Source organism: Amia ocellicauda, chromosome 5 (genome assembly GCF_036373705.1).
Source record: "Amia ocellicauda isolate fAmiCal2 chromosome 5, fAmiCal2.hap1, whole genome shotgun sequence".
In the NCBI taxonomy this organism is placed as follows: Eukaryota; Metazoa; Chordata; class Actinopteri; order Amiiformes; family Amiidae; genus Amia; species Amia ocellicauda.
The window spans coordinates 19,599,986-19,705,926 of NC_089854.1; the positions used below are offsets into that span (position 1 = coordinate 19,599,986).

Genomic DNA, 105,941 nt, shown 5'->3' on the forward strand with positions numbered 1-105,941 from the left:
CGTTTTGTTCTTGTCCTTGTTGACTGCTCTGTGCTCGCCCTCCACACAGGCCCGCCCGGCTCTGGTTTTGTCATCTTGTTTTCTCCTCGGTGGTTTCAGATAAAACCGCACAAAGGCTCGGCTGGAGCGTGCTGCTCTGAAAGCCATCCCAGTGTCTGAGACGGAGCTTATCTATAGCTTAGGAGAGCGTGTGTTTACACTGGCTTTAAAGTGAAAATCCATACAGTCAGCCAATGGACCTAATGAGAGATTGATGACTGGAGCGGATGGGAGAGGCAGACGGGGAGCTGAGGCACTGCTGTCTTGGCAGAGAGCTCTGTGCTGTGGAGCTCTGTGCTGTGAAGCTGTGGAGCTCTGTGCTGTGGACCTCTCCTCCATATTCTGGCCATGGATACCCGTGAACAGCATGAAGACGGAGATGCTCCACGAACACGTCTGAAGTGTCATCAAGCTTTATCTCACCCACCTGCCCAGCGTGTTCATCCCACAGAGTCACCCGGGGGCTGTGTTCACCTGGGCTGAGTGCAGGGCCACACTGGGGACTGATGAGATCTGAAGGCCCCAGTGACACACCGATGCGTCTGCAGCTACCGTCCCCTCCCCCTCACCCATCATCACTGGGTGCCAAGCAGAGAGAGAGATGGGCAGGCCAGGTCCTGTTCCCTGACAGGGTGCATTCCTCACACTTTCGCTTTGTTTGTTTTCTCTTTCTTTCGCAGACACAGTGGTCAAGGTCAGAAGCAGGCGTGTGAAGGAATGGGTTTATAATGATCATAATAAGACCTGTATTATGAATAATAATAATAGTAATAAATCCTGAGAATGAGAGGAATAACCTGCTGTTTGAAAGGACACTGAGGTGCCAGCGAGGTCTGGAGTCGCAGCTCAAGGTGACTGGCGGCACATGTTTCTGCAGAGGAGCTCTGACCACTCAGTCATTCTCAGAAGTCAATTGAAAAACTTTAAGATTAATCCACTAGAGTACATTGAACCTGTGAGCTCTGCGTAGCGGCTCTGACCTCCCCCCGCCGATGCCAGTGAAAGCACCGTGGATATGACATGACCGGGCCAGGCTCAAATTGAATTGTCCAGCTTAGTCTCAGTGGCAAACACAATCAGGATGTGAGATTGAAGAGGCTGCTCTCTTCACAACCAAACCGTTTCACAATCAACACAATGAGCATCTTCAGGTCTCTTGTTTTTTCCGTTTGTTTGTTGTTGTTCTTCGAGATCGCAATCAGGGAATCATTCCCTGTGGGTTTTGCAGATTGATTTCATCAGAAAAAAATAAAAGGAAAAAAAGGAAAAGCAGTCTAAAGCTGACGGCTGTTGTGAGCAGCACAGAGAGGGTCCTGGGAGAGGGGGCCCCTCCAGTGCGCTGTGCCAACGGCCAGGCCCCCCCAGGGGACATGGCGTGGCTGAGGTTTGTGTGCCTCAGTGTCACCGGGTGTAAACGCATATCTGGGGAATCTCCTGCTCCTCACCGCCTGGGGCTCCTGTCACTCACTGGCAGGGTGGCCCCTTGAACCCCGCAGGGATATAGATTGGATGACCGTTCCGATCCGGGTCGCACCCAGGATGGCAGTAAACATGATCACGTTGACATAAAAACAAAGTCACCTTATTGTATAGTGGAGCAGGTCTTTTTTTAAAATGACAGAAAAGAAAACACACGCTGCCGTCTGCTGAGTGAACTTTGCCTTCAGTTGCAGTTCATTGGCCTCAGCCAGGGTGGTTCAGGGGATTTTTTTTAAAGATCATTCTGCTGAGTGTCCACCGTTTTCTCATTGCTGCTTTAAACCAACCTACCCAGATGCCTGTGCCTTGCTGGCCTCTTCGCCCTGGCGACCCTGAGACGATCCATTGTGGTGCTGCTTGGTTCGGCTGCTCTGTGGCACCATTTTCAGCTGTTTTGATATTTACAGAATCGTTTGCGCGCGCAGGGGAATGTTATCAGCTCAGTTATGGCAGCTCACGCAGAGGACACACACCCTGGACAGAGTCCGCGGGGTTTAGGGGGCACGGTGGGACAGGCCTGAAAAGGGACAGTGCGGTACTGAACAGGAGCAATTCTGCCTCCTTAACAATCAGCTCATGACAACACAGCAATTGTAAATATATCACAAATATATGATGAATAAATACCCAGAGGGGACGGTACCGCAGTGTTGGTGCAGTTGTATCTCTGGGATGTCCAGGACAGTGAGTGCCAATGCCCTCCAAGTTTTGACTTAAGTAGGAGGACTATAAATATGTCATGTCCAGCAGCTGGACTGAATGGCCGCTGCTCTCAGACACAACACAGCGATACTTTACAGCTCATTTTTCACAATGAAGAAGTGTTTTCCCAAAATAAACCTGACAGAACGTTGTGGCTCATTTAAAAAGTCTCCTTTCTGATGTGGTTATTTTGGGCACATAATCCCACTTATGGATTTCAGCTCCCATTCCCGGGTCTGTCAGAGTGCGATACTGAGCTAAGTAATAGGGCTCGTTAGTTATCATCTGAAAAAATCTGCTGCTGGAAAAACACAGGCATGCCTCTCATAAATTAGCATGTTTTTCCACTGGAAACGGCCTGGCAATGTGAATATATTATATTAGCATCAAATATATACATTTAGTACTGTTTTTTTTTTTTTTTTAGACAATATAACAATCGACACACTACAACAATATATACTTGAACAGACTCCTGTCAACGGCCATTTATTGCCTTTAGCAGAGGCGTCGGGCCCAGCGCAAGCAGGCACTTCAGTTCTTGCATTCATTAATTCATTCATTCATTCATTCATTCATTCATTCATGTCTTTTTCCCTGTTTCCTCCGCTGAGGGGAAGTTGTTGACAGGAGCTATTTGTGCCGGAGCGGATGGAAGTGGCCGTCAGTCTTGCTGCCGTTTGCAGGTACACAGTGACGGACAGAAGATGCAGCAGCGCGGTTTAAATAGCGCAAAGCCAGTGTGGGAAGTGTACATGTCAAGTGTCTTCCTGGCCGCAGTTTGCCTAGGACTGCGCATCTCTACCTGCCCGTTTACTCCAACGTTGCATGTAGTAAAGAACATAAGGCCGTTATGCACAACTATGCACTGTGAAATAGTGAACGTTCACATAGAAAGTGGCGGAAGGTTGTCCACGCTGTGTGTGTGTGTATTAAACTCCTGTGCAAGTTATTTTAACGAGCTCTGGTGCTGTTTCCCGAGTGCAAGATTGCGGTGAGGTGCACTGAGCCCAGGTGGGACAGCTGCCCATGCAGGGGCTTCATCTCCGGCCGGGCCCACCTGTGTCCCTGTGAGTCTCCCTGCGCCGCTTGACCCGGGAGGCGGTGACGTCAGGAGCGCAGAGCCGGAGTGGAGTCTCCACCAGCGCTGCGCTCAGTCCGCTCACTCTGCGCTCCGGCACCGGCGCACTCGGGCTCAGAGGCTGCTGCGTCCGCACACGCAAACACCGCCATCCACGACGGACAACCGCCGGCTCGTCTAACACTGTTAGTTATTGATCACCACGCATTTCGCCTCCCCCGCCTCTCCCGTGCTGGATTATGCGCGCTGCTTTAGCCAGGCTGGGATTTTCACCTGGTTCAGTCCCGCTCCCCGAAAGATGTCCTGTCCTGGGCTGGTGACTACAGACTGCGCGGGACCCTCGACTTGTGCAAGGTAGAGATTGTCTTCATCAGTGCTGTCGCTTGAGTGTTACTGCTGTGCACGATGACATGCAGCCCGTTCTGCACTAGCCGTCTCTGATCTGACAGCGCAAACCTGGACGCGGGTCCGGATAACGACAGGTTTGCATTGCAGCGGCTGTACACTGTTCTTCGTTGCTGTGGTCGAGTCGGAAAAGTTTACACGCCGCGCTTGTAGAAAGGTCAACACCGCCCACCAGTCTTCATATAGACTTTTTAAAAGCCTCCTGCTTGTTTAATAATGTGTTTCTTTATAGATGTGCTTATCTGTTGTGGATGCACATTCTTAAAAAGGCAGTTTCTGCTGTAAATCATCCTCGGGTTTAAGGGCAGGACTTACATTTCAAAAGGGAAACGGGACTGGGGGGGTCGGGCTCAGTGTTAATGGGCTACAAACGCACAATCCCAAACCAGCGCTGCGCAAGTAGTCCTGGCAGGATTGTTGGTTTAGGTGCCGCTGTCATTTAGGAAGTCCACTTTCCTGATGTGCTGGGAGCCCGAGGCCATGGTGACGTTGGATCTGGGGTGTGTGTGGGTCGGTACCGCGTCTCTGTCCGCAGCCCGGGCTCTGTGTCGCCGGTACCGCCGCTCTCAGCCTCTGCGCCCGGGCGGCTCTGAGCGCAGCTGGTCGAAACTGGAAACGCCAGAAAGCAAACTGCTGTTGTTTTCATGGTTCAGAACAAGTTATGCGTTATTACAGGAATGGAGAGTGTTTTTATACATACCTTTCAGACACTTCTGTATACAGTGCTCTGTGTATTTGAGTAGTTTCCAATACCGCAGAAAGCTTAATAATAATAATAATAATAATAATAATAATAATAATAATAATAATAATAATAATGCATTGATTTTTTATATCTCTGTTCCTCCCTTTATTCTAGCGCGACTCGTACAGATTAAACCAAACTCTTAAAAAAACAGACGAACAAGCCCACAATCCAGCCGGCAGAGAGACGGGCTCTGTGCGCCGGGTGAGCCCGCAGGTGGCAATAGGCAGAGACCGGGAATCCAAGCGACATCCAGGCGCAATCCCGTGTCATTGGCCCGGTACCGGTCCAGATTCGGCGTCCCGAGAAAGTAACAGATGCATACCTGAAGGATCCATAATGACTGTATGCTGTATGTCTATGAACCTCAGTGTGCCTGTTTGTATGAGATGTTTCAGCTGAAGATGTTTAGGTACTGGATGACGGAGCTGGGCTGTAAGTGCGATGCCGAGAGACACGCCTGTCCTGCACAACAGTGTTCAGTTTCTCACTAACATTAAGCATCGGGCTGCGTTTTACTATATATTATACATATACAGGCAACGAGCCAGTATGATTGGTCAGTATAATTAATCATCAACAACACATCAATCGCTTCTTGAAGCTCTTAATAACACGTTTATTATTATTATTATTATTATTATTATTAGTATTAGTAGTAGTAGTAGTAGTAGTAGTAGTAGTATAAATAATAATATTATTAATGGCGTGTGTGTCGCTGGGTGTATTGATATAAATATAAATCCGTTTCTGTGTTGGTTGTGAATTTAGCCGAAGTCGCTCCGGCACCGTTGCCTGGTTGCCCCCCACACCTTGCCATCCACACGGGTACCGCATAGAAACCCCTCCTTTCTGAACAAACATGGCATTCAAGCAGCCGAAACGCGACGCGTGATGAATATAATACAGTGTGAAGCTGGAGCGTGGTATTGTTAATATCAACATATCATTTCACAATGTGTTTTGGTAACACTTTCAGAAAGATGCGTTACAAAACAAACAAGAATGTTTATGTATGTATGTATGCATGTATGTATCATGTATTTTAATTTCCTGCTCACGTTCATTGACACACGTTGATGCTTCAAAGGGGGGTCTCTATACAAGCAGGTCTGCCCGCTGCGTCCAGGGCGGCTCTGGCACTCAGACTGCACCAGCAGATGTGTACAGATGTGTACAGATGTGTGCAGATGTGTACAGATGTGTACAGATGTGTGCAGATGTTTGCAGATGTGTGTGAGCGCAACATGGTTTTGACTCTCAGTTCACAATACTGATTCCGTGATTCCGACTGACGTCGAGCCTCCACACTCTTACAGCCCATGTGTTAAATGTAACATAGTTTGTGTTTGTAACGGACAGCACAATTTTGTCTTAAAAGTCTGTGTGGGAAAAAACACATTATTGTGTTACAAAGTCGTGTTGCTGTTTGGTCAATTGTAACACACATTAGTTGTAAGAGTACAGCAGGGTCATTCTCCCCCTGTTGGATGAGCCCAATTGAGTCTTGACGTGCTGTCCTTATCAATGAAGTTGATTTTGCTGAAGTCGCGTTTTGTTCGTTGATTTTGGAATCGATCACTTCATTTCTCAATGTTGCTGGTCAATAGGTTCAGACTGTCAGTCAGATTAGTAGTGTCCTATTTGCATTGATTTATATAATGTAGTGCTGCCTTCGTGTTACTCTCGTTTGGATCTTGTTTTAATTGTTGTTCGTTGTATATGTTTTATCTGTGTTGTCTGTCGACCCCAGTGAGAGCAACAGCTAATGTGGAACCTAATCAACAGTAGCGATAACGATATGCATCCAATTACCATATATGTATCCAACAAAGTAACCTCCAGTTACTGTTTTATTTATCGTGCACAGTTTTACATCCTAATTATGTCAGTTTACTGTTGTGTAATTGTAATTGTCATTATTGTGTGGAGGTGTCAGGTTGCATAAACACATACCAAGGCCATCAGCCGGCCATCTCTGAGATGAGACTCGCCCCTGTGTGTATTGTGTAATTGAGCCCCTCCGCCCTGCATGGCGCTATAAACAGAGTGGACGTGTTGAGAAACCGCAGCCCTGCAGCTGCTCTCTGTGATGTATCTTGCATCTTCAACAAGCGCCGTGCGATCAGTTAACCCTCCTTAACACAGCGCTGTAGTAGAGGTGAATTGAGTAATCCTGCTCGGAGTCACAGATCTGCGGTTACTGCAGTTATTGCTTCCTGTCCCTCGTTAGGCAAACACACAGTGCAGCAGCGAGGCGCTATCTGATGGCGCAGGATGTCGCACAACTGCGATCCACCACACAGGCACAAACGCTACGTGTCTCACCCCCGCAGCTCACGTCTCGGCCTGGGGGACACGCAGGCCTCTCCCGCAGGAAGCCGCCCCCATCCCGGCTGTGCTGGAGATCCCCGCAGCCTGAGACGTGGTGCGCCTGCCCGGGAGAGACCTGTGTACATCATCATCATCATCATCATCATCATCATCATCATATTAAGGATAAAATAATGCAAGTGCGAGCACAATTCTTGTGCAATTAATCTGCTCATTTTTCTGCCTTTGCTTTTGTTTTCAGTTACAGTGTTTAAAAGCAATAAATACTTAAATTAATACATAGTTACCTGATAGACCCATTTTTATTACTGTGTGTATTCTTATAAATATGTTTTTAAACTTGACTCTCATGCCATGATGTCACAATACTGTGTGACACAAAATGTCCCCATAATGTGTGGTAAACATTTGGACTAATTACTTTCATTGATTCCCAAGGAACCTGGCAGTTGTCATAAAACGGATGAAACGTTTACAGGTGAAATAAACTGCCTATAAATAACTGACAACTTCTAATAAACGCAACAGCACGCATTGAACAATGGTTGTGTTAGCCTTTCCAGTTGAACAATAATCCCGGTTTAGTTACGATTTAACCCGATTGAGGGCAGCCTAGATTAAACATTGACCATTTCCTAAACGGACTGGAGATTGAGGAAGGAGGTGCGGTCCACCCGTGACCCCTGACCCAAAACCTTGACCTGCCCGGTCTGGTCTGGGCTTTCTGTGTTGCTTCTGAGCACAGAACCAGGACGGGTCTCAGTCCTTCAGTCACATAATAACATAATAATTTGTTTGCATGTCACAGTACTTTTTGTGTGAGATAATATTGGATATGGATTATTTTTATTGCATTATTATTGTATTTTTATTGCAGTAGGCAGGTTAATATCGGTGATAGCGTTTTATCGAAGTAGTAATATAATTTAGGTTCATGCTGCTGTGTGCGCCAGCTCTGTGTCAGTCTATATGGCTCATCAGCGCACTTACTGCAGTGTGCAGTTCAGTAACAGTACTGCACGTAGTTTATAATCTCTTAGTGTATCAGGCATAGAGGGAATGATGAGTTATAGGGGACAGGGGTGCATTGAGGACACGTGTGTCGTAGGGGACAGGGGCGTGTTGTCCTGCTTATTGTGTTACCACTACACCACTGGTGTGTGGGTGTGTTAGTGAGTTTGTGTGTGTGCTGCTGTATATATGACTGTTATTCGTTACGTTTTAAAACACAGGTATTTGCGATTATCTACAGTGCATCGGTGCAGTTTCGGTGTCAACACAGATTGTGGCTGCTGAGGTAGGAAGTGCACCACACAACACTATTTATACCCCGGTGCAACACACAATCGTTACTGTTTATACCCCGGTGAAGCACACCACACAGCGCACACGACCGTGTTATTGCCAAAACACAACGCCCTTCACTTTACTCATAACACAGTGTTGCTGCACAGACACCTGTGTGCCTGGTGTGACTCCAGTACAACACCTGTTGTCTGTCCTGTAACACATTCAGTCTATGTGGCTTCAGTCTTTAGGGCTCCTATTTGCATATTAAAGGCATTAAGTTGTAAAAACATTAGTTAGGTTTGGGGGCCATTTCCACCATGTGATCAGTTATAATAACAATAACAATCAATCCTGCTGACAATAGTTGTTTTTATGATCATGATGATGATTATTATTAGACCTATTATTATTGCTGCAATTGCTTGGCAATTGGTTGATTATTAATCAATAATTATTTATCATATCCATTAAAAAAGTACAAGGAAAGTACATAGTATCAAGTTGAATGACTGTATGGAGTTTGCAGTGTCACGCAAGATCTGAGGGAGGAGTTACTGATTGTCAGAACACAAGAAATAAAAGTGAAGATCTTGCAAGAGAACAAGACTGTGCATGTCCTCCCCACGCAGACCAGTGATCGCAGCCTCCTCTCATCGCATCTTCAGTACAGAAAGTCATTCATTCCAGCAGCTACTGCGTCTCTGTAGCTTCATTGCACACAGCCACCCCTTCCTGCCACAAGCACAAGCCTGTAAACCGAGGTGTGTATTTGGAAAATTAGTTTTGTGTTGTTTTTTGTTAATTGTAAGCAACACGTCGCATTATCCCTGCTTTTAAATGCCTTGCTGTGGAGTAGGCTTGTAGTACACTGATAGCACCTGTGGAGTAGGCATATAATATAGGGGTAGTTTGTGTGTGTGAGCATTCTGTGAACAAATGTTAAAAACAACTCGACTCCTCTTGTGTTTGTTCTTGTCGACAAATTACTTTGTCAGAATATTTAGGCTGGGCACAGTGCAGTACAAAGTCCCTCAGTATAGCACATGGTAGACCCTCAGTGCAGCGCAAAGACTGCTTAAATCTGCACCTTGTGTTGAAGATACTGTGTGTGTGAGAAAGAGAGAGGGTGTTGGTTTTGTATGGGAGACGATGCCATAGGCTGCTCAATAGTTCACATCCTAGCGTGTAAATATGTGAGTAACGGAGAATTAATTCCCCACAGAATTAAACTCACAGTTTGTGTGTTAAAAGGCACAGATGGGTGATTGCAGGAGGACATCCCTGATGCAATTTCTGTGATACTGAACCCTGCGTGATTTACATGCAACACTGTGAGGAACAACATACTTGTTTTAGGTGAATTTGTTTTAATTCTGTGTTGTGTATCAAACACGTCCATGGCTTTATTGTGTGGTTGGTTATGGGAGGAATAGAAACCTTGTCATCAGTGACATCAGAGTGCTGTATTATTCTGAACGCAAAGCACAATGTGTAACAGGTACACAATTCACTACGTGAAGCCGGCAAATAAGTGTCTATGTGCGATGCGTGTACATCTATTTCCCCTCTGCTGTCACCACTAAAGCCGTATCAGTATTTTCTAACAGAAACACTTGCCATTATGACTCAGTCACACAATGTTACAGTGCAATGTTTGTCCTGCACAACATGTCTGATGCATTGCTTTGAAAGCAACACCACAGCAGTGCGGGAAAGGCAGTGTAGCGGCGCCGGGCTGGTCCATCCACACCACCCCAGCGCAGTGCTGTAATTGAGCGAGGCAGTCACTGCGACACCAGAGGATTGTGCATTTTGCCACTTTCTTTAAACATAACCTCATAAAACAGCACTAACTCGCCATATGCATATAATATACATAATTTGAATGTATAGATCAAACTTCATTGTTCAGGTAGAATACCACACATCCGTACTATAATTTTACAGTTCTACAATATTTTTACCATGGTACACTGCACTATATATACGTATGAAAAAATCCACTTAATGATGGTTTGATAAAGGCTGCTATTTATGTGAATATATATATATGAGAGAGCATGTGTCTGCATTCTCTCTCATATCTGAGAAATGCAGAATATCTGCATTTTTCCATTTATTTAACTGTGCAGTACTTTGTTTATTGGATGCTGCCGATGCCATCTGAAGTGAACAGCTGTTCCGGGCTGGGCATGTTCCCCGTCTCTCTCAGCACCTGGTCCGTCAGCGGCTGCGAGCGGAGAGCAGAGCCCACAGACCTGTAGACACGCAGAGCAGACCACCATGTGCTCTGAGTCACTGAAGGCTTCGCCAGGCCGCCGTGCCACTGTGTGTGAGTGTGTGAATGTGTGTGTGTGAGAGTGCGTGTGTGTGTGTGTGTGTTCTTTAAGCCGAGCAAGTTACACACACAGCTGTGCACTCTGGGTATTGCCACACTGCGGGGAGATGCTTGCTGCAGATTTGTGTGTGTGTTGTTCGTGTTCAGAGAACAGTTCCAGGCGTTAAGTCTGTGGATGGCTTATTCAGATTTTAAACCAGTTTTGCATCTCTAGGGAACATTGATTCTGCCGCTTTCACAAGGTGTTGTGCAGTGCTTTGTTGTAACGCAGTCTGACTGCGTCATGAGATGCGGTGAAATTGCAAATGCTGTTGTTTGTTTGCTTTTCTGTAGGTAGATATCCTGTCAGCTCGTGCCCCGTTTCCTCACGAGGGGTTCGCAGCAGTGAAAGTGCACTGCTGTGGCCCAGCTCTGACATTAATCTGACCCTGGGGCAGACTGTGGCCGTGCTTTTAAAGACATGTAGATGGAGGGAGGGAGAGAGAGGCGGAGGGAGAGAGTACTAGAGAGACTGCTGAGTGTCCTGCAGGTGCCGTTGCCTGCCAGTGAGCTGAGTATCGATCACAGGGAGGGGGTTGTGATGTTTGACCGTATGTAGTGGAGGCCGCTCCTGTGTCGTGCTGTGTCCGAGGGGCAAATCCATCGGCTCGGTGTTGCTCAGTGGTCTCAGAAGTAAAGACTGAAGGATCGACTGGCCTATTGATCGACTGGTGTGCGCAGTTTACCTGGTCCTCTGAGAGGCCTGCTGTCGAGCGATGCGCACTGCCGGCGGCTCTGTGCTCAGTCAGTCAGTCTGCGGGGAGAGGAGTCTGAGCCCGGTAGCAGAGCAAAGAGCTGCAGCAGCACACCGCGGCTCTGTAGGGCAGGGTGCTCTTTCTTTCTTTCTCTCTCCTTCACTCTCCCTCTCTCTCTCTGTCAGCTCGGCGTTACACTCAGCCAGGCGTCTGCGGTGCTGCATGACCCTCTGATGTGAGAGAGGCTGGGATTCCACACGCGTCTGAGGGGTGACGGATAGCAAGGCCAGGGAGTGGGAGAGAGAGGTCCAGGAAGAGAAAGAGGGAGAGGCAGGGATAAAGAGAGAGGGAAAGGAAGGGAGGGAGAGAGAATTAACTGAGAGCCTTTTCTGACATTTTTGCTTTTTGCTCTTTCCCACAGACTTTAGCTCTCTATCTCCCCCCTCCCCTTTCTCTCACAGCGCTCACAACGGGCCCAGAGATCTGAGAAGCAGAGGAGAAAAGCAGGGGAACTCCACACAGTGTTTATTTCACTGTATCAGAGGGAACGAGTGGATGTGCACGCACTTCCATTTTCTCTCACTGTCAGAGGAGGCCAGTGAATCAGATCTCTGTTTGTTTGTTTTTTCGGGACGGAATAATTTATTTAATTAACCTAATTAATCTGCTGTGCTTTGCAGAGCGGTATCAGTTACTGTGAATGTGTGGCCGTGTGAGCATCAGAGAAGGCAGATCTGCATCACTCCAGGTGTCACCACAGCTGAAGATGATTATTATCTGCATTCAAAATGCAGATCTTGTTATTACTCGGTTTCTTTATTATTTTTCTGCTTATTATTATTATTATTATTATTATTATTATTATTATTATTATTATTATTATTCTCGTTTCTGACCAATTTTTAAACGCATCTCCTCCTACAGTTTTCAACTATTCCTTACCAAACTATGATCATTGCTTTGCACAACGTCCCAAATGATATGCTATTACTTTTGGTGTAGGTCTGTGTTCTACCTTCAGACCTAAATGCCACTTCTTGTGAAAGTGAAAGTAGTTTATAACTCTCTGACGGTTGAAAATACAGTCATGGTATGTATTGAACATGTATAGGAAACCTATGGAGTTTTATCTGACCATGCCCTTTTTATTGACCTTTGACCTTTCTGGAGCCAGATCCTAAACAATTAATCTGATCCGTGGTGCTCTCAGATATTGAACATCTCATTACTACTGGAAGGAAGGCGTTCCGAGAAATGTTACTATGGAGCATAGATAGGAAAGTGTGTATGAGGTTTCCAAAGCAGTTTTCCGATCGGAGCTATGGATCATGGGATATCGCCAAAAAAAATCTTCATTTTTGAAGGCATATAACTCCTTACGGGTTGCAGATACGATGATGGTCACTATAGAACATGTATAGGAAACCACATGGGCTGTATCCATGCATGACCTTGAACTTGACCTCTGACCTCTCCTTCAAGGTCAAATTATATTTTCTTGCAGTTCAGGGTTTACAACATGCAAAATCCACCAAAGTCACCATGAATCATGTCATAGGGGACCAAATGTGTTCTTTCGAAAAAATAAAGTTTGAACTTTTACATTTCCTTCAGGGGTCAAAGGTCAATTAAATGTTATTTTGTCTAATAACTGCTTTCAGACTGAAGATAGTCAGATTTACTATTGGACACGTATAGGCAGCCATGAGTGGTCTAATTGAAAATGTCAAAAATCATGACTTTTGACCTCTCGATTCAGGTCAAATGCAATAACTTTTTACTATTTGCTCTATAACTCCTCACAGAGAGGAAATAGGCCTATGGTATATATTGAACACATATAGGAAACCATAGATGGGTTTTCAAAATATGCCCCTGAGTTTGACCTTTGACCTGTCCTTCAAGGTCAAATTCACTATGAGGATTAAATAAATCTTATTTTCTCCTAGACACAAGGCTGAAAACTGATTTCTGACTTCAAATTTGTAATGAACATCGTATGTTTACTTCTAAAATAGTCCAAGCACCTTCATTTTGACCTTTGACCTCCCCTTAGTGGTCAATCAATGCCTTTAAAATGCTTATATTGCCCTATAGACTGTAGATAGGCTAATGATTGATATAGAACTCAGATAGGAACTCATATGTGGTCTACTTGATAATGTCCTCCATTGTGACCTTTGACCTCTCCTTAAGGTCAAGCTGAGAACGGGCTCATAACTGCTTACAGATTACTGTTATGCTCATACTTATTACAGAACACATATAGGAAACCATGTATGATGTATCTGAAAATGGCCTATACGATGACCTTTTGACCTTATTGTTAGGTAAAATGAAATGCCCTATTATAAATCCTTCAACTGAAGAGCAATAAAGCTGGTCTCAAGTTATAATTCTTACAAACATATTTAACATGCTGAACTGCATAAATTCATCAGATACTCCTCTAAATGGTCTTAAAACGGCAGTTTTTCAACGCAGATGAAGTTTCCAGAAACTTCTAAATCTAGTTCATATTATTGTTATTGCTGTCACTCCTGTCACTTATCTTATCGTGCTTCAGTGGTGCGGTTGAAGCCTGTGCATCCGTACAGCTCAGCACTGTGCCTCACCTGAACACCCAGCAAGCGAGAGCACAGGTGTGGCGGGCAGGGCAGTGAACGGGGCTCCGTGGTTGCAGAGAGTGAGAGAGAGAGACTCTGTTGGCCTCTTCGCTGCTCTCCAGCGCTCGTTCTGGGAGGTTTCCATGCTGGGTGTCACTGGCGATCTGGGTTTAGCCGTGTGCTCTGTCTGCTGTTTCTTTTCTTACATTACGGCCCATGAAATATTTACACAGACTAAGCCAGCGAAGAAGTAAATTACATTTTTATGGTCTGTGAGCAGGGCTCTGTGATTGCAATCCGCAGCAGTTCAGAGCACTTAACCCTTGGGCTCCTGGGCTCAGTGCATGATGGCTGCAGCTGGACCTGTATGTGGGCTGTTGGGTTTTCATTGGCAGCGTTGTGAATTTTGTCACACTGCAGCTGCCGTGGGATTTGGGGGGTTCTGCTGGTGAGGTTGGGTGGTCAAGGAGCAGTAGGGACCTGGACAACTTGTGAAACCTGTAGATGTATACTCGCTCACTGCAGTGACAGCAGTGCATTCTGGGTATCTCGCTCACTGTAGTGGCAGCAGTGCATTCTTGTATCTTGCTCACTCCAGTGGCAGGCAGCAGTGCATTTTGGGTATCTCACTCACTGCAGTGGAGCTCTTGCCCGTCCTGCTCAGCTAATAATCCCATCTCCTTGTCACTCCTGCTCGGGCTCACTGCTCCCTGATCCCATTTACAGGCTGAGAGCGCCTCCGTGTCCCCGGGGATTAGCAACATGTATCGCTCTTTTATTTCTCAGCAGGATGAAGGCAGCGCTAATCCGGGGAGTTTAGCTGAGCAGGTCGACACCGGGGGCAATTGGCTCGGGGAGATGTGCGTGCGTGTGGATGCGTGTGCATGTGCGACTCGCAGAGACGGGCTGTGCCGTGACGGCTCTGTAAACACCATGAATACCTGACAGCACACAAACACAAACACACACACACCTGCACAATGATCGTCAGGCCACACTCTGGCACGCGCATCAGACTACAGGCGAATTTGAATTTTCAGAACTGTTGACCCAGTCCCCTCCGCTCCCCTCCTGCTCTCCGCTGTTCAAAGAGACTATAAATAGCCCTGCGAGAAACTGCCCTGTCATCAGGCCCTCCTCGCACTCGGTGATGCGACTGGCAGGACTGGCACCCCCCCGTGTCCTCGACCCCGGCTGCTGCTTCTCTCTGGGGTAAAAAAGTCATGACCTCGGCTCTTGGTTCACGAAAACTGACCAAGGGAACATTGCATCTAGTAGGAAGTTTGTCCCCCACTCTTTCTCTCCCTCCCTGCCTCTCTCTCTCTCTCTGTCTCTGTGCCAAACAATACTAGAGGGAGCTTTGTGTGTTTTATACACAGTGTTTTGCAATAGTTTCAAAGGCGCTTTCTGCAGCAGTAAAATGCCCTCCGGCGGAGTTCCTGTCAGTCTTCTTTAGGATGGCGAGACGCCCGTCTTTCAGTGTGAGCTTCCACACAGATCCTCCTCACAGCGGTGTGTTGACGTGTTCAAGCCCGGTTACATCGGAGAGCAATCCCGAGTCCCTTTATTTCAATTATATGAAATGCAGTTAAATCGGCCCCACGAACCAGGAGGCTAAACTGGATCTGGCAAGGGGGGGTTAAAATAAATACATTTAGTTAGTTATATCTGAAAACGCCACCCTGAAGGGCTGAGTGGAATCCTGTGTCTCTCGAATGGGCCAGGCTGTGCCAGGATGGTTTATGCTGGGCCGGGCTGTACTGGGCTGTTTAATGCTGGGCTGTGCTGGCAGGGTGACTGGGTTGTCTCTGTTTGTCCACAGTGCTGCGGCACAGATAACCTCAGCCAGTCTCGTCTCCTCGTTATCTGGAGAGCCGCGCTGTGGAAAGAGTGAGGCAGGGTTGTGAAAGAGTCAGTGGAACTATCTGTACTTTATTTATGTATATATTTATTTATGTTGTAAGATAGTTATTTGCAGATTAATTAATTAATTAATTAATGTGTGCTGTGGTGTTGGTGTGATGATTAGTCTGTGTCTCTGCTGGTGTTTGTGTGTGCATGCGTGTGTGTGTGTTGCTACTGAGCACACGTGAGACACAGTGAGGCCGCGGTGGGGCTGGGCTGTGCGTCAGTCAGTCAGCTCTGGAAACACAAGGTCAGGGGGGCAGCTTTACGGAGAGCCAGTGCAGAAAAACAGGTCCACCGCTGCCAGACACCCTGGCACAGAAGAAAACTGCAACTCTAAATGGCCCGAGAGGCGGGCGGTGATGCAGACCTGCACACAGAGCCCCAGGCAATGCCTCTGGTCTCTGTTCCTTGTATTTCTGGGCTCCTCTTCATTTAGGGGTGCTGCTCCACTCTTTGAGGTGTTCAGACACTTGCCTCCCGTCACTCTCCGTTCCTGAAGGGCCCCGGTGGTGTAATTGAGCGTGGGGATTGACCCTGGGGCCATGCGTTCCCCTTCTGCATCACTGCCAGCCCTGCCAATGAGGCTGTGCGGTGCGATTCATGTTGCGCGGGGCAAAATGACCCCAGGGACGTGGCCGAGGGCTGTAGTGAACGCGTCAGGGCCCTGGATGGACCCTGAGGGCGGACAGTCTGTTGGGGAAACGCTGTCATGCACTCAACTAACCAATAGCGGTCTTTACTTGTGTCTTCAATGTATCAGCAGGGGGCGGAGCGGCCTAAGCACGGGGGTGGGGGGGCAGGTTTATTGGAGGCTGTGCAGCCAAGAGGTTGGGGTGGGGGGGTGGAATCCCTCAGTGCCATTCTGACAGCTCCTTTATTCCTTCATTTATTCATATTTCTGTGTGTTTTAATACAACAGCAAGCCCCCCGAGGTGTTCACAGTCGCACAGTCTGTTAGAGTGAAGGACATTCCCTAGACGAGATGAGACAACAGAGAGAAATTCCAGGTAGATCTGAAGATATCTCCCGAGGTGCCAGAGCAAGAATCAAACGAGGAAATGGTTTGACACTGAGGACCGGATGTTATCTTCTTAAAGGAAGCGTGGTGGGGATTAGCAGGCAGTGAAGCCATTTGGTGTGTTAGGACGGATTAGGCTGCAGTGGCCGCTGATCCATCAGCTAATTGTGGCCGTTCCTTCCAATTGCCGAATGAATCTCTCACGGGGGCCTGCTGTGCAGCTCGGGATGTATTCCTAAATATATAACACTTATAAACATTTCAACCGCTAAAGTTATGTAAAACGCATTAAAATATCTTCCGACCCGTGACCCTGTTCCATGTTTTTAAGCCATAATCCTTAACTAGTTGTGCAGCACGCAGTCAGTCTATATTTAATCTCAGATTTCTCTGATTGTTGTGTGAGACCAGGTTGATCTGTCAGCGCCTACCTACAAATAGAAGGATGAAAAATTCCCCACTGTCTGTCACTCGTGTCTGGGAGTGCGGGCAACCAAGACCCCTGCACAGAGACAGTACAGATGGCTTCGGAGCGGCGGGGTGTCGTTGCCCACCCACACGCACAGCCGGGGGGTGCTGACTGACCGCGCTGAGGGGGTGTCAGTGTTCAATGTTTATTATGAGCCGTGCACACAAAACACAGAGAGGGTCAGCGTTCGGCCACAGGGGGTTCAGAGAGAGTTCCTGTTTGTCTGTCATGTGGAAAGACAAAACAACAACAACAAAAGGCTACAAAAGCCTGGCATTAGGTATAATTAATCAGAAGAGTCCTTGTGATAATTGGAGATGGGGGAGGGGTGGGGGGTTAGCTTTGTCTCACCATATCGCCCCCCTGCTCCGACCCCTTTTTCTTGAATTAGGGTACATTGCTGACGCTGTGCCCGGGCCGGGTGCCAGGGCCCTGTGGCTAGTGCAATGCCGGGATGGTGTCTTTACTCCATATGCTTGTGGCCCATGGCAGTTATGTGGTCAATGTGCAGTCACTGTGGCTTAGAGAGGGTCCGTGTCCGGTGGCCCAGGTCCAGGACGCTGCGGACTGCGAGTTTCTGTTTGTCTCTTGTGAAGCTGCAGGAAGGCTCTGTTGCTCCGGACCCCTCACTTCCCCTCTCCGGGGAAGCTCTGCTCACCGGCACTCTTCCTTCCTGTCAGGCGTTCGTTTTCCCTGTGTCCTGCACAGCATCGAGCCCCTCGCTGAGCCCGGGGCCTGTCTGCAGCGCAGAGCATGCCGGAGCATGATCAGTGAGACTGCCGCCCCAGGGAGAGCTGGGCATCCAGGGTACGGAGTCACACTGTCTGGTGGTCTGATGCGCTGCACTAATTACATCACCAGTCCTGATTGTCCTGCAGTTGTGTGAGGGAGTGCATGACTGCTCAGTGTGTCTCAGACATGATCGTTGTTGTTTCTTTCGTTAGAACAGCCTTAGCTTTTTAATGTCTCTTCTAAACTCAGTTTATTTACGATGAGTTTGTGACGTATTACTGGCCAGACTTGACTGACGTTCAGCTGCATCACATATGACACCTTGTCAGTTGTCCCCCATTCTGGCTCGTGTTCATGCAGTCGAGGATCCTGAGCTGAAGACGGCCTCGTCACTCTCGGCTGTGTCTGCTGTGTGATAAGTCCTGGTGTAGAAGGCATTCTCTCATCCGTGCACAGAGATGGTGATGGACAGTCGTCACAGTGACAGTTAGGGTTGCCACCGTGTGTCAGTTTAGTTTTGTGCAAAGGGGAGGAACACCCTTGTGTGGGTCCCAGGACGCGCTGCACACATGGACAGTGCAACAGGGCCCCCTCGCAGGGCAACAGATGTCACCACTGAAGCACGATGTTTGAGCTTCCACTGACAGATAACGCACAGCACTCTCTGGACAAACACTGTGGGGGGGGCAATGACCTTTCTCTGCAGAGCCAGGGCTGTTTTTCTTCAGCTGTTTGTTTCAATTTTCAAGGGGAACCTCAGCAGATGAATCGGACTGAGCGCCTGTGTGTGTGCAGTCCCCTCCTCCCTGACCCTGAACGCTGGCGGGTGTCTGGGGGCTGTTGGGAACGTATGCCCAGTGTGGGGAATTTCCTCTGGGATCTCTTACAGTCTATAGGGATTGAGAGACTCTGGCTCTCAGGATCGTGTGTCCCGGCGCAGAATCAACAGGCGTCTGACAGTCATGTGCTGCGAGGCAGGAATTTAATCCCGTATTACCAAATAACTTTCGAGGGACAAATCCTGCGCAATCTGGAGATTAGGCAGCTGTTGGAAACCAGTCCAACCCCCTCCTCTGTAGATACATTTATAAACAAGACGATTATAGCTCTAATGGCTTTCAGCAATGCATAATAATAATAATAATAATAATAATAATAATAATAATAATAATAATAATAATAATAATGTGGAGGAGAGCAGCCATATTCCCCTTTGCTGTTGTGAATGGGTCAAACGGGTCTCAGCGGAGAAACATGGCCGCTCAGTCCCACGCAGCTCAGCTCAGACAGAGATGGCCTTGTGTGTGCAGTATGTTGAGCCTGCGTGTCTCTGGGCTTTTGCAGTGCTTTGGCAGGGTGCGCCCCCCCCAGCCCCACACTGCACACTCACAGCAGCTCTTGGGGCGTCTTCAGGGTTTTTGTTGTCTTTTGTTTGGGAACACAGCTTCACCCTGTTTTTTATTAATCTCCTTATTCATATTTTATTTTTCTTCTTCATCTCCTTGGTTGGAGTTAAACTAAGTCTGTCCCGGAGCCGGGCCCAATCGCCCGGACCATGTGATCGATGTTCAGAGCCTCTTACCGGGCCCCCGGGATCTGGAGCAATCGGGTTTAGTGATTAGTGTGAACAAGGGGCCCTTTCAGACTGGCCCCCATGCCATGTGCCCCGTCCCACCACAAGGTCCCTCCCAGTCACCCGGCTCCCTGTCTAATCCCAGTCCGCGTATCAGACTGCGGCCATTGGTGCATCCCTTCAGGGCAGGGCTGACTGCCGGAGCCGCGAGGGGTCTGGGGGGAAGAGATGGCTGGTTACCACGGGTTACCACTGAGGATGTCAACATTAAAACGGTGAAATCGAAGGATTTGGGTGTGAATTTCAATTTTTAGCTGTTTTTTGTTGGTTTAATTTAGTTTAATTTGTTTGTATATCTAAGGCCTGCAGAGTTGTGATGTGTTTTATGAACACCATAGGCTGAAATGAAATACTGTTTATTTGGTATTAGTATTTTACATTTCAAAATATAAAACATACAAAATTGTAATACTTATGATTAAAAAAAAAAAATCAATTCTAAAATCACCTAAAACTTTTAAAATCTTAACGTGATTTAAAATAAACCAAAATATACATGTGCAATAAATCATTCAAAACAAACTGTGTTTAAAGGGCAAACTGCCAAACCAACAAAATGGTCAAATGCATTTGGAATTAACAGAAAATGCACCAGATAAATAAAAAAACAATTAAAACAATAAAAATAAAAACCAAACCAAAACAATCTGATGCATTTTAAATTAAAATATAAACGGAAAATACATTTGACAAAGAAACAAAACAAAACAACCAAACAACCAAAACAAAACAAGTGAATTTAAAATCAATACATTTAATTAAAACCAATTAAAAGTCATTTTTAAGACACAATCATAAATCAGCAAAAGCAATAAAAGATCTTGGACTCGGGCTCCAGCAGGGGGAGATGGCCGTCCCCGGAGGTGGGTCCCATCACGGGATCCTAAGCTCCCCCAGATCTTGAAGATGACAGTTCTTGAAGGCTTCTTCCTTGCCCCTCTGATAGATCTCCAGATTGACATAGTCCCGGACTAAGACCATGCCCCTCCGCGCAATGACAACTTGGTCCAGCACCTGCTTGTTGAAAAGACAAATGTTCCGTCTCTCCCACAGGGCCTGTTTCACTGCGCAGACGACACGCCACCAGCACCTCAGGGTTGAAGATGTCAGTCCCCTAGCTGGTCCATAGAGGATCTGCTGGGCGGTCGCCCGCACAGGAACGGCAAACCTGCGGAGGAACAGGAAAAACAGGAGCCAGACCCTGCAAGCGGAGGGGCAGTCCCTAAAGGTGTGAGCCTCTGTCTCCCTTCCCAGGCAGCCCTTGTAGGGGCAGGTGTCAAACGGGGCCAGGCCCCTTCTGTACATGAACACTCGGGTGGGGAGACACCGACTCACGGCCAACCAGGAGACATCTTTCTATGTGTTTGTGAGGCAAACGTGCGTAGCGTTAGCCCAGATAAACCGGCAGGTTTCGGGAGGAAAATCTTCTATTCTGCTGGTCTCCTGGGTAGATCTCATCTGGTTACAGATGGTCTTGTAGTCCCAGCGCGGCTTTGTGGAGGCCTACTTCGAGTGCAAAGGCTCAGAGGGCCCTGTAGAACAGCAGGGGATCCCACGAGTGCGGCCTGGTGTTATCCATGGCGCAGAGGCTGAGTGGTCTCAGGCTGCTGGCAAAATAAAAGCGGTTCATGAAACTCACTTTCTTGCCAGCAGCCTGGATGTTCTTTACCACATACGCCAGCCCCTGCACCTTAATGAGCCGCACAACGTCCGGGACTCCCCTACCTCCATCCAGGGCGCCCTTCACCATCTACACTTTTTTCAGCCTCTCAATTTACTCCCCCAGACAAACCGAAATATAATTCTGTTCACCAATTTCGTGGTATGCCTGTCTGGGGGAAATATCATGGCGATGTAGAGAAGTATCGGGAAGAGGATGGCCTTTATGACCAACACCTTACCAGCCATCGTCAAGGTCCTTGTGCTCCAGCCATGGATCTTCCTTTGGAACTTGGATAAGGCTTCCTCCCAGCTCCGGATGCCCATGTTGGTCCAGTCGATCGTGATCCTCAGAACCTTGATGAACGGCTTCACAGGGAACATGGTCGGCAGGCCCCGGCCAACAGGCCATGCCTGAGAGAGGTAGACCTCGCTCTTGGCCTTATTGACAGCAGCCCCCGTCGCCCTGCCAAAGCCGTCCAGCAGTTCCTCAACACTGGCCACGGACGGCGCGTCCGTGCAGACCACAGCCACGTCGTCCATTGAGGCCAGGGCTTTCAGTTGCTCTCCGCCGGAACTCGGGAGATGGAAACCTGTGACCCGTGCGTCCCAGCGGATCGCCTGCATGAACGGCTCCAAACAGAGGATGTACAGCAGGGCCGACAGGGGACAACCCTGTCGAACCCCCGACCTGACCGGAAATAGGCTGAAATGAAAGGTGCCAAGAGGCGAGAAGCATTGTGACTGGTCTGCCGGTGTGTGAGTGAATTGCCTGCAGTGCCAGGGGTCTGGGTACGATCCAGAACAATTCAGTAATACAGGGACAGGATGCGCTGGGGTTATAGTGCCATACCAGTGCAAGGTTCCCAGACTGCACCACTCACAGTGACACAGCTACAAAGGCATAGAGCTACATTAGGAATCATACAGGAAAAGGAGGAATGAAGGAAACCAACCAACCCAGTGAGTCTGAGTGAGCTGCACGCCCTACCCGTGCGGAGCATCTTATACTTATTGCGCTGGTGACGGCTCTGGGGTTTTACTGCGGCCAAGCCCTCGTCCCTCCAGAAGGATATCCCTTCCGTATCAATTGGCCGGTGGAGCTGAGGGCGTTCCATCCTGCTCCCTTCTCCTCGGATCAGGGTTGCCATCTGCCCGTGCTGTGTCCTGTTCCGGCACTGCGGAGTTATATGGACTAGGACTCTCCACCACACGGAGCAGGGGTGTTACTAGGCGAGGTAGCCGGTGAAGGACTTGTCCCGTTGGATTGCGAGTCTCCCGCAGGCCGTGTTGAATCTATTGTTATCATCAGTGACACACAGGGAGACACGGAGCCACTGGGGAGTGCGGCGGGGGGCGTTAGACGGGTGTGGCACACTTTCCCTGTCCCCGAACGAGCCGACACCACAATGCAAACCTCAGTCATGAGCCCGGGATGCTCTCCAGACTTCCAACACACACTTTCATTTGCTTGTCTTTGTTTATTTATATTTTTATTCAGTCCCGACCGTTGGGCGGTTCTGTTAATTCTCCAATGAATACCGTGGAGTGACAGCCCCCCCATGACCTGTGATGAACGGCCCATCGGAACGGTAACCCGGTACAGTCTCCACAGTATAATACACTCATAAATACCTCATCAGTAATAAACAGGCTCCTCGCCGTTCCAAACAACCTATGGCACACTTTTCTGAGTTACTGAGGTTTTGAAAGGGAAAAGAAAAAGAAGAAACAAGAAATCATTAAGTGTGAAGACTGCTTGTTGTGAGGGGGGCTCTGTGAGGCTGTACTCTAAGTTCTGTGGCACAAACACCATGTTTTGTTCTGCTGATAGAGAGAGAAAGATGGAGAGAGAGAGACGGAGTGAGCCCTTCAGGGTGGTGTCCAGGCCGCAGGGTGCCCAATGATCCCGGCACTCACGGAGACACACGGATTAGGTTCTCTAGGAGAGGTGGCATGGAATCGATATTAATCCCCCTGGACTCGGATAATCGCATTAATGCACTTAGAACTAAACCGGATATTTCTAAATGACGGGCTGTGGGGGGAGTGTCTGGCTGGTGCACTCTAGTGGAGGTCAGTCCTTTTATTGACCGCCCAGCCGGCAGCCGAACTTGATCCACTACCGCTTTCCTGTAGGTCAGCTCTCCGGGAAGTAGAGGGGGCTCTGCTCTCATGTTCCAGGTGGTCTCGGCGGGGGTGTTGCACTGGACTGGACAGACTGTTCTCCACTCTTGGACTCCCTCTTCCCCCGTCCACCCGTCCGCACTGATGGATGTGCGGCTCCTCGGCCCCTCGCCCCCCCAGGACCGTTTACTTTCCTGTGCAAATATTTGTGTAGGTTGGCGGCTCTGCTCTCACTCTGCTTTGCTTTGGGGGCCCTTGTTCTCACTGTGTATCTCAGCTGTTTACCGCATCGACAGGGAGGGGGGCGTAGCGTAAACTCTGTGCCCCCACAGTAATCCAGAAACAATCAGCTGCCAACACAGTTTACAAGCTTTTTTCACTTCAGAGATACATGTGTAGACTGCGCTTTGAAAAGCCGTCCAGTCTTGCGGTTCCTGATGTTGACAAGATCTTCGGGGTGATGTCGATCACGTTGAGCCATTGGGAAGAACAGGAAAGACGGCCAAACTGTGGTCAAGCATGGAGCAGAAACCCAGCCACGAGACAAGCCCAGGAAACAGCACAAGGCGAACAGGGAAAACCCATCATGGAAGACTTAGAAACGACTGTGGAAGGTGTGGGAGGAATGGAGTGACTTCTCTTCCTCCCTCTCTCCCTCTCTCTCTCTCTCTTCCTCTCCCCAGCCCTGGGCTACAGGCCCGGATACAGACAGGCCTGTATGCTCACTGGACCCCAGTCCCTGGTCTGACTGCTCTGCCCAGTAAGACCTGCCGGGCTCGGTGCTCAGTGTTCCTGAGGTGCTGTCACTGTCACTACAATTCAGTTGTATTAAAACCAGCTTTATTGGCATGACTGAGTTACATCAGGGCTGCCAGAGCATTGACAGAAGAACAGGGTAATGGGAACAATAGATACAGTCAGTACACACTCACAAATGTTATACAGATGTTAGATATATATTGTCGATGATACCTTGGACGTGTCCCTTCCATCCCCCCTAAACATATGTTTATGGCTGTAGGGGCCAATGATTGTCAACTTCTGACCTTGGCGCTGCTCAGCCTGCAGAGCGGTCACTGAGGCACAGTGTGTGTGTTGTGTGTTTGTGTGTTTGTATGTGCTTGGCCCCTCAGCTCTGGGGTGAGGTGTCGGGCCCCTGTGCTTTGAGAGTTTGAGCAAGTGTGAGTGTGTCCTACAGTGTGAGTGTAGGAGAGTGTGTTCTCCAGTGTTAGTGTGAGTGTGGAAGTGTGTGTGTGGTGTGAGCAGGGAGTGTGGTTTGCGTGTGTGAGAGAGTGTGTGTGTGTGTCTGGTTGGGATCTGACAGCCTGCACCCAGACCTCTCTGCAGTGTTTATACTCAACACAGAATTTATCGCTCGCTGTGTTTATTAAACTCTCAGTCCAGCGAAAGTGCCCCTCCACACGGCAAGCGCCTCCGCCAGGATCTCAGACAGGCAGCGTTGTTCCTGCCGCCCACTGCGCCTCGCCGTGCTGTGAGGGTCTCCACACAGACCCCCTAAAACGTCTGTGTGCGTCTGTGTGTGTCTGTGGACGACTGTGCGTTGGACCCTTGAGCGATAATAGTCCTGGAAAGCCCGTCCCCGGGGGCTGGCAGTGTCTGACGTGACGAGGATTGATGTGACTGATGACCAGGGAGGTCAGGGAGGGGCAGCTCCTGTCTCAGCCGGAGCAGCAATGCCGTGTGTCACACATGTGTCACACAGCGCGGTCTCTGTCTTGAACTCTGCCCCTGACTTTCCAGACTTTCTCCCTTCTTTCCCCTTCCCCTGTTCCACAGCCTGTCTCTCTTCCTGTCTGCCTGCCCTCCGCCCCGCCTCGCCAAACTCCCTCCGCCCCACAGACGTTCAGTCACAGCTGGCAGGGCAGGCCGGGCTCCTGTCTCTCCCCGTATCATTCTGCACTTTTAATATTCAATTCCCTTGCGTATCTTTCAAGAGTGCTCAGACACAGGCTTAATAGAGTGCAACCAGCCGTGTCTCTCGGTGTGTGTGAACCGTAATGGACTGGCAGATTAATCTCAAAAGCACTCAGTCCTGCCCCTCTAAGCCCACCCGTAATGAAGAGGGACTCAACAATTGATAATACATATGAGTCATTGGGTGGTTTTGTGTAATACTGTGTCTATTATGAATAGCTAATTAGTCTTATTTCTCCCTCTCCCCCCCCACCCTCCCTCTCTCTCTCTCTCTCTGCCTCTTCGGGGGTCGCTGGTGTGTTTTTGAGCAGGAGGATGAAGTGAGGGAGTGAGGGCAGGAGGGAGGGAGGGATGGTGGGAGTTGGCGTGGGGGGGCGGTGCTTTGACCTGCCTGCTGGAGTGAACACTGTGCTGTCCACATGCTATAGACCTGGCCGGGCTCTCTGTAGTGTGTGGACAGCACAGTGTTCACTCCAGCAGGCACGTCAAAGCACCGCCCCCTCACCATCCACATGGCACCTGCCCCCCAGGTGAGCCGCTGCCACGCATTATTGATTACAGACAGAGCCGTGACTCTTGTGTTTATTCTCCTCATGGCCGCCGGGCTTTTAAAGCCTAATTGGTTGCCGTTAAGACGGAGCTGCTTCCTAATTAAGGAGGAAGTTGTTTGGAGAAGAAAGAAAACCTTGGGAAGCCACACCCGGGACCGGAGAACCACAGCCCTGTGTGTATGTGTGTGTGGGCTGTGAGGGCCCGGCCCCCCGGTACCGCCTCTGGGTCACACGGCAGAGGTTTTAATTCAAGCCTTTGATTGTGAGCCAATATCACAGAGTAATTACTTCACATTAAGACCTCCCCTAATTAGGAAACCCAGTAGCTGCTTTTTCAGCACTGCAGAAGTGAAATACGAGCCCTTTTAGACACCCGTGTTCACTCCTGCTCCCCCAACCCCCCGCTCAGAGCTGTGTGTGTGTGTGTGTGTGTGTGTGTGTGTGCGCTTGGTTGTTGTGTTTTGTATTGCCTGACACAAGTCCATCACAAATCTTATGAGCATTTCCTGCAGTGTGTGAGTGTCATGGTAGAACAACTGCCTTCACAGCTGGGACAGACCCAGCCCAGTCCAGCCACTGTACAGCACAGCACAGCCCAACCATGGTACAACACAGTACAGCACAGCACACTACAGCACAGCCCAGCCACGGCACAGCACAGCACAGCACAGCACAGCACAGCACAGCACAGCCACACACACAGAAAAGTACAGCACAGCACAGCAAAGCCACAGCACAGGAAAGCAGTGCAGTAAATCTGCACAGTAATCTGGCAAACTTTCAGAAGGGAAATCTGAGTATAGCAGCTGCAAGGCAGAGCACAGTCTGGGGTGCTAGGGTTGTCAGTGGTGCTGTTTGTGTAGTTGTTAGTGGTGGTGTTTGAGTAGTTTAGTAGTTGTCTGTGGTGGTGGTGTTTGTGTAGTTGTCTGTGGTGGTGGTGTTTGAGTAACTGTAAGTGTTATTGCTGTAGTCAGTGGTAGTGTTTGAGTAGCTGAGTAGTTGTCAGTGGTGGTGTTTGAGTAATTGTAAGTGTTGTAGCTGTAGTGTTTGTGTAGTCATCGCTCTTTCGTGTCGCTGAGCTCGCTCTCGGCCATCGCCACTCTCTATGAGGTGACAATTAGCGTCCCTCAGAAGAGCCGCAATATTGTACAATTACCACACATTTGTGCATTAAAGTTCATTATCGCCAGTGTCATCCACCCAACTGACCTTTAAATCCCTGGCTGATGCGGCCCTCTCAGGCACCTCGGGGCGCAGAGGTGTGTTTCTGCTCCGGAACAGCGTCACCGCGGCTATTTCTGGATACCTAATGAGCATAGTTGTGATGGTGTGTATGTGTGTGTGTGTGTGTGCGTGTGTGTGTGTGTGTGTGTGTGTGCTTGTGTGTTTGACAGGAGATCACCCAGTGTAATTGATGTCAAATGGAGGTAGAAATGAATAAATGTCAGGGATGGTGCAGGCTGGCCTTTCTCACAGGCCTGTGTGTGTATTGTATCATCCGGCTGGTTCTGTAGCTCAGGTAATTAGTGAAACAAGGCTTTAGTCGTGACACTGCTGATTACACACAGGTGTTAACTCTGTGGTGGCGGTCGGGGGGGTGCTGTAGCCTTCCTGTAATTCACAACTCACTGTCCATAGAAACACAGAAAGCTCAATGACGGTTAATACAGAAACACACATTCCTGGACCGCTCTGGTCTGTGTGAACTCCTGTGTGGGTTCCTTTTTCTAATTTTTTTGGCCTTTCTCCCTGAATGTGGAGGCACAGGGGCAGGCAGGCCAGCATGCCAAGATGCTCTCTACTTCTCCAGCTTCAGCGAAACCCCGGAGCATAGCCAGCGTGTAAATCACTCAGAGCGGGTCGCTTGGCTCCGCGCGGTGTGTTTAGGTTTTGTTGGTTTTTGCAGAAACGTGTTTTAGACATAGCTGGGTATTCAATCACGAGGTCACGTTGACCGGCGAGCGATTCGGGTCTCATTTGAGGTTACATGTGTGGTTACACACCGGTGGCCATGTTGTCTATCTCGTGGGCTCCCTGGTCTGATGCCCGCTGCTTGCCCTGCACAGGGCCTCTGTTATCAGCTGCTGTGCATGAAGACAAACCTAGAGCCTGTTTCTGCCGGCACTCGTTGCACTGTCGGGCTGCGGTTCACTGGGAGGAGCTCAGCACCGCTCTGGCCTCCGGCAGACTCCTAATGTTAGCGCTATAAAGCTCTGATTGTGTGGAAGCCAGGAATGTTTCTATCTATATATTAATTTATAATTAGCTGTCATTGGAAGTAAACACTGCCTCTCTGTCCCATCATTATTATTTTTTATTTTATGTATGTTGTCTTAGTAATTGTAGTGGAGGGCAGGAGAGAGAGAGAGAGAGAGAGAGAGAAACTGCACGGAGGAAAGAGACAGAGAGAGTGTGACAGATTGGGGGAGAAGAGAGAGAGACAGAAAGGGTGAGTTTATGACAGGTGGCGAGAGAGAAAGGGGTGGGGGGGGGCTGCAGTAATCACGTACACATCCTTGATGTCAAGGGCCGTGGAGAACAGAATCTCTGGCTCAGCGTGGTGGTGGAATACGGTCCTGTGTGTGAGACCCTGGGACTTGGGACTCGACACCACTCCCACTCATGTGCTCAGGCTGAGGACGGTTGTGAGGGACAGGGAGGCTGGAGTGTTTCTCATGCTGGCAGCAGCTCGACGCAGGCCTGCGCTTTTGCTCAAACCACACGGCTGTGCAGCTGGGCTTGTGGTGTCGTGCGCTGACTGTACCGTGTGAATCATCCAGCCTCCATGTGAACGGCATGTAAGTGCCTCTGTCAGCCAAGCCGAGTCTCTCTACCCCACTCACTGCTCTGTTCAGTTCTCACCTCCTCAGAATAATTTGATTTGACTTTGGACTGATGTGTTTTTAAATAAATATTTGGTTGGGAAGCAAAGAAAGACTTCTTCTATGAAATCTCTGTAAAAATAAAGAACTGAAGAAATAACAGAAACAGATGCTGTAGGTGAGAAGTCAAACAATTCAATTGAAATAAACACACAATTCGTGTGAAGGTTCTCAGCAGTTCAATCGCATTGAGCGTGACTCAGAATAATGATTACAACTCAAAAGACAGCACTGTGAATGACTCTGTGAAAATGTCTGAATAGGGGCGTGGCGGGGGCTGTCTCCTTATTATCGGTGTCTCTGGCTCTGCTCTCTCTCCCCACCTCGGTCTCCTGCTCAGCCCGGGGATTCGGCACAACTGTGACCGGTGGTTTATTCACAGAACCGCTTCACTGGAGGGAGGTGAGGAGGGTGATGCGACAGGACAAGAAGAGAAGGGCTCTGGTGCTGCCGTTCAACAGAGGCTCTGACGCCCCCCCCATCTCCGTGGCTCAGGCCCAGGCCTCTCCACAGGAAGTCACCCTGCTGAACCACAGCGCGGCTACAGGCTTGGGTCCACCCTCAGCAGCAAGGCTTCTGGGATACGGCCTCTCTCTGCTTACGAACACGGCGGCGGCCACAAACACTTCCAAAACCTGCTCTGCTCTGCAGATCTCACAGCCACAGTGCCTGCCTGGGGGATTCGGCATCTGAGAAGAGCTGATCTAAGCTTCTTCAGACCCAGTTGTGTAGGAGATTTCCTCCCGTTCTAGAGATAACGTCTAGAGTGTGCAGGGGTTGTTATCACTGTCCGCAAAAAGAATGAACGTGTGTGTGAGAGAGAACTGAACTGCTGTAGCTCGGTCGGGGTGTTAATCAAGATGAGAGATGCAGAGATTGTTGTCCCAGCACTGCTGGTCGTCTGTGTTGTGTGCGTGGGCGCCGCTGTGGGTTCGAGGCACCAGCTTGCATAGACATGTCTTTTGGGAAACAGCCGCTTGTGGTCAGATCACATCTGAGATCAGGAGGGCTGCTGTATCCCCGGCGCAGCCAGGGACGCTCTCTGCCCCGCCGCTGTGTCAGGACGCCGATCAGCTGCTCATTTCCACAGGTCCCATGGAGCTTGGGGCCCGTTTGTGCAACACGGACAAAGCTGGGTCAGCAGAGTGGATGGCCACCATCGCTCCCACACACATACACAAATACATAACCCACCCCTACAGCAGATTCCTAATCTTTTTGGGGAGTCTCAGCCCTGAGATACCCAGCCGGGATGACCCTGGCCCTGGGGTGACAGAATCCAAACAGGCTTTCACTACAGGAGGTCCAGGGGGTCAAAGCTATAGTGGGCTTCGAGTCAGAGCTGGGGGGCCAGGCTGTGACATGTGGCCCTGGTGTATCTGAGCGGAGGGCCAGGCTGTGAGCAAGTTATGAACGTACAATGACAGAGACACAGCAAGAGAGCGGTTTAAAATACAGCATTTGGTCCACTTGAACAATGAGCAAGTTGAGCCGTTATTGACACTTTGCTGTGGAGTGGAGAGACGCCAGTGCCACCTACTTTCCGTCCGTCTCTCATCCTGTCCATCGGTTTGTCTTGTGCGCATGTCCCATGCAATGCCTATTAGTGCATTTGAATATTATCAGCTGTAATTATCATGCTTGTTGATGTAGCCCAGCTCCTCCGGTCAATGCGCTCATTATTCTCACTGATAAGCGCAGCTCTGCTGGGATATGGAAAACCAGATATGGACATTATTTTTATATGTGTTTTCTGGGTCTTTATATGAGCTGCACACACACACCAACACACGCACACAGACTCATACACACTGGGGCACAGATACCTACAAAATACACTCTGGACCCAGGCACAAATGGACACACACACACACTCACTCACTCCTCACAGAGCTGCCTGTCTGTCCCTCAGAACCCTGTTGCCACTAAAAGGTTTCTATGGTAAATTAGCTCTGCCATTATTAATGGACGCTGCCTCGTCCCGGTGCTCGGATGTGCGCTGTGCTCTGCTGCCAGAAAACCACAGGAGGCGGGGGGTGAAAGGTGGTCTTCATGGCCATGTTGTTGCTGCTGTTTCACTCCTGTGTGATTTACATTGAGATTAACAAACATACCCGGTGCTTTGAGTCCTTACTCCAGAATTTCCTTATTTAAATGTTTGGTTCATGGTTATAGATTAATAGGAGAATGGCAAATGAAGGTATTTGCATGGTTTTATAAGTGTGTGTGCTGTTGCAAATCAGCCCCGCGTTGGCGTGGCATTCGTCGTGGTCAGTGCTCGAGGGCTGCTGTCCGGCTGGTCAGGTGCACCTTGCAGCCCCTCAGCTGAAGTGTGGTGTTCTCGGGGGGGAGAGGAGCCGCTCCTGGTTCGGGCAGGACGGTTTCCACCGACACGTGCTGTTGGGCGCCGATCCCGAGCCGCTGGGCTGTGGTTGGAGGACTGCGATCTGTATCTGGAGGTCTGTAAAACAGAGATTATTACATCCTGTGTTCATTAATGACTGAGCCGGTCTTTTTCCTGAAGCTGTTTTCTCTGTGATATTATCTTCCCCCGCGATACAGACCGCGGGCCAAGTGTCATAAATCCCGGGAACTGGAGCGGCTGCCGCAGAGAATCGCTCTTTCTCCTGTCAGGAGTAGCTCACTTTGTCTGGCCACCGAGGGGCCATTTCACAGAACATAAAAATTAAGTGTGTTTCGGATTTATTTAATTCTCTCCAGTTTCGCCGCACAAAAGCCAAGAGGCCGCGCAAATGTGTTCCACGTGCTCGCCCGCGAAAAGCCCCGGATCTTGGTTTTTGTTTTGTTGTGTTTTTTCTTCTTGTTTTCTCTCTTTTCTCCAACTTAACTTGGAACGCCGGCAGTACTCCATGCCAAGAGACTGGAACAGAATGGAATTTGAAACGTTTTCGCCAAAAATGTTTCCATGGTAAAGGTGTTTTTTGCAGAAACGTTTCAGATTTCGTTTCGTTCTCCGACTTCAGCTGAAACGCACCTGGACCTGGGCCGGACTGCCGCTGCAGGTACGTGAGAGGCGCCGCACCAAGCGACACACCTGGGGGCTCAGCTCAGGCGTCCTTGTCTTCACAGCAGGACAGGGCACTGACCGGGGCTGCCCACTCCCAGGCTGGGCACCTCCCATTGAGGCCTTTCGGGACAGCTGTGCCAGGCTCTCTGTGCGGACCAGCTGTAAATCAGCGCGGTATCTGAACGCCAGTACTCAGGTCGGTTTGTGGGAAACCGCCGGGTCTCAGAGGAGACGCTCTTGTTTCCAGATAAACACGGGCTTCTTTTCCAGTGTCTCTGTAGACAGTTCTTGGCCTCTGGATTGTTTTTCCATGCGATTACCCAGTCATATGGAAAATCCTTCTGCTTTCTTGTAAACTGAGCTGGGGGAAGCCTCTGAACACAAGCCTGAGCACAAGCAGCAGGGTCACCACTGTAACACACAATGCTTCCCAATGTGGCCAACAGGACACCGCTCACAACAAGAGCAGGATCAGTGTGTCCTTGCTCCTAAATTATGACCCAACAAAACGCAACAATATTGTTGAAACAGCCTTGATAGAGTCTGTGGATACAACGTGATCTGTACGTCTGTGTCGTGGTCAGCGTCTGGGGATCAGTAGAGAGCCGGCAGAGTCTCGGGCCTGGCTGTCATGGCGTGAATACTGTAATGGCGTTCCTACGAATTAAGGGCGAGACACGGCTCTGCTCGCAGGGAGTGCAGGGTCTGGAGTGTCCTTTGTTTCCAGAGTGAAAGTGCTTGTGATGGAGTGATACAGGGCGGAGGGGTGGGGGGAAGGGGACGCAGTTTTAAATAAACAAGCTGTGCCTCCAGATATCTATTAATACTCCAGGCGCTCGATTTCGGACGCGCATTTCCTTGGGAAAGCTGTTTACCATTCAGGCATGTTTATAGCTAAACAATCGGTGTCCACGGACAGGCCCCACAGACCAGCACCCCCACCCCCTCATCCCACATCTCTGTCTCTCTCTCTCTCTCTCTGTTTCTTTCTCCCCTCTCTCCTTCTGTTTCTCAGTTTTCAATGCAAGCTTTAATTGCATGACATTTGTATACAAGTATTGCCACAGCATGTGATACAATTGATACACAAAAACAAGAAAATATATTATAGAAAAAAAGTAAAAATAAAAATAAAATACATAGATTAAACATTAAATGAATTAATAATAAAAAGAAAATCATTGATAATAGTATGATTATGTACATTTCAATGCATAAAACTAATTTATATCATAGTAAATAGTACTAATAATATTTATTAATAATATAATACACTGTCCACCCACTGTCCACCCACTGTCCCTCTGGCTGTGGCAGGCAGACAAATGTTTGGCTGCTATACTAGCAGTGTTCTCTTTCTCTCCCAGAAGGATGGGATTTTCTGGAAAGAGTGTGGATTATCTGATATGGTTCAGAAATTATTTTCTTCTGTGTCGCACCTTTTCAATCATCAGGCTGTGGTCACTTAGTCTGTACCTTGTCAATGTTTGTCTTTCTGTTGGGTTTTTGATTTTTAGGTATTCTGCAAATGTAATATTCCTATTTAGTTTATCTATTAATTTTATTTAGTTTTGTGGAGCTCTGGCCCTGGGGCTCTCCCATGTCCGTGCAGCTCAGGGTCGTGAGCCTCAGAGCCAGCTTGCCCAGAGGGTCCTGCTCCGGGGAGAGCTGGTTGCTCAGTAGTGCTTTGTGGTGGTAGGAGGGGGGGAACTTCACTGCCCTCTTCTGGATGGGGATCAGCAGGGGAAACAGACCCAGCTCTGCTGTGCTCTGTGTTGGGGGCATTCCCGTGGACCTGCAGGATGTGCTTGCAGAACTCAAGAACTGTATTGTATAGGTGGGGTTTGTGAGGGAGCCTATACCTCACTCCTGTAAAGGAGGAGTGACTGGATAATTTATTGGAAAATGTTCATCCAGATTTGTATGTATGGGTATTTTTGTTTGGGCTAATTGTTTTTATGGCGTAGAAAGACAGACATGCTTTTTCTGTTAGTGTGTTGGTGTCCTGTTTGAAACTCCCTGAGGCACTGGGGGTCAGGCCCAGGAGCTGTAGCTGGTCCTGTGCTCCAGCACTGTGCTGCCCAGCATGAGGCAGTACCTGTGTCCCTGGGATCTGGCTTTTTTTTCTAGAAAACCATAACTCTGGTCTTTTCCAGATTGACTGTCAGGGCCCAGGTCTGACACTGTTCTGTGAGCAACAGCAGCACCAGGTAATTTGCGTAGAGCAGGAACTTGATCTCTTTATCGTGGAGAGTGAGGCCAGGAGCTGCAGACCGCTCCAACACTTTGGCCAACTCATTGATGTAGATGTTGTGTTGGGCTCAGACTGCAGCCCTGCCTCACCCCGCGCCCCTGTGTGAAGAACTCTGTTCTTGAGTTGCCAATTTTTACTACGCATTTGTTCTCAGAATACGTTGATTTAATGATGTCATAAACTTTACCCCCTACGCCACTCTGTAGAAGTTTATAAAATAATCCTTTGTGCCAGATTGAATCAAATCAAAGTCAATAAAGCAAGCAAATATTTTACCTCTTATTTTTTTGTGGACGTGTTTGTCTAAGAGGGTGTGTAGGGTGTAAGTATGATTGAGCGTGTGGTGTTTTGGGAGGAAGCCAATCTGACTCTTACTCAAGACACTGTGCTCAGTAAGGAAGGCCGGTATCCGGGTGTTGATGATACTGCAGAACACCTTCCCCAGGTTGCTGCTCACACAGATGCCCCGGTAGTTGTTGGGGTCCAATTTGTCTCCACTCTTATGAATCGCGGCGATCGGTCCTTGACTCCAGATCTCAGAGAAACACCCAACCCTCAGCACCAGGTTAAAGAGTTTGAGCAGCGCCCCCTGCAGCTCAGGGCTGCTGTGCTTCAGCATCTCATGGCTGATGCAGTCGGGTCACTGGCTTTCTGGGGCTTCTGTTTGCGGATCTGCTTGATCAGCTCCTGCCAGGTAATTGGGGCATCCCTTTCCGGGAGACTCTAAAAAAACTCAAAAAATGAAAAACATTTGGCAATCCAAAACATCACAATTTGGAATAACAACTTTGAAAATGTATACCATCCAGTTGATGAAACACTGAATAATTAAAAATGATCAAAACCCACTGGATGCCCCAATTACGAATGTTGAGCTTAGTTCTTTTGGCTTATATGAAAATATAATGTATTTTTTTAACTGCCAGGTGTATTCCCATTTTATTACTCTCATATTCTGTGTAATGAAAATAGTTTAGCATGTCTTCAGTTTCTGGGCCGCTCACCTGTTTCTTGAATTCCTCTGTGCTACCCTCTGTCCACATGTATGAGTTTTTGAGTTTTTGAGTTAATTCGTTTGTTGGAGGTTGTGGTTGTTGTTTGTGTGTCAATCGTTTTAAGTGTAGGACTATTTGATTGTGGTCAGAAAGGGGCGTTTGTTGCTTGACTTCTCTCTCTGTCTCTAGGTTTCACTGCTCATTCATTAATTCCAGTTTTATTTTGTATTTGTTCTCTTTGTTTAAACGATACCTCTTGACATTTCATGTATGTTGCGGATTTGGCCTGCAGTCAAAAGCCGAGTTCAAGTAAAACAAAATAAAAAACAAACCAACGTGTTCAGGAAGCCAAGGCAAGGCGAACAGTCTTGAGCTGGGATTGGAGAGCAGATGCGGAATGAGACTCTGACGGGACCGGGGAGGGCGGCCCAGAGATAGGGAGCGATCCCGGGGGGGGTGGGGTGGGCAACTGCCACCCAGCTTTCAGACACCCTCCCAGGAATGTGTGGAGCTCCTGGGTCTTCTCGAACGGAGAAGGGAGTGATGACAGCTCTGTCAGAGAGAGAGAGAGGGAGCGAGAGAGACAGAGTGGGAGGGAGAGAGGGAGAGAGGCAGTCTGTACTTTCACCCATGAAAACCAATACACTGTAAATATACTACAGTAAGGCATCCAGACAATATAGTAAATGCACTCATTAGTTTTTGTCCATTGCAGATTTTAATACTGTAGAACATAATACTGATATTGTTCTTTAAGTAGTGAAAAAAACACCTTAGAAACTGACCTATTACTATTACTGCTTTTTTGTTTGTAGTTTATATATTAAAACTGCAGTAAAAATGTACATTAAAAAAGGAACAGAAAACGGTTGTGAATGCAAAAGGAGCTCCACTAAAATGCATTTTAAAGTGGCTCTATCCTTGACACTGTGGGATGTCTGTGATTTATGACTCTGCTGTTACTGATAACCAGGAGGGCACGATGTAGGTTGGTCCTCAATTATTATTATTATTATTTATTTCTTGGCAGACGCCCCTATCCAGGGCGACTTACAAAACATGATAGCAATACAAAGTGCCAAAAAACAGTACAGTTTACAAATTCCAATTTACACAAGTGTATAGGAAATATACAGTAAACAAGACAAGTCCTACATCCTAGATAGTAAAAGCTAGTAAGTGAGGCATCGTTAAGTGCTAAAGGAAAACAGGCAAAGGGGAAATCAAAATAAACAATATGAGTACTAGTAATGCATGTAATACGTTGAATCAGTGCAATTTTACTATGGGCTGTTCGCATCACTCACTCTGCTGTTTCACCGCCATGCGCCCCAAGCACACCCTGCCCAGATTGGCGTCTGTAATAACTGGCTTTGTATACCCCTGATCTGTGTACAGGCAGCCGTCCTCCACCACCAATGCCCTCCCCACGGCCATTACCACTGTCTCCATGTCTGTTAGCCTTTTCCCCTGCTGGGCATCACAGCTCCGACAGGGAGCAGCTGGGGTCAGACCTGCGAGGGTCTCCTGTGAGGCCGCTGGCTGATTGCCGTGTGTATGTGTGTGTCTGTGTCTGTGTGTTGTTATCAGCTGATCTGGGAGACCTTGTCTGATCTTGTCGGATCTTCTCTAATCATTTTAAACAAGAAGAGTCTGTGTCGGCAGTCCAGCCCGACCCGTGTGTTCAGCGCAGGGCACAGATCTGTCACCGTGGCTATGAAATCGTGCAGAGCGTGCAGCAGTAGAGTTGTCTGTGTTTCTGAGCGGGGTGTGCAGTAATGTTGTGTTGTAGAACCAGGTTTGCATTGTTTGTTGTGCAGATTGGACAGTTATTCTATATTGTGTCTTGTGTTTGTTGTGCAGGGTGTGCCAAGCGGACAGGGATGTTGTTGTGTGGTTTTGTGTGTTGCCTGGGGTGTGCAGTGTGATATTATGTGTGGCTCGGGGTGTGCAGTGTGATATTGTGCAGGGTGTGCCTGCGTGTTGCTGTGCCGACTGTGCCGTGTGTCTCTGTTGCTGTACCAGGTGTGCAGTGACGCTGTGCTCTGTCTTTGTTGCTGTGTCAGGTGTCCCTGTCCACTCTGTTGCCCTGCTGACTGTGCCGTGACTGTGCTCCGTCTCTGTTGCCGTGCAGGGTTTGCTGTGAGCCCCAGTGACGCCCCCCTATGAGGTGACCCCCCCACCCCACACCCAGCATCGTTGGCAGCAGGACTAAGGGATGTCACAGCTCTTCCTCCTCCTAACTCTGCTTTTACTCCAGATCAACACCCAGGTGAGTGGCACCCTGCGGCCGTCGCCCTCTCTCTATCTTCTCCTCATTACTTCCACCCTTTTTTCCTCCTCCTGGGTTCCTGTTTTTATTTCACCATTGCGTCCACATGCAGATATCCGTCCTCTATGCAGCCAGACGACAGCAGTGGTGTCGGATGTGTCTCAGTCGGTCTGCACAGTTATAATCACGGCAGAATATTCATTTTCTTTTCTTCTTTTTTGCTGTTATCTCATGAAATGATTTTCTCTACATCTTTGCTGAAGATCAAGGTGTGAATTTAGCTGCATAAAGTGTCACACTTTCCTCACAGAGTTCATACTGACTGCGCAGGATGCGGCCATGCATCTAAGCCCCCCCCCACCACCATTGATTTCTACTGTCCACTTAACATAGCAGCCTTTAAGAGCCACTTCCTATATGAAGAGATTCATCGGATTGATCCCCTGTGTGTTGTGCCGGCGGTGGGAGGTCTGGACACTCAGAGCTGCCATATTATAATGAGTGAATACCAGCAGCTCAGCACAGAGGCGGCTGTTTATACCACAGCAGATCCCAAGATGTTTAGTAGAGGGTGCTGATTCTATTCTGATTCTATAAAGCTATGTGTGGCAGCTCCCTCTGGCCCCGGGCTGTGTCTGTATGTCAGACTACACCCGCACCGGTCTTGGCATTAGGAGGTAGTTTGTGGTTCCCTTGTCATGATGCTTGTTGATGCACAGAGGTGTCCAACCCCAGACTGCATCTGGACTGTGCGGCTGGCAAGGTCCCTCCCAAGCTACGGCGTACGATGCTGGCCACTCGGTCCAGATACGGCAGGGAGGGTCTGCCCTGGCGCCGCTTTCCCAGAGTCATGTGACGCAGGGGGCTGGTTCTCTTCAGCAGGTCCTGTCAGCTCAAATTCTGAGGAACTTGATTGACGGCTGGGAAAGCTACAAGGAAGAGTGCCACCACAACAACACCATCGAGCCTCCCGCGACTGGTGAGACCACCCCCCCACCCTCCTCTTCATTCCTTTCCTGTCTCTCCTCTCCCCTCCATCTCACTTTAATGTCAGACAGAAGACCCCTCTTCTCCCCACGGGCTCAGCCCCACCTCGCCACCGGCACTCCCCTACCCACAGGGACATAGCAGTGCTGATAGCAATAGTGGCACTGCGGCACTGACCTTTAGCGTTCACACTCAGCCACGGCACGGCACTGCGCCGATCTGAGTGTGAGCAAGAACATAGCTGCAGAGAATGCCATCTCATTGGCAGTGTGTTATTAATAGTCCCTCTCTAGCTCTCTCTCCCTCTGTCTTTACTGACAGCGGAGGTGTGCTGGCTGTCAGTCCCCCCCCCAATTCGGCTCCGTAGCTTTGATCACCGTGCCGACAGCAGTGAGCAGGAGGTCTCCCTCCTCTGAGATGTCATTTTACCGATGACTTCAGCGCATCTGCACACACTGTAGTATAGACACCCAGCGAGCATCATGGGTAGAATGGCCTCCCCTTGTTTGCAAACTCCCTGATAATCTCATGCTCCTATTAGATGCTGAACTGACTCTGCTCCCTCCCACTGGCCTGTCTCCTCGTCTCCTTTGCTCACTCATCGTCCTCTTGGTCTTTTTTCTTCTTTCACTTTTTAACTTTCTGTCCTCTCCTCCACCTACGCAGGTCTAGTGTGTAATCGTACCTTGGACCGGTTCGCCTGCTGGCCAGATGGGCAGCCCAACACCGTGGTGAACGTGTCCTGCCCCTGGTATCTGCCATGGCACTCACAAGGTAACACACAGAGCCCTGGCACCACAGCCATTCCGGGGCTTCCCAAAACCCCCTCCCTGGCCAGCCTCTTCAGTAGGGCATGATCTGAGTCCTAAACAGGGCTACTGTTCTCTAGCAGGGCTCAGAGTGTGTGAGCTCATTTAGTTGACGTCATCCCTCTGAATTTCAAACCAAGAAGACTCCCCACCCCCGGTCCTTCTTTGGGGTAGTGCAGTGTAGTTTAGTGGCTTGTGGGGCTCCTGCTTCAGTGACACGTGCTGTGTGGCTCGCCTTCAGAGCCAGGAGTTTGGAGCGGATGTTGCAGAGCGTCTCAGACATCCTGCCACAGCGCGAGCAGCAGGACGAAGATGTGAAGAATGCAAAGAATGTCTGAGGAGATTTAGAAGAACCTTTTAAGAGTCAGGATGATATCAATAAATCACCCGGTGATGCGCTGGGCTGAGGAGACACAGCAGAGGAGGGACAGGAGAGGAGAGGAAGCCATTCCAAGGACAGGGGGATCAGGGGAGTGTGTGTGAGGCAGGGGGTTGGTGTGTTTGTCTGAATAGTTTGTTTGTTTGTTTGAACTCAAAGCAGCTGACAGCCAGGAAACAGTTACGATCTCTCTGTCCTTCTCTCTCCCTTTCGTGCTATTTGTGTGTGTGAGCTAACCGGTGTGTCTGTGTGTTTCAGTCAAGCATGGCCATGTGTTCCGGGAGTGTGGAGCGGACGGCCAATGGCTGCCCTCGAAGAACATGAGCGAGTGCACCCAGGGCGAGTACGACGAGGTGAGGCTGGGCATGGCAAACTGTGGGATTGGTGGGGGAAGCTGTAGACAGTCTGAACATGAAACTTGTCCTCTTGGCCAGTTAGTAGAGGGTAAAGGTGTTTAGTACAGGTTTGTGTGTGTGTGTGTGGGCAGATGTTCCTCAATTTTATTGTACGAGGTGTGTGGGTGAAGCATTTGTTAAATTAAAGAGAGAAACAGACATTGGTGGTGGGGCTGGGGGCTGGCCCTGTCCTCCCCCAGTCAGCGATGGAAGGATTGTGATAGAGGGATGATTGTGATGGAGGGATTGTGCTTCTCTCTGTCACCCCACAGATGTATGGGAAGATTCTGAACGGCTTCCGAGTGATGTACACGGTGGGCTACTCTCTGTCCCTGGCCGCTCTGGTGTTGGCTCTGGGCATCCTGTTGGCGTTCAGGTGAGGAACAGAGACACTGAGAGAGAAAGAAGGAGAGAGTGTCTGTGTGTGAGAGTGTGTGTGTGACAGAGATGGAATATAATTTTCTTTTTATTCATTCCATGAACACAAACAGAAAATGTAAATTATACATAAATTATATCCAAAGGGAACTGTAAAGTGAGCACACAGTAACCCAAACACCCCTGTTGACTTCCAGCAAAACACGGAATACAAACAAACAAAAAGTAAATAAATTAATATTTAGCATAATAAAATCTGCATTAAAATCCTCGCCAGTGGGCAGCATGTGATCAGATGTTGACACAGTTTGGTGCCAGAGATCGTCTCTCAGAGGTAAACTAAACATCACGCCATGGACAGAGTTGGCAAGAGTGTGTCTGCTCATTGGCTGCTCTTGGCTCTGTTCCTCTTCTGTTCCATCCTCTTTAGTTCTGTTGGGGTTCCACTGGAGTTCCATTGTTGTTCCATTGGTGTTCCGTTAAAGTTCCACTGGAGTTCCATTGTAGTTCCGTTGGAGATCCATTGGGGTTCCATTGCAATTCCATTGGAGTTCCACTGTTCCGTTGAAGTTCCTTTGGAGTTCCATTGGGGTTCTGTTGGAGTTCCGTTAGTGCTCCATTGGGGAGTCAATGGAGTTCCATTGTGACTCCATTGTGGCTCTGTTGTGGCTCCATTGGGGTTCCGTTGGTGTTCCATTGGTGTTCCGTTAAAGTTCCACTGGAGTTCCATTGGGGCTCCGTTGGAGTTCTTTTGGAGTTCCACTGGGGTCCCACTGTGCTTGTTCATCGGACCCCAGTGTCAGCACTGTATGTGTCCTCCCCCACAGGAAGCTGCACTGCATGAGGAACTACATCCACATCAACCTGTTTGCCTCCTTCATCCTGCGCGCGCTGTCCATACTGGTGAAGGATGAGCTGCTGTACATGCCCCCCATGAACATCAGTCAGCACGAGGATGAGCTGGAGGTCTGGATCAACAACAGCAAGGTGCGCCACCCTGCCCCACCACCAGGGGCAGCACACTCAGTCAAAACAGGGTAATGCCGACTCCTGCAGACACTAATGCAGCACAGTAACAGAGCTGCAAGTTTCTGCTGTTAGCATCATAATCAATTTCGTAGTTTTTAAACTCTACACAGTTAAGGGGAACAGTGAACACTGCAGTAACGGATTTGCCAAATGACCATCTGTACTGTGCAGTCTTCATTTATCCAAGACTCCTCTCAGGGTTTCCAAGCACAGGGACACAACACCGACACTTAATTGATGACTGCGCCGGTCTTCAGGGCTGTGTGTGTGTTTTTGTGTGTTCTCAGACTCAGTCTCAGATGGGCTGCCGGACCGCCCTGGTGATGATGCAATACAGCATCGTGGCCAATTACAACTGGCTGCTGGTGGAGGGTATCTATCTTCACAACTTGCTGCTGGTCACCGTGTTCACTGAGAGGAACTACTTCAACATCTACCTGTGCATCGGCTGGGGTGAGCCACTCTCCCTCCTTCCTCTTTCTCCTCTGCCTCCCCCTGTTCTGTTTTTGTATTATTATTATTATTATTATTATTATTATTATTATTATTATTATTATTATTATTATTATTATTATTATTTGTATTATAATGTCTGTGCCATCGTTAGCATTATTACTGATGTACACCTATATTCCCCAATGTATGTGTCTCTCGATGTGGGAGCGGCAGTCACCAGATAAATCAATACTGAAGTGAATAGATTGGGCAGGACAGCTCCTGTCATCCGCGTCTCTCTGCGGGTTTAAAGGCTTCTCCCACTGCTGCCTGTCAGGAGTGCCGAGGGAAACCGTGCCTGGTGATAACTGCGGTTGTGGGGGGGTTCCCAGGCTGCTCTGTAGTGACTGTTTGCTCTGTGCTCCACAGTCGCCCCGCTGCTGTTCGTGGTGCCCTGGGTGACGCTGAGGTACCTGTATGACAACACAGAGTAAGTCCTCTCCCTCTCTACAACCTCACCCTGACCCAGCCCATACCCATCACCTCAACCCTAACCGCAGACCCGTCCCTGAGGCCCTAGAGACCATTGACGCGGGTTTGTAGGGACAGCAGTCACCTGAACCCGAGCTCCAGGCTCTCAGTCAGAGCAGGTGGGAGCAGGTAGTTCCTGGTTGGTCCTGTTCCTGCCCGGTGCCAGAGCCGCTCTGAGCCCTGCATGACCCACAGGCCACTCCAGTGCTTTTCTCAGGCAGCAGACCCTGTGCCACTCATATGACAGGCCATTCATAACTGTCAGGAAACTGGGGCAGGCCTATCTGGGCCCGTCTGCATAGCATCAGCACTGCTGTGAAGGGAGCCGGGGGTAAAGGCAGGCGAACGCACTGCGCACAATCCCCACATTGTCTGCTCTTGCTGGTGCTTTTGTGCTGGATGTTTTCACACAACAGTCACAGTGTTCTGCAATTCAGAGAAATGGACCACAGGACGCCTCCCAGAGAGAGCAGGAGAGCTGTCTGTCAGACTGTCAGTCTGTCAGTCATTCAGTCATTCAGTCAGTCTGTCTGTTGCCTCAGTGGCAGTGCTGGAGGTGTGTTGTTATCCTGTTGCTCTAGGGACCCACATAAATAATAAAACAACAAAGAAAACATTGCCCTACATTCAGAGCAACTGACCCTCATGTTTATATAAATTAAAGCAGTGTCCACACACACAACATCCCCTTCAAACCTGGCGTTGGGTTCGTTCCTGGACTGGAGTGATGTGGCGACTGATTTCCAACTTGTGTTAAACCCTGCCCGTCTCTCTGCCAGGTGCTGGGAGCAGAACAACAACATCGGGATCTGGTGGGTCATCCGCTCCACCACTATGTTAGCCATCCTGGTGAGTTTCCTGACCTGGCCATGCCCTTGTCCTCTCGGTCACCTCCCCTCTCTCTACCTCTTTCCCTCCATCTCTCTCAGCTCACACTCTCTCGTTCTCTCCCTTTCCATGCATTGTCTCACTCGTCCTCTCCCCTGTCCCATTCTGTCTTCTTCTTACTGTCTCTCTCCTCTCTCTCTCTCTCTGTGTATCTGTGTCTCTGCCATCTTCTTTCTGTCCCTTTCTCTCTGTCTCTGTGCATGTGAGTAGGCAAGCATGTTCTTGTGCATGGCTGTGTGTGTGTGTTGCTCGCATGTGTGTGTGTTGCTCACGTGTGCGTGTGTGTTTGTGTGTGTGTTTCCCTTACCGCCGCGGTCCTTCCTGTGTGTGGGTTCCCCTCGCAGGGGCTGCCTCCCTGTTTCGCAGCCTTGTCTCGGGACATTCCTTTGTGCTGATGTCAGCTGTGTGTGTAGATGGGTGGACAGGGGCAGTCAGACACTGTCTCCAGTGCAGGTCTCTGCTACTGCCAGCTGCTTCGTTACATAATCAAACTCCATATCTATTAATCACACCATTAACAAGCTGGTTGCGCTTTAATCCTGCACTGGAGCGTTGCTGCTGGTCAGGCATCCATGAGGATTTACCCACGGCCAACAGCCAGCTTGCAAATGATGCTCTGGGAATCTGGAATGTTCCTCAGCGCTAAGTTCCAGAACGGCGTTGTCCAGCAGTCTGCAGTTAATGACCACATCTTCTGTGTGTGTGTCTCTCTCTCTCTCTCTCTCTCTCTCTCTCTCTCTCTCTCTCTCACTCTCTCTCTATCTCTCTCTCCGTTTGCCCAGATCAATTTCTTCATCTTCATCAGGATCATCCAGATCCTTGTGTCGAAGCTGCAATCGCATCAGATGAGATACACCGATTACAAGTTCAGGTGAGGGTGGGCTTGTGCACCGGGGTAACATGCGCTGTGCCGGGCTCTCTGTGGAATTGGTGCTGATCTGGAACCTTCCTGATGATCTTAAGACCCTCCTTCCTCTCGCCTTTCCCCTGCCCTCTCTCCACACCCCTCCTCCTCTCTCTGCAGGCTAGCTAAGTCCACTCTCACCCTGATCCCCCTGCTGGGGATGCACGAGGTGGTCTTCGCTTCGCTGACGGACGACTTCACCCAGGGCCCCATGCGCCTCGTCAAGCTCTTCTTTGACCTCTTCTTGAACTCCTTCCAGGTCAGCCAAGCTCTCCATATGACCCTTGACCCCCGACCTCCAACCCCCTGCCATACCTAGTATAGGATACAACAGCTCCTGGCATATGGAGCTTCCCAGGCTGACTTCTGGCCCCACCTTCTGTTGGGTTGTTTTACATAAAGACAGCGCTGTCCCCCATGCTGTCCCCCACGCTGTCTTCCACACTGTCCCCCACGCTGTCACTAGTGATGCTTACTGACTGTACCCCCGTCCCCCCACAGGGTCTGCTGGTAGCCATCCTGTACTGCTTTGTCAACGCAGAGGTGAGTTTCTTGCCTGTACCTCAGCACAGGGCCACCACACTGAAAGTTATGATGATGATTATTATTAATATAAATGTTCAATAAAAAAAATCAGTTTGTTCTTCTGTGTGTTTTGAGGTGCTATTGTGATTTTAATAAAGACATCACCTGTTCTTAATGTGTCCTCTCTCTGTCTGTCTCTTTGTCCGTCTCTGTGTGTCTCTCTCTCTGTCACAGGTACAGTCAGAGCTGCTGAAGAACTGGAAGCGCTGGAAGCTGGGGAAGGACATCGAGGAGGAGTACCGGCACACCTACAGCCAGACTCCGCATGGCAAGAACGGCAGCACCGCCAACTCTGCTGCAGACACAGCCGACTGCTCCGCCTCCGCTGCCATCACCGCCGGGGAGAAACACAAGCTGGTGAGCAGCTACCAGAACGGCACAGGCAAGACCAAGCACGTCCTGCAGCCCCCGGAGGCACCAGACAGGGGCACCAACTCGCTGGCGGAGGACATCAGGCTGGAGGACAAGGCGCGGTACTACGCGTTTCCACCAAAGACCTCCGAGAGCAACTTCTGACCGGGTTGGATGGCAGTTCAACCAATCGTGATACCTCGCTCTCGCCTCTCTCTCTGGCTGGCGCAGTGCAGTGTGGTGCAGTGCATGCTGGGGCCTGGCAGCAGTGAGTGGCGCTGTTCTGATTAGCTGAGGCAGAGGGGCGTGTCCCCAAACGCGCGTCCTCTGGGTCTCAGTGATTTTAGACCATTGCCACGGCGCCGGGGCGTGTTTACAACTCACAAGCCCCCTCTGTGGCCACCTGGAGGTGAAACACTGCCTGCTGCGTCTGCTTCACTGTGCGGAGCCCGCGAGGAGGCACTGACTGCACCGGCTTTACTTCCTTTCACTCTTATCTTTCCGTTTTTATTTCTTTAATGTAACAAGAAAAAAGTCAACAAAAACAAGAAAAGACTCACAGTAATGAGCTGCAAACTGCGGCAAAAACAAACCGACAAAAATAACTTGCTTCTAACATCAGTCATTGCAAAAATAGAGAACAGACAATGGAAAACATAGACACACACACACACTCACGCACACACACACACACAAACGAAACAGGGTCTTAGATGTTGTTGCCAATGCTTCTTTAGGTGTCAAAATGAACAGCAGACTGATCACTCCTTCAGTGCGAGTGTCCAGTTAACACACAGCCCCATGGGACCAGGACACACATTCCTGACTGTCTCCTGCCATTCAGAGTGATGTCTGCATAGTGTCGCCAGTGCCGAGTTGTCTGTCGCCATAGGATTAGAATCGTTTTGTTATTTTTATTTTTGTTTTTGTTTTTTGTGATTGTTGTTGGACTCAAACCCCGAAAGAAGGGTGTAAAGAACGAAAGAGCGAAAGCACAACAAGACTCCATCTTCAGACTCTGGGGGGGGTCCTCTTGTCCTAGGAGGAGTCGCCACAAACGAACAGCCGCTGTTGGGGTCCCAGCCGGGCCACACGCCGCCCCCCGTCTGTCTGCCTGCTGTGGGAGAGAAGCTGAGCACTCGCTCTCTTGCTCACAGACACACGCACAAGAACAATAATGGCTCGGTGGACTGCCGTGGAACTGGGGGGGGTGTCTGTGCTGATCACCTGATTAGGGTGGTGGTAGGTCCTGATTAAGTATCAAATTTCAATTCAAAACGTTTTATTTTTAAAAAGATTCTCGCAAAGAAAGTGTGTGAACCAAAGTGGGTTGATTGTATCTGTGATGTTCTGTTGCTGTTGCTGTTGCTGTTGCTGTTGGTTTTTGAAATGACGATTGATGTCATGTGCTTTTTTACGGGGAGCTGTCAGCCAGTGCCTTCATCACACGAAGGGAGATGGACGAGTGGACGCATGTGTATATATGTAAGGACAGGGCACTCATTTCTGAACATATATAAACATGTATACATACACATAGAGATATATATATATATTTACTGGAGATCTTGGATGCTAAATTAATGTAATTGTTTTATCAATTAGGCTTTTTTTTTATACAGCTGATAAATTAAATATACTGCTGACTCAGACCTGATGCTATCCAGGCACGACTCCCTTCGCTTGCTTCTCAGACATTGGCTGCATCTGTGGCTGTGAGTCCAATGATGCCTGCTGGACATCCGTCCTATGCTGACCAGTTTCATCTGACGTGGATAGATATATACACACATTTACAATATTGAAATCTGGTCATGTGACATGTGTGTAGGTACCTGATATTAATATCGCCAGACTGAATATCAGCAGATTGTTTTTCGTCGCTGTTGTGGCCATATTGCATGAGCAGCTGTTTGGAAAGCTAACTGATACTGAGTCAATTACCTTTGCCTCATTGTGCTCCCTGACACCCCCAGCTCTCTAACACAGGACCGCCACACAGTCACAGAGAGCCGGCTCTTTTACTCCATTTGATTTTATTCCATCTTATTTTACGAGCAGAATGGGATTTCTCAGAGCTGAGGCCTGGGGGGGCGTCACGGAGAGCTCTTTTTTTTCTTTTTTTTAACAAACAAAACCAGAGTCTATGAATTTGTGAGCCTTTTTGCACAATTTTAATTTATATATGGTAAATGTGTAAATAGATGTATATGCAGTATAATATAAACTATGTTTTGGGGGGTGTGTTGCCCTTGCGACGCGCGGGCCGACGCGCCTCTTCACACGGGGGTCTTGCCTTGCAGGTAAACTGCGGACTGTGGCTCTGATGCAGTGTCGGAGCAACAGGTAGCGTTTGCAGTGTCGAGTGGCTTCAGAAAACCCAGCCGCTCACCGGCCAGTCGGCACCGGCTCTGGTGCCTCACCGCAGCGTGGGGCCGCTCTGAGGAGGGACTCCATGCAGCCAAGGAACTCGGCACTGTCCCTGGGGGTATCTTCTGGGGTACTACAGGGCTCCAATGTGTATTTATATTGCATGTAGATGGATATTTGTGTTTGCTCTCTGAACGTCTCAAGAACGGTTGATAGCCTCTTCCATCGCTCCTGTCCAGCTCCTCTCAACTGAGCTCTCCATTACTTAATTGGATTCTTAATTGGATTCTTAATTGGCCACACAGTTATCACCACCCTTCAGCTGAAATGAGTCAGAAAAAGTTAACATGACTAGACAGTAAAGGACTGGTGAGGAGAATAATTTATGCAGCGCAGGTGTCACTGAGGCAGTTGACAGCTGGACTGGGAATCGAGCTGCGGTGGCGCAGGTGTCCTGGGCAGGACGCCCCAGTCCCTGTTTGTCCTCGGTGAGGAGAGAGTGCCCCGGGGGCCAGAGCAGCCTGGCAGCCATGCGTCAGTGTGGTCGGGGGTTTGGGAGTGCGGTTAGGAAGCCAGCTGTATCGTATGTATATGACATGAATACAGCAAGACCGATTATGAGATGATTATATTTTAGGTTCCTGTTGTGACCAGATGCATCAACAGCTGTTACAGAATTAACTGTTACAGAATAAATTACCTGAGCCTGTGATCCACCACCCCCCCCCCACCAGCTATCCAAAACAAGACAGCGATACAATGGTATTGCGGTGGCTGTAGGTGGAAGCTCCCAACTCGTCTCAGCCTGTGACAGCAGGGGTGGAGGGGCTACTGAGCTGAGTGGAAGCAGTCTCTCCCTTGAAATGCAGGAGGTAATAGAGGAGGAGCAGAGAGGGAGGACATAGTGATGTCAACATTGCAAAATTATGTTATCCAATTCATTTGGGCCGTTGTTTTTTCTTTCACTGAAGTAATCCAAACTGTCTCTGAATAGAACACCCTGAAACACGGGGCTCGGTCCACAAGCGTCTCTGTGACCCGGCATCCTGCGAGTCTCATGCTCAGCACCATTTAAAACTAGTAAATAAATCATAAACGCATGCATTATTCAAAATGATACATGACACCCCCCCACCCGCACCATCCGAAAGTGCCGCCGAACGTCGGTCTGTGTTTCTGAAGCCGCTTGACGTCCTAGAACCGACCCTGGCGCCGTTACAGCCCGTCTGAATGTATTCTGTGTAATTCTGATGAAGACTTTTAGTTTTCTTGTATTTTTCTGATGTGCCATTCTCTCTCTGATTGTGATTATTTTAGTTAAAATGTTTTATCATCATTAATATTGCTATTGATGTAATTCGTTTGTTTTGTCTGAAGAGCGAAGTTCAGCAACAAGGCCTTGTTCTCTCTCTCTCTCTCCCTTTCCCCCCCAGTCAGAGGGTGAGCAGGGGACTGCTGTAGAGCGGTGTCTGGGTAAATACTGAATTTCCTCTTCCTGTTTCCCTGGGGGGGACATGTAAAACGCTTCGTGTCTGTTATCATGATCACACATAGTGGGGGGATGGGGGGACAAACATATGGACAGCATCATTCCGCACTCTCTCATCAGGACCTCCTGTCTGTACAAACATGCGCTGTTTGTGTTCTGTTTGCAATGAAAGAAATTTAAATTAAAATTAAAGAAGTTTAAGAGACATCTACTGTTTTTATTCACCACAGCGTGAGCTCTGACATGAGAACTCATACAGAGTAGTGGGGAAAGAAGGAAAAGAAAGGATGAGAGCACCAAAAAGGGCTTCATTTTGAGCATCTCAAATAAAGATATTCATCAAACGCACTGGTGTCCCTGGAGATTAACCCTCACTGCATGTTGAGGAAAACAGGTTTATGTGTAAGCTGTATATATATGAACTCTTTATTAACGCCTCAACACATTTGAAAGCCAGCGTTCAGCCTCATTCTTTTCTGCTAATGAGCTGCATCATTAATTACTTCCCAGCGGTTTCTAATGACCCGCATCGCCAATCTGTCACTGCGATATCTGAACGGGCTCTTGGAAGGAGCAAGCCTGGCCTCTGGACACACAGCTATTGTCTCTGTATGAAACACTTCCATGGTGTGTAAGAGACTACAGCAGTGACACACATCCACACCCCAGCCAGAGTCCTGTGAGATGGGGCAGACAGAGGCAGGGTGCTGTGGCCCAGGGCAGCCCGGTGCAACGGTGTGTCAAATGAGCCGGTAGCACTGTTCACACAATGTGCCGAGTCAGCAGCTCTCTTCGATCTGTGGTCCCCAACCCTGGCCCTGGAGGAGCCCCTACCCTGCTGGGTTTTACTCCAACCGAGCTCCCAATTACTTAATCGAACTAATAATTTTCTAATTCAGAGCCTTTTAATGATTTTAATTTCCTGTGTTAATTATAGAATTGTATAAATAACTTATTAAAGAACCAACTTTTTATTTAAAAAATTACAAAGTCAAATCTAAGCAGATTCTAACAGTGAAATAGAAGACACGTTTGTTTCCCAGCGGGACTTTTCTTTTCATACTTTTGTGTGAAAGGTACTTTTCCGAAATCCTTAATCCTATGCTCCTTAATAACATATCAAACAATGATTAAATATGCGGTCACAGATGATGCATTTAATTAATAATAATTCATATTATTCATATTCAGTTTCCTTCCATTAAGTTTTCGAGGTCAATACACAGTTGCTGCTGGGAAATGAAGTTTGATCATATGAGTTTTTGATGTTAAAAATACACATGCTCAGCATTGCGTACGGAACCGGAAATGGGGCTGGGAACTTTTGTATGATAGGAAAGTATTCACAGCGCTTCACTTTTTCCACATTTTGTTATGTTACAGCCTTATTCCAAAATTGATTAAATTCATTATTTTCCTCAAAATTCTACAAACAATACCCCATAATGACAACGTGAAAGAAGTTTGTTTGAAATCTTTGCAAATTTATTAAAAATAAAAAACAAAGAAAGCACATGTACACAAGTATTCACAGCCTTTGCCATGACACTCAAAATTGAGCTCAGGTGCATCCTGTTTCCACTGATCATCCTTGAGATGTTTCTACAACTTGACTGGAGTCCACCTGTGGTAAATTCAGTTGATTGGACATGATTTGGAAAGGCACACACCTGTCTATATAAGGTCCCACAGTTAACAGTGCATGTCAGAGCACAAACCAAGCCATGAAGTCCAAGGAATTGTCTGTAGACCGCCGAGACAGGATTGTATCGAGGCACAGATCTGGGGGAAGGGTACAGAAAAACTTCTGCAGCATTGAAGGTCCCAATGAGCACAGTGGCCTCCATCATCCGTAAATGGAAGAAGTTTGGAACCACCAGGACTCTTCCTAGAGCTGACTGCCCAGCCTAACTGAGCGATCGGGAGACAAGGGCCTTAGTCAGGGAGGTGACCAAGAACCCGATGATCATTCTGACAGAGCTCCAGCGTGTCTCTGTGGAGAGAGGAGAACCTTCCAGAAGAACAAGCATCTCTGCAGCACTCCACCAATCAGGCCTGTATGGTAGAGTGGCCAGACGGAAGCCACTCCTCAGTAAAAGGCACATGACAGCCTGCCTGGAGTTTGCCAAAAGGCACCTGAGGTACTCTCAGACCATGAGAAACAAAATCCTGATGAAACGAAGATTTAACTCATGTCTGGACCTCCGACTGGGGCGAAGGTTCATCGTCCAACAGGACAACAACCCTAAGCACACAGCCAAGATAACAAACCAGTGGCTACAGGACAACTCTGTGAATGTCCTTGAGTGGCCCAGCCAGAGCCCAGACTTGAACCCAATTGAACATCTCCTGGAGAGATCTGAAAATGGCTGTGCACCGACGCTCCCCATCCAACCTGATGGAGCTTGAGAGGTCCTGCAAAGAAGAATGGGAGAAACTGCCCAAAAATAGGTGTGCCAAGCTTATAGCATCATACTCAAAAAGACTTGAGGCTGTAACTGGTGCCAAAGGTGCTTCAACAAAGTATTGAGCAAAGGCTGTGAATACGTATGTACATGTGCTTTTTTTTGTTTTTTATTTTTAATAAATGTGCAAAGATTTCAAACAAACTTCTTTCATGTTTTCATTATGGGGTATTGTTTGTAGAATTTTGAGGAAAATAATTAATTTAATCCATTCTGGAATAAGGCTGTAACTTAACAAAATGTGGAAAAAGTGAAGCGCTGTGAATACTTTCCGGATGCACTGTAAGATACAATAGTTCCCGCCCATACAAAACTTCCCATGATATGAATACACATTTATGTTAGGTTATTTATTTAAAGTTTTTTTTTTTTTTTTTTTATATATAATTTAAAATTAAAACTTATACGTGATGTGTATATGATGTGAACAATAGTGATATTTGTTGACATTTTGTCGATGCAAATATGAACGTACGCATACAATGTGACCTTTAATATTAATAAATTACAGAATCTACCTACACTTTCCAAATACCCGTCTGTAGCCATAATAATGAATTGTACATCTAAAAATAACGCACCCCACCCTGCCTGCCTTTTATTTAATAAAGTACAGCAATACATGCAATGACATCTTATTGTATGTAATACATGTAACTAATGGTGTGAATATATTTAATTAAAATTATCCAAATTATTTTCTCAATCTAAATGTATCACTATCGTTAATTTAATAGAATTTATAGAAATGTGGCCCAATGTAAAACAATCTTTAATCTGATGCTGTATTAGGCAACATAATCCTTGTTTTTTTTTTTTTTTTTAAAAGGGGAAAGGAAAGGGGGGTGGGAAGTTTTGTATGGCCGGGAACTATTGTATCCTACACCTGTAAGCGTCATTTTTTTTTCGAACACGGTTATGCCAAAACCATGCCCCGTTTCTGCCAGGCGCGTGTCCTAGCCTAATAGATCTACGTCATTGGTCAACAGCCTGAGAGCGCTGATTGGACAGACTCGGAGAGACTCAGCACACACTGACAGTACAGTAGTGATGGGCAGTTCGACTCTTTTTAATGACTCAATTCATTTGATTCAGTTCAGTTTGGTTAATCGATTCAATTAGTTCATTCCATTCACTGAGTCAATGACAGAAAAACAATCAATGCAGACCGAAACATGATTGTTAGATAGATTTATTTAAACTGGAAAGAAAAATGACACGGTCGGGAACTATTATATGCAACACCGGCTCTGGTCTGGCAGGGAGGGAGGGAAGGGGGCAGGAGGACGTGTGACCTGAACATCCTGTAATTCCTGTACTAAACCTGAAGAGAAGGTGGGCAGATCCCTCAGAGCACAGTGCGGAGGACAGACCCTGCGTGACGCCGGTCAGTGTCAATAAGGTTTGTGTGTTTTTTAAACTGTCTTAACCCAGAGTGTTTACATTGTGTATACATCCATCTCAATGCTCAAGTCAATCTGCTCGCACTTTTAATCACAAACAATTAATCGCAAGATTTTCATCATTAGCGATTATTAATCGCGGACTGCTACATACAATTCTAGTATCAAACTGTTTTGTTATTTAGTATAGAAAAAAACATTGATTTTTTGGTATATGGTGTAACACTAGCACTAATTGTTTTAACACAGCTTATTAAATAATTGTGGCCTTAATTGGTGACTATATAAGTAGTGATTTCTAACAGAAAACAGAAGTAAAACATTTTTTATGGTGCCTTATTGTCCATGATGAATTGCTGGTGATGAACTGTCGTAGACCCGTGCTCTGAGTATCTCAATCAATCAGTTTATATTTGAAAGAGAGCTGTGACAGAGCGCTTTGTTTTCACACATTTGAAACAAACCTGGACAGTGCCAATACATTCACCTTGACCAGAAGAGCCAATACAAACCCTCAGACACGTTTCCTTCCCTTCTCTACAACACCCACCATCCCAGGCCGGCCTCGGACCTGTCGAGTCCTTCAACCCAGCTCTACAAACCAAACTGGACTTACTGCGGTGTCCGCTTGTGACCAATGAGGTCCGGAGGCCGCGAGATGACCAGGAACCCTGTAGGTTCGGGTATGGTGCCAAAACAACAGCTTAGAGGTGTACGGAAGCCAAGCCAATGGCGTTTATTTATGAGACTGTGGCAACACCATAAATCAGAGGGTGACTGTTGGTGTCTTTTCTTACATTTAGAATGAATATGCCAGTTTATATAGTGTATATATACACTTGATTTATAGGTTTGTATATGTTGGTGTCTGCAGCTGTAAAGAGAGCATTCATTAACAGGATGTGTTTACAGTGTCCTTTAAGAGCCACTCGTTGGCTGAATCTCACAACAGCGGTGCCGACAGTAAGAGCCCTTCAGTGGAGGACTCTGCTTCCTTCATTAGCACCTCCCCACACTGGCAGTCCCCGTGTCTAAGTAGCACCGCGTTCACTTCAGGATCGGTCCTGCTGAAGGACTGGAAAACTCCAACAGAGTGCTGAGTGTGTGAGGTGTGTGTTGTGTATTGTGTGTGTAGATTCGGACCTTACTAGCAGATGTATTATTATTATTATTGCTGTTATTATTACATCAATTCAAAAGTTAGGAGCACAGACAGACAGAGAAGCAGTGGCAGGGGGCAAATGCTGTCAGAAGGCCGCTAGTAGGAGGCTCTTGACACACAATACTTTGGTCCAGATCTATGCCTGCAGCAGGAACGCTGGTGTCATTTTGGTTCCGACATCAGGGTAGCAGCTCCGGGTCTGGGGCTCCTCTGAAGGCTGATTTATACTTCTGCATCTGCGTCTCTGCATACATGTGCAGGCGTCGTACACAGACGTTCGCATTTGTGTCTGCCAACATACTTGCACATAAGGTTGACACGTCCATAGGGGGAAGTGTCGCATTAACACATTGCAGTCTACAGAAAACGAAACCCGTTTTCTATGGTGCACCTACGATTGTATGGATGGAAATTAACACATACTGTTAATGACATGTTACAGCAACTACACGCTCACACACACACACACACAAACACAAATTGCATCCTGTATGTGCAGATCTATGTCGTCTTGCTATAGTTGGCTAGAGACTTAACACTAGAACATACATACACACATCTCTGCATATGTGAATTTCTCCTGCATATCCGTTCTTATATGTTACTAAATTTTGGAATTAAATACATATATGGCGTTTCAGCTGTTAAACTCCACAAAATTAATGAGCTATAAATTCGTTCTTCTCCAGCCACCAGACCCGCAGTTTATGTGAATATAATAAATATAGTCGACAATATGGGCTTTGTAATCAAATTAGTAATTGTGAAAGATTTATAATCATGTTGATTGGTGAAACACGCTATTTTCTATACATTACATATTCATTATTATCATTATTTATTGTATTAGATTTGCACATGATATTCGCTCGTCTGATTGGCTCAGCAAGTTTCTAACTTACCTTTGGAATTCAATCTTGATCACGTTTCAAACACAGGTCTCTGGATCAATGCCTTGATCAGTTACCTGTCTGATCATGAATGCTAATTGTTCATTCCGTCCACAGAAGCAAAGTACGTTTTGCCAAGCACGAAATACGTGGGCATTTCGTCAGATAAAATGTGAATTATGTTCACGAAATATGAATTATATTAATGAAATGTGCAGTTCGAGGGACAAAATACTCATTATGTGGACAAATGAGTTTCGTGGATGAGGAGATGCATTTTAAATACTTTTGTATGTTGTTTCTCTGACCTGCTGCAGTTCCTACAGACAGGCATTGTACGCCGGTCGCTCTGAGTGATTGGCCGTGGCTCTCAGAATCTCCTGCTCAACCAATCAACACTTACCCAGAAACCCCTGCTCTGCGTGGCTACACAGAGACGCATACGCATACCTATGCAGAAGTATAAATCGGCCTTTGCACCGAGAAGACTGAGCTGTGTTGGGGGGGGAAGGGAGCTGCTGGAAGCTGCACATTTTCAAATCGCTGTTTTGCGCTGCTTCCTTTTATGGCCTCTTGTCTGGGCTTCTGTCTTACTTTCAACAAAAGGAATCTGTCTGAGTTAAACAAATTCAGAGATTTTTCAGTGAAAAAAACATAAACACTTTTCTTCCGTGCTTTCAAGTTCGTATTGAGAGCTCGGTTTTAAAGTCGTCCTCGCTCTCTTGCTTTCTCGCTCTCTCACTCTCTTACTTTCTTGCTGCTCCCCATCAGGAGAAATAACTGAATTGATTCTGTAAATATGGAGTTTCCTACAAGCTTTGAGATGCTGAGTTGATTGGCTACTGTTTATTCAGTGGACAGAACCAGTTTGTACTAAGTTTTAGATTCAATGAAATCTTCCATGTGGTTCTGTGGCTTTTTGAGTGTGATGGATTGAATTTCAGTATAATTTCAGTGGTGAGATGTTTGTAGCTGTAATCTGGGCCTGGGAGCGTGGCTGTGCTCCCTGTCAAACGCTGGGATCTTTTGTTGAGAAAAATAATAAACAGCAGAGAAATCTGGACCGACCCAACTACTCTGGTGTGAGTTTAAGACTCGGCTGGGAAGCTGTGGCCTGTATTACACACAGCCTGACACTTTGTTTAAAGCTTAACATTTTTAACATTTACTGTGTATAAAAGAAAAAAGAAAAAGCCGATCTCTTAACACACAGAAGAGAAATGAGTATGGCTTACTGATAAAAATATTCAACCCGAGGAATGTGTTATATATACAATGACAATTACCCAGCATGCACATTCTCCTGGTACTTGGTGTGGTTGTGTGTTGCCTGCAGCACTGTGTGTGTGTATGTTTGTTTGTTTGTTTGTTCATTGTTATTCAGGGATGCATGCTTGTTCGTGTTCTCTGTCTGTGCCTGCTTTCCCAATGAGCGCAGTAATGAGCCGAGTGGCCCCCGAGCAGATCCTGGGAGGGCCTGTTTCACACGCACCGAAAACACACAAACACCACCCGTCTGACCCCTGGCTTGAGGACTGATTCCTGCCACTTCTCTCGTCAGCCAAGTGAAGACTACACTGGTTACTCGTGTATTGACTCCACACTGTGTCCACAGAGAGTCAAAATTCCTGCTCAGTGTGAAGCAGGGTCTCTTCTGCTCCCTCCCTGCTTGGACAGCTCCCTCTCTCTCTCTGGCGAACAGGCACACTGTCGCTTCTTTCCGTCACTATAGAGTCGGCTGTGAGATGCTGAGGATGGAGGCCTTGACGGGACATTGATCCGGAGGAACACGAATCCTGTCCTGCTGCATCCGGTGTGTGCCGCTGAGACCAGGGCGAGAGGTCAAGGGCAGGGAGACAGCGAGAGCCTACCCCCACAACACGGCCGCGTGCCCCTCTGTGTGTGGACCCCCGCTCTCCATTTGCATTATGTCTTGAAAACTCGATGTAGCTATTCTTCTGCGCATCCCGCTTAATGAATCCTGCATTGTGAAGGATTTTCCTTTATCGCTGCAGATTAATGATTTACGACGTGGGAGAGACGCGGTGGAAATTCAAGGTCTTCGTGTTGGCGTTTGTTTCGAGTGGCTTGTTAGTGCCGCGGTGAATGGCAACGGCAGAAGACAGCCATCGATCGTTTCAAACGCCCCACAAAGATGACTCTTGCAATATGTTTATATAGGAGATGATACTGGTGTAAAATTGGAAGGTGCAGGAAGGCTCCCGAGGAAAGCTTGTCAAACAGCTTGTACTTTACATTCTCCAGATGGGCGCTGGGACGAGGCTAGAGACTGGGGCTCCTCTAAATGCGCCTGGCAGTGCGGTGACACACGTGGGCTGGAGTATTATAGCTCCTGGGGCAAATATTCCAAAGTAGCAAAATGATTTAGCCGTGAGGAGTAGATTTATTATCTTTTTCTGCATCACACTTACCTTATCTACTTGCTCAAAAAGTATTGTGCAAAAAGTCCCTATAAAGTATCTTCAATTTAAAATAAACCTCCCCGTTACCTCAGACTGTGAGTCAGTGTTGTGGATGGGCAGCTTTACTTTATTAATGCGGAAGATGTGGGTTTGTGCACATCCATTCTGGAGGTAATTGAGCCCAGTCGATAACTGTTTGCGATGGGCGTCTGGCACATTCTTAAACCTCTCGTTTAACCGGTGCAGAGCGGCTTGCCTGTCACTGGCACTAACTCATTCCCTTCCTAAATTAGTTTTACTTTTGTCTGTTCAGAGTGACTAATTTCTTGAGAAGCACATCATCTGCCTTCTGTCTGGATGTGATGTAGGGCCAGCTCTACGTGGTCCATTCGTCTCCTGTCGTAGCATCGTTAGGCGGCCGTTAGGAGGGAGGTTATCTCCTCTCCTCCAGGCTGCTGTTGATGCTCTGCCGCGCTCGGCCCTGTTTGCTCCCTCACTGCCTTGTCGCCGGGCATCTCACTGCGTTTGCCTCCTGTCGCCACGGTGTTTGCATCCTGCCTTGCCTGTGACTGCAACACGGTCTTTGATCAATAGGCGTCATTTACATCACAATCACCGTGGCCCAGTCTCGACAAGGGAGTTCTAGATGAGGACTGTGATGTTCCCCGGCACTGTGTTTGCCTGTGTTGACACCCTCCATTAACCAATTAATCCCACTGGTGGGAGGGGGGAAGAGTGAAAGGAAAGTGAGAAATGGGAGGAAAGGTACTTTTGACTGGAAAGAAAAGTCCTCACAGAGAGATCTGATGTGTCGGTCATCAAAGCCTTACGCTGACGGAGAGGTTTCGGTAAATATTTGCCCGGTTGCTCTGCCACAGGTGGTGCAACTGATAGAGGGATTTGAGAGGGTCAGGCAGGTCTGCCGGAAGGATGATCCATGCCCACACTGCGGTCCCTGTGCCAACCAGCCAGGCAGCCAGGCAGTGGCAGTGGCACAGACCAAGGATCAGTGAAACCACTGTGACTTTATTTTAGAGGGAGATCTCCGGGAATACTGGAGGAGAATGCAGGAAAACATTCCACAAACACCTCCACAGCTTCCCAGCCTCTCGGTGTGTGTGATGGCCAGGGGCAGGGCGGCATCGGCGCAGATCGGCCGATTCTGCACATGGAGTCCAACAGAAGTCTATAACCCAAACGATGCACCGCACACTGAGCATTGAAGGTTTCTGTTGCATACTTCATGAACCTCATTCGTCTTTTACACCAGCTCCCAAAGCCGAGATCAGAGCGAGGAGTTGGTTCATGACAATGCTTGGCCTTGGGGACAAAACCGTCCCCTTTCTCTGGGTGGCGGAAGGTATGGCAAAATCAGGCAAGAAAGAAGGAGGAAAAGAACGAATGAATGACACAACCCAGTGAAACCATGATCTGAGTGAACTAAGCGGTTTCTGGACCACCTGATTGGCAGTGCTGAGAGCTGCTACATGAAGGAAGGGGGACGTGGATTAGCTCTGGCATGAGGAAAAGTGACCCCCTCTGTCCTGTTCTGTTCAGCACCCCCCCCCCCCCCCCGGAACCTCTCTGTGTGCACGCTGATCGGGATGGGAAGCAGCTGGGGGTTGGGGACAATCCATTTATTTGTGATCAATGTCAGGTGCCGACAGAGCCACACCAAGCAATTACACTGCATGCAAAAGTGTGTCCACAGCCTGCTCCTCCGTCATTGGTGGGGTGGTAAGGTGACTCCCCTAGGTGTGTGTGAAGTCTGTTATAAAAGCATTCTGTTTGTCACCCTACTACAGGGCCTCCTCACAGCCTGTGAACCGGCCGTAGCACAGAGGAGTTTAAATAGCACTGCCACCTCCCTGTCGGTTTGTTTGTTGTGAGTTTTACCTCTTTAATTTGTATCCTTTTAATATTGTCAACTGATAGAAAATGAAAACAATCTTGCCTGAAACGTGTAAATGGAAAAGGGGTGAATAATCAGCTGCTCTAGACGAGGACAGACCCAGCAGGCGTGGTGATTGTCCAGGGGGTGTCTGCTACCGTCTGTTTACTCCACGGATGTCTTATTTCTCTCCATTTAGTTCTGTTTGTATTCCAGGTCTTTACACAGAAGGTCGTTCCAGGAAAATGTGGAAACCTTCAATAAGACAGACTGAGAGAATAATGAGCTCCTGCTGGAACCAAAACCAGAAGAAACCTGCAAGGGGACCCCCTGCACTAATGGCACACAGCCAGCGAGTGCAGTGACTTTTTGGGGCTGTTTGCAGATGATGAAGAGGATAATTCACAGTTTACAGCCCTGTCTATACCTCGGCTGCGGTGATCATAGAGAGACGATGAAATGGGTTTCATCAGCTTCTCCTCCTGCAACGCTTTCCTGTTCGGTATTAAATCAATCGGGCCGTGAGGAGAGTTGCGCTCAAAGCCTCAGACTTTATCGCTGCGCTGGGATGACGAATGTGACAATGTGACATTTTGGGATGACCGTTTTAAAACAAGGGAGATGACAACAGGCACTCCTTCAGTGCTCTGATTTAGAGGCAGCGGGAGGAGAGACACTTTGTAAATACTTATGAATATTCATGGAGTTTAGCTCAGTAGCTCTCCCTGTAGAGCCCCCTTAACTCCCTGACACAGTGACAGAGGTGTGGGAATGGGGTCTCTGCTGGGGCCGGGTGGAATTCCTCCCATACAGGCAGACCATACAGAGGAAGGGGTGTGATTGTCTGCAAATACACAATACTGTTGTTATGGGGGTCTGGGTAAAAACACATGCCTGTCTGTTTCTCATGAAATACCTCTGTGGTTGTTTACACAAGCATACGTACACACACACATACACACACATTACCCACCCCACGCCACATGGATTTGACCCGTCGTCCCGGGCACACCTCTGAGCACCACACAGCTGATCCAAACCTGCTGCGCTCAAACACTGGTCCCCTTGCTCACACGGTTTGAACTCTCTACCGAGTTGAGGGGGATGAGGTCATGGTAACGCGCTCGCACACCATGGCCCCTGGATGCTGGGCTGGATGCAGTTTGTGGAGGCCGGTGCTGGCTGTCAGCTCATCTTGCTGTCAAGGTTTTTTCTCTTTTTTGTTTTCTTTTCTTTCTGCTGTTTGTGCGTCATTTGTCAGAGTTACAAGAAGCTTCGTGAGATCAAACATGAACCTGGGGTACGCGGTGTCTCCACTGCCAGGCACTGCCCAGTGGTGAAGGTGACTTTAAGATTGACACCTCCAATTGGGATTGTGACAGCTAGAGAGAGCGAGACAGATGGGGAGAGAGAGGGGAGAGGAGGGGGAAAGCACGCAGCCCAGGAGACATGTCAGGGACCAGTATGTACAATGCATACTGGACAGCGCACTGTTCTGAGTCTCTTTGTTTGTTACTTTCTCTTCCTCCCACCTGGATTAGACCAGCTACACCCAGTCCCTCTCCACGGGACCCCACTGTCTTCTGGGTTTATTAAATCAGAGCAAAGGCAGCTGCTTCACACAACCGGTAATTGTCCCAACAGTTCACTTAATTGCACCTCGTTAATGGGTTTTAAGTTCATTAAGAGAGGGGCAGGATTGGGGTGTTTGTCACGCCAGGCAGTGAAACCTTGAAGTGGGTTTTCTGCCGGCAGACAGCTCTGAAATTATTATGCTGGACATTGCTGCAGATACTGGGCAGGAAGAAAGACTCCTCAGCAGCACAGTCATCTTCCATCTCTTCTCTAGACAGGCCCGTCTCCACTTGTGATCAAAAGACAAGAGACAGACTCGACGCTCATTTATGTGTGTACATATATGCAGGACAGCGGAGACGATGCGTACAAACAAAACCTGCTGCACAATTAAGAGCTCTTGGCTGGTGGCCTGTTCTCAACAGGATGTCATCTCTAATTACCCAGCATCCTTCAGGAAGACAGGTCTTTGAAAACAGGAAATCATTAACAACAACTGCTACTACAAAACACGCACGTGTTCCTAAACACCAAGACACTGATCTGTGATGCGTGAACAGCTGGTGGCATAGTCAATGACACACAGGACCCTCGTTTCCAGACTGATCCAGAGGTCAGGGAAGTCAGCTACGTGCTTGTGGCTACACACAGTGAGACCTTGGCACGGCCAGAACTTGAGCTCTGAGCCTCCTGGCCCCACTTCCTTCTCCCTCTTGGGTTCAAGCCAACACACAAGTCTGCCCCCCGTAAGAAAGTTTTTCACAGGTCTTTGACAGGATCGTTTCCTCTGGCCTGTCGACGCTGGCTCACTGTGCCAGTGATGACTGCACCGGTCACAGCTGCATTGACGGCAGCGTCCGCCAAACCCCGGAGTCAAATCCTTTGTGTTTGAGTTTTGTGTGTGTGTGTTTCATTTGTGACTGAGGTCGCAATTATCAAATTGCATTAATAATTTATTTTAGTGGTCAAATATCAAATCTTTTCTGTGTTTTTTTTTTTTTTCTTCGCTTGGACGATAATTAAAAGGGATAAACTCAATTGGGTGCTGTGGCCCCCCAGGACGGGAACATGCCACTGGGAGGGAGATATCTGGACAAGCCCTCCCGCGATCACTGCCGGAGACGGAGGCGTCTGAGCGAGTTAGATTACATTCAGCCGGAGAGAGAGGGAGCGAGAGAGAGAGAGGGAATGAGAGAGAGAACTGGCCGCGGGGAAGCCCCGCACTGACAGAGCTGCACACAGTCTTTGAGAGATTCATTGCAACAATTAAAAACACGACAAGGTGCCAGCGGGACATTAAAGGTTTTTTTCCTTCATGTTTTCAATTAAAATTATAGTTTGAAATATTTTGTCTCATCCATTTCCAGAGGCAGATCTGGAGCTTCCTACACAGACAGGACTGGAAGGTTTTTCCATAAAAAGAAAAAGAAACGTTCTTCAGATTTGTCGGCCGCACTGGAACACGATCTTGTGTAAATCCTTCAGGCCTGGACACTGCGCTCCTCCCGAAGAATGCGGTTCCGTGTTCAGTTCAAACAGAAACACATGTTACAGACGTTCACAATGCGCAGAGTGAAAAGCAGCCCCCGTTCTGGCTGCTGTAGGTGTGTCTGATGGGAGAAAGCCCACCTGTTGTACATCGTCCCTGCTTCTCAAGGGCCTTGCAGACGGAGCTGTGCCCGGCCTGCTTGCCCCCAATGGCGCTCCTGTCCTTCGGAGTCATTGGTCGAATCGGCGATCCGATCAATCAGCCCGGCCCAGCGCTCGTCCGGGCCCCCTTATGTAAAGAGAGGGTTGCCTAGCAGCAGCAGCCGCAGCTCCATCCATTGTCCTCCCGTTCTCGTGCTTTATTCCTTCATCTTCATGTCTTTGTAAATTGGTGGCTGGTATTAAACTTTAAATAGATCCCCCACCCCCCACTCCCGATCCTGTAATTCGTGACAGTGATTAATAAGGATGTAAATTGCACGGAAAATGTGATGTGGGCAGAAAGCATGACCACTTAACTTAGTGCATTAAGAAATAAGTGTTTAAAAAAAGACAGTGAGAGATGGGCCAGACAAAAGGAGATATGTCTCAGAAGAGGAGCTTTGAAAGAAAGGCCATTCAGATCCATTTGCTCATTTAACATTAACCCGAGCACAGGGCCTTTGGACGCTGCTCTTCAGAGTAGCAGCAGAGATTTGGAACGAGCGGCTCCCACATGTCTCTTACTGCTGGCCTTGCACTGCCCTACTGTCCTGCCGCTGGGCACCGACGCTGCCGAGAAGCGGTGCTGCTTTTACCTGCGTGTCTTAAAAGCCTCCCTCGGGTCGGGGTCGTCTCCGTGTTCAGTCAGAGCGCTGTCGGCTTTGATGTTTTATTTTTAAAAGCATTTCAACCCAAAAAAGTGAAAGCTTTCTCTCGCCGCCATGGGCTGCTTGTGCTCCAGGAGCCGTGATCCATGGCGTGTGTCGGCGCTCTCATCGACAGCACCGACCCCCCGGTGAGCGCCGTGGCTACACCGCTTCCGTCGATCATCAAAACAAACGGCTGTGGTTTAAATGAAAAAAGACTCTATCTTGAAATTATATTTTAAAAGGCAAATTCGCTCTTTTTTTGTGTTTTGTTGATGCTGCCCCTGAAGGGGATTCTAATTACTGATGTAAAACCACTGAGGAGACACTGGGGTTTCTGTTTACAAACTCTCCAGATGTAAGTGTCGCATAGCAGGTCCAGATGTTCAAACTGCAACGGCTTAAAGATGCTTTCGTAGTTTACTTTGTTTGTTTGTTTGTTTGTTTATTGCTCCACTTACACCTCAGATAAAGTCTACCAAGACCAATACATCTCTTTTCTCCTGCTTTGCTTGTGTGGCTGAAAAGGGTAATTATGTTTGTTGCTCTGTGGAAAATCAGCCTTTACCGCTCCCTTGGTGCAGAAAAGTAGTTAATCTTTCCTACTCTGTCACTGTAAAATGTTTTTGTAGGTGCGCCCCTACAGTGTTTGGGATGCCGGTGAGAGGGTACACATCTGTGTTTTGCCAGAGCCGGTGCAATTGGCCCTAGTCCAACTCTCCGCTGTGCTGAAGGACAGAAGAGGGCTAAGAGGACCAGGGCAGGTTTTTCATGTTTTTGTTACTGTTTTGTTTGTTTTGTAACGAAGAGGAAACATGTTGTCCTTTACAAAGGTCTGAGTCATGAGCCCCAGGTGTCCAGCTGAGTGAGACACGTCTGTGTGGTCAGGAGGGGGCTGTCAATCACAGCAGACAGCCCTGTTTGGCAGCCACTTGACCCACAGCCGGCAGGTCGCCAAGCCACGTTCAGACTTGATATTGAGGCCTGGTTTTTGATTTGGCCGGGTTTTAATTAGTGCTGTTCAGATATCCGGACACCCTTTGCCTTGAGACAACCCAACACAACACAACGCTGCTCAGAGATGTTTGTCATCTCCCCGTCACTCTGCCCTCAGCTCCGCCAAAACCCGAACCTCTGTCGAATGAGCAGTGATGCAAGAGCCGCTGCTCTCCAGGAGTGAATGGATTGGCGGGGGGTGGGCTGTTCTTTATTAAAACACTCCAGCCTCTCAGAGAGCCTGACTCACATCCCACCGAGAGAAGGATGCTCATCTCTTCATCTGTGGATGAGTCGCAGCAAAACATTAAGTTTCATTCCCTTTGATGACCGAAGCGGCAGAGAGGTTCTCAGGGAAGCTGTTGTGAGCATCGTCTGTCCTGCAGTGCTTCATAGGCGGCAGCGGGTTCATGCCCTGGACTGTCCCGCAGAAGCAGCCCTGTCGGCACACACAGAGGTGAGGTGTTTGAGGTTGAGGCTGATGGAGGCTGACGACTCTCGCATCCCGTCCAGAGAACACGAGGCGAGTGGGGGGGAGGGAGAGAGAGAGGGAGAGGGAGAGGTAGAGGTTAGGGGCCCGATGTCATAGGAACCCTCGCAGCATGCAGGGAGACAACAGGCACCATCCCCAACCCCCACCCCTATGTGTCCTGGCTATTAAAATTCAAGGTACCATCTCCACACTGCCCCCCCCTTTACTCACGAGTGCGGAGCGTGCTGATCAGGCTGGGGACTCGAAGGGAGTTGGCACAGCTCACCGCTCCACGGAGGGTGGAGCACGGGGGGGTCAGGGGGTTAAGGGGCATGTTTGAAAGCTCGGTGACATCCGCCTGCCCCCCCCCCCACCGAAATCCATAGACTCGTTGGTAGAGCTCCTGCTGTGGGGCACCTACGGGCTGGAGGGTGAGACATGGATCATGCTCGACTCTTCGCTGAGCACCGAAACACATAACAGAGACAATTCCTCTGAGCTCCCTTAGCAGCTTCACAAACTCACCAACACCTTTTTATCTTTGTTTCTCCGCACAGACCTGTGTGTGACCTGCAGCTCAGACTGTACTCCTGTTCCTCTCGTACAGACCTCAAGGGTCATTTTTGGGAGCTGATAAGTGTCAGAGCTCTGCCCAGCCGGATGGGTGACATTGTTCCTGGTCTTTAGGAAGCAGCAGATTTAACAAAGAGTAACGGAGAGCAGACGGGGACAGGGGGGGGTGTCCGTGTTCGCTCTGTTTTCTGTGTGTGTGTTTGTGTGGAGCTCCAGTCGCACAGTTGCCTCTCTCCTCTGACAAGCTGATCTGATTCCGTCTGACAAACTCAGTGCAAAGTCAGTCTGTCAGTTAGTTCATTAGTTCTTTTTTTTCCCAGTAAATGGTGCGTGGGAAGGCAGGTGGCGCTCTGAGTGGCCCACCTCTGGCCCAGGGGGCGGCGTTTGGCCCTCGTTCCCTCTAGGATCAGATTAAATTGATGTGACTTGCAGCACTGGGGTGTTCAGAGCGATTGTGCACTTGGGGCTGAAGGGGCCTGAAGTGCATGTGCTTGTCAACACAATTACAATATGTGCCGAGGGAAAATGGCAGCTGGGGGGGAGAGTACAGCATCCTTGTTGTGCCGAAGACGAGTTAAACACTCTTTTGTGCCGTCACTGCGAAGGTGCCAGAGCTAGGGCTGCCAGCGTTATGCCAGGACCGTTGACGGGGGGATGGGGAGAGATCGGCACTCTCTGGAACACACGGCCTGTCAGGGAGGATCTGCTCTCCTCCACGGTCTGTGTCGTCCACCGTAGTGCCACTGACACCGGTGCTGCGTCTCCCGGAGAGCAGGCGGTGATTAGTGATGATGGCACACAGACACGTGTCATTATCCACAGCAGCACTTTCATTGCAGACAGGCTTTTAAAAGAGATACCATATATTCTTCAATCTGCTCAATGGGGGAGAGAGAGAGAGAGAGAGACCCTGCTGATCAGGCGTTTGATGTGCACGGCCCGTCCCCGGTCCTGCCATGCTGCCCCCCTGGCACTCTGCAGACCCAGAGAGTGGCGCTGTGCTCGCAGGGCCGTGTGCATCACCTCGCTCGGTGTCTCCATTACAAAGCTCTTAGCCTACCGCTGTTTAATTACAGCAGAATTAATAATTAATCTTAAACAAGCAAACACTCAGTCATTACACAGGAGGGAGTGTGTAACGCGCTGCCGCAGGGATCGCTTTGCCCGCCCCCCCTGCGCCGAGTCTGCGGGGGTCTCCCATTACTGCTGGCAGCGATGAAGTCCCTGCTGCTTTAAACTGCGCTCTTAAAATGAAACAATAGTTGTTATTGTTACAGTGAAAGTTATAGTTTGATCACGTTACAGTTAAAGTGATGCTTATTCTTATTTCTGTTTTGTTGTTGAACTGTTGTGAGTCTATGTCAGAGTCTGCAAACTTATGAGACTCTCTCTGTGGCAGGGATTGAACCCCCACTCTGCCTGGTGGGATGCCCACTCTGACCTGGTAGTTTACCTGGTTCTCCATGCTTCCTGTGCCATCTTTTGCAGTTCTGCTTTCCCCAATTTCTTGCCCTCACTCTCAAATGCCTGTCGCTGATCTTTGTTGGGCAAAAGTCTGCCCAGCAAACTGACTAACCAAAATAAATCACTGTAGATGTCCACTAATTGGCCCAGGGAGGTGTGTACTCTTGCAGGATGGCGTTGCCTACTGCAATTATTCCCAGGCTGTGTGTTTGTTGACTTTTCCCAGCGGCTTTTGGTGTGTCTGTGGTTTGACAACCAGACCCAGCCTGAGCAGCACCAGGCCTCGCCTGACTGAAACTGACAGGATTATTATTGAGAGAAAGATTGAAGAGAGAAGAGAGAATAACAGCGTCCCGTAAAGAGGGAGAGTTTGGCATGTCCCAGAGAGAGAGAGAGACGGCAGGGTCTGTCCTCTCTGTCCCCTTGCTGTACCTCAGGTGCTCCACAGCTGCCCGGGTCACCGACCTGCGAGACACCGGCTGTTTGAAATGCTGCACTCGCCCTGTGGGGGCCATGGGCGCACATGGATGAGCATCTCCTCCCCAGTGGACACGCATGACCTCTGCAAAGGTCACAGCCAGATGCACACAGGAACGGCAGCCTGGCTCTCCAGTCCCCTCCTGTGCACTGTGTTGAATTCATCCGCTGATATTAAACTTATCCACTGTAGGAAAACACTGTTCATGTTGTAAAATCCCCTTCAATGCATCTCCCTGTAGATGCGAATTAACTCAGCTCTCAATGACTGCAATGTAAAACAGTGTCAATGAGGGCTGATGTGATTGAGTGGCAATGCATCGGCTTTAATTATGCCTGTCTGGTTTGATTCATGTATTTAATTGAAATAAGATGCAACACTGACTTGCAGTAATCACACTCCCATTCAGAATAATGGCCACGCTTTACAATAATGACTGCAAGTTTCTAAATAATGATTGTGTCTCTATAGGAAAAACACCTGAAACACACTTACTCTGAGTCCTAATGGTAACCACACGATTCGTAGTGAGGGGAGAGGTCAGGGGTCTGGTTTAAGGATCAGGGTTTGGGGGTTAGGGGCTCAGACGTGTGATCAACAGCCGAGCTCAGAGGACTTGAGTGAAGAGGTAATCAAGCACGTTTGTTCAGTCTCAACCCTCGGGAGTTTGCGGATAGTGAAATGTTGCCAGAAGAACAATTATAAATTCTCTTCGCCTTCTTTGTAGCCAGGTGGTGGTAGTCTTGCCTGTAAACTCGTGAAGCGGGTGCTGAGAGCATGGAGGCAATTTCTTTCTCTCTCTCTCTCTCTCTCTCTCTCCCCCCCACCCCCCCACTATGTCCCGGCCCGCGTGGGAGGCCGGCCGCAGCCAGACAGTGCTGCCTCCTCCAGCCGGCACCGGTCCCGCTGTGGTTTCAGGTTTTCTGGATGTTCTTTCATTTCAATAAATTGAGTCAAAGTGGAAAACGAGACAGATCTTCTGAGTTTAATGTGTTCTGCGCGGTCGTGCCGCCCCATAGCTCCCGAGGAGAAATCAAGTGAGACGCTCCATTTGGCAGTCCTGGCCAAAGAAGACCAGCGCTGAGCCGCGCTGCCCCCCCCTCCCGCCAGGCCCTCCTTGTGGAGAGCTTGCTCCTGTGCCCCTGCCAATGTTAATACGGGCTGTAAACTATCTCAAGTGCTGGTTTAGAGAAGGAGAGCACAATGCTGAGTCTCTCTCGAGGAAATGCCAAGTGCAAGCCGAGTGGAGAGGGGTGAGCAGACAAGATCAGCCGACACACAAACCCTGTGCGGTGTGGGTATGTGTCTCCTTGTCAGAGTTGGCAGTTGGAGCATATAAACATGTTATTAACACTGAATTAAACCTTAATAACTTGTATTAACCTGTCAATTATGATTAGTAATAAAGGCCTTTTGTACAAATCCATTTACATAAATCACTTCAATTTGTCACCTGTTTTGAAATGATAATTTGTGTCACTTCTACTCACAGACATATCTATAGGATATATATATATGTATATATGTATATATATGTATATACACTCACCTAAAGGATTATTAGGAACACCATACTAATACTGTGTTTGACCCCCTTTCACCTTCAGAACTGCCTTAATTCTACGTGGCATTGATTCAACAAGGTGCTGAAAGCATTCTTTAGAAATGTTGGCCCATATTGATAGGATAGCATCTTGCAGTTGATGGAGATTTGTGGGATGCACATCCAGGGCACGAAGCTCCCGTTCCACCACATCCCAAAGATGCTCTATTGGGTTGAGATCTGGTGACTGTGGGGGCCAGTTTAGTACAGTGAACTCATTGTCATGTTCAAGAAACCAATTTGAAATGATTCGACCTTTGTGACATGGTGCATTATCCTGCTGGAAGTAGCCATCAGAGGATGGGTACATGGTGGTCATAAAGGGATGGACATGGTCAGAAACAATGCTCAGGTAGGCCGTGGCATTTAAACGATGCCCAGTTGGCACTAAGGGGCCTAAAGTGTGCCAAGAAAACATCCCCCACACCATTACACCACCACCAGCAGCCTGCACAGTGGTAACAAGGCATGATGGATCCATGTTCTCATTCTGACTCTACCATCTGAATGTCTCAACAGAAATCGAGACTCATCAGACCAGGCAACATTTTTCCAGTCTTCAACTGTCCAATTTTGGTGAGCTTGTGCAAATTGTAGCCTCTTTTTCCTATTTGTAGTAGAGATGAGTGGTACCCGGTGGGGTCTTCTGCTGTTGTAGCCCATCCGCCTCAAGGTTGTACGTGTTGTGGCTTCACAAATGCTTTGCTGCATACCTCGGTTGTAACGAGTGGTTATTTCAGTCAAAGTTGCTCTTCTATCAGCTTGAATCAGTCGGCCCATTCTCCTCTGACCTCTAGCATCAACAAGGCATTTTCGCCCACAGGACTGCCGCATACTGGATGTTTTTCCCTTTTCACACCATTCTTTGTAAACCCTAGAAATGGTTGTGCGTGAAAATCCCAGTAACTGAGCAGATTGTGAAATACTCAGACCGGCCCGTCTGGCACCAACAACCATGCCACGCTCAAAATTGCTTAAATCACCTTTCTTTCCCATTCAGACATTCAGTTTGGAGTTCAGGAGATTGTCTTGACCAGGACCACACCCCTAAATGCATTGAAGCAACTGCCATGTGATTGGTTGGTTAGATAATTGCATTAATGAGAAATTGAACAGGTGTTCCTAATAATCCTTTAGGTGAGTGTATATATATATATATATATATATATATATATATATATATATATATGCAATTTTGTTTCGGAGCAAAACGTTTTGTATATAATAAACCCTCTCAATCTTTAAGCCAGTTATCCACAGTAGGATGTGGCTCAAATCAGTGCCTCGCTGTGGTCTGAGAGAGGAGAGTGCATGAGCCAGGATAGAGGGCTGTGCAGCCTCTGTTTTAGCCCTTCAGTCCTGCGAGACGCTGTGCCTCCCCCTGCCCGGCCCCTATTAAAAGCTTTTCATTGTTACAGCGGCTGAATGAGTCAGGAGGCCTGGATTGCTTGTCTTTAAGAGCTGTGTACCACATATCTCGCAGGACACGGCAGTTGTTAAACCATAACCGTGTGAAAGTGGTCCCAGGAGGGCTAATGCACCGTGCTCGCTGGGCCGCGGCAGGGAGAGGTGTTCAGGGGTATCCTCCCACCCCCTTCCCCAGATCGGCAGGTACCCCTGCCCCCCCGAAACAAGGACACGGCCCCTGGAACGCTTCCTCCTGCCAGCCAGAGATCAGGTGGGAGATTAAGTGTGGCCCTCCTGTTGTGGTTGATGCTGGATCTCTTCGATGAAATGTGAAAGGAATAAAGGAAGGAAGGAATAAAAGACAGAAACAGAACAACAACCAGGGCAGTGCAGGACGCTGCGGGCGGTGGGCTGTGCCGCTTGAGCTGTTTCTGACTGGATTGATCGGTGTGTCTGGAGCACGGGGGGGCGGGTGAGGTTCTGCAGAGAGAAGCCCTGCAGGTGAACACCCCCCCACACATACCGCGCCTCTAAGAGTCAGGGAGGGCATCAGAGCTGGCGCCACCGAGGGTAGTGGTGCAGCAGCGGAGGCATCTTATAGTTTTTGCTCTTCTCTGTAAGACCGTGAGCATGAGTTGCTCCCCCCCCCCACCCCGGGACATGTATCTTAGCACCTTTGACATCCGCTAGTGAAATTAGCAAATATCCATGTAGGACAGAGAGAGAGAGATGCCTCTTTGCCCTGGGAGACAATTCGGTGTGACCCCAGTATGCATGTTCACATCTGTTCTGGTAGGATAGATACTCATGACTCATGGCCTTCAAGACGAACAGGCCTGGTTTCACTTTTGACCTCTTGTTGTCGTTTCTGACTTAATAGTGAGCTGTTGTGTGTAGTGGGCAGTTGCTCCTAGTGTGTATGTGTGTGTTATGCATGCTGACCTCCTCCCCTGCCCTCTGTGTTTTTCCAGCAGCACATTTTGTTTTTCTTCTCATTAAGAAAGTTTGAACAGCGAGACGCGCTCTGCTGACGTCAGAGCAGGCCGGTCTGGTGGAAAAGTGCGCTGACAGAGACCAATTAGACGGGAGAGAGATAGTGCAGGTTGAGTGGGGGGGGAGAGAGATGAGGACCAGAGGAGGACAAACACTATCATTTAGCACGCCATCCCTCCAACACCCTTCCCTAGAAGCAATTGTCATGGAAACCAACTGAATTACTCTCCACTTCATTCACCTCTCAGGTATCCAGGAGAGACACTTGACCCGTCCCTAGACGTCCCTCAGCACCAGTGTCACAGTTTGGTCAGGGTATGCCTAGAAGAATACAAAAGATACGAACAGTGTGACATCTTCAAAACGGTGAGGATCTCGCTGACAGAGGTTGTGTTGGAGGGCTGGGCATAAACAAAGACTGTCAATTCCATGTCCAAGTGTTAGAACACCAAATAGCTGTGTTTGCATTGTGAGGACCAATACAAGTTTAATTACTGCTGTACTGTATCATCTGAAGAATTAACTCACCTCAGAAGCTGTAATGACTCACTTGAGTATTTCTTCACACAGAAATGTTCTGACATGCAAACATTAAATTATCAACCCGTTTTCTTTGGCAGACTGCTTTGAAGCAATTTGTTTCCTTAATGAAACATCTGTGCACGAAATGTCAAATAAATTAGCTGTAGTAATCTACAATGGAAATAGCAATTCCTTACAAGAGCCTGCACAACAAAAGTAACGTTCTCCAGATTTTGTAAAGGCTATTTCTGTATAATATCAGTGCCCTAGACTTGCTGCATTATTGTTTTTAGAGGTTGCATAACAGTCACATAGATCACCCCAGAACGCATGAGATGCCCCAGGCCTGTCAGATATTAAGGGGGAATTATTTTCTCTGTGCTCTGTTCACTCAGGCATCCTGCAGGTGCGCCTCAACAACTGCCCTCGCCTTGTTTGACGAGAGAAAGTGAACGTCCAGCATCATGGCAGTAACACCGGCGCAGCTCCGGTGTTTTTACCACCCTGCTCTCAGTTCCTTTGGAATCGTGAGGGCCATTCGATTTTCAATTCCAACAGCAATCTTCTGCTTCTCAGGTGTTTGCTCTTACGTGGAGATGGAAAGCAGGGTTTTTGTTATCTTTGTTTACCCCATTCAGGTATTTAAGGCTCATTCTCTGGGCCACTTATCCTATAGACGCATGCCGTTTTTGTCAGATGGTTAAAGAGCAGCGGGGAGGTTTGTGGAAGTTGTGCAGTTACAGTAACGCTGAACGCTGGGCAGCGCTAACGATCACACTCGTCTGAATTTTGAAAGCAGGGAAGGACTCTTGAGCAGCATCCCCGTCGGGACGCACTGCTGAATATGATTGGATCAAATGAAATTAATTAAATTCCCGCTTAGGAGGCATTAGAGTTTATAAAATGAAAAGAGTGAAGGAACACATGTAGCGCTGATTGCAGGAATAATGGGAATAAATCCCGGAGAGTTGTCTGTGTTCATTACATTTGTGCAAAACAGGCACAGTGGCTGCATGCAGATCAGGGGAGAAGCTGTGGGCTGGAGCAGGAAGTTAGGTTACTGAATTGTCTTTACAGACACATTTAATGAATTCTTTGTGAAAGGTTTTCAGATCCGATAGAGATGCATCGCTGGGGCAGGTGCAGTGCCGTTAATGCCTTCCGCACCAGAAGCAGGCGATGTGCCACACAAACCGCACTCGGCCCACAGAGCTGGCGAGATCCTGCTGAGAAACTGATTAGTCAATTCACATCAGGCTGCTTGTGATCGTGGGGGAAAGCCTTCGATGACTCACACCCACAGAGGGAGCAGGTTGGAGGCATACTTTGGTAGCGGGGGAAGCCCAGACAGCCAGTGGTGAGCAGGATCCCTCCATGGCAAAATCATCAGCGCTGATTGAACTCTGACAGCGTTAGAGTGAAGACAGAGCTTCTCGGATTAACTCTGTCACAGTTCACTGAGCGGTGATGATTGTGATGATGCAAACTGTGACGATGCCCCTGGCCCCTCCCCCTGCACCACTGGGGGTCAACCTTCTCTCAACCTTCTCCCTTCCCTCTCCTGGCTGTCACTAACTCCCTCAGCTGTGCTCGGGTGGCCTCCCTCTCCCCAGTCCTCATCCTTCTTGACCTCTCCGCAGCATTTGACACTGTCGATCACTCCATCCTCCTCTCGTGCCTCGCTGACCTTGGAATCTCTGGGACTGCTCTCACCTGGTTCTCCTCCTACCTCAGCGACCGGACCTACCAAGTGACATGGTGAGGTTCCTCATCCTCACAGGTGTACCCCAAGGCTCCGTCCTGGGCCCCCTCCTGTTCTCGCTCTACACTCGCTCCCTGGGCCCCCTCATCACATCCCATGGTTTCTCCTACCACTTCTATGCTGATGATGCCCAGATCTTCCTGTCTTTTCCCTCTTCTGACTCTCTCATCCCCTCTCGCATCTCTTCCTGCTTGTCTGCTATCTCCACCTGGATGCACTCGCACCACCTCAAGCTCAACCTCTCCAAATCAGATCTCCTCTTTTTCCTCCACTCTTCCTCACCTTCTGCTGACCTCTCCATCTCGATCCCCTTGGAATCCACCACACTCTCTCCTTCTTCTTCTGCTAAAAATCTAGGAGTCACCCTCGATCCTGCGCTCTCCTACACCCAGCACATCACCACGCTGACATGCACCTGCAGATTCTTCCTGAGCAACATACGCCGAATCCGTCCCTTCCTCACCGACTACTCGACTCAGCTGCTCGTCCAGTCACTGGTCCTCTTCCACCTGTACTACTGCAACTCCCTCCTGGCCGGCCTGCCTGCAACTACTACCCACCCACTCCAGCTCATCCAGAACTCTGCGGCTCGTCTGATATTCTCTCTGCCCCGATTCACACACGCTACTCCACTGCTCCGCTCCCTCCACTGGCTCCCAATACCGGCACGCGTTCAGTTCAAGACATTGTAGTGTTATGATGGGTTATTTTGATAAGAGCATTTTAGCTCTGAGCTGAAGCACTGATCCAAAGAAGACCTCTCCCCCCAAAGTTATCAGATTTCCTTAAAGCGTGGGACTGGTTTACATCAAAGTGACAGTCTGGGAGGATGGCACCGAGAATAGGCCAAATAGTTTGGAATCCTGCGGTGAAATGTCTGGGGAAGGGGGCCTGTAGGTAATAAAAACTCCTTGAAATGGACGAGAGCCGAAATCCAGACACAGAGCTACGAACCCGGGCCAACTGGCATTTCCAAAAGATCATAAATCAAGCCCCCCTCCAATAGGACACTGGGGGCTGAAACCGAAATCCAATCTCAAAAACTGAAGAACCAATCGTCTATTGATCTGACAGGCGTATAAAGGACAGCGCACGGCCTCTCTCTCTCTCTCTCACCTGAACCAGTAACTCGCTGCCACAGCTCAACCTGTAGCTCTGTTGCCCGAACCGGAACCAGAAACCAACCAAGTCTTTGCCGGCAACAGAAGAATTAAACTGGGAGAAGGAGATTGAGCCGTACGAAGAATTATTTTAAAGGACTTTATTAAATAAAGACCTTTACAGACTGCGCTGCCCGCCTGTGCCCACCTGATCAGTGGAGTTTTACAGCTGGACAATTGACTAAGTCGACTGTATACGAAATGTCAGTCATTTAAATAGCTATTTGAGTCTTAAGAAACTTGACCCTTGGAACGAACAGGGCCCTGCTTTCCTCAAAGACTTTGTCTTCAAATAAGTACGGTGGAAACCCTGCTTACAAAGAAGATTTTGTGCACAACCTTGGAGCCTTCAAACCAGTGGAAAATCTGTTTGGAAAAGACTCTGTTTCGCGAAACCCCAACTTCCAGGTGTATCGACTGAGTGGAAGTTCTTGGACAAAGCCGAACCAGACTGCCTTTGTTCCAACCACACGGACCTTGTGCCGTGTGCTGTTATCTGAGCCCGAAGCCAGAGAGGTCTCTCTGCGACGAAGTTCAGATAAGTTTAACAGTTTGGAGTTTATCATTCATGAAATTGGGAAATCAATTAGAAATGTTAATCTGTGATTCATAACTCTAGAATGTGTAATATCATTTAGTTTTCTTAAATATAAATGTGTGTTGCATTCAACTGTTTTGTTGATAATTTTAGAAATAAAATCTGTCAACGCCGAGAAATATCTTCTCATTCCTGTTTAACTGTTTAGTCTGAAATTGACACAAGTTAATAGACATTAGATTATTGGTGGCCCTGCCTATCCTTAATCATTGAATAATAATCAGTTAAGGGAAATTGTGGTAACAAGTAATGATAGGATCTTTCTCGGCACCTAAACGTAAATGAGACTGATATATATATATATATATATATATAACGAGAAGTTACCTGACATAAATACTAACCTGTGTAGTTATTTAATGTCTGACTAACAATACTAATGAGAGACTCACCTTCGTCTTACTAACTGGTATTGTAGTCAATGTGTTTATAACCCTTTTTGTTTAACGATTTGTGTGTTATCATATGCAATCCCATGGTCTTTGATTTGGTCACGGAAGTGATTTGTCTTTGATTTGTTGATCTAGAGTTGAATTTTAATTAGTTTTCCCTTTTGTATAATTAGTGTAGTGCTACATTTAGTCTTTGTTTTTGAATACATTTGACAATTTATATCTTTGGAATTGGTGTCTGTGTCCAATTATTACAGAAAATGAGTTCTACAAGATTCCAGGATTCGTGATAAGGTGATACTATAAATTCACTTCTTTAATTGAAATTTATAAGTGTACCTTACGCTACAACATTGACCCTCACCTACCGCTGTCTCGACCACACTGCACCAAGCTACCTTCAGACACTCGTCTCCCCAAACATCCCCTCCAGACCACTGCGCTCTTCCGGTGCCAGAAGACTAACTCTACCTCCTCTCCACTCTCCTTCCTCCAGAGCCGCTCCTTCTCATCCCTGGCCCCTAAGTGGTGGAACGACCTGCCCACCGAAGTCAAAACAGAGTCCTTGACCTCCTTCCGGCGTTTACTCAAAACACATCTTTTCAGACAGTACTTGTAATATTAGTCCTTTTAATCCTCGTTAGACAGCACTTGATAGCATTTTATCATGCTTCTTGCATTATTGATTGATTTTCCTCCTTGCTCCCTTTCCCATAACCCTTGACTGTACCTTACATCTTGACGGCATTTAGCTTTACTTTCCAGGATGTATGTCCGCAATTATTGTACTTAACTGTATAAATTGGAAGTTGTAAAATGTATTATATCTTGAATTGCTTTGTTTAATGTAAATTTGAATTTGTAATGTTTGATGCCTTGTACTTAACTGTATTCTTGCACTTGGTATTGCACTTATGTTGTAAGTCGCCCTGGATAAGGGCATCTGCCAAGAAATAAAAAAAAAAATAATAATAAAAAAAAAAAAATAATAATAATAATAATAATAATAATAATAATAATAATAATAACATGTTGAAAGTGAAGGCGTTCGACCTGTCACTCAAAAACATAGCTAGTCAAGGTGAGGCAGTGAAGAAGAGGAGACTTGTGTGACCGAAGGCGATATCTCAGATCTTTCACTTTAATTAGTCCGGCAGGGAAAGCTAATGAAACCAAAAGTGGCCCGGACAACAACACCAACCACAAACAAAACACAACAGGAACAAACAAATAAACAGACTGCTTTCTCCCTGCTGGCCAGGCGATGATGGTATACTAGACAAGGTGTGAACTGCATTGCATTTTAATGGCACTGTTTTGTAGCTGTCGAGCGGTGCAGAGAATGCAGATACAGAGGTACCAGCTGGGCGTTTTATTTGACGCTTAGCTGTTCTGTTCTGTCTGTGCATTATTTAAAATCAGCCCTCAAACACAGCACTCAGACTGTCAGTGCAGCACTGGGTTTTCACTCCCAGAAAAGCATGAAATTATTCACCAGCTCGAGACAGATTTCAGGTTGTTCTGTTACATGAGATGGGGGCATAGTCACCACGAATGAGACGCCTCTCAGTATCTCTGTCGTTCTGTAATTAGGGCTTGTCAAGAGTGTTATTGTTGCTGAGGTTTTGTCAATACAAGCACTGAGAGCTGGACTCATAGCCCTGCCACACTGCCGCGGGGGTCGGGTCATGTGTTAACTGTGCGGGGCGGGTCTGACAACTTAAATGTGACAAGCACTGTCCGCAGTCCTTAGCAGGATATCCTGAGAACATGAAAGTTGACCGGGAGAGGGAGAGGGTAACAGGAAACTGCAGGAGAGGGGAGGAGAGGCATACGGTGGAGCGGCCTCTGTCTCCGGGGCTCAGACAGACGAGGGGTCGGGGAGGAACAGTGACAGGCTGGGGAATGTCTGTCTTGGCTCTCGCTGTCCAGGTTTGAGCCCAGCCGAGGCAGATCGATTCCCTGTGCACCTTCCTGTGGCTCAATGAGGATCTTCAGTGCAGATTTACAGGCTGGGAGTGAGATTTACGGGATTTACCCCTGTGCTTCTGAGAAATTAACAGTAGAGAGGCTCCACACGGCTTCCTCTGAGCTCGGCTTCTGTTTACCTGCAGATCCACGGCAGCACCGACTTCCTGCCAGGCTGGGGCAGCCAGCACAGTACAGAGAGTATGAAACATCGGCAGCAACTCACTGACTCAGCCGTCTGTAGATGCGCGGGCAGAAGGGCCCTGCTATTGATATCATTGCGCTCCTTGTACCAGCGCTACTGGGGGAGACTGGGCCGCTCCACCGTGCCGAGGAGCACGAAATGAATTCACTCTGGAATATAAAATTATGATAATTGTTAAGACTGGGAGGGTCTAGTTCCCCTTGGATCCCTGAGCTGCTCCTCTCTCCCACAGTGTCCTCCATCGGTCCTCTTCAAAAACCACCGCTCAGAAACAAGACTCCGGCTCGTGTCGTTTTTCACTTTCCTTCTTTTCCTGGCCAGGTCCTTATTTGCCCTGTCCTCCAAGACGTGTCCCCAGATCCCACTGCAAGTTCTGGAGCCGTGCGTTGAGCTGAATTAGTCGCACTTAATTAACGGTCTCAGAACTTACCAGAGCCCTTCGTGGTGACGGAGCTATAAGGCTTCACTTCGCTGAGAATCCGTCGGCAGCCGGGGGAGGCGTCTGATGTCACTGCAGATCCCATCTTAATTATTGTGAAATGAAACCGCCACCTCAGATGGCTTCCACCGTTGGCCAGGAGGGGAAAACTCCAAGAGTGAGAAATCTCATGCTGACACATCCAGACTGCTCCCCTGGGGGGTTCCGATATCTGCTTGCTAGATTGTAGAGAGTGGTAAGATTACATTTTTTGGTTAAAGAACGAAAAGATGAGAGTAATATAGTCTCCTCGCTGCGGCCTGCTTTGTGAAATGTAAAATGAGATCTTGGTCATAGAAGGGAGCCTGCCAGAGGCCAGACTTCTGCTTATCTGGGAATCGACACAATCTGAATATTTATATAAGAACAGGAGAACATTTTGTGAGAAATGCAGACCAGTACCAGTCGGCCATCCTCTACCCAAGCGTCAGGCTGTGCTGATAGATCCCATCTAATCAGTGAGGAAACGTGGACAGTGCATTAACAGCTGTCTGTGTGGAAGCGGTTTTCCAGCACCGAAGTCGTCCCCCCAGTCCTTCCTCGCTGCCGGACAAACAGGGTTTGAAACATCAGCTAGAAATAGCAGCTGGACTCATCCCTGCTTATCTCCTTTAAATATTTTTCCTCCTCTTCAGCGTGTCTGCGTCTGGGCTTTGTAGTCTCCCACTGAACGTGTCCAGTCTGTGCCTGGGGGATGGGTCACCCCATCAGAAGTGTCAGGCACTTCCAGAGAAACGCATGACAAATGTGCTTCTCATGTCTCAGTATTATATTTCTTTGCATGTGCATTTTCCCCCGGTCGTGTGATTTACTGTCCTGGGCCCTTCGTGAAGCCCGTGCCATTACCAGCATACTTCACAAACAGCAGCGTATCCAGGTGAGCGCGCTGCCAGCGAGTAAAGCATTTCTGTCTTTTTTTTTATTTTTTATTGCCGAGCTAATGGGAGCAATTACCCTGGCTGGTCTGCTCTTGAGAATCCTTCAGACGTTGTGCATCGGAAGCAATTAAAACACAGACACGCAGGTGGTCATCGGCGTACACGGTAATCGCGAATCTCGGCTAGGTCGGTGGGGATCGGGACGAGGGCGGATCAGTCAGCTACATCCCAGATCCCGGAGCAGCACGACCCAGTCCAGAACGTCACCACCCTGAATCCATCAGTGGGATGCTACCAAGGAGGAATACGTCTAGACAGGGAAATGTGTGCCACGTAAACAGTTACAGAGAATCAAAGTGTCTACTGGGAAAAAGCAACAAAGCTCTTCCAGGGAAAGTGGAGGCGTGAGGTGAATTTCAGGGCAATCGTGGCTGCTGGGATGTGTCCGGTTTGGGGGCTGCTGTCCTGAGGAGGAGAAGAGCGTCCCAGTATCACAGAGCCCACCAGGCCTGGTCCAGGAGGGCCACAGGGTCCTCTGGATCTTGTCCTGTTCAGGTCCTGCCTACAGGTTCTGGCTCAGCTATGGATTTTAATGGTCTGTGTTGCTTTAGCGATTCAAAGAGATCTGAACCACCTGCAGGACTGGGATTTTCCAGGAGCTTGCAGCTGCAGACCCACGGGTCAGAGCTCGCATGGGTCGCCAGTAAGTCTCCCTGGTGTCTGTGTTGATGTCGGTGCAGCATTTTCAAACTGGCTCGGCGCCCCGCTCCCCCCGTGACAAAGGCAGCTGCCATGAAGCGTCTTTTAACAGTCAGAAAAATAAACAAAGAAATAAGCAAATAAAAGATTGAGAGAGAGGCGATGAGGAGACGCTTGGTTGTGATTTATTGTATGGTGCATTTGTCTTGGAGTTCGCTCAGCTTTACTTCAGAGCTGATGAGGTGTGCGCTAGAACAGACGGTTCCAGAGGAAGAAAAAAGAAGAAAAATGAAGACGGGGGGAAAAAAAACCTTCGTCGGCCTTCTGTGCACTGACTGAGCTGGCGTGACGCTCTTTCCTTTCATTAAACTGTCCATATGGGTTTTTTGTGAGTTTTTTTCCCCTCTCTCTTTTTTCTGAAATACGGTTTGTTTAATTCATCCCTGCTGGCTCAGCAATGTGTTGTTTTCCCCAGAAGAATCAAGCTGCTGCTGCTGCTATGCATTCAGGCACCTTTTTGCTTTTACACTTAATATGACAGTTGCTGCCGATCGCTGTTAACCTTAATATCTCCTACACAACACTACACTTTATTTATTTTAGAAACGACCCAAGACTTTCAACCCCTGCTATCCGACAGAATAGTATCTTGGCTCGTGATGAAACGCCCCCCCAAAAGCCTTCCCTGAGCCAGATTCTCAGAGCTCGGTCCCTCTGGCCTCACTCGTCTCCTTCCATGGAGCACGTTTCAGGAGCAATGGCCCTCAGTTTAGCCTGAGAGACAACAGGCGATGTGGCCGAGCGGGAAGAAGAAAGCGGGACCAAAGAGACTCCCACCCCTACCATCCCCCAACCCCCGCTCCCTCCTGGACCAGCTGGTTTCTGAGACCCAGGGAAGATCTAAACAGATGCTGACTTTGAAAACTTCCTTGCTGACGACTCTTTGCTCAAAACAGCCTTCAGAGGGCGAATAGGCAAAGGGAAACGTTTCACTGACAAACCCAGGCGTTAGAACCGCATCCAGGCACCAACGTCCAGTCGAACACGATACCAACAGCTGTGATCCAGTTACCGGTCCGGTCGCCTGGTCAGCCAATCATAGCCCGCGGTTTGCATTCCATCGCATCGAGTCATTGCACCGGTGCCACCTGGCAGGGCTCTCGAATGCAGGAACCAGAGCCAGGCTGGACGCTGCCAGGGAGGACTTTCATTTATACACAGTCCCTTGTACGAAGTGTAGCTACGTAATTTAATATAAATATATGAAAATGTTTTCTGGGCCCTTAGGCTGCAGGAGCCCAGGAAAGAGAAAAAATGATTCTGTTCAGCACACTTTATTGAAAATGTAAAATGTCTCAATGGCGATGGGGGTCTTATATGTAGCATAAAACAGCTGAGTTTCCCTGGATGTATTGAGATGTATTATTTCAGTGGCGATAACTCAATTTCACAGTTGCCTGGACGGGGTTATTAACAGGTTGCTATTTTTGACCCAGTGTACGGCGACATTATTTTTAAGTGGGAAACGATTGAATTGTCATCCGCACCCCCCACTGTCAGTGCAGCGCTGGCAGCACCTGGGTTTCTATTTCTGCTCAGTGTTTTTTTTTCATCTGTCATTTTTTGTTTTTGCATGAAGTTGAGAATAGTGCCGGAGGATCAATTTGCCTCCAGACCATATCAGTGTTGTCGAAGTTGACCAACTTTTCTGCCACCCTGGTCAACCCACAGCGCCAGCCCTGTCTTGCTGGCCCAGGACTTCGGCTGCAAGACGGGCTTGGGACGCAGCAATGTGGTGCGATACTGCTCGTAGGTTTTCACTTATCACATCGTTAATAAAGTCCTTGAGCCCAAATTAATGACAACCTTTCGAAGGCAGTCAGGTCTGGTCATTACCATCCACGCCTAGATGATGAGAGATGGGAAGGCAGAGAAAACAGAAGTGAATCCAAGACACCCTCACCCGTATGTGGCTTGCACATGAAATGGCACGATGATAAATTGCTGTATTTTCTGCAGTTAATTAGAACCCAGACTTGAGCCAGGCCTTCTGTCAATGCTATTTATTTATTTTTAACCTCCCAATTTTTCCCACAAATATTTAAAAACAAGTCCGGCACTTGTTTCTGTATTCATGCATTTATTTTCTGTGTATTATTCTCAGAGACAGTCTTGTTTGAGGCACTTTTTTTTCTTGGGAGTCACATCTTCAACCTCCTGAACCCGCGGCTGGTGAGAGTGCTGTACCTTGCACCGAACTGGCAGGCTGTGTGGTTCCCGGAGCTCTGAGCCGCACAGAGGCACTGTGTACAATGTGTGTGAGTGTCGGCGTGTGGGTGTGTGAGTCAGAGACGGGGCTGAGCGAGGAATGGAGATGGTCTCCTGGGCACAGCAGAGCTCAGCATCTGGAGCTTGGTATTAGCAAGAAGGAGATCTTCGTCCAAGACAAAACCAGCTAAGCCAGTTTCTGCGTATCCACTTGTTTGTGTGTCTGTATGCATGTCTGTGTGTATCTATGTGTATTGTGTGTGTGTTTAAATCCATAATCTCTATTATCTCCACTTGGGAAAATGTCGGTAGGCCTGGTATTTGTCCATCCAGCTCCAGGCAAGTCCTGTCCATTAACCCCTTTGCTGCCTGAGTGCCAGTGAGGCAGATATTTTGACAGTTGCGCTGCAGATCAGAGCTAAACCGTTCATGTCCCTCAGACCCTCCAGCCCCGCAGAGCAGCTGGGGGAGGCAGCTAAGGTCAGCAGATAAAGGCTGTTAATTGGTGTTCGAGCCTCCGTGCTGTCACCTCCCACCACAGCAACCTACAGACTTTTAACGTCCACTTTAATGAGGATCATTAATCACACTTAAGACATTAACGACACCTCTGCCGCCGAGTCCCTGTAAAGAGTAGATAGAGGATGTAGGGAAGCAGAGTCCAGTGGCCAGGGCAGGACAGGCAGTGTGTCGTTAAAGGGTTTACAGTCCGGGCTCATTCCATAAAACACTCTGGATTTGCTTGTGGTTTTAGATATGAACAGATACAAACAGGCAATTAGTGAGGTGGAAGAAATACAGTCCTCAGTTTTTCTGCCGCTCGTTCTAATCTGCCGAAAGCCCCAAGGTGTGATCGTGTGCAGCGCAGCCATGCACAGTGCTCCCCAACACCTCGCCAGCACGGTCAGGAGAGTCCCCCGGCATCGCTGCCCCGGACGGGCCGAGCGAGAGCCCGCTTCCCTGCTGCTGCAAAGTGTGTGTTCCCCTCCCGGGTCACTTCAGCCTACGCGAGGCACTGATCTGCTGCCAGACTGGAAATCTGAATAATTCCTTTGAGGAACTTCACATATTGACTCGATTATGATGCCAAAGGGGATTTGAATGTGTATGAATTTGTTCTAGTTTTACTGTTTGAGAAAAGGAGGCTTGTCTGTGTTCGCAGCTGCTGTCTTGGCTGAACACGCGCTCTGGGTAAGGGGGCTTCTGATGACACACAGGGACCGGGACATGTATGGTCAGACACAAAGGGGGCAGCAGGAGGCTGTGCTTAAAGACCAAAGGATGGTCCAGCATGCTGCTTCTCCCACATTCAGGCCGCTCTGTGTTTCGAGAGCTCTGATCACCGATGGAGATGTTGAAGGTTCATGGCATGTGTGAGACGTGAGACTATGTTGTGTGAGTGTGTTATGTGTGTGTATGAGTGTGAGGGGGCGTAAGATTGTCTTCATGCATAACAGTGAGTCAGACCTGTGGCCGTGTGGCAAGTGAGGGATGTGTTGGGCGGCGGGGGTTGAGATCACAGGCTGTGTGCAGTAAAGGAGCGATGCCGAAGAGACACATTCACACGCACACATTCACACAGACAATACACAGAAGCACATGCAAACATTACACACACACACATGGACCTGACGCACTGAGCCCTGTCCTTTGTTTTCCCTGCTATTTTGTGAGCCTGTCCGTGGGTGTCCCGCCTCTCACCTGCCGCTGCTTGCCCTTCTGAGGAGCGGCCGTGACCGAATGCACGTTGTAGGTTGCCTCTCATGTGCCCCGATCTCTCCTGATCCCATGTGCTGCTCACCGACCCTGTGCAATAATTGTCCGTGCTCCATTCTCTCATTTCCATGACCCCCTGTCCATCTTGCATCTTCTTAATGACCTGACAGCCTATAAAAGGACGTGCAGAGAGACCAGAGAGCTGGGACAGTTTACGGAGCGAGCGCTTTTCTCTTGTTTTTGTCGGAAGCAGTCTGCAGCCCCAAGCAATGGACTTGATTCAGGGGGACAGATCCTGAGGAGAGTGTAGACGTCAGCTCCAATCTCCCCTTTTTCAGAACAAACCCAGAGAGAGGCGTCGGGAGACGGAGCTGCTTGCTCAGGAAGGGAGATAAGAGTCCCCATTGCAGCTTTCCAGGAAAAATCAAGACGCGCTCATATCTGAAGGGAACTGAAACGTTTTAGCGATAACGACTGCTATATCTCTGCCTTCTGTCACAGATATGGGGGCTCTGAGCCATGGGGGGAGGGCAGGCATATGAGACCCAAATTGGAGGCCACAGCACACCCACACTCCAAGAGGAGCGCCGACAGAGAGAGGAGGCTTGGGGTCCCACAGGCTGACAGGGCGGGTGGTGCGCTCCCATAAGGCCCCCCGTTCCCAGAGGCACGTTGGGAATCTGCTGAGCCGAGGGGGGGTCCAGAGGAGAGGGGGACGGACTGGGGCAACCCTGGCAGCTGAAAGAGGGAAGCATCTTCGCAGGACCGTTCAGACAGACAAATAAGGGAGGGGCAAAGGGTTGATCCCTCGACCTCGTGATCCTCTGCTGGGAAAAATAACTCTGGATCCGTACTGCAGGGGACAGGAATTGTGTGCTGCTTCCTTAATGCACACGGGTGACGCAGATAACCCCCAAACACGGCCGAGAGGCCCCGCAGGGCGCCTGTGTGTCTTCGCATGATGTTGTTAGCCTTCGACTCAGAGCAGCGTGGAAATAAAGCCATGAAAGTGTCTGGTTAGTGAGGAACGCTCTGCGCGACTAATCGGGAGCAGATGCATCCCAGCGATGAGTGATAAACTATAGGAAGCCAAGAGAGGAAGAAGGTGAAGAGAGATGGAGAGGGAGATGATGAGAGAAGCGGGGAGGAGCGGGAAGAGAGAGGCGATGGGGTGAAAGAGAGAGTGGGAGAACAGGGGGCTAGTGCTCAGGAACTTTGCTCCACCAGAGGGGCGGGCTTCCTCAGAGAGCTTGGTCATCATCGCTGCGCTCTGGAAAACAGGAGTGAGGGTCTCAGACCGAGGAGATGTACCAAGTGTTCAGGAGTGAAGGGCCTCACCAAAATTAGTCTGAGATTTTAAGAGAACACCTGTCTCCATCCGACTACACAGAGAGACGATGCCTGTCTTCATGCGGCTACACTGAGAGATATGACACAAGTCTCCATCAGGCTACACTGAGAGAGTTTTCCAGGGCCAACACTCGGCTTCAAGAGTCTTTTATTATGTTCTCTTGGAAGCCACTACAGTCCCTGTCACTGTCATGATGTCTGAGGTTGTCACTGCAACACACACACACACAAAGGCACACAAGAACATAAAAACGACCAGTGGAGAACGATCACTGAGCTAGCACTGAAGACCAAGGTCTTTGGCTAAACTGCCAATAAATCACATGCTTCCACAACACACACAAACATACACTCACACTCGGGTCAGGGTAATATTTAATTCAGCAGTACATAACCAGTAATGAGAGGGAGAGGGAGAGAGAGAGAGAGAGAAAGAGAGAGAGAGAGGGAGGGAGAGGGAGACCAGGGTTAAAACAGAGACCCTGCCCCCCCACGCTGTGATGTTCGTGTGTGCCATTCTGAGACGGGAGCGCTTGCGGTGCCGGTGTAATTCACTTTGAAGCAGAACACGCCTGAGCCGCGGCCATCTCTCTTCATTAGCGACTGGAGTAATGGTGTCACCGGGAGGCAGTCGTCCCCGCGCGCAGGTGATTCTGCAGGACTCAATGTACCAGACACAAACTCGATTGTGCTGCTTAAGGATTGTGAAGAGAGAACATCTGGGGCTACAGCGCCCCCCCCGCAGCCCCCTGTGTTTTGCCCAGAGAGGGAGGGTCCTGGTATCCCGGATACCTGCCTGTCGCGTCCATCTCTCCCCAGATTGAATCCCCATCAGTCATCCTGCCGAGCGGGAATTCCAGGCATTGTTTTGATCTGAATGTTTTCAAGGAAGCGGCAACAGGACCGATTAGTTAAGATCATGTGATGCTGAGTGCGATTGCAATGATGCGAGAGTGCGTTGTCTTTGTTCTTTTTTCTTGGTCTGTTGTGTTTGTTTGTTTTTCTTGGAAGTGACCCAGTGTTTGTGTTCACTGGGCCGAAAGGAGAAGCTCCCGGTGTAGGGCTGGCTATTTGAGAAGCAAGCTTCTGAGGTGTCTGTTTACTGTTTCTCATTTTGCTTGTGCTTTGCAGTACACCTGCAGGTCCCCCGAGGGCCACTCAGCCTCTCAGAGCTGCTGTGGCCCTCAGTAAGGTCTCAGCTGCCCTCACAGGCCAGACCTGACCTTTGACCTGCACTGTGTCTAACAGCGGCGGCAGGAAGAGAAGGGCGTGTTTCCAGTGAGCTTGTCTGTCAGGGACTTGCTATCTGGGGGCAGCTCCTGAAGGGGAAGGAAGCAGAGGATGAGCTTCAAATCTCGAACTCGAAAGCAGCAGGAAACGCCTCCCAGCCCAGTCAGCCAATGACAGCGTTTCGAGAGGAGGTCCGCGGGTCTGTCCTGCCGCTCCGTGCCACAGCTTCCTCTCACCCCGCACCCCCAACCCCCCAACCACCCGAGCCCTGGACATGCCGAGGCTTCCCTTCTGTGTACATTGCAGAAACACCGCCTCCCTGCCAGAGGCTGTGGCCAAGAGCTGGTGTTTTCACCACCTTTAAAACGATAAAGAAATGTAGCAAAACAAAGACTGGGAGCAATCTGATTCTGGCCGGGGCTGCCTTCTGAAATTCCGGGCCAGTGTTTTCCTCCAGGCCCGTCCAAGTTCCTCACAGACCGGTGACATAAATCTGCGTGGCCATCCATCAGAGCGCCTGTCGGGGGAGTGTGAACAGGCGATCCGGGATCAGGACCGTCAGGGAACGAGCTGTCAAGCTGTGTCATATGGCTGTGAATCGCTGGCTCTGCTCTCAGGCACATGTCTGCTACAGTGTGGGATCGTGGTGCCGCTGACACACAACCAGCATGCCCCCCCTCCCCCACCCGCCCCTCTGCTGATCCGCCGATCCGCCGATCGATCTCTGTAATTCACACCACTGCGTTCTTTCTTAAATGCACTTTATTGTTTTCAACTGGACAATCGCTCCTTTATTGAAATCAGCACTGAGGGATGAGCGCGGGCGGCTGGCTCTGCATCTCAGTCCTTCGGTGCTTCATTACAGCTCACAATTAGTTGCAGTACATCGAGCGCTGGGAGCTCCTCGCTGAGCCTCCAGCATTTCCGTCTCTCCGGGGGCCATGTCCGTGTCTGTGTCCCTCACGAAGGACGCTCTCATCCCAGCACGACCGCCTCTCCCATCCTGCATCACGTCTGGAATCACAGTGTGTTGTGTTTTATTTCATTGTGGTCGTACTTCCTGTTCCACATTGACAAGGTTTAAACTTCTACGTTTTCTGGACGATAAAAAGATTCCAGCTTTCCCATTATTATTTTTTTAGTTAGATGGTTAGTCATTTATTAGAAGATTCTTACGTATTGTAGCAGGATTCGTCTTCAGTACTAGACCCACACCTTCTACCACCCGTCTCCCCTCACCCATCGTGCCCCTGTGCTGACCCCCCCGGTGCCTCCGGGGGGGACGTGCAGCCTCGGCAGGCCCTTCAGACGGGCTGCTTCCAGGACAGCACTGAACAACAGAGACATCCATCACGGGGGGGGCGATTGAAACCAGCTGTGTGATCCGTCTCCCTGCAGAAGTCCCTGCCTGAGAGAGAGGGGGGAGAGAGGGGGGAAGGATGTGGATGCCTTCCAGAGGTGCAGTTACTCTAAAAGGTTTTCTGTCTTTTCTCTGTTTGTTCTTCTGGCCTTGCGTTTTGAACCCGAGGGTCAGACTGGGCCCTTGGCAGGACTGTTTAACCACACGGCGGCTCTTAGGGGACAGGTGCTCTGCAGATGTACAGGAGTGGGGGGGTGCTCTGCCAGAATGTGTGTGAATCTGCTGGGCAGCCCCACCATCCCCCCCGCCTCCCCACACATCCTGCAGTGCACAGGTAGTCACCTCAGTGGCAGCACCTGCACCCTGTCCTCCTCTCTTGTCATGCGTTCTGTAGTCCTGACAAACCCTGCTCTGAGCTCACAAACATCCCCGTCCCCTTCACTGCGCCGCTCTGTCCGTCTCTACACATACTGGGTGGCCCTGTGCTGACTCTTCAGTGTGGGGGTGCGAGGGTGACTGGAGGAAGTTGGCATGGACACGAGAGTCCAGCTGCACGGTGACGGGTCTGTCACGGGTATCCGACTGCTGCCTTTTACAACAATCGTGCCACTGAAAGAGAAGAGCGGCGCGAGTTAGTGTGTGTGTTTTTAAATAGTGTTTGAACTCCCCATATCTGTCGGGCTGCCTCTGTACAAGAGTTATGTTCATAATAAGAGTGTAATTTCTGGCAGCCGGCGCTGGCCACTAAGCACACACTCATTTCTTCTCATTTCAAGTTATTTTATCGAGGCTCAGAGTTGCTCAGGGTCACATGGAGCTAGCTGGGAGTTTGCCTATAGTAGCAACATAGAGCGAGTTCTGTACAGTCTCACTGCCCTCAGGGCGTTGCTCTTAGTCAAAAAATAAATACACTACTCATACGCACACACACACACACACGTTAATGGAGCAGTCCGATGCAGAGGCTGTGATCTCAGTCGTGTGATGCTCCAGTCGTGTCTGTGCACTTCAGAGCCAGCGCTCGGTGAAAGCACAGGTGGCCCTGGGGCCCAGGCCAGAGACAAGGTGAGATGAGGAGACTGTCGAATTGAAACAAAACTAAAACAAGACAAACAAACACACTTAATGGACGACTGGGGCGCAGTGTTGCCTGCACTCCTCTGACCTGCGACCCCCGCTCAGGTAACGGAGTGAGTGACGGGGCAGAGCACCTGCAGGGGACGAGAGCGGAGACCAAACACACACATGAACAAAAGAGGGCATGCCTGGAGTGTCACATGCCTGTACTGCACCTCCTGGTCACGCTGCTGAGCCATGGAGAGTCATGTGGAGCTGCTGTGAGCAAGGAAAGTGCCACGGCAAGTGTAGCAAACAAAAGCACACGATCAATTATTAATTTACCCTCTCTTACCTTGCCCACACTGAGAGACACACTGCCTCTCACGGGCCCAGGAGGTCAAGCACTTGTGCAGAAGCAATGGGCGAGGTCTATCTTGTTTCACTGCATCTGACCCGGGACTGAGGACTGGTGCTCCTGTTTACAGCTCATCTCACCCTCTCTGTCATTATGTGGTCTAATAAGTGTCGGTGTATCTGGGTCGGAGGTGGGGAGTGGAGCTGCAGACCCTCCGGTCGGCCCAGTGGGGAGTAACTCAGTTGCATAGGTTACTCAGCAGGTGTGTGTGTGTAGGGGTGTCAGAGCAGGGTCACGAACCTGTGCTTTTCACACCCTCCAGCAGGCCTGTACACCGGATGAGCCCTGCAGTCTCTGTACAAGTGTGCCGGTGGCGAAAAGACAAAGATCAACAAGAAGTGTGGTGTGGTGCGGTGCAGACCATGGGCAGAGCTGCAGCAGACAACCAGTGTTGAATAACCTCAGTACTAAAAACGGCCACAACAATAGTTAAAACAAGGAAATAAAAAAGCACTTAATGCGATACAATTCAATCAATACAGTGAGATTAAGAACAGTTTGGCAGACAATAACAGTAAAAATAAAAGACATGTGTAATGCAATCTCTATGAAAGATTATAAAAATGTATGCAGCATGTCTTATAGAGACATTAAATGAGTACTTTTGGACAAAGGAAAGAGGCAGCGAAGCAGTGAACAGAAAGCGGTTCAGAGCGCGGTGACGGCACTGCCTGGGTAATTACAAAATTAGTTTACCACGGGAGCGGAGAGCCCATTCCCCACGGCTCGGTCCGATCAATCCACTCAGCTCATGAATAATTGAATTCCCTTTCTTACGACTGATAGAGCAATCATCACTGGACGGAGGAATGTTATCCGGATTCTGATTCTGCTTAACGAGCAGCAGAGAAGCTGCGCTGTGACACCCCTGCAGCCAGCTGGTGAGGAGAGGGACTGGACTGGGCTGGACCGCCTCACCGTGACCCCCACACCGTCCCGCACTTGACACTGTAAGGGGCAGATTCATTTGTACAGTGACCATGTTACCCTGATAGTATCTGTGTTAGTATGTGTTAAATCAGATGGAAGTATCTGGAGAAAAGCATTTTCCAATCGACCAGTAATAATAATGATCATCATGCTGATGCAGCCTGACTGATCCCAGTCTCTGGGCTGCTGCTAGGGACTCCATTTTCGACACAATCAAAAGCATAGCTTAGAAAGTATACAAAATATGGATATATTGCTTTACAGAGAGTTAGATACAGTATATATTTATTTATATATATAAAACAAGAAAGAAAAATGTATGAAAACAAAGACAGTAATGTCTGTGTAGCAGACAGAGGCGCCGTGTTGCAGGAGACCCTCACCGCTGTGAAGACAGCTTGGAGCTCTGCCTTCTACTTCCGTCCCCTTGTCCATTCGTCCCCTCATGCCCCCGTCCCCTCGCAGCCGCAAGGCGCAGCATGTTCCCAGCCAATCCCCACAGGGGTACAGGGGTCATGACTCCTCGGTCTCTATTGGAGAGCAGCCACAGAAGTGCAGTGCCTGGCAGCCAGATCACTTCCTTGTTTGTTTCTGCATGAGCACTCCCCCCGGCTCCTCTGGGGCTCTGTGTAGCCCTCAAAGGTACTGCCGTCGGCACACGGACTCCTGCTCCCCTTCCTCAGCGAGGAGACTGTGTTGGCATCGTGTAACTTGGCGTGTTACTCTGGCAGAGAGGCCAATTGTCTGCAGTTCATCTGCTGCTCCGCTGCGCAGCTTCAACCCCTGCCAGACATCACTCCTCTCCTTCGCAGCGTCCCCTGCAGCAACAGCGCGTCTCTACACCTACACCTACCCCCCACCCCCCCCCACACACACATGCTCTCCAGGGTCCGCAGCACTGAGTCAGGGTGGGCAGAGTGTGTCTCGCCCCCCTCAATGAGGAAGCGCCCCTCGCAGCAAGACTTGGGTTTTATAAATGCGAAGTGAAAGCTGACCTTTTTCCTCTATAAAGCCCATTAGCGAGCAATCCCCTCCGCAAGCTTCTCATGCATAAACGTCCATGGCAGTTATGAAGATGATGCTGATCTGGAGAGACTCAGTGGGGGGGTGCAGGTGAGCTGCAGCTGGATGGGCATTCGTCTCTCCAAAGTCTTCCAGCCGCATCTACGGAGCCCTCCCCCGCTTCATAACTCACTGTAATTCAAATCAATGTTACATCATTATTATGGTTGGACATCCGACCGCCCGGGGGGGCCAAGTGAATAAAAGATGCCGAATCACCGAGCCGTGCGTAACCGCCCGCCACACAGCTGTTTCTAAAACAGATCAGACGAGAGCCTGTTTTGTTGTATTTATTGTTTGATGCTGCCCAAGCGTGGGAGTCTGACAGGCGTGTGTCGAACGCTGCCGGTCGGGGGGGAATCCGGCACAATGCCCACTGCACCACAATGAGCCCGACCCCCTGAGGGAGGCTGGGATTCCTGGAATGTTATACATAGAGAATACACCTTTAAAAAAACCTGAGAGGACAGGGAAGGCGATAAGTGTATCTCGGTGGTGCGCACCTCTGGTCCAGCAAACCGAATTCACTTCCACTCCTCTGGGACCAAGGTGTCTCTCCTGCACAGGTGACAGGAACAGCGTCGATGGTCACTTCCTCTTCGAAGCCTCAGCGAGAGGCAGCTGCCATCGTCGATGGTGCCGGAAGGGATTTGACTTGTGATGGATCTGCATCGCCCTTATCTCTCACAGAGCTGGGCTCGTGGACGAGGACTGACAGAGTGCAGGGGATTGTCCTTGTGCTTAGCTTGCACTGGCCTGGCTGAGGGAAAGATGGCCATGTGGGACCCCCCACCCCACCAGGGAGTGTGCTGAAGAAACAGGGTTTGGGGAGGGTGCAGGGGGGCAAGAAGCAAAGGATGCTGGGAAAGCAGAGTGCCAGCAGCCTTTCTCTTATTTTCTGTTTCTCTTTTGTTTGTTTCTTGTTCGTCAGTTGTTCCCCGCAGAGCGAGCCGACCCCCGGGTGCGCCTCCATCAGAGACGCAGGGAAGCGCACAAACGACAGGACGAGCCAGGCGATGAGGAGAAATAAAGAGATCTAATGAAACACAGCACTCCCCGCCAGTCAGGCCGGCTCTGCAGACATGGCTTGTGTTGTTTAATTCCCTCCCCCTCCCCGTCGACCCCCGTCAGAGCAGGGCGCTGAAGAACAAGACGCAGCAATGAGAGCTCACCTCAGGCTCCTCCCTTTGGGAACCGTCTCGCTGAGCTCTGTCCATCGGTGAGAGAGAGACATTTTTATCACTTGTGGTGGCGAAATTCTGGCTACAACTCCCTCTCTCTCTCATGCTCCCACACTCCCACACTCCTCCTCTCTCTGACCCCCCCCAAGGCGAGTGAGTCCAGGCCTCTTCCACGGGTTGTGTTTTCCAGTTCCCAACTCCCCCCGAGGACCCCAGCGAGGTGCAAATCCACAGTGTGAAGCTCATTATAAGACACTCTGATGAGCAGTAATCCACAGGTGCCTCCTCCACAATTTCTCATGTCTGCTGACACCGGGACCCTCGCCCTCGGGGCCCGCTGGGCCACAGTGTGCTCCGAGTCAAAGACAAGTATCTGAAACAGTGTTTATATTTAAAACAGCAGTGGAGACCACAGAGCTGTTAGTCTAGGCAGCAGCAGACACCCCCCTTAGACACATCTGCCCAGCCCAGCCCGGCTGCCTTCGAGGAACTGTCAGTGTTGCTGAGAAGATCCACATGGCTGCTCCTGCTGCAGGGATATAAATTCCCCCAAATTTACGAGGTTTTACGCCTCTACGCATTCCTCTCCCGAACCCGGATGACGAGGCGAGTGATGGAAAGTTCAGCAGAACAACAGACCGTCTGAGTGGAAACTCGCAGGGAAAACACTGCCTCCCCCCCAGACTCGGCCATCACCAGACACACACGGACGGTCTGGACACGATGTCTCACGTACACTTTGCCCAGACGGCTCGGCTCGGGTTTGGGTGCCCGATCACAGCAGCAGTAACTGAGCTCGGCCCCTGACATGGGAACAGAGCGAGCCAATCAAAACACACCTGCCTCCAGAAGCGACCAGCAGACCAGCGCCGGCACTGCAGAGGGAGAGGGTGACGTGGCCGAGGGGGTTTCCATCGCCGCTGTGGCTGTGGGCATCCTCAGACCTGCCTGTCAACCACATCTTTTCCCACGCAGACGCTGCACAAGCACGGAGAAATCCTCCAGCCTGTGTTACTCAGCAGTAATTGTCTGCCTCATGAAATTCACCCTCTGGCTCTGATGGGATGATCGGCCTCTTCCTGGGAAAATTAGATTTATTGATATAAGAGTTTATTTTTTAAGTGTCAGACATTTACTGTGAGGAGGAAGGTGAACGTAGCAGCCTGTATTAATCGTGTTGTGTGCGTCTCCTCTTCCTTGGAGCGGGCAGTGGGGGGTCCTGTTAAATGTCAGAATGTGAGGACTGGAGCACAGTGACGCAGTGGGGAGAGAGACAGACAGACAGACAGACAGGCCGCTGAGTGAATAAGGTGTGTTTCGTGTGCACCATTAGCATCCTGGAGATGCACAGATATATATGTGAGTCAGTTGCCAAGGCGAGGCACAGAGGCCCGACCCGAGAGTGTAATGGCCGCCGGAGGCCGCCATCCGTCAGCCGTTATCAGAACAGTCGTCCGCCGAGGTGATGGCGGATTGCAGGTGTTAAAGACGAGAACCAGAAGTCAAATACTGACGATGCTGGAGTCAATGACAGGGCTTTGAGAACTTGTACCTTTGGGAGGTTTGCAGGTCGGCACATCAATAAACCCGGACTCGCCCATGATCTCAGACATCACTCGTTTCAGCGAGGCGGGGGGGTGGGGAGTTCTCTCCAGTTATATTATGACACCCCCATGCGGGGCGCAGGCAGGAGCGGCTCGTCTGCTCAGTGTCTCGTACAGCACAGTTGCCCAGGTTAAACTCGCACCACCGGCGGAATCAGGGAGGGAGGAGACATATCTCAGCTGACTGACTGCAGTATGAGACCGAATTGCTCGGCAGGGCTGCAGTGTTTAACTGTCAGGGTTTGTGTTGTGGTTTCTCTCCTTTATTGTTCACAAATGAAGAGGTGAGCGTGTCGCACTGGGACAGGAGTGTGCTGAGCTGCACGCAGCCCCTCACTGACCACCTCCTACATGAGAGGATGCTTCTCTTTCATTAGAACAAATGAAGGCAGGAGAGAGATAGAGAGGGAGAGAGAGGGAGAGAGAGAGAGGGAGGAGGGGGTGCAGCGGTTGTGGAATTGAATTTGCTCTTTCATAAACTGTGATTAGCCCGGCTGAACCCTGATTGCTCTCCTCAGCATTTTCCATTATGATTATTACTTCAATCCCAGTTCAGCGAACAGTTCTGACTCTGCAGTGAAAGCGCGCTCTCTAACGCGCTCCGGCCAGAGGATGGGAAGGAAGAGAAGGAGGTGTGGAAGTGAGGATAATAACATGTAGTACCTCTCGTCCTCTCTCACTCTTCCCATTCCTCTCTCTCTTGCTCTCTCTCTCTTCCCTTCCCTCTCTCTCTCTCTATGCCTCTCTCCCTTTCCATCCCACTCTCCCCTTCCCTCCCTCCCTCCCTCTCTCTCTTAGTCTCCCTCTCTCCCTCTCACCTTCTCCACCCCACTCTCTCATTCCCACTCTCTCTCCCTTTCTCTACCCCCTCTCCCTCTCTCCATTCCTCTCTCCATCTCTCCATTACTCTCTCCCTCTAGATCCCACTCTCTCCCTCTCTACCCCTTCTCCATCTCTATCCCTTCTCCCACTCTCCATTCCTCTTTCTTTCTCTCTCTCCCCATCCCTCTCTCTTCATCCCTCTCTCTTTCTGACTCCCCCCTCCGTTCTCTCTCTCTGATGGAGTCTTCCGATCAGAAAGACTAATTTATTTGGAGAGTTGTAAATAAGGCAATCAGTTTTGAAAATTGGATGCAATTGAAGAATATATTTATTTTATTAAAGTCAGCCCATAAACTTGAATGATTGCCGGATGGAAAATCAATCAGGAACACAGTGACTAGTCAATCAGGACCTTTGTGTGGGTATTATTTCTCTCTCTCTCCTAAAACATACTTTCTTTCTGTCTCTGCCTCTCCTCCTGTACCTATCCCTCTCTCTCGCTCTCTCCTTCTCTCGGGACACAAGAGGGACAGTAAATGGTAGAGAAATATAAACTTGCTTGCCAATGGAAATAGTTAAGGTCAGAAGTGCACTTAATGTATATTTTAATGGACCATGTGTCCAAAATACAAATTGAAATAAATACTATGTGAAATAATGATGACATCTATTATAAATGAGATCCATTGAGCTGGTTGGACTGCTTCCCACAGCTTCCTGGATGGGACTGTGTTCAGCTGTGTTGTGTTGTTTTGCTTTTACACACACACGCATGCACACTCACGCAAACACACTCACACACGCACTCAGTCCACAAAGACTGAATCTCCTGTACTCCCAGCACTCCGGCCTCAAACGAGCAGCCCTGGTCCCCCGATCCTTCACCTGCAGAGAGAGATACTATTTTATTGGTATAAGTATTTTACATTACAATAATAAAAACAATCAAAACAAATTTTAATACTTGTGATTAAAATTATTTTTAAAAATCAATTCTTAAAATCACTTAAAAATTTTTAAATCTTAGTGATTAACGTAAACATTATACATGAACTTCAAATAAACATGTGCTTAAACAAAACCATCGTGATTAAAGCAAACTGCTACCAACAAAAAAGGTCAAATACATTGAAATTAACTGAAAATGCAATGGACAAATCAAAAAACTAATAAAATAATGAAAATAAAAAACAAACCAAAACCGTCCGATGCATTTAAAATCAAAATCCTAACGGTCAATGTATTTGACAAAAAAATAGAACATAATAACCAAAAGAAACAAACAAAACAAGTGCTTTTAAAAACAACTAAATCTTTAAAAAACAGTTAAAATTCATTTTTAAAATTCATTTTAAAAAACAATCATTCATAAAAGGGTTAAAAGATCTTGGACTTGGGCTCCAGCAGGGGGAGATGGCCGTCCCCGGAGCGTGAGCCAATCATGCGGCTCCCCAGTCAGGTGGTCCCTGAAGCCAGCGAGGGTCCGGCTCACCGCGTGTGTCAGGCTGCGGCTTTGGTTGCAAAGATGCCTTTCTTCTGCTCCTACCTCCTGGCCCCCGGGAGCTGCAGAGTTCGCCGGTGGGAGTAAAAACAGCTTCTTCTGGGGTTGAAGGAGCAGCCGTCCAGCACCATTACCCACAATGCACCCTGTGGAGGGTTTGTCAGGGGTTTGAATCTCATGTCTGGCCACGTTCATCACTTAAGCCTTTTATTGAGACAGTTTCACATCCATAATGGTCCTTTTGTGGTTCACAATAGAAAAATAATTAAAAACAACCATCTGTAACTGGAGCTTAATGACAGCTGTTTTATGTCGGACGAATGAGGAAGCATGTGAGCCTTATTGAAATCGACAGCAGGAGCCGGCACGTTGCGACGCGTATGCATTTTTACAGGTGTGTCGGAGCTCCAAACTCACCGATTACTGTAAAAGTGAGTTAAAGTGACTTCTTTCACTCTGCAGTCTTAACAATGATCATCCTCTGAGAGAGCAATGTGGCAGCGGGAGGGGGCCGTCAGACATCAGAGAGAGGAAAATGGAGGGAGAGAGAGCTGTGAATGAGAAGAGAGGAAAGGGCTGGAGGAGGGCTGGGATTGGAATTGGTTTCCACTGAGAGGAAGATGGACCGGAGGGGGAGGAGGCAGGCTGCCTTAGAAGAGTGATATTTTCCTACATCTTTTTTCTACAGCTTCCTCTTCCGTCCAGCATAAAACTATTCTCATTAAGTTCCAGTTGCAGCTGATAGTTTTTAATTCTTTTTTTATTCTGAACCAGAAAAGCACAGCTGAAGCTGTAAAATTCTCTCACTAAGAGTAGTATATGTATATTATTACACACGCCTGTGCTCTGAGTGTTGCGTGTGGGGGCTGGTTTTGGTTTGTTTTCCCTGCCTGACTGTGCTGCTCACTGCTAATTTTCTGCCTTCATCTCTCAACCACCACTTAATTTACTTACAAACTCATTCATTCAGTGAATGTATTTATTCACTTACTTTAAGAAATAGGAGAGGAGAGAAACGCTCAGGGGAGAACCCGCAGCCAGTAATATAGACCGGTCTCCAGTGTCCTGACAATTATACTGGTCAATAATACTCTGCAATTAGACTGAAGTAATATTTTGCTGTTTTTTTTATATATAAATGTCTATTTTAATTTTTTAATTAATATTTCATATATACTGTTTATATATATTCTGTTGTAAAATAAGGATGAAATTATTTTTATTATTTTACATTTGGGAGAAATGTGTTTTTATAAGACGTTATAAGAGACTATTTTTTTTACTTTCTATAATTTATATGGTCTTATGTTGTACTATTTATATGATGTTTCAGCATCAGATACAAATGTATACTGTATAGATACTAGTTTTTAATAAAGTCTATACAACATATAAATTACAGAATACATCTATCATATCTCATGACTGGAATAATACATTGTATAGTCTTTAAAATTATGTGTGTGTCTATATATATATATATATATATATATATATATATATATATACACTCACATAAAGGATTTTTAGGAACACCTGTTCAATTTCTCATTAATGCAATTATGTAACCAACCAATCACATGGCAGTTGCTTCAATGCATTTAGGGGTGTGGTCCTGGTCAAGACAATCTCCTGAACTCCAAACTGAATGTCTGAATGGGAAAGAAAGGTGATTTAAGCAATTTTGAGCGTGGCATGGTTGTTGGTGCCAGACGGGCCGGTCTGAGTATTTCACAATCTGCTCAGTTACTGGGATTTTCACGCACAACCATTTCTAGGGTTTACAAAGAATGGTGTGAAAAGGGAAAAACATCCAGTATGCGGCAGTCCTGTGGGCGAAAATGCCTTGTTGATGCTAGAGGTCAGAGGAGAATGGGCCGAGTGATTCAAGCTGATAGAAGAGCAACTTTGACTGAAATAACCACTCGTTACAACCGAGGTATGCAGCAAAGCATTTGTGAAGCCACAACACGTACAACCTTGAGGCGGATGGGCTACAACAGCAGAAGACCCCACCGGGTACCACTCATCTCCACTACAAATAGGAAAAAGAGGCTACAATTTGCACAAGCTCACCAAAATGGGACAGTTGAAGACTGGAAAAATGTTGCCTGGTCTGATGAGTCTCGATTTCTGTTGAGACATTCAGATGGTTGAGTCAGAATTTGGCGTAAACAGAATGAGAACATGGATCCATCATGCCTTGTTACCACTGTGCAGGCTGGTGGTGGTGGTGTAATGGTGTGGGGGATGTTTTCTTGGCACACTTTAGGCCCCTTAGTGCCAACTGGGCATCGTTTAAATGCCACGGCCTACCTGAGCATTGTTTCTGACCATGTCCATCCCTTTATGACCACCATGTACCCATCCTCTGATGGCTACTTCCAGCAGGATAATGCACCATGTCACAAAGGTCGAATCATTTCAAATTGGTTTCTTGAACATGACAAAGAGTTCACTGTACAAAACTGGCCCCCACAGTCACCAGTCACTCAACCCAATAGAGCCTCTTTGGGATGTGGTGGAACGGGAGCTTCGTGCCCTGGATGTGCATCCCACAAATCTCCATCAACTGCAAGATGCTATCCTATCAATATGGGCCAACATTTCTAAAGAATGCTTTCAGCACCTTGTTGAATCAATGCCACATAGAATTAAGGCAGTTCTGAAGGCGAAAGGGGGTCAAACACAGTATTAGTATGGTGTTCCTAATAATCCTTTAGGTGAGTGTATAATCCATTTCCACCCTCAGAAATGGATAATTACCATAATTAAATGTATAAATGACCAGTGTGCTATTTCTAAGTGTTCTGGAGTGTTTCTCCAGTGTGATGTATTCAGATATGTATTTCCTGTGTGACAGGGCTCACCTGGCATGATCAGAGACCTGTCAGACGCTACAGTCCACTGGCGATGCAGTTCTAGATGCCATTATTATCCCAGGCTCAACGGGTCTGTAATTTACTGCAGCGCCACTGTGATTCAGTGTGGCACTGCTCTGCGCTCTACCTGATCTCCACTGCGTCTCTGATTGCCATATTGTGTATCGTGGTAGTGTAGGTGTTATTCAGTAGTAATATCGATCTGTAACACAGGACTAATGGGCTATGGTGTCCGTCCCTCTGTTTTTCATGCAGAAGTTAAAGGGTTCTTTGATGAGTGTATTAAAGCAGTAATTAAGCACCAGTTTTAATCTATAATGTGATACACTGTGGGTGCAATTATACAGCAGCATCGATCCAATAACGCTTTGAGTTGTGTTGACAGCACTGCGGTGTATAATGTATTCTGCCTCAGTACAGATGAGATTTGGCCACATAAAACAAAGTTGTACAGCCATCATGCAGCAGTGATATTGGCCTATAATTTATTGACCGTAGCAGCCTGGATCGCAGTGAAAGTGGGGTGTATCGCTGGAGCGGTAATTCATCAGCAGCTCTAACATCCCGTAGTACATCATGGATGGTAAAGCTTGATTAAACACTTGTACTGCTTTATAACTGTTCATGCTCTCTGGTGACTGTCGCTGTTTCCCCCCTCAGGTGTGGCGCTGTGGCTGAGCAGCAGGAGTCCAAGTGCCGCCCGTCACACGAGGAGCTGCTGTGCTGCAAATCCTGTGCTGCTGGGAGGACAGCACAGAGCCCGAAGAGGAGAGGAGAGGAGAGCGGCAGAGGGGAGAGCAGAGAAGGGAGAGAGGAGGAGAGGAGAGTGTGAAAGGGAGAGAGGGGTGTGGGGAGAGAGGAGAGGCGAGATTGTAACATTAACAAGGACAGGAGGAAGGGAATGCCAGTGGGTGCAGCTCAGATGGGGCTTTGCAACCCTGTAAAAGGAAGACAATGAGATGCCTTTGTTGACCGATGCCATCATCCCTGTCTGTCTGCGCTGCGTACGATATGCTACTGAGCCCAGAGAGAGAGGCAGGACCTGTAAACATCAGGGAAGGTATAAACAAACATCTCTTCACAGCCATATAGATGGATATACCGTCTACAGTTGATTCAGCTAATGCTATCCAGTGCTAGTGCTCTACTGCCACACACTGGCTGTCTGCAGGAAGTGCAACCCCCCCCCCCCCCACCCTCTCTCTCTCATAATCGCTCCAGTGCAGAGACACACAGTCAACAGAAGGACTCTGCAGGATAGAGGGGCTCAGGGTGCCAGCTGGGAAAATAAGATCAAAGAAGTGCCTTCCACACAGTGTGTTAATTAATTGCTGTAATTAGGATTTGATAAAAGCAGAATAAACAAATGAGCTCATCAGAGGAGACGGTGTCTCCCAAAACACGGGCACGTCTGGCTGTAAATCAGTGCCATCTAATTGCAGTGTCAACCTGAGCCATTGAAACAGGCTGTTATGACCCTTGTTAGCACACAAGAAAACATCCCACTGTGGACATCATTAAACCGAGCGGAGAGAGATGGAGTGGTGAATTGCTCTTAGAGAGACAGAGAGAGAGAATGGGTGGGTATCTCTTTGCTTTTTAAATGTCAGCAGCAGCATCAGGCTTTTTTGTTGCTGAAACTTGCATCTGTGGAAAAGAAACACTCTGCAGAAGAAACAGGTGTGCAAAGAAAGACAAAGTCCTCTGCGTCTCGATTATTTCAACACCGGGACTGATCACAGATGGCGGGGCATGACCCTGCTGGGGGCTGGAGAAAAGAGCGGGAAAGAGGAGAAACCATTTTTGCAGTTTTTCTCGTTTGCTAAGTTAGTGTGAAAGAAACTGGTCCACATGACCAACACCATGAGCAGATGAGCAGAACAGTACACATTCTTGCCAAACAGTTAGTCATTTATGGTTGCTTTCACACGAAATGCAAATGCCAAACACATTTGTACAAAACAGTAAACACAACTCTCTACATAAGACACAAAGATTAATTGTGTAAGTCTTGTCAAACATTTGTTCACAGTTAATAACACATACTCCCACAAGTGTGAATCTCTACTGCACATGCCAATCCTCATTGCTCAATTGTTCAATCAGCAATCAGTCCATAATCACATATAACAGTGAGTTGGTGTTGGTTTGACATACAAAGACAAAAGAGAGAAAGAGGGGCACCACAACCACAAGCCCGTAGAGGAAGAGGGGTGCGTCTGAGCGGTAGCACAGCAGCTCAAAGGGGAAGACACAGAATAGATATTTCCAATGACATATATGTGCCACTGTCATTGATCGTGTGATAAACCATGGCCTTTCAATGCGAGAGGCTGGTAGAGGGTGCAGCCCAACCTAAGCAGGTCAACTGTGGCATCAAAGTATTCAGAAATGGGAATAGTGACCATAGATTACTTCACTGTATTACAGTACTATACGATATACATGTAAGGCATTTTCTGTCATCTTCCTTGACCATTTAATTATATTCATTTATAGCGCAGAAAGACAACCCCGCTCTGGTGGCCAAGAAAGAGTCCTCAACACTGAACAGCAGGCTGCCATTGTAGATACAGTGTCTTCAAACAACTCAGTATGTTCGAGGGAGATCCGGACTACAAATATACAAGAATATCAAATATTTCAGAATGTACAGTGTCAGTCTGGCAACTACTGGCCAGGTCTTGAATCGACACCAACTAAGGATGAAACAGCTGTACAGGTACCTTTGACAGGAACAGTTACAGAGTGAAGGAGATTAGATTCCAGTCTGTACAGATCAGGGCTCATCACAGTAATGCATTTCCTTACAATATTTAGTTCAGACAGTTGCAATGGCTACCCGTGTTCATTTTGTGTTTCTCTTGAGGCAAATGTGTTGCCACATGTATTCATATACGTGGGTGAAGTGGGATTCAATTTGCCCAGAGTGAGCAGACGTGGGAGGATCTCATCGGTCACAGAGCCACAGTCAGTGTTCAGGCCAGAGAGGTGGGAACATTTCCATGTGTGCAGAATCTCAAGACAAGGTGCTCTTTACTGTTGGCCCATACAGTACAGCACACCTAACTGCATTCCCGACCTCGTGTATAATAGAATTGTACACCCTGAAGAGAGAGAGCTGGTGAGGCCCGATATGCCAAACTTTGAAACAATTACATAGAGGTTTTTTTGGTCGTAATCAGCTTGGTCCTGAGTATCTACAGAGGACTTGAGATATTTACTATAAAGTATTTCCAGCTTCATTCGATGTATCAAGAACATTACTGTAACAGAATATAGTAAAATCTTTCGTCAAAGTATTTTTTGCTGTTGAGTGAAATTGTTTCTACTTTGGTTTTGATATGAGTCACTCAGAGAACATGAGTCCAGCTCATGCTGGGGTGAAATGTCTACTAACCATTTATGCTTTATTTTACAAACAAGCAGAAGAAGACAAAGAGAGCATGTACAGGGTTGACCATGTCATATTGATGCTCATAATTATTGTTTATTTTGCCATTGTGAAATGACTGGTGGAAATTATACTGTTTTGATGGACTGATTTGATTTTGGGACGTGTATTTGCTGTTGTGAGAGTCTGAGTGCATTTTGCAAAGGATTGGTGTCATTTTGGCCAAACTTGTTTCAGTTTGGGGCTGTGTGTTAATTGTGTTGAAAAAGTTAATTCTGTTTGGTGAAATGTGCTCAAGCAATCAAGAAAAACTGTAAAACAATCAGACTCGTCTCACTTGATGGTTTATATACCCATCTTACATCAAAATGCATCTGATTGTGTCGCACTTCAAATGTTTTACCATATAGCTGTAATAATACATGGATAATATATATGGGCCACATGTTTGTAAAGTGATCGTCCCCACAGATCTTGGGATGCCCCCAACCCCGGTCCTGGAGGAGCCCCTACCCTGCTGGATTTTATTCCAATTACTTAATTGAACCTTTAATTGATCTAATAATTCACCAAATCAGAGCCTTTTAATTAGCAGTAAGTGTTTTAAGTGAAGTATAGAATTGTATAAAGAACTTCTTAAAGAATCAACTCTTTTATTGCACAATTTAAATGGTCAATTCTAAGCAGATTGTTACTTCATTTAAGGTTGAATTAAGTAATTGAGACCTCAGTTGTAACAAAACCAGCAGGGTTGGGAACCACTGATCTACAAGAGGTCTGTGTGAGGGAGTGAGAGGGAGGGGGGTGGAGGGGAGTGTGTTATTATGAGCAGGGGATAAAAATACCATTGCCAAGGGAGCGTGTCACTGTGGCATGTGGAATGCGCTCGGCCGCTGTGAGGGCCAGGCCGTGAGAACTGTAAGCCGCAGTGCCGCTTCTCTTTCCCTTGTCCAGCACAGCGCTGGCCCACCACACCCCCGACCCCATGGTCACCGCCATGCATACTAACCATATCCCTGTCCAGCCCCTCACGATAAGGTACAGATTCATGCTAGGGCACCCTGGTCCTGTAGGGCCACAGGCAGCTGGGTGTCATCGGTCACCTGGACAATTGGTCAGTAGTCATGGAAAGGATACTGCTGTGAACTTTTACAGTTCTTCTAGAAGATTTCCCTCCCGAAACCTGCCGGTTTATCTGGGCTAACGCTATGCACGTTTGCCTTACAAACACGCAGAAAGATGTCTCCTGGATGGCAGTCTGTGTCTCCCCACCTGAGTGTTCATGCACAGAAGAGGCCTGGCCCCTTATGACATCTGCCCCTACAAGGGTTGCCTGGGGAAGGAGACGGAGGCTCATATCTTTAGGGATTGCCCCTCCGCCTGCAGGGTCTGGCTCCTCTTTTCTCCGTTCCTCCACAGGTTTGCCGTTCCTGTGCGGGCGACCGCCCAGCAGATCCTATATGGTCCAGCCAGGGGATTGACATCTTCCACCCTGAGGTGCTGGTGGGGTGTCGTCTGCGCAGTGAAACAGGCCCTGTGTGAGGGACGGAACATCTGTCTAGTCAATAAGCAGGAGCTGGACCCAACTGTCATCGCGCGGAGGGGCATGGTACTTATTAGGGACTACGTCAATCTGGAGGTCCATCAGAAGGGCAAGGAGGAAGCCTTTAAGAACTGGCAGATACAAGATCTGGGGGAGCTCAGGATCCCATGATGGGACCCACCTCCGGGGACGGATATCTCCCCCTGCTGGAGCCCGAGTCCAAGATCTTTTAACCCTTTTATGAATGATTGTTTTTTAAAATTAATTTTAAAAATGAATTTTAACTGTTTTTTAAAGATTTAGTTGTTTTTAAAAGCACTTGTTTTGTTTGGGTTTTTTGGTTAGTTTTGTTCAGTTTTTTTCTTTTGTCAAATACATTGACCGTTTGGATTTAATTTTGAATGCATCAGACTGTTTTGGTTTGTTTTTTATTTTTATCATTTTAATTGTTTTTTGATTTGTCCGGTGCATTTTCAGTTAATTTCAATGTACAGTGAGGGAAAAAAATATTTGATCCCCTGCTGATTTTGTACGTTTGCCCACTGACAAAGAAATGATCAGTCTATAATTTTAATGGTAGGTGTATTTTAACAGTGAGAGACAGAATAACAACAAAAAAATCCAGGAAAACGCATTTCAAAAAAGTTATAAATTGATTTGCATGTTAATGAGGGAAATAAGTATTTGACCCCTTCGACTTAATACTTGGTGGCAAAACCCTTGTTGACAATCACAGAGGTCAGACGTTTCTTGTAGTCGGCCACCAGGTTTGCACACATCTCAGGAGGGATTTTGTCCCACTCCTCTTTGCAGATCCTCTCCAAGTCATTAAGGTTTCGAGGCTGACGTTTGGCAACTCGAACCTTCAGCTCCCTCCACAGATTTTCTATGGGATTAAGGTCTGGAGACTGGCTGGGCCACTCCAGGACCTTAATGTGCTTCTTCTTGAGCCACTCCTTTGTTGCCTTGGCCGTGTGTTTTGGGTCATTGTCATGCTGGAATACCCATCCACGACCCATTTTCAATGCCCTGGCTGAGGGAAGGAGGTTCTCACCCAAGATTTGACGGTACATGGCCCCGTCCATCGTCCCTTTGATGCGGTGCAGTTGTCCTGTCCCCTTAGCAGAAAAACACCCCCAAAGCATAATGTTTCCACCTCCATGTTTGACGGTGGGGATGGTGTTCTTGGGGTCATTCCTCCTCCTCCAAACACGGCGAGTTGAATTGATGCCAAAGAGCTTGATTTTGGTCTCATCTGACCACAACACTTTCACCCAGTTCTCCTCTGAATCATTCAGATGTTCATTGGCAAACTTCAGACGGGCCTGTACATGTGCTTTCTTGAGCAGGGGGACCTTGCGGGTGCTGTAGGATTTCAGTCCTTCACGGCGTAGTGTGTTACCAATTGTTTTCTTGGTGACTATGGTCCCAGCTGCCTTGAGATCATTAACAAGATCCTCCTGTGTAGTTCTGGGCTGATTCCTCACCGTTCTCATGATCATTGAAACTCCACGAGGTGAGATCTTGCATGGAGCCCCAGACCGAGGGATACTGACAGTTATTTTGTGTTTCTTCCATTTGCGAATAATCGCACCAACTGTTGTCACCTTCTCACCAAGCTGGTTGGCGATGGTCTTGTAGCCCATTCCAGCCTTGTGTAGGTCTACAATCTTGTCCCTGACATCCTTGGACAGCTCTTTGGTCTTGGCCATGGTGGAGAGTTTGGAATCTGATTGATTGATTGCTTCTGTGGACAGGTGTCTTTTATACAGGTAACGAGCTGAGATTAGGAGCACTCCCTTTAAGAGATTTTTTTGCTGTTATTCTGTCTGTCACTGTTAAAATACACCTACCATTAAAATTATAGACTGATCATTTCTTTGTCAGTGGGCAAACGTACAAAATCAGCAGGGGATCAAATACTTTTTTCCTTCACTGTATTTGACCATTTTTGTTGGTAGCAGTTTGCTTTAATCACGTTTGTTTTGTTTAAGCACATTTTTATTTGAAGTTCATGTATATTGTTTATGTTAATCACTAAGATTTTAAAAGTTTTAAGTGATTTTAAGAATTGATTTTTATTTT

General features: G+C 48.3%; 1 protein-coding gene across 3 annotated transcripts; it reads left to right on the forward strand.

Annotated features, from left to right (window-relative positions):
• Positions 1-3,384: 3,384 nt before the first annotated feature.
• gcgra (glucagon receptor a) lies at positions 3,385-48,951 on the forward strand. 3 transcript variants are annotated; one of them, XM_066704161.1, is made up of 14 exons: positions 3,385-3,655; positions 37,079-37,216; positions 38,096-38,195; positions 38,870-38,977; positions 39,650-39,744; positions 40,059-40,162; positions 40,992-41,151; positions 41,481-41,646; positions 42,058-42,118; positions 42,939-43,008; positions 43,830-43,918; positions 44,072-44,210; positions 44,453-44,494; positions 44,711-48,951. In XM_066704161.1, exons 2-14 carry the CDS (start codon positions 37,163-37,165, stop codon positions 45,050-45,052), a joined length of 1,530 nt encoding a protein of 509 aa, XP_066560258.1. In that variant the 5' UTR covers positions 3,385-3,655; positions 37,079-37,162; the 3' UTR covers positions 45,053-48,951. The 3 variants fall into 3 exon arrangements, with proteins under 3 accessions (XP_066560258.1, XP_066560257.1, XP_066560259.1); XM_066704160.1 differs by lacking the exon at positions 3,385-3,655 and adding an exon at positions 31,628-31,690; XM_066704162.1 differs by lacking the exon at positions 3,385-3,655 and adding an exon at positions 31,628-31,690 and having other exon boundaries at positions 38,099-38,195.
• The last annotated feature ends 56,990 nt before the right edge of the window (positions 48,952-105,941 follow it).

Coding starts and splice junctions, on each gene's coding strand:
- gcgra (XM_066704161.1), top strand. CDS start 37,163: ATGTCACAGCTCTTCCTCCTCCTAACTCTGCTTTTACTCCAGATCAAC. Junction 41,152..41,480: donor TCTGGATCAACAACAGCAAG/GTGCGCCACCCT, acceptor GTGTGTTCTCAG/ACTCAGTCTCAGATGGGCTG. Junction 42,119..42,938: donor TACCTGTATGACAACACAGA/GTAAGTCCTCTC, acceptor TCTCTCTGCCAG/GTGCTGGGAGCAGAACAACA.